The following is a 121896-nucleotide window of genomic DNA, read 5'->3' as shown; positions in this document are numbered from 1 at the left end:
ACGAAGTAGGAAAGCAACTTGGAAAAGACAAGAACATTTTCAAAGACCAGGTACTAACTGTCGCCTGGCCCAGCGAACACACCTCACCGAGTGGCTACCTCCTCACCCTGGAAACGACGGGGTTTCCTAAGCGCATCGCCCTGGTGATGTGTGGGATGAGATACGGAATGACGAGTCCGCGTGTCTCTATATCCCGAAGTGTACGGGAAACACGCAGCCAGCAGAGCCAGGAAGGACAGCGTGAGGAGATACGGGGTAGAATTCCTCAGAATAACCCACCGTGCAGATTACTCACAATGACTAAAGTTATCGACTCTTGGGCAATCTTCTTACGAAAGCATGACCGGTTTGGGGAACTCAGGCAAAACTCTCAATAACCACAGTGGACCTTTCGTGGGAAACTGTCGGTGCTTTTTAATAAGTGTGGTGAGGAGAGTTCAAATCACAGCATCACAGGACTTTTGAAGAGTTAATGCAGTCTGCAGTTAGTTATCATATAGCGGTCTTATTCAATTAGGAAAATTACAGTTGGAAAACATTACATTTTAATTCCCCATGAGTAAACCGAGAAGTAACTGTAAAATCATCACCGGAAGAACGTGGAAACAGTCAAGCATAACAAACGTACAGAAGGATAATTATCTCCAAATTTAGGAAGTACATTGATTTACCTGCCTACCCGCCTCTTCGAGCCTACGCTTAGCACACGTGCAAAAATAAAACACAGCTACTGCTATTATTACTATCATTTTCTTTTGCCCTTAGGTGAGAAACACCTGACGGCTACATGCTGAGCCACGCTAACAAAACTAAACCTTTCACTTTCTTTAATAGTAAAATTACCGTTGCTGAATCATTGTCATAAAAAATGCATTCAAGTACATTACCACTTATTTTAAATAAACACCAATTTGGAAACAATCAACTTGGAAAAAGCTGTATAAGTTTTTTTTTTTTAATCCCTGATTACATTTCTATTTATTCACTGTGGTAGACTGAAACATTGTATTTGTAGAGACTAACTACCACTTAATTTCTTTAAAACACACACACACACACACACACACACACACACACACACACACAACAAACCTGTGTAATGCAGAACAGCAGTGAAGCAAGACAATTGTGTGCTTGTCACTTCTCGTCACTGTACAGAAGAATCGTGCTAAGCCACGGTACTGGTGCCACTCGGTACGGGAGAACACACAACGAGCTCCGAGCACAGAGCACACGGTTTCCTAAGGTGATACTCTATGAAATCCAAGGCTGGGACGTTCCCTCCATTCTGCATTCAGGCCACCAGGCCAGTCCCACCGGAGTCCTTGGGAGGCTCTGGACCCAGTCAATGGTGCATATTCCCCGGCCCACAGATGATGATGCGTGCAATTAGCCCGGACTCCGGGAGTGCCGGTTGGATGCCTGCAGCGCCCGAATTTGCAGCTCCTCTCAGTATATCCTAGAGAGTAATCTGTGCGCCATTGCCTCGCAATTTCCACGCTGCTGCAGTTTCTCTCTCCAAAAACGATCAGACCTAAAACAGAAGCCGCTTTGGCAGGGAGGGGGTTTTAAATCACCTTAAGTTGGTCAGTTCTGTTTATCCACTTATCTACAGGGCTGCAAACTTTCAGCATTACATTTGATGAGTGGTATGCACGTTACCTAAAAAGACAGACATCCGAATTTTCTGTAACCTTCTAAAAGAAGTCACGCTTAATACAGTAATTCGAGAAAACATCTTATCCCTAGGAAGAAAAACAAAAGCTACACAGGATGTGTATTTCGCTGAACTTACTTATGTTTATAGGTAAATTACTCTCAAAAGTGACACCAGAAAAGAACCTGCATTCTGAGTACAGTGACAAGAACAGAACGTCTACGCGCGTGCCCAGCCACCAGAACTGGTCGCGTACTCGTCGGAAAGGGCTCGGACACCTGTCAGCCTTCCGGTGTACCGATCAGCAGTGGGAGCTGTCTGCGTCGCTCATCTTTTCATTGCCGTCGTCTTTGTGTTCTGGTTTAATTTCATCTTTGTCACCCTTGGGTTGAGTTGACTCTTGTTCAGTGACCTGGTCTTTGGTTTGGGGTTCGTGTGTGGAAACAGGGTCTAAAACTACAACGGGTCCGGCTTGTTGCTCACGGCCAAAGCTCTCGCTCCCGCATCCAGCGTTACTGAGAGGCCTGGAGGAAGAACAGTTACACAAAACAATAAAAAGCAGAGAGAGAAAATATTTGGCTTTCATATTCCTGGATTCAGACCAATAAAAAAAAAAAAAAACCCAAATGCTCTAAGTCTAATTAACATGCACAAAGTGGTCTTTGAGGTGCCAGCCATTAAAAGAAAAAGGAGCTATTAGATGACATTAGGAGCACGAGGCCAGAAGAAAGAAGGCGGAAAAAGTCAGAGCAATTAACTACGGAAGTGTTAAAAAGCCAAAGGCACCTACCTGCTTAATTACACTCTTCTCCAGCAGCGCGAAGCTCCCGGGCCGCGTGGGCCTCCCCACCGCCTGCCGCCCAGACTCCCGTCCCACCCCCACCGTCGCTTAGCCAGAAGGAGCCATCTCACCCCCACCTCCACCCCTTCGTGTCCCTGGGGACACCTGGTGGCCGACTAGCTCTGAGGAGGCCGCACCGCTGGGGGAAGTGAGCCACCCGCGTCCCGGATGGACAGCTGAGCGTCTCACCCGCTCCTGCCATTCCTGACATTCGGGACATCTGGTCAGACCCGGGGAGGAGGAGGGAGGAGCGAGGGCAGATGGAAGAATCCAGAGAATAAGCTAAAACGCTAAGTGACCATAAACTTTTTCTAAAAAGGAGAATCGTTTCTTGAGAAATTTCTTAAGGAATTTCAGGAGCAGTTTCTTTCTCCACAGACACCTCCTCTCTTCCCTTCTGTTCTGATGCGAGAAGCTACTGCCTCTCGAGGTACGTCAGTGACCCGTTTCCTTGTAAAACACAGAGGTGTCCATGTGTTCTCTTGCCACGTGTCAGGAAATTCTGTTGGCACCTACTCCTCTCAGGCGTCATGGTCACAGGCCACCTGAAGGTACTGGGCTGCTGACCTGGGGCCTGAAGGTTGAGGGGTGTGCAGGAGGCAGGCCAGGGGCTCTTCAGATGCATCTGCTCGTCTTGGCAGATGCTAAGATGTTAAGCACGAACCAGCATACCCCTGTCCCACCTCTGGACGTCAGGACGTGTCCTGGCGAGCCCACAGCTCGACCCACCCCTTGCAGGAGTTGACGCTACTGTTCCCTGAGCCCCAGAGCAGTCCAGAACCGCCAGTCAGACACTCCCTTGTCACCTGCTCCTTCTCCCTTGTTGGACTCACCACAGTCATGGAGTACCATGTAATTAGCTGTTCAACGTCTGTCTCTTCAAATAAAACGTGAGCATCCACGAAACAGGGACCGTTCAGCTTTGTTCACACTTCCACCCCGGCACCTCGCACGGGTCCACTTGTGGCGTAAATGAGTGAATACTAATGAAGTGTGAGAGGCTCAGAAACCCAGGCTTTGGTGTGAATAGGTCTGGAGGTCTCTCTTTTACGACAAAAACAGAACAAATAACGCTCAACTACTACGAAAAAGCAGCCTGCATGACCCAGCCACAGGTACCAAAACCTCAAACCCCACGACCAGGGTCTTCTCACTTTCTGACCAGCACTCTGAAATCTGTCCAAAAGCGTGGAGACCACTCGCTCTGGCTGCCCGGTTATCCTGTCACTTGTTGGTGATGAGCAGGTCACGAATGCACAGCTGTCTTCTGTGGCAGTGGTGAGAGCACCGGGATGGCCGGGAGCCTGAGAGGGAGGCAGACTGGGCAGCACCCCTGTCACTAGAAAACACCAGGACACTTTCCATCAACCTTGACCAAAGACCCACTTCTCAAGCCGTCTGTTGCCATGCTTTGGGAATCAACAGGGGAGGCGGTTTCCCCGAGGTACCTGGCTTGACCTTCCCGGACCCGGGCAACACCTGGAAGACAGGGTCCACTAGGGCAGAGAAGCAGAACCACGGTGAGAGAGACACGGCTCTACGATCAGAATTAGACATCAGGCAAGGGAGGGAGCCAGTCAGGGAGTCTAGGGAAGTCGGAGGCTGGGCCTAAAGTCCGCAGTTCTGGCAAGAACAGGAAGATGGGCGAAGAGCAGCAAGGGATTGAAGACAAACCAGAAGTGCATCTGTCCTTCCCAGTCTCCAGCCCCCATGACGCAGACAACCCGCAGGACCACTGGAGACTTCCACAGGGAACTGCACATGTGCCTGGTCAAAAATTTGGAAAAGCTGGAGGAGGAGTTGGGGGGAGCCGAGAAAACTGTGGGCCAGCTGCCAACTAGGTGACCCCTTCCACGAACCTTGGCAGCGCCTGCCCTGCATGGACCTTCTGAGCCTTTAGAACAAAACAGAAATGACTACAATGTCACTTTGACCTTCTAAATCTCATGCAAAGTTCTCTTGTGGCCAACCCTAACCTGGAAACAAAGGGCAAGGGAATTGTAGGAAATGAAGCGCCAGCCTAGTGAGGTGGTTCTAGTCAGAGCCACGACCGTCTGTGGGTCGGTCACCAGTCCGGCTCCACCATCTTGCGGCGGGCGGAGTCCATCGCGAACTAAGCCCATCAGTCTGCTCTAAGCGTGCAAAGGGAGCTTCACCTCATTCTCGGCGAGCAACTTCTATCAACCCATACCGGCTTCCATCCCTTCTGCAGAGCTGCCACGGCTGTTTTCATGCCCGTGTGTGTCTGCAAGGGGAGATGAACACTTCCTAAAAGAGCTTTCTGCCTCAGCTGGTGTGAAAACTTCCAGAAGATGCTCTCAGGGCACAGATACAAAAAAACAACTGGATGTCGACTGAACTGAAAACTCAGAAACCTTGTGTGGTCAGGATGAAATTGGCCTGGAATTGTCTCCGTCCAAAGAACTGTTCTTTACTGAAGTAAGTTTCTCAACTGCAGATTAATCTATTATTAAGTCACCCGTAGGCTAAAATTTGAAAACCCCCTTGCTGATTATTGCTGAACTTGGCACCGTGGGCAATTTCTCTGAATCTCTGTGTTGAGAGTCAGACTAACCGATTTCTCCAGGACAACGACCACTGACTCGGAATCCCAATGTGTTAAGGCTAAAAGGGGCTATGGCAATCATCGAATCCAACTGGTTCTTTAACAGATGAGAAAAACGAGGTTTGGAGGGGAGAACCCGGCCCAGAGCATGTAGCCCATCAGCGGCAGAGTCAGAACAAGAATTAGGAGCCGTCTCCGTCTTCCTGCCTTTCCCATGCGGCTTACCCAAGGTGGCTTCTTCTAGAAACAGGATTATGATGCCACAGGGTAATTTTGGCATGTTTACCGATTTATGGATTTCTGAATCCGTTTTTAGATGCACCTTTCAGAGTCTGTCCCTTCAAGCTATTCCTTGCGTTTTTCCCTCTGTGACTGGTAACTCCTCTGGATTTGACATATTAGGCCTATTCCTGGTTCCCGTGGGGAGCTGCCCAGGGCTCCTTCTGGAACGAGGGACCGTCCTCTGCAGCCTTGTTCCCGCTCCATCCCCATCTCACGGGAAGAGCCAGAGAGTACCATCAGAGACGGTGCAAAGAACCCCGGCTCTTGCTCTAGGCAGCCATAGTGGCAGATTCTAGCAGGTTAAAGCTTCTCCCCTAACGTCAAGTCCCAGGTGCTCAAATGCAACAATCCAATAGGAATTGCAGCAGACTATCATTCTGTTCAATTTTCCTGCTTTAATTTTTCATCTAAGCGCAGTGACCACAAATAAGGAATATTTAGTACTCATGAGAAGTATGGCAGATCTCCTGTATGCTACAAAATCTCCCAAGTGAAACTTCGATTTGATAGGTGTTATATAAAGTAAGACTAAACTCATGTGATATTCAGGTTGAAAGGCATTTACGGACACGAACTAGTCCCACCTTTCCATTTGTCAGATGAAGACACCCAAGAATTGGGAGTTAAATGATCTGCCCAAGGGCACACACCTTGTTAAGGGCAGACACAGGACTCAAACCTTAGAATCTGGATTTCCTGTCTGTTTTTTTTTTTTTCTTACAACATACTGGTAGTCATTTATGATCCATTCAAAATATTTTCATGGATCATTTGTCTAAAATGATATCCTGAGCAAACCATCTAGGTTTGCTCAAGAGCTGTTTCAAGACAAAAAGAAAACCCCAAAAGCAAAATAAAAGCTCAGAGACAATACAGCGAGGGGTGCCACTTTAGGAAGCTGACCCATGGGTGCCCTTCCAGAAAGCAGCGACCCTTCCCCGGCTGCTAGGGAGCCAGAGTGTGGGGCTGGGGCAGGTGGGGCCGCTTGCTAGTCGGAGGAAGGGCCTGACTCCAGAGCACAGGGGTGCCGGAAGCACCCGAACACTTGTAAACAGCACCACCAAAGCTGAACTTTCAGAAAGGGACTCCGTGATTTCTCAGACTGTGTTACAAGAGACGAACGAGCAGCATTCTAATTTTTAAAAAAGCACATCATTGTTTGCATTCAATGAAACTCCTTTCAAAATCAACTTTCCACATTCCAATTATATTCAACAACATTCTAGCTAACATTTCGGCTGCAATTCAAATTAACTAATGCCCAAAAGAGCCCTAATAGACGTGGTTCTGAGCTCAATTGAATACAATCAAAGCTCATGAAATGAAGGGGGAATTGCTTATTTCATGCAAATTCTGCATATCACTCAAGCTTAATTTTACTGATAATATAAAGGTGGGACATTTTGAACATTACAGTGAATGAAACTTTTAAGCGGTGAGCGTTATTTTATAAAATGCTACCTCTGAAAAGCTGATTGCCAAACAGTATAAAAATGGTTTGAGGCATAAATGCCAAGTTCATTTCTACTTCACTTCTGAGGTAACTATCTTTCAAATCGCAACAGCTGGACTATTTAACACAATCTGGTGAATCGAAGTATAGTTCTTCTCTGGTCTCGCAGCGGGGCGCCTGCATTAGTCTGTGGCAGCCGTCCAACCAGTGACGCGCCGCCGGACGGTCTGAACTCTGGTTCATTTACAATAAAAATGAATAAGGCTGCAATCATATTTACCACCTCCAAGGACAGAAAACGGAAAGATTTAAATGTGTCTTTATAAAGTAGTTTCCTGGGAAAACTCCAAAGAGGAAGTCAGTTTTTATATTTTCCCTGGTGTAAAAATAAGAAGTCTTACTTTGTTTTTGAAGCCCTTTATACAGTCGGGAGAGCAGGGGACGGGAGTGGTTCTATAGCGGACGTAGTGTTTACTGTTTCCCTCAGACACCATCTTTTTCAGGAGATTTTAATACACTTGTCCAAAATTTCCCAGAAGAGTTTCCAATATAAGGTGACACTGTCTGTATGATTTCCAATTCTAATACTTTCAAATATAATGAAGGTAGAACAAAGCTACATTCTTTTGGCTTTGTGTACTTTTCAAAACTCTGTTTTAGGTCAAAGAATAGTTTTTCGATTTGGGTCAGCATCTAGCTGATGAAAAAATAGATATAATTTTAAATTAGGGAAAAAAAAAAAAGCCCACCATTGTTAAACAACAGAATAGCACCGTGGTTTGAAAATCTGACATCAGCTATCAGAGGCTGCTTTGCCCTAAAGATTAACAAGAATTCCTTCTTAACAGAAGTAACAATGGCTGGGCAAAGACGTCTGTGTCCACACGGAGCCGTGTTTTCTTTAGTGGAGTTACTGGAACACAGGGATCTCGGACCGGTTCCAGCCCAGACTGTGGTGCACACCCTGAAGACTTGTCCCACTTCCTTTGATTCTAACGTGAGCTGGACCGTGGACATTCACAGATCCCAAAATACCCTGGCCCCACGGAGGCTCAGGAACCCAGGGCCGTTCTCACCAGCAAAATTAACACCGATAAAGCGGGAACTAAGATTGGTTTCAGCTCAGGAAAAGATTCTGAAATGTGTGTGATACTTTTGGGGGCTAGTTTTTAAGCTTTCTGTAATTTTCCACAACTTTTAAGTCACCATGAAAAATCCATCCAGATCCCAGCTATTAAAAAGTGAATGTTATTTAAAAGAAGTATTATAAGAGACACAGTCTTCTACAAAATTTACCATACACATCACTGGCTCCTCAAAAGAGCTGCCTGCATAAAATGTTGCATTTTTATTTTTAGGCTTTCAGAACAATATTTATAATTTTTAAAATACTTTTCTTTAAATCTACTTTGTTATATATTTTAAAGTCTCTTTTAAGATGGGAAGTCACAGAGAATTCAGTGTACCACTTTTCATACAGAGGACAAAGTATATTTCAAATGAAATGTGTTTTTGGGTTCCAGAAGTGAAGTCAATTTATTCTTAGATCTGAAATTGCATTTAAGTTTTAGTCGGTGACTTCCGTTTGAATAAATTGAAAACCTCCCCTTGGCACCACTATACACAACTAAAAGGAAGCACAAACACTGCAGAGACTACTGAGAGATGCTTCAAAAAAGATTGCAAAGCACCAAAGGCAATTTGGGTCTCTCTGCAGAAATGATATCTTTTATGCTAAGGCTCTTAAAATCATAGGTGTTTGCAACTGGAGGCAAATGTTAGGAGGCAATTAATTCTTGGAGAGAATCGAGGATGACTCGGGAGCATTTTTCACAGTCGTTTTGCGATTTACTCAACAGAATGTCATACAGCCTCAACAATTAACCTGGAAGGTGTCCGCACAGCAACTCAGAACACTTGTCAGACAAAGCGGACGGGCGGACCTCTCGGCTGGTCCACAGGATAACTCCCGGGGCGGGGTGGGGGGAGGAAAAAAAAAAAAAACGAAGTGAGGGGATCTCAACTTCCAGAACATCCAGTTGTTCTGCTAATTTTGTTGTTAAGACTTAATTATCCATGTACAGGCACACAAGGAGAACCTTTGTGGCAGGGCTTTGCCGGGCCGAGCTGCTTCCTGGGGTGTGAGTACACAATTCGACAGCACTAAGATTATGGCGGAGGGCACAGCAAATCCTTTAATTGTATAAGAGCATCAGATTAAGTAGTAACTTCCATGTGGTTCATTCTGCTGGCCAGTAGTCTCTTCTCAGAAGCAAACGTTTACCAAGGACAGGGAAGGGGCCCTCCATTCTCCCCTCCACGCCGTGTGCACACACACAGACGCACGTACACCCGCACGCACGCACACACACACACACAAAGGAAGAGAAAGGAGGAGAGGGGGAGATGAGGCCACGGTGTGGGACGAAAGAACAGGAAGAAAACCCACCCCTTCCACCACGGGGACTAAAAGAACTCTATTTTCCATGTGAACAAAATGTTGACCCCGACCTCTCTCAAGGAATAGGTATATGACCAACCAAATTCATTTCCAGCTGAGATCAATGTTTGAGAGCAGAATTTCATGCCAAGTTTCCCTAAAAGTGAGTTAAGAATTTTAATTTCTATTTGGTAACCTATTTCAAAGGCTCAGGTTCTCCAGCTCCAATCCAAAAAAGCAGCACTTTTCATTTTCATTTTTCTCCATTAATTTTATACTGGAAATAATCACACAAAACTGAAGAGACCAGTTAGAGGTCAAACGATGATAAAATCAATCTTACTTTTAATTCAAAACCCGAAAGGCAATTAGGTTTTTTTCTTTCATAGAAATGTTTGACTGATCACAGTACCCGAGAGACATCTAAAATTTATCTTTTATCAACTACCCTTTGCTATTCAGTTAATGGCTCAAACAAGATGAACTCTTACAAAAATAGATCTGTGTGGGGACAAAAGACACATGTATTTAGAGACACCACAGATCTAGAAATTAAATGCAAATTATAATAAAAATGGTTTCACTGGAAATGGACATTTTTCTACTGAAATTGAACTCCGGTCATTGATATCTGGGCTTTGGTTTTTTAAATTCTTGTAGGGCACCGTGTGGCCTGTTTTGACCTCCCGGACAAAATAAGGCAAGCTAGCTGCCTGTCTCGTGGCTAAAAAAGTACAAGAGGTTGATAAAGCTTAGAGTTTTGGGGGAGAACTGGGGTTGAAAAGCATGATGAGTGAGAGAAGCGTTCCCTGGAAGAGTCGCTGGCGACTGTGGCTTTAAAGTATCTCTGAGAATGAGGGCCAAGAGATGAAGACCCAGCTATGAAACCGCCGTGAAATACACCAATGACCACGGAACCTGAGTCCACTTTCAAATGGGTTCTCTGCCCCCTCTGAGGCAAGGTGTTGCAGAAGTAGCTAGACGAAATGAACAATCATCTTGGGGGCTGCCTGCCTTGTTTAGCTGTGACTGTCAGGACATTCACCCTCCTGGCAGTGTCACTAGGAGAAGTGAGCATGGATGAATGAAGCTCAATATGGACAAGCAGAACCACCTGACTGTACAGTACGCTCTTCAGAGACAGAAGCCAAGAGGGCAAGAGCACTGGACCTCACCTTGGGCCTCTGACTGTGATGCCTGACTCTTTGAAGATCTGCTCACCTCCTTCTCCGTACGGAAGGCCCACCTGTCCTGCCTCTCTTTACAACAGAGATGTCCTAAACACATGACGACCAATGGACACGTAAGCACAAACTCAAAGGAGCTAACGGGGAACTGACCGAAGATGGAGGGGCCTCAAAAAGGTACAGCATGAAGTTGATACAAAAAAATTTATTTTGGGCTATAAAATGTATGTTTTTGAAACAACCGGATTCACAGTGATTCACCTCTATATTACTGTATTATATTATGATTTTGTAAAAAGCGCCTTTTGAACCCAATGATTAGTAAGACATTTTCAAGATTTTTGACTCCCAGGGAATAAATTAGTCTTCAAAATGTTTGAAAATGTTGAAAAAAATTAAAAATGTGTAAATGAAACTTATGCCACAGACTCTTAGGCTGGTTTTGTGATATGGTAATTTGCAAAATTTGTGAGGCTTGCCTCTTTTACTGGACATTTGACACATAAAAACATGAAAATGATTTCTTTTCGACTACTCTTTAAGTCTTTGTGCTAATTCAGATTAGCTCCCCTTTTCAGAATTGTTTTACTGGCTAGCACTTTCTTCCCTTGGCAAGAGATACTGTAATGGGTGAGGTCAGCCTCAGGAACGGGACGGGCAAGGGAATGAACTACCTAGGAGTGCAGAGGGTCAGAGGAGCGAGATATGAGTATCACTGGGGGCATGGAGGGATTTAACTGCAGCATCCTTGCTTCTAATAGAAGACAATCTTTCAGTCATTTTCTTCCCTCCATTCCTAAGCTCTCGATATGATCAATGCAGTCTGCTGTAGTTCAGAAGCACGGGCACTGGAGGTAGAATGAAATAGGCTCAAATGAAATCGGACCCGACTCTTGATGAGGAACAGAATTTTGGGCTAACTGTTTACCTCACCGAGCCTCAGTTTACGCATCTGTAAAATGGAGCTATGTCCAATCTGTACATTTAGAAGAATTAAAATAACACATGAATGTATAGGGCTTAATAAATGTTAGTGAAATAGAGTAACAGCAGCAAAACATCGTGGAAGCGAATTTCAAAGCCTGGAATTCCCCAAGTGGTGGCATTACCCGTCGTCTCATCTACAACCAACATATATACCCTGCCTGGAGCAATGAAAGTACTTCTCCTCTTGGACAGATATTGTTATAGTAGGAATAGATATTAACATCTATGTTGTAAAGAATAAAAAAATGTTAACTAAAAAAAAAAAGAGAAAACACATATACAATGGAATGTTGTAGGCTTTTCCCCCCAAGATGTTTTCCAATTTCCTCCACATGTATCAATCGAGAACATCAGACTCCTGCATTCTACTGATAACAGAGCTAACATGTTTCAGGGACTTCACACCGGCTTAGAAAGGAAAACAACTTCACTCGTATCTACGTATACTGTGTCGCATTAAAACATCTACATCTGCAATTGTGGCAAACTGGTGGCTATTTCTAAAAACTGAATTCACTGGTAATATAGTTTAAAAATTATTTTACATTCTTGGGTTTGTATGTGTGTTACCATCAATCTATATTAAGAGACACATTGCAGACAGAAAATATGTGCTTTCCTCTATTTGAGCAACTGTGAAGATCTTTACCCAGCAAGCACATTTGTGAGGAATTACTGAGGTTGTAGAGTGCTCGGGGACTCTCCGGAGTGCCTCATCTACTTGCCCCGATTTTAGGTAAGAAAAAAACACAACAGAAAGAAAACTGGACAGGCTGCATGACCTTTCCAAGGACACCTGGCTCCGTCAATAACGCAGGTATCCGGTGTCTAAGCTCTGAAGTCATCTCTGGTCCCGGATGAGGCAGCCCTGGCCTCGCATTACCATTTTAATGTCAGATGGGAAAGGAATTTACTGAAATACTTTTCATATGTTCTCTAACTCACGATGACTCTACAAGGCAGGTGTTATCACCCTTATTTTACACATAAAGAAACAGAATCCTGGGCTCAATAACTTGCCTAAGGTCATAAAGGCCACAAATGGCAAACCCAAGATCAGGACTCTTGTTTACTCAAGTGTAGGGAGAGCTCCAGTTCCAGCAACATCCTGGTGCTGCTGGCTGCCCTGTGCACACACAGAAAGGCACAGGCTGAGAACAGCGATCCCTCCTGTTTCCCTGCTACACCCCTCCCTGGTCTACAAGCTATTATAGGTGAAAATACGAATCATCCCTGTCTTTCTGTGCAACACTCAGCCTGTTTCCAGGTACTACAGCTGCCTGAAAGTAATAAAATAACCATCTTTAAAAAAATCTATAATTTGGAATTTTCTCCATTTTACATCGACCATCCCACCCATGGATTAACTTGGACCAGTGAGTCTTATATATTTTAACAAGGTCAGATTTTTACTCTCAATCAATAGGAAAGAACATGAAAACAAAAATCAGGTTTGTTGGTTGGTTGGTTAGGTATGTATACATGTATTCTTTCTTTATTTTGCTCTTCACCCTTCATAGCATGAAGGGAGATTATTATTATCATTCCTGTCTGAATTATAACTAATCAGAATTAATGAAATTCAAGTTCACTATTAAATTTAAGATATTATTACTAGATAATATATACTTATTAGAAATAATTAACAGGACACAAATATTTCTAAAGCTATTATTAAAATGGAAATAATTAGGCTTCTCCAAGTCTTGATTATCTTTTCCTTTCTTTTTCTTCTTTTTTCTTAAAAAAAATAAAATAAAACCCTTGCTTTGCTCAGGCTGGTGACAAGAATGTTAATTTTAATTAATCCTTACAATTAGTATTAAAGATATCTCTTGCCATCTCATGAGTCCCTAGGAAAGAAATCCATGTATTTCTGGCTCTTCAATTTACCAGACTGGAGTTACTCGATTATTTGGAATACATATATATGCTGATTTTAGGAATTTATTAAAAGGAAAAAAACTTTCCAGGAATAGCTTGGTGTTACAATTTTCTCATTAAGTGAAGATCTTATGCAGAAAACACCTTTGTTTCTACTCTTTAAAAACCCTTCTTAGTAGGTTTTCCAATCTTTCCTGTCTGAGGCCATACAAGAGAGCATAGCTGAATCTTTCCTTTAAAATTGGGCATGCTATTGTCTCTGATAACTTTATCTTGTGCAGGTCCAAAGATGCAGAAGTTATACAAAATTGAGCTGACTGGAAATGACCCCTGAGCATTAAAACAAAAAATACTACAAAACCAAAGAAGCCAACCATGGAACGCACAAATATCTCCAATTTAGCCTGTGCATATGTGGGACTGTTGAATAACAGGGGAAATGTTGGCTAACTGGGTATTCTAATTAATTGACATTCTGCTGTTTTACTGATACTAAAAATGTATACATTCATTCATTTATTCAACAAGTATTTATAGACTTTTCAGGATTTTCCCAGGTGCTTGAGATACACCAGTGAGCAGACAAAAAAAAAAAAAAAAAAAAAAAAACCCTCCTACCCTCATGGAACTTACATTCTAGCTGGGGAAGAGCGAAGGAGGGTGAGGGGAATCAGAACTTAAAGGAAGAGGAATTACAATTTTAAATGGGGTGGTCAGGGTGGGGCCTTATTGAAGAGACATTTGGGCAAAGAAATGATGGAGATGAGACAAATCAGGTGGCCACCAGGGAAGGACATAGGAGGCAGAAGGGACAGCAAAAGGAAAGGGTGAGGATGGAGTGAAACCTGGCCAGAGGGGCCACAGTAGGAAGAGGGAGGGTGAGTCAGGGTGGCAGGGACTGGGGTGTGCATGTGTGTGTGTGTGTGTGTGTGTGTGTGTGTATGTGAGACAGAGAAAGAGAGAGACAGAGAACGAACATATGTACTTGAGGGTACTATGACTGTTACCCTCCCTTGACCTTGATTCCCCATCCGGGGCCGAAACACGGTGCTGGTGCGGCCACCGATCAAAACAAAGATGCGATTATTAGAGTAGAATCGGTTTTAAAAAGCAAAGGTAACATTTCGCTTTTCAACCGCTGATCTCATTTCCAAGTGCTTTGACCATCCGGGTGTCTGAGATCAGACAGTGTAGTAGCCTCCATCTTCCGGCTGGTGTAACAGGGTGAACGTCTTAGAGCCAGCCAGAAGTGCCTCCAAAATAACCCTTCTCATTCCTGGCGGCCAGACCAGCGTTCAGGGAGCCCTGATCCATCACATGAGTTTTCACTCAAAGCGTACATGCAACGACGTTAAGTTAAACTTCTTTTACTCATTAAAAATCTAGGTTTAATCATAAATGAGCGAAGTGTGTTGTGCCTGTCTGGGAAGTGAATAATTACCAGGTACACACAAAATACTGGGACGCATTGGGATAGTCTAATTATGCTTAAGAAACGGATTTTTCAGAAAGGCGCTCTTCTTTGCTAAACCACTGTCAATATGGAAACACATGGCCTTAGTTATTTCAGCTAAAGAATGCCAAGAACTGAATAATCAAGCACTGGGTTACTAAGTTTAAAAGTTAATACAGCGGGACAGAGTATTTGTATTAGTGCTTTAAGTAGCTAAATTAAACTGAAATGTGTCTCTTAAGCAGTCATTGAACACGCAAGATGAGAAATAAATTGAGCTTCACTTAGGCCTTTATGGCATCTAACAACCGTGTCTGTCAACACACGGATCCTTTTCACTGTCAATTCAACACACATTTTGCAGACCTTGGACCTCCAATTATTTCATTTCCTTTCTTGGAAATGTAATTTCCACTTACTTTTGGAGAATAAAAGACAGACAAAAGGAGGAAGGAGTTGCAGTATTTTCTGATTAAGATTATCTGTATAAAATGGTAAAGGGAAAAAAAAATCTATACACACACACTGAAGCATTTCTCAGCAACTAACCTGTCTCAGCCAAATTGCTTTTGTGTCTGGATATTGGTTCAGATGGAGCCAGACTGTTGCTGTCAAATTAGGTGTTAAACAAATTTAATAGGAAAGATGAAGAATGAATATAGATCATCTTTCTGTTAGAATTGTTCAAATGACTTCAGTCAAAAGAAAGGAAACACATGACCGCAGGAGAAAGTGTGCTTTTAATTAAACACAATGAAATGAGATAAAACTGTAAATTAGCAAAGAAGGCCATTCATTCCAAAAGACGGGGAAAAAAGTTAATAGGGCCAGGGAGAGAAATGCAAGAGCGGAAGAAAATACCAGTTGGCAAAAATAGATCCAAATTGAATTGCAACTTTGTTTGTCCAGGCTTCACCTTTTACACTACGACAGGTAGAGCTACAAAAAAAAGGGGGGTTCTTTCTCTCCTGAGAGAACAGGAAGTCAGAGGTTTCAATTAACCATGATTACAATATTCGGCTGATCTGATTTGTCTCACCTCTTCCTTTTCTTCAAGCGGCAAACCGGCTGACATCCTGGCAAGAGAACTTCAGCAAAACTAGACTAATTTCAAAAAGAGCTTGTCTCTGTTATGAAACAAATTGACCCTCCACCAGATCTGTCTGAAACACACTCAACAGCAAGATTAACTCTTGGACAAAGTGCCACTTTCCCAAAGCAAGTCTGCGGAGAGAACTCTTTACACCCTATCTCTTCACTCTCGAGAGAGCGAGCAGTATTACGGCACATCTTTCGCTGAGAACCAGAAAACAAGGTTCTAAAAATGTCCCCTTCAAAGTACGTTGGAAGATCTAGCATCTTCTGGAAGATCTAACATCTTCCTTGACTGCTCATAAATCATTAAGAGGGATGATCCAAGCATTTAATCTTGAAAGAATGAGTAAGTGTCTTGTGATGCTGAATAATTATCACCCAGGTGAATTATCTGTGCAGAAGAAGCTGATTACCAAACCCATTTAGGGGAAGGAATTCTCTTTACCCGTATCTGCTTTGGATCAGAATAAGACCTCTAACCTAGGAGCCTAGAATCACAAGTTGGCTCATGAAACAAAGGAAGAAGAGTGGTTATTGGCTGACCCGATCGCAATCTCTCTAGAGAGGAGCAAAGCAAAGCAACACACAGTTTAGTCATCACAGGTTCTTCTCCACACTTAGTAAAGAGCATCATTACTTACTGAAATGTAACCTTGGAACGTGTGCATCCTTCCAATTTACACGACCCTTCACCTGGCTCAGATGTTGGGGGGGACGGGCTGTTGAATTCTGCCTCCAGAGTTTTCTTGTTCAAGGCTGTTTTTGTTACACTGGATACAGAACCCAACACTGGCATGGATTTGGACTCTGAGGTGGCTAATATCCCGGTTGGACCTTAAAACCAAACACATACCTCAAGTTTAATAATTCTGTGCAATGCTTATTAATATGGTACTGAAAAACAGATTAGCCGAAAATCCCTCAGGAAGTGAGAAAGCCAAGTTTTGTTAAAATTTTGAGAGCATGCTGGAAAATGTTCCTGTTAGAAATATGCTCTGTTTGGATGGTACTACTGCTTTTCAGTGCACCAGGACCACGCTGAGAAATTATGTACAGACCTTTAAGAAAGCACAAAACCCCAGGCCATGGTTCCCTCACTGACCAGAGTCCTTATTAATACCAGAATTGTGCAAACTCTTTTCTTCTCAGAGTATGGCTTTCTGACAGCCCTACTTGAACCATTTGGCCTCTCAAGAGTTAATTCTTCCCAAAATTCAGCTCTGCGTTTTTAAATAGCAAATGGAACAATGTCAAAAGGCTCTTTTTAAAAAGGCTCATGAAGGCTTCTTAAGCATTAAACAGCTTTTATGAACATTTTCATTTTAATGTGATTGAGAAGTAAGTGGATTTATTTCCTGTTAAAATACAGACACAGGATTCTAAAAATTAAGTGGCAAAGAGTTTGGCTGTTTACCTTTTGGACCTTTCTGCTCTTTGGGATTGGACTAAATGACGTAATAGGGCTTGTTACGGAAATTACTGGCATACCGACCCAAAACTCCCAGGCCCTGAAGCAAAGTTCTCTCGTTACTTGTTTTCTATCTTAAGTTAGAAAGACACTACCCTAGCCAGCTTTTTTCCAAAGCAAGATTCCAATATGTCTTCCTTGAAACCTCAGAAGAAATCTTCGTAAAACAGAGATTTATGTAGTAAGTCATAAATGTACGGATAAAATTAGAACGTCTAAAAATCAAGCTGGAGGACAACCTTGAAAGGTACCACTGAAAAGGGGACAAAACTCGGGAGTCCCTTATTCCTTCAGAAATGTCAGATCATCTTCTAAAATGCAAAGTTCTAGTGGGCACAGTCCAAAATGCGAGCTGATCCCTGATCATTCATGTTAAGCTCTGGTATGTTCATCTCACATCTGCATGTGTCTGAGGTAGTTCTCATGTGCAAACCCTCCCGAAAGAGGGGCTGGGAAATTGTTCTGCCACTCTGTGGTCGCACCTCCCATGGCCTTACTTCCTGGGGGAGACAAAGACACACACCCCTCCCCCCCGGCTCCGGTGGGAAGCCTCAGCTCCCAAAACGTCAGAGTTGCCTTCCTCCTTCATTTCATCTCTACCAGCTGGGGACGGGAGCCTGTGACGTCACTGAATATCCTGATGCAAAGACCTTCCCCTCCCACCTGGGACAAGCCACCTGGTGTGGGGGACGTGGGAGTAAAGAGAGAAGAGCAGGGAGATCAAGATCCTGAAAATATAAATATGAAGTTGAGTTCGAGATTTGCTTCTGAGCCGCTCTATCCTGCCCTTGGGTAGTTGCTGACGACAATGCTCGACAGCTTTAAGCAACCCGTCCTTGTAGGAAGGCAGACCTGCTGCTTCTGTAAACGAGGCCAGCTACAAAGGACCGTGAGTGGGTGAGCTGAGCTGGAGCTTTGGTTTTTCTCACATACGAAAAGAAATAAAAATACATAATGTTTAAGATTATTATTATTATTATTGCATCCTGTTTAAGCTGTGCAATGTTTCCCAAGAGGTTCTTGTTGCTCTTTGAAATGTAGGCATGGTAGGCCACGAGCCGAAAGTGTCAGCTGGGTCTGATAAGAGAAACTCTCAGAGAAAGGTGCTTCACTGGCCCCCAAGGGAGATACCAACTACCCTGGGATCTGACGTCTGCAAAATTAAGGCTGCCCCCTGCCTCTCTTATCACGCTTCCTTTCTCCACTCCGTGACCTCACATTAGCTTCCCCTTAAGCCTTTGTATGCAGAAGGAAAAAAAATCTCAAGAGATTCAAGTGTACCTGAAGCCATAAACCTATTAATCTCTGTAATTTGCTCCCACCACGCAGCACGGAGCTGTGCTAACTTTAGCTTCTTACTCCTTTCCCCCACTCCCTACTCCCGAACCCTTCCTGAATTTTCACTTTGTCATTTCATGACCCTTATAAAAAGATTTATTTGGTAAATACCTCTTCTAGTTCGATGCCAGAAAAACACTGGTTCCATCTTAAAAAAAAAAAAAAGGTATAATTTCTTTTTCTAGATGATAGAATTTGTAAGTTTGTTTCCTCCCCTCACCACCCCCACTTTTTTTTTTTTTTTTTTTTTGCTTTGGCTACTAGGGAGCTCAGAAGAAAATTTCTACTCAGTTACAAGTCACTCTCCCCAGTATGGTTCCTCTCCACTCTGCCACAGTTCTTGTTTCTCTATCCAAATACTGATGATTCTATTGACTATATCCCTTATTGTAACATCCCTCAAATGATACATTGAAAATATATATATATACATAGGATATAATAAATAAAATGAAAGATTCTCAACCACGCCTGTACAATGTGTTCCTACCTTTCTTTCTCCATTCTTTGAAATATTCAAATTCCCATGTTAACTAAAATGTAAACGTTTCCTTGTTTCTCCCATTGAAAACTAACTCTGAAACAGTGCTGTACATCTGGCCGAGTTCAGGAGCGAAGTAAGAATGCTTCCACAGGAACAAAATACAAAATGTAAATGACAGAGAACAAAAATGGGATCCACAGAGTCCTAAACAGTAATGATGGCTACATGAATATTTCAAGGATGAAATGTCAGAAGAAGTGACTGTCACAACATGAACAATGATTCCTTGTGGAGGCTGGTAAATGCTTATTAATCAATTCTAAGAAAAAAAAATCTCTTACAGCACCGCTTAATTTTCCTGGGAGGTGGTTATTTTTGGGGGGAAGGAATTCTTCTAGGATATTAACAGCAGAATTTCCAGACCAAACTAAAACCTGAATGGCTGATTTTTTTTTTTAAGAAGAAAATTAAGTTTCAACTTTTTATAATAAAGGTTTGGCACTGCTGTTATGCTGCTTCCAGTACAAAGAACCAATTTACTAAAGTGTTGGAGTAAAATCCCTACATGGAAAGTAGAGCTTGATTAACAAAAACCCAAATCCCTCCTATTCTAGCAACTTAAACTTGGTAAACATGACTCAGTGCAAATTTAAACTGTTACAATGGACCAACTGGAGTTGACTGAACTGAATCTAAAAGATTCAGCCCATTAGCTACGGTTGCTGGTTAATTTCACTTTGGAGTAGTTTTTCAAAGCCAGCCTCCTGGCCACAAGGGGAAAAGCTCATATAGGTTTCTGCTAATTCCCATGACCAAGCTGATGGGAAAAAAACAAAAAACAAAACGGAAGACAAACGAAGTTAGTTTTGAGGTCTCCTACATGCAAGTCATGACACAAATGCAGACTCTGAGCTCCAGAATTGCTCATATGGTCGTTTCTAGCTGGGGACAGAGCTGGAATTTCTCACTCGCCTGGTTCACAGGCAGAGACAATGAATGGGGTGCATGTGAAGGATAAAGATGTTGCCTCTGCCTTTGTGACCTGTGCGCGATTCCTGCCCTGACTTCTGATCCCTGCGCGCTGACTTGGTGCCACGCACACTACCAAGCGCCCTCCATACGCTGACTCCTCGATCCTTAGAATAATCCGACGAGGCAGTGCTTTTATCACCCTCATTTCATAGATAAACTGAGGCACAGAAGGTTGAGCAATTTAAGGGCAAGAGGCTCGTGAATGGCAGAGCAAGGATTCGAACTCGCGCGGTCTGGGTCCAGAGCCTGTATTCATTGCTACACTACTGTCAGAGCCCATCCTGAGTATCTGTACACGGGGGCGTCCTGCCTTAAGCAAGCCCAATCTCTCCAAATAAATAAACAAACATACCAATCAACAAAAATACGTAAGTTCTTATGAGGTATCTACCACAAGTACTTTTGCCAATCCAGTACTTCTCACTCACATTAAAAAAAAAAATTAGTAATTATAAAAGATCATTTCGTGTTAAAAAGGGACTCAAAGGCAGATGTTTCAGAGAGGAAGAGTAGAACTGCAGAGAATTCAAACCGGCTTACTACTGCTATCTGCTTCTGCTGTCACCTTTCTGCGACGCAAAATCCTTTCTAACTCAGTTTCACTGTTTTCAGTGTCAAGGGATTTTAAGCTTCTTGAACTAGTGGATTTGTTAAGTGTCCCCTAAAGTGAAAACAAAACAAAAACAAAAACAAAAAGGTTAATGTCTTAATACAATATACAAAAGAATATAAAAACCAAACCAGCAAAACATTACCAGAATTTGAATGGAATTAGGAGACAGAATGAATTTGCGGTGTATCTGCCTATGTATTATTTTTAAATGTGTGTCTCTTCAACAACACACAGTGTTGGATCCTTTAAGAAGATGCTACTGAGGGTGTAAGATGTTAGCTTTCACATCCAAAGAACAGTACAAGAACCCCTCTCGATGAGCTAAGTGTGAAACGCAGGGGTGGGAAGGTACCTGCACGTCGACGGTGAAGACGCGGGTATGTGTTCATCAATCGTGGGGAGAAGAGAAGCATTTAGTGAACTCACCTTCGAAGGTTTTCTTGACACAGCAGCCACGAGCTACTGAACCCAAATCCTTGTGGCATGGAAAAAGTGTGGCTGAGTCTTCAGAATGACCCTAGCTCCACACCTGGAGGCAATGGTGTCGTGGCTGACAGGAGGCACAGGGGGCTCTCCTGCGGCCTGGCCAAAGAAGGGCTGCCCTGAGCACACCTTGACTTCATTGTGAAGGAGGAAGGGTTACAATGACACAGGGAAGCAAGGAAGGGCCCAGCATCGTAATTCCATATCCCTAACAGAGGAGGCAATGAATATATTATCCAGGGCCCAGAAGATACTGAAGGAAACAAGAGACAGGTACACAGCTGTGCACCTGCTGAACTTGGTACTGACTTTCAAGACGACAGAGAAAGATGCAGGCAGTGGTTCCCTGCCCTGGCTCCTCTGGGAAGCCTGCTATGGAGGGAGAACTATGGCTTTCTATCTCCCAGGACCAGTGAACTGTCTGTACAGACGCTAGGTGACACACTTCACATCCTGTATGTAAGGATTCAGCACTGCACCATTACCAGGGGTCCATTTTTGTCCCTAAAAAATGCCCACTATCGGGCACCTGGGTGGCTCAGTTGGTTAAGCAACTGCCTTGGGCTCAGGTCATGATCCTGGAGTCCCAGGATCAAGTCCCACACTGGGCTCCTTGCTCAGCAGGGAGTCTGCTTCTCCCTCTGACCCTCCACCCTCTCATGTTCTCTCTCTCTCTCAAATAAATAAATACAATCTTTAAAAAAAAAAAAAAAGGAAAGAAAGAAAGAAAAGAAATGCCCACTATTTCTTTGAAATGGCCTTCCTTAGCTGGGCCACGTGCTTGGGGGGTGGAGGGAAGCCACGAGATCCACAATCTTTGGATCGCAGCAAATCAGAAACTCAAGTCTGGTATAACTTGCCAGACTTCATGCCAGAGTCAGAGGCAGTTTCTGTCCCCCCAGGCTAACAACCAGGCCAGCCTTTGTCACCTCAGCTCACTATGGGTTTGCCTGAATCCTGCTCCTGCCCCCTGCCCACTTCCTGAAGGACTCTAAGAATTCTACTGGTTAAAAATGGTAACTCATGTTTCTTCTTTAGCCTATAAAACAAAACAAAACAAAAAAAGTAGCTTGTAATATTAGGTAGTTACAAATCTCACACGATATAGGTTATTATGTTTTGTTTAGAAAGGTTTCTTCTCTAACTGGGTAAAGGCTTTAAGAAACAGCCTGTGGGGATGGGGTGCGGAGGGGACTGACTAACAAGATTAGGAGATTTTATTCTTTTGCTATCAGCTTCCCAGCTAAGACTAATGTAATGTGTAGAATAGGTGGGTAAGGCTCAGACCTTAATCGAGCATATGACACTCCACCCTCCAAGTATTTCTTTCTGCTTTTCATTTACTGCAAAACTTTAAAAAATATATTCAAAGGAAAATCACATTACATGTAACATATATAAAATAATAGCTTATTTTATAACTTAGAAAATTGGATGATGTGGTTTATTTATTTGACAGTTAATGCAGATCTGTACCTACTCACCAAGGACTTAAACGGTAAAACAGGATCAAGACTGTTAAGGTAAAGAAAACAGAACTAAAGCCGATTAAGATAAATTTGAAAAAAATGTACTAGAGAAACTATTCCCAAATCATGCGTTTACAATTTTTAAAAACTTACCAGCTGCATCACTTGTAAACAGATATTTGGAAAATATAAGGCCATTGCTATTAAAATAACTCAAGAAACTATTACACTGTTTGGATGTCAAGAACATTCTTTGATTTTCGCAACGGCTGGAGTTAATTCAAGAAAGAGATCCGTGTCTGTGTACACACACATACACATATACCTTGCAAGGGTATCTTTTAAGGAAGAATTTCTCTCTCACAATAATCTCGAATTTTCATTTGAATAACAGCATTAAGTCCCCCAAATTTTGGTGGTGCTGAGCCACCCTCTCATCACACCTGATACTGAAGGTTCCATTTTCCAAGTTCTAATCTTTGTATCTCAACTCTTTTCTCCATCCACTAACTGATGTGACTGATTCAGGTAATATATGAGTAAACTTTAAATATGCAGACACTTATGGAGAAAAGAAAGATTTCTAAATGACTCTCAGTTGAAATGATCAAGGAGCTCAGCTGATGAAGTACTAAGACTGTCTAAATTGTCTATTTATGTATTAGTCATAAAGTCTGAGAATCAGAAATTCACTTAGAAGGCATGCGGTACGCAGAATTCCTTCACTTTGCAGAGAAGAGGAATCAAACTCAGTGAGCCTTGGGGTTTGGGCCGGGCCCCACAGTGAGTCAGTGATAGGGCCGCGCTTGAATGCAGCTGATTCCCAAACCAGGGTTCAATCTTAGTCCCCAGGTTGGTTAAATGTTCGTAACACTGACTAATCTAATCATCGGGTGGCAAAACCAACTATTCCATGATTCCCTCTGAAAAACTGAAGACGTTCAGGAAAAACCTAAAAGAGAATTTCCTAGAAGTTGTTTTTCTTTGATTTAGAGGCAACTGAACTTTAAAGAGACTTTTAGATTAATTTGTACAGATTTATTCTTCAGAAATCGCTCTCCCCACTTAGAGTGACTTTTACATGACTGGGGTGATTACAGAGGTTTCTTAAACCTCCAAAAAAACCTTGTGTGACTATAAAAAAATAAACTAGAGGTTTTTCTTTTTCTTAAATCTATCAATCATACAGCTTCTAAAAATTCAGTGTACACAGGCTTGGAAAAGTAAGTTCTGTTGATACCGAGACTACAGCAATTGGCTTGGGAAGTGTCCACATCCAAACAGAGTGAGATTTTCCAAATCCCAAACCAGAGATGTGTTTCTACTTGCATGCTAACTTTCAGCAAAAGGCCCAATCTCTAAGTGCCCACGTCCCTACGACTCAGGTCACACTTGATTTCAGCAAAAACACAAGTTTCTGCTGGTTTTCCTGGTTTCTGCTCTATGGCTGAACTGAACATGCGGTTTCTCGGTTTTCTGGCCTCTCCCAGCAGGTGCTGGCCTTCCACCACACTGCACCACCGGCAGGCTTTCCACGCTCGTGTTCTTTGCTAACGGCCTGTGTGCCCGCAAGAAGCACCACTAAGGCCCCAACGAATAGGGGCTTCCTTTCTCTCTCTCTCACAAGAAGTTGTATGGATTCTTGGCCCCAAGTGACTGGGGGTTCCAAATGATCCATCATCCCTCTAAGGGAACTTCTACGGGGGTACTGGAGAGTTGCCATTTGGCAAGGAACAGGAGGGGAGAGCACTGTGAGTTCCACTTTTTAAAAACACTTAATGCAAAGAAATAACAACATTGCCAGAATAATAGCTATTAGGGATAACTTAATGCCAGATAAGGCACAGAAATCTAGGGATAAATCCAGAGCAAGGAGGATGGGGGCAATCTGCAGAAAAGAAAGAGGTTTTGACAATTTTTTTAAATTTGTAAATTATTTCCCAAAAATCTATGCTGCCAATTTCTCTCCTTGAAGTGGCACAAAACTATACTGCATATGACTGGATAGTAAACGTGATCTTTAAGGAGGACGCTGTAATTCAGTAAACTTGGTACCATCCAGCATTATCAGGGAGTGGGCTATCTTGGCTAATCAAATATCATCTCTATCTTAGACAGATGTCCGATGGTTCAAATAAACCTAATTTTTAAATAGTCAACCTCAGCGTACTATTTCACTAACGATCAGAAACCTACTCTGGGGCATCTTCATGAACAGGAATTAGCATCCTAGTGCACAGACAACGAAAGAGCCCAGCATAGGGAGTTCTCAATGGATAACAAGGTTTTCTCTTCAAAGAATCCATTAGATAATAACCACATACTTTTTCAATGGTCGCCATCCTTTATCCGGTAGGTGGACCACCACTGTGAGCCGGGCTACACCTCTCTTTAGGACTCACTCCACTCACCTAAACCTAAAGCAAACTAATTAAGCCATTCTGAGTTCAGTCTGCTGTTTCATGCTTGATGAAAATAATTTTGTTTACCACAGTTACGTGGATGTCTACATGCAATGCATAATTAGCACCATGACAACAAACATGGGACCATTAGTTCTGTACATCCACCCCCACGTTTGTTGACTTCCTGTGCATGATAACTGGTATTGAGACTGTGACAGGATCTGAGAACACAGCTCTGAGTACCTGAAACGTTTTCTAAGTGAGGCGTTTGTCTGACGGCAACCGTCGGACAGGCCAGTACTCACTTATTCTGTTGGCAAAAGCTCACGGTTTGGAAGGAAAAAAAAAATAGCTGCAGACGGGCATTAGGCCTATTCTCCAATGGGTAGGAGTTACTTTTAAAAAATGAAATTAGGACTGGGGCGCCTGGATGGCGCAGTCGGTTGAGCATCCGACTCTTAGTTTTGGCTCGGGTCGTGATCTCAGGGTCGTGAGATGGAGCCCCACGTTGGGCTCCATGCTCAGCAGGGAGCCTGCTTGACATTCTCCCTCTCCCTCTGCTCCTCCCCCTCCCCGTGCTTGCTCTCTCTCTCTCTCTCTCTCAAATAAATACTCTTAAAAAAGAAAAGAAGAGAAAAGAAAATCAGTAACATAAAGACAGGGACTTTTGTCTTATTTTCCAATTTATCATCAAATAATTTTTTAAACCGTGAGGAAAAGCAGACTGTGACCCTGATCCCTGATACTAATATATCTGGGCAGGAGCTCAGATTGACATTTTGGCACCAACAGTTCCACTTTCGCACCCCCAAATCAAGCACTACTCCGTGTAAGAGACTCTACTGTGTTTCCATTACGACCAAGCACGCCCTGAGCCTCAGATCTGGTCACTTGGTCTTGAAGCTGTCAGGCAAGGACTGGAGGCAAGAACAGGAAATGATTTTGGTGAAAGTGTAACCAACCATTCTTCTAGAATAGAAAGAGCAGAGTACTGATGCATAACACATATTAACGTGCCCAATGGAGGAGTCCACAGCACAATCACGAGAACTACCCTAAGAACTGAGGATGATCGTGCACGAAAATAAAACATATCAAAACCAATCATTCATAAAAGTAGGTTAAAAAAATATTCTCCTTCCAGTTTCCCATAAACTAAATAATAAAACCGAGATCCACTCTTACCAGTATGCCTTTGAGCTCATTCACGGCACTCTCAGAGCCTTTTGAAGATTCTGGCTACAATTTTAAAAAGAAAACACAATTACTGATTCAGTTTAAAAATACTAAACAGATTTTTACATGGCAACGTATTGACAGTTTCTATTAACTACTTTTTTAGAAAATTAGGTCTATGTCTTACAGTTAGGAAAAAAGATGAGACAGGTTAGTGCTCCCAAGGGGTGGCGAAACAGAAAATTAGGGGAGGTAGTCGAAGCAAGAGGTCTCAAGCTCCCATCTTCTAAATGCCATTTTGTTACTCTTGTTATCATCGTACAGAGAAAAGATTTGGTAAACACCAGATTTCAAACATTCAATTTCCGATTATTCAGAACATTGTACAGTAAGCGGCTCTCCACTCGTGTTGCTGGACGGGCGCTCACGAGCGAGGGGCGGGAGGGCGGGCAGCGGAGCAGGTGGCAAGCGGCAGGGCAGAAACCTCTCTCAGCTCGGGTAGCCCCAGGCGGAGGCCGGCTGACAGGGGACGGGAGCGTTGGGTTTCAGGAATCTCACAACAGCACTGAGTCAGAAGCAGGGATCCGCAAAAACCCTGGCTCTACAGGAGAACGTTAGCATCGCTGGCCACCAGAGCAGTAAGAGAGGCCTCAGAGGACACACAGTCCAATCCCTCCGTCTCACTATTGAGGAAAGGTGCACCTTGAGAAAGGTGGTATTTGAGTCCTGATTACAAGTCCAATTGGAATCTGGCTTCTGGCTACGCCATGAACAAAATATCTTGAAGTTCTGGGGAATATTCGACTACCCCGCAATACTGAAGAGTCTCTGTGGATCCCTCAACTTAGTGGAGGGAAAAGTTAGCACGAGGTGCTCAAAGAAAGACCTCTTAACTCCCCGTGCCACCTCCTTTCACAAAGGACAGAGATGAGGAGACAATCTGCAGGGAACTCCCTGGCTTCTCATTCCTGGAAAAGAGGCAGAGCTAATTTCTCTCCCATCGAGAGGTGGGAAGTGATTAATAATGACCTATAACCCTTTCCTTTCAAAAGCTAATAGAAGAGTGAGATCCCATTCCAATTTTTTTAAATGGACAGTGAGAGAAAGAGGGAGAGACAGAGCAAGAGGGAGAGAGGCACAGAGAGAGATGGGGAGACGGGAGAGGGAGGGAAAGGGAGAGAGGTTTGCTGCTCATGTACAAACTGGATGAAGACATTCCACTTCCATAGTCTACGCCTTCTGGGAAATACATGTGCCATCAGCGCCAGTCACGGGAGCCAGCCCAAAGCTCTTAGACACTGATTATAACCACAATGGTGGAATTTAGAAAATATGCGGTTAAATGAGTGTCCTCAAGGCAGGCCGGACTTCTGCAGGTACTCTGTTCGGGGGACAAGCTGTGACATTTGAGCAAGCGCCCTGGCACAGGCCACTCAATGCCGCCATGCCACCCACCGCCTCCGACTGCAGGACCTCCTGCAGCCTGGCCCGCGCTCTCAGAGCCCGTGACCTTGGCCAGGAAGCACTGCTGTCCTGGGCGGGGAGTCTGTAGCACATGCAGTGACCACCTGTCTCAAAGGCTACTGACCAGGTCATTCAGCACTACATCTACGCAGTTGAACGATTACCCGCGAAACACCCAGTCGTCCACTGCTCCTTGTTCACTTGTGCTCCAGCTCTGAACGGACATTAAAGAATGTGTAACTGTTGGAAGAGTCATGGCAAGAAGGAAGAAGGGCAAAGTGATCCTCTGAAAAGCAAAGTACATACAGAACTGATTGCTCAGGATTTAACAAGTTTTCAACACTTTTCTCTCTCAACTAATTTTGCTTCTTCGTGACATTGCATTTTTCTCGTCTGTTTGGTTTGGTTGATTCGTTCTGAAATGGTTGTGACATGGAAGTCTTACAAATGTGTTTGTTTCAAAGATTCCATTGAGATTCCCCCATTTTCAAGTGTTCTCACACTTTCTTCCATTTGAGACTGACGACAACCCTGTGAATCGGAGAGGGCCGGTGCTCTGCCCATTCTGGGGAGAGAAGAGCCTGGGATGCAGGATGGGGGGCAGGGATGGTGTCTGTCCCCAGTTCCAGCAGCAGTGAGCTTCACACGCCAGACACCAGCACGCAACACGCGGGCCAGATCGTGGACACTGTTCCTCCCCTGGAAAACCGCTCTCAGAGCACTCGCGCAGACCAGTCCTCCACGTGGCTGCGAAAGCTTCCATTTCACTGCATGTCAATCTACTCTTGCAGTTGGGTATTCTTTCCCTCTTTCCAAACCCCTTTCACAGACAGCCCCTGACCACGACAACTCCTGCCCTGCCCGGCTACCTCGTCTACCAGTGACCAAGTGACAAAGTCCAGGAGAATTTGTACCAAATAGTCATGATACTTGAGGCCACCAAAGGAGCAGAAGGAGGAGCACCCGTGAGAGTAAGAAAGAACATTAAAGTTTGGTTTAGAAGAAGAAGAAAGAGGACCCATCTGTTGATGCTTTATTACATGGAGAAAACAAACAAAATGTTTTTCAAGACAAATATAGAAAACCTCACTGTTGGTCTATCTCAATGGGACGCACCTATGAGAGAAGGGAAAGGTACTGAACGAGGTAGGCTCTAGGCACTTGGTTAGATCTCGGCGCTCGCTGTGGTTGAGTTCGGAAGGCAGCTGATGACATATATACACAAAACGTTCTCCTTGAAGTGGCTGGGTTTGTAAATTAATGAGATCATACAAATCTCACTATTTTTCAAAAGTTGTCTTAAGTCTGTCCTGACACCATCATGCGATACCACCTGCCCACACGGCCCCTCTCCCCCACAAAGGGAAACAGAAGCCGCAGGAAGGGCAAGGATTTCTGTCTCTTCTGTTTACTGCTTTACCCCCAGGGCCTAAAACAGCACCGGGCACATAGGAGATACTCAGTCGTACTTGCTGAATTACACAAAAGGAATTAAAGAAAAGAAAGGGTACGATCATTATTTGTTCGGTGTAGCAGTTCGTATCAAGCAGAGGCCAGTGCCTGCAACAACAGGACCTTCTATAGGGATTTAGGCCAACTGCAGCTCAAACGGAGTCCTGAAATATGTGTGTGTAAGAGCAAAGGCTTTTATGACACATTAGCCTTATCCTAAGATTTCACAGTCAGCCCTGATGTCGCTTTCATCAAATTTCAAACTTTTACACTTGAAAAAGGAAGCATCACAGGAGGGGGAACATTTAGTCATTCCATACCTTTGCCTTCGGTCTAGCTGTCTGATTAACGGGTCTAAGATGAACTCCCTTTTTAATTCTATCCATCATCTCTTCAACTGCTTGCCTCTTCAGATCTGTGACTTCTTCAGCTATCAAAGAACACACACAGAAATCATCTTATGTTACAAGAAAACAGCTACTTTCTATTCTGATGCACTTTGTAATTAAGCATAGCCGCTTTTCAGACAGAATCACAAGACATCACAGAACAATTTACTGAGGTTAACAAGCTACCAGGTAGCCAGACTTTTTTTTTATTAAAAGAAACTTTTAATAAAAGACCTGTTTAAAAAAAAATTAGGTTATAGGGGTGCCTGGGTGGCTCAGTCAGTAAAGTGTCCTACTCTTGATCTCAGCTCAGGTCTTGATCTCAGGGTCCTGAGTTCAAGCTCCGTGTTGGGCTACATTTAAATGAAATGAAATGAAATGAAATGAAATGAAATGAAATGAAATGAAATGAAATGAAATGAAATAAAATAAAATAAAATAAAATAAAATAAAATAAAAATTAGAGCTATAAAATTCAAGGTCTAGTTTGTAGCCTGGAAATCAATATTGACTCATCTCTGTTAAACAATTAAAGTGGATTTGGTTCCATTTGTCAGCATAATGATAGACCTGAACTTCTCCAGCTTTCTACCTAAACTTTGGGGTTCATCTTTGCCTCAGAGATGTTTTAAAAGGTATAATAACATCCTATGTCAAAGAAATCAGCCCAAAGAAGGAATACTATCAAAAAGCCCATTTGAAAATAAAAGATAAAAGAGATCTGTTAACTTGTTGGAAGAAATCCACAGTCAGAAGATGAACAGCAGATAAGTGAAATCTATTTTTAAATTGCCATCCTTTGTTTAGGAATCACAATGGAAGGAAACATTTAAGCAAACCTTTTTCAAGTCTTTTTAAATTGTCAATGTTAAAAGAAAACATACACCTAGAAATGATTGCAATTAAGTAATTAAATTTGATAAAATTTTCAACTGTCTATTGTTTAACCTTTGCACTATTTTGCTGCAAAAACAATAAAGCTGTTGAAACATTCATCAATTAGATGAAGGTGGCTGAGGTGGGCTTAAAGCTATTGATCGGAATAATGAAATTTGTCTGTTGCACAATAGCTTGACCAAAAGCACTCAGTCGTTTCTGGAAATTTATCACCATTAATGCCATTCTAGATCCCGTGTTTACATCTGTTTCATTCACTGCAACCAATATATTTAAGTTCAAATATCTCATGAAGACCTTCCTCTTAGGCTGTTTAGCGCACCCTACAATGTGGGGCATACAGCAGGCACTCAGCAAGTATCCACCTGCTGACTGGCTTTTGGCTTTATATGGCTGTTAATATTCTTGCTATTTGAGCAGAAATAGCTAAAGCCCAAAAGGACAGCTTCTGAATGGAGGCGATCACAACAATGTCCCCAGGCCAATGGACGGGAGTGCCGGGCTTTGCACTAATGAGGCCTACATCGTGGCTTCTTTTTCTGCCACGTGGACTTCACGCTAACACTGAGTAGCTATTCCTCTTATGTTATGCCTAGGAGAGCAACTAGAAGAATCGAGAAGGGCTCCACTGTTCTCCCCTCGGCAGCGCCACAGTGACAGATGAGAACTACGCCCATCCTACAGCCCAAGTCTTCCGACAGAGCCCTAACTTCAGATACGGTCCTGTCATCTTCACGGGCCACTGAAATGCAGGCAATGAGAAGTTCTCAATACCCAAAGGCATTTTTCAGATCCAGATGGCAAGAAGGCATCTTTTGCCAGGCAACGTGGGAAACATGGCACCAAAGTCAGAACTCACCCACCGGGAACTGTGGGTTGATCAACTCTGTGCCCTTCAGTAGCATTTTCTCGGGCAGCTTCTGCAGATGGCTCCCGAACATCAACAAGGGGACAGACAAGAAAATTACTACGGAGAGAAATTCATTCATTCGTTCATTCACTCCCTCACTCATTCAATATCTGAATACCCATTATGCACTACGTGGTGCTTGTGCTGACCCTATTCAAAGTCAGAGGAGATAAACCCAGATCTGCCATTCAAGCACCTGGTAAGGGTATGGAATTTATTCCTGAGAATTTTTTTTTTTAATCCTAAAAAAAAAAAAAACGTGATTTTTCAGAAAGCCTGCCATTTTGAGTGAGACTTGAGAAGAGCTGCATGGCAACAGGAACACGGCCGACAAACAGATTAGTGCTCTGTAAGGAAGGAATGAAACCCAATTAAATGCACCATACAAAAACTAATTAAGGCAGACAGATGGAGAATTATGGTCGACACCATTCAAATCTGCTGCAGCATCTAACATAACAGGAATTTAAAGTAGTTTCTTATTTTTGCTTGCCAGAATCATAGTGATAATTCAGAGAAGTGCTACTATCTGTATTGTGTACAGATTATAAACCAGGCTTTAATTTCTTAGTCTTTTTCAAATGTAAAGGCTTAATTGGTCTTAAGGAAAAGAAATCACTCTTATCAGTTCCCTAGGCGGGCACAATACAAGGGCAACGCTAGGTTAGCTACACAAGCTTTCTCTCTCACCGACCCTGTTTTTGAACTAGCAAAAAGCAATCTATACGAACTTTTAAACTATTAAGCAGTTCTAATAAATCTGCAAGAATCACCTACAGAGAGCTCATGGCATGTTTTGTAATTCCAACTGCGATCACGCAGTTGGTAATTGTCTCACAAAAGCATGTAATCAGAAGGACAATGGAAATATGCAGGATACTGGAGATTAAAGAAAAGGGACAAATGAGGACAACAGGTCTAATGTCACTGAACTGCCACAGGAAAATCAAATCAAATGTTCTTTGAGTTAGTGCTTCAAGGTCAGTCGTGGATCAGAACGCTACATGTAATTAATTGAGGCTTAAATTTTAAGACCCACTTGAAAAATAAGTTCGTTCCTCAAAGAAAAGACCCACAGACAAAACATCACCTTGTTGCTCAATAAAACCTTTTGTTATTACCTAGGAGAAATGAAAGTGAATTTCTAAATTCCACAGGATTACTTTTCTCTTTCACTAACATTTTTAAAAAGGCCTTTAAAAAGAATCTTAGGCCACCATGATGTACAAAATTTCTCAAGAACACATCATGGTTGAGTAAGTTTGAATTTGACCTAAGGTCATAAAGTTAAGGATATTTCCTTAACTACAATGATCACATGAGCCTGCCAAATGAGGACTTCGGCCCCTCAAAGGATGGCTGGAACCCTGTCTTTTTTTTTTTTTTAAGCTAACATTTTTAGTATTTTCTACATGCTGGGGGGTACTCTGAACACGTTACATGTTAGGAGACTCATTAACTCTCACAACCACCCTATGAAATAAGGATTATGACTATCCCCACTTAGCAGGTTAGCAAACTGAGGTAAGAAAATGTCAACATATGAATGACCTAAATACTGGATAAACAGCAAGCATACACCTAAAATCTCAGAACTTGTCCAATAAATGCATGTTTATCAAAATTAGAGCCACTAATTCAAAGTTTGTTATTTCTTATATTTAGACCTTAAAACTACTTCTAAAATATTCCACAGACCTTCCCCAACAATTAAGCTTTCCAAGAGCCATACCCTAACAATAAGAGTTTCTTCATTCATCAGCTCTGAGAAGCATATACCAGCTGGCTAATGAAAGCCATCATAAGACGCTAACGAACGATAACACTGTGATAGCGAGACTGGCCCCTACTTACAATGTGGACTAAGTGTCACAGATGACCCCACTGTTTGATGCTCTGCATTCATTCATCATGCAGTAAATCATTGCTGATTTATTCATTCAACAACTATTTTTAGTGCGAACTGTTAGTAAGACACTATAAATAACGACCCTGCAAGACAGCGAGGCTGCAACCATGTGTGTCCATAGTCTGTATCATTTAAGGCGGCTTAGTTTTATGGTGGCTTCAGTTTAAAATCTCATGAGTGGCTTCTGTATCCGTATCTCTACTCAGATATCCTGGGTAACAGCCCAATAGCTCTAGAATGAGGGACAGAACACTGCCCCATTCCATGAATTGTAAATGAAACATCACTTTCATACAGAAAACTATATGGTTTCTAACACTGTGGTTCATAAGCTTAGAAATACTTTTTTTTTAAACTTCAGGGTGCTATGGAAGTTGACAAGCTAATCATGTCATTTACTTAGAAGGGGAAATCATTTCATTCTGACCGCCCTCCTGGTCCTCTAAGTCTTACCAATCGTCCCCAAACAAGATTGAAACACACAAAATTTTAATTAGAGTGTCAGGAAGGTTTATAGACAGTAACACAGGAGCAGGGCTACCCTGCGAATAACCAAAGACAAGACTTCTGAATCCCGCAATGCCTTGCGGCAAGCAGAATGTTCCTTTCAGTAGTACTATGAGAGGAATAGGTTCCAAAGGGTTGTAGGAGGCAGACACCACAAGTCCATTTATACAGAGGAAATCAACTAGCTTTCATCTGTAATGGTGCTCCGAGTTTCCGGCTAAGAAAGACGGGGCTAGGTCTAAACTTGGATTCCCTGAAGGCGCATACAAGCTGCGGGAGACTTGCAGGCAGGAGTAAGGCCCTCAAAGAGTCTGCAGTCGGCTCCGGGGGAGAGATGTGGAAATAACCCCTAACACCACAACAGAGGCTGGGGGCGGGGGAACATCATACAATCTGAAGCAAAATGCTAAGCAACACACAGCAATGAGCCAATACTAAGGAGCTAAGACTCATAAGCAAGAGGAAGTCGAGGCAAAGCCGGGAGCCTACACAGGAGACGTGGAATTAGGGCACCCTGCCCGAGAAAGCTCTGACGAGAGGAAAGACAGCAGAACAACTCTGGAATGACGACACACACAGCAATGCAGAGGGGGCTTCGAGGTCATGGTCCAGCCATAAGGTAGAGCCGACGTAGAGAAATGAGGCTCAAGTAACAGCAGAGAAGCACCGCTGAGCAGCCTACAGGGTGCGGACTCTATTCTGACGCACTGAGAACACAGCAGTGTCACAGGACGTGGGACAACGATCTGAGAACGGCACCCTGCCTATGGTAGAAAAGTGGCTGGACCGGATCAATGAACCTGAGGGCAGGAAAAGGGGGCCAAGAAGTCTGCCCCAGACGGGGCTTAAAACAGGCAAATCCGCCATGCTTTGTAACTAACAGGTGCCGGGCAAACATGCAGAGGTGAATGTGGGTTCTACTGGTCTCTGTCGCTCTCGCTGTGGTTGCGGCACCAAAGGGCCCACAGCTCTGTGAGCTGCCCCGCTCCTGGCCACCAGTGCCTCTGCTCAATGGAAAAGCCTTCTCCTTCCACTCCCATCTCTACACGTTATCCTCACCTTCTCCCTCTCCAGCCAGTCACACTCCTGTGAACTGCACCACACGGAGCTGCTCCTGGATTTACCCACTTCTTTCTGTCTCCACCCTCGTCTGAGAAACGTGCATCTGAATGACGGACAGCCTTCCCCATCCCCTCGCGTTCCTCTGCAGTCTGCTCCCTGTCCTCTCGCAGCAAACAGTATAATTTCTTTAAGAAGACAAATCTCACCTTGGCACACCCCTACTTAAAACTTCTCCTGCCCTTAGGATACATTTCAAAATCTCGACCACAGCCTCCAGAATTAGCTCAAACTTCCCCTCTTGCACCCCATGTCCCAGTAAATATCAACCTTCGTTCAGTTTCCTAATATGCCAAGCTCCTTCCCCACCTTGGACCTTTGATTCGGTTGCCCCTCTATGGAAACTACCTTTATCTTAAATACCCCCATCCTGACTTCCTAAATCCAAGCTACTCGGCTTAAGCATCGCTTCCTGATACTGGCAGGCCCCCTCCATCCTATCCATCCTCTCTAAGAAACGTGTGCTCTTCCTGCAGGTAACCGTCCTTGTTTACTTCCGGTCTCCCCCACGCAATGTCACTTCTGCGTCTTCCGTCTCCAGCACACGGCATGAGACCAGTACTAGCAGGTGCTTGCTCAAGTCTCAGTTCACTTGCTGTCAACTCTAAAAGGTCTTTGCCCAAACCCCCCACCTAGAATCACTCCCTCCCTTTCCTTTATACCTTCTCCTGGAGAGAACCTCATCCTGTAAAGAAGACACATCCCGGCAGACCGCACATTACCGGCGACCTGCCGTAGACAAGGAGGCACGTGAAGACAGGGACCGCTATCGCGTTCCTTCTTCTCAGCTGTTAGGTTCGCATTTCTCCCCGTCTGTTCACAGTCAAAGAACTCAAAAACTATGTGTGTTGTTGAAAAACGGGGCTGAAACCACTGAAAGTAAACCAAAGCCGGTGAGAATTACTTGTTTCTGGTTGAGCTGCCTTTTCTTTCTTAGCACCACTGCCGCTGGGATGGGATCGCTTCCGGATCATAGACATGAGGGATCTTTGGGAGAAAGAAAAAGAATGACAGCAGATTACTGGATGCCTGACGATTCAAGAAATAAAACGTATTGAGTCAAAATAATAAGTAAAAATCCACTTCTTCTCTAGGTGCATAAATGGATAGCTAGAACTTAGGAGTCTACTTTCCACTTTTAATAAATTACTGAACGTTTCAGCACTTTAAGGAAGAGAAAGATGTCTCATCCCTTCCTGCGTGAAACCAAACTCATTACTCTAAGAAGGGAGCCACTATGATTACCAATACTGTGCAAAGTAAAACAGAAAAAAAAGTCAATATCCATACCTACAATTCAGAAACAACTATCTATGTAATACGTTTGAGGGAGAGGGAAGAATCAAAGTATTTGGGGATATTTTCAGTAAATATTTATCTGAGAAGTATGGGCATAAAAACATCTGAATCTGATTGACACAGAGCCGATACCTAAGGGATAAAGTACACTTAGACCACAGTCTCTCTGGTTTGTGTTTATAAAATCTGTATAAAATCCAAATCATGATAAATCTGACCACATTAAAATCTTAAGACCTCCATATATTAAAAGACACCATAAAGAATAAAAAGAAGGATGCTTGGCTGTCTCAGTCAGAAGAGCATGTGACTCTTGATCTTGGAGTCGTGAGTTTGAGCCCCACGTTGGGGGTAGAGATTATTTAACTTAAAAAAAAACAAACTTAAAAAAAAACTTAGAAAAAGAATAAAAAGAAACTCAAAGATCAATAACGAAAAGCATACAACCCAACAGAAAAATGGACAAAAGCCTTGAAACTCCCTAAAAGAGATGTCCAAATCTCCAAAACACACACCAAAAAGTGGGCTTGACCTCATTAGCTACTTGGAAAACACAGATGAAACCCACACTGAGATATTACTACACAGTCATCAAATGAGCAAGAAATTTCAAGTCTGATAATATCAAGTGTCGGTAGGTCTGCGGAATACCAGGAATTCTCAAACTGAAGACGGTGTATGAATTGCTGGAGGCACTGGGGAAAACCTGTTCGGCATTCCAGTGGAGCTGAAGACACACACAGCCTAGGAGCCAGGGATTCCACTGCTGTGTATCTTGCAGAAATGCAAGCATTTGTGCACCAGGATTCATTTACCAGATTGTTCGTGTAGAATTTCCATAACTTCCCTGAACTGGTAATAACTCAAATGTATAAGGGCCATACGGATAAACACATTTTCAGACATTTATAAAATGGATTGCGTATCCATGAATGGGATGGACTTCAGCTACACAACATAACATGGATGAATCTTACAAAATCACATAAGAGTAAAAAGAACAAGACCCAAATGAACACAGTAAAATTCCAATTATATAGTTAGGGAAAAAACCACATAGCTTTATTTATAGGAGTTTAAGGATATATACGTAGGCAAAAATTTTTTCTTTAAAAAAAGGATAAGAGGACAAGATCCTAGGCTACCAGTATTTTTCTGTTTCTTGATTTGGATGGGGAACCCATGATGTGCACTTTATATTACTTTTAAACTGGATGGAAGTTGGTGTACGTTCCTACAGATATATTATCAGTCCTCCCTCGAAAGTTTACAAAAAACCACAATGAACCGAGAGTTCCTCAATTCTTTCAACTACATTATAAATGTTCTTAGTGTGGTAAACCAGATTTGGGAAAACACGGTCTTGAGGACGCCAAGCAGGGAAGGCATAATGCTGCCTCTAGAAAAGGGGGCGCCAGGATGCACACGGCAATCCCCGGCTGAGGACAGAACAACTCCATGTTTCTTAATCACCATAATTTTTAGATTTTTTTTTATTTCTTACTTCTGCCTTGAGATCTATTATTAATCTCCTCTCTAACTGCCTTTTCTTTTTTTTTTTTTTTTTTAAAGATTTTATTTATTTATCCAACAGAGATAGAGACAGCCAGCGAGAGAGGGAACACAAGCAGGGGGAGTGGGAGAGGAAGAAGCAGGCTCATAGCGGAAGAGCCTGACGTGGGGCTCGATCCCATAACGCCGGGATCACGCCCCGAGCCGAAGGCAGACACCCAACCGCTGTGCCACCCAGGCGCCCCTCTAACTGCCTTTTCTTAAAATTCCCAAACACACTGAACAATCTCTCACCAAGCAAGGGAACAACAAAGCACTATGCTCTACCCTGTGAAGTTTCTAGAACTTACCAACAAGCACATTTTATTCCAGATGTTGGGAAAAATGAAATCATGCAAACTTTACTTGTGCATGTTCCCCATTGTGTCATTGAAGGCAGGACTAGTCAACGTCTACAAGCTGACATTCCGCGGTAGCGTGGGGCCTGGAGAGGGTTCTCCCCAGGCGGGGGCCTCATCTTATCCTCTCCCAACACTCTGCAGTGAACCCACCCCTGGTTCTGAAATTTTCAAGATTACAAAGCAGGAAGATACTTGTACTGCTCGGAATATTTGTATATATTTACATAAATGAAGGCAAAATCGATGTTCGTCACCGTAAACCACCTAAATAGATGAGAGAAACTGCTAACTTTCACTGTTCGGAATTGAGGTATAAGCTGGAGACTCCTATGGTTCCGGGAGGAAAATCATCTGTAGTATTTTAAAAAGAGCCCTCTGTCAAGATGGGGCTTGGATTACGGATAAAGCGGGTCTCACAAGACAGTTTAGATCAGGATGAGACATCTGAGACCAATAATCCAACCTCTGGCTAAAACTGCCCCAGTTCACAGCCAGTTCAATCGAATGGATAAAAGTTTCAAGCAAGAGCCCCCAAAGATGGAACAGTTCGGTGGAAAAAATTCACCTTGAAATTCTTCAATAAGTGCTTCTCATGCCCACTGTGATGGTTAATGTTATGAGTCAGCCTGACTGGGTCATACTCAGGTATGTGGTCCAACATTATCCTGGGTGTTTCTGTGAGGGTCTGGGTAAGATTAACATTTAAATTGGTAGCCTGAGTAAAGCAGACTACTCCCTAATGTGGGTGGGCCTCACACAATCAGTGAAAGGCCTGAATAAAACAAAAGGATGACCCTTCCCCCAAATAAAACAGAATTCCTCCTGCCTGACTACCTTGAAATGAGGACATCTGCTTTTCCCTGCTTCCAGACTTGAATCGCTGCCTCTTCTGGGTCTGAGACTACACCACAGGCTCTTCTTGGGCTCCAGCTTTTCGTCTCACCCTGTGACTTGCCAGAGTCCATAATCATGGGAACGAATTCTTTAGAATACACCTTGTATGTGAATGGACATGATGTATACACATGTATGTATGCGTGTACACACACACCCCTACTGGTTCTGTTTCTCTGGAGAACACTGACTAACACACCAATACACCCTACCTCTCTCCGCTGAGCCACACCTGCCCAGGACCCCTCCTGTGTTCACTACTGCTGATACAACATGACCAAGGTCTGACTTCTTCCTCACTTTCCTCTCTCCCACCTGTCCCCTGAGTCAAATGAGCAGGCCCTAGTATTTTTTCTTTTTTCCACTTTCATTTCTATCCATGATCTATGTCAGGGTAAAACAAACGCAGCTCAGGAACAAAGTCAGAAAAACCTTGATTAGTGGATTCAAACTCAATACATATGCAAATATATTTCTTTGACAAGAAAGTACACCTTACCAAAAAAAGTCTTTCTGCTGAGAAATTACATCTTATACTACATAAATTCATCTTAAAATAAAAATCGTTCATGTTATTCAAAGAAAATTTTCTTTAAAGGGCCTAATAAAAGAGTTCATGCTTTAGACATACATAGTCTGAATCCTACATTCATTTCTCAGTAAAACTGTAAAGTGCTCTTTGGGAAAATATTCTACTTAGGTTATACTTAACTTTTAATTCCAAGGGCTTCGAGATTTGTGAGACTGAAAATTAAAGGCCAACAGCAAGACTATAATCGTGTTTTTAATGGTTCTCCTTCCTCATACACAGAAGTGACCTTTCTTATCAGCTCAAAATTCTACACCTTAGAGAAAGATCAAAGTGATGAATTTCCTATTTTAAATGTCAAATTCAGAATATCTCCAACAGATTTTAGGTACCCAGGACAGAAAGAATTTAAAATACCTGAAATTCTTTCAATGGACTCTTGGATTGATCACGTGTAAAAATTATTTTGCCTTGACTACTTCAATGGCTCAAAGGAGATTATGTTATCCTCTCCTCAGTAAGAAAAACTAATGAGAATCTTTTTAAAAGGCAAAGCCCCATTTTCATCGTTGTGTGGGTGGAACATGCTACACATTCTATTCACACAGATCAGCGAAGGTGCAAAGTAGGAATAAATGGCCTCTCTGTGTGAAAGGATTAAACACATCACATGAGTTAATGAAAGGTAAAATATTCTAGCAAAATTTTAAGTTCCATTTGTTCGAGAATAAATTATACAGAAGCAGCTAACATCGTGACACGAGGAGATAAGCTGTCACCATGGCAAGCCAGTCGTGTCTTATGTAACTCTGGATGGTGGAAGAATGAAGAACCACAAAGGAGGCAAAACTTGCCTCTAGGTTTCCTGGGGTGGATTGTGCCTAATTCCGGCACTCAATACCACCAAGTCACCTCAGGCTTCAGAAAAAGTGAATTCTTGTCTGCATAGGTGATTCCCCATCACAAGAATGTAAACATAATTTCTTCTTCTTATGGAAGGTTCTTCTCTCGGCATTATTAAAGGTTTAAATATGAGGTTAGGGATAAAACATAATTAGCACTCTGAGTTTAATTACTGGTGTGTGACAATTAGTACGGATAAGTTTTTGTTTCGTTTAGTACTTTTATTTTTAAAGTAAATGAACAAACCAGAGCTTTTTAAATTCAAATCAGGGCAAGAAACGATTAAAAAAAAATCATTCTGGAAAAGCTCGAAATTCCTTGGTCTTCCAGTGAAAGGAAATCCTAACGTCATGCGCTGAAATCGTAACACTAAAGTATCCAACTTCTTAACCCCATGTCCGGCTCTTGGGTTTGGAACAACCACATAGAATCCAGACATCTACAGCAGAGGAACGTGGCAGGCCGCAAGAATGTTTCTGCCAGGTGTCTCCTAGGGCCCTTTCTATATATGTTACAAGGGCCTTTAGGAAATTTTCTGAGAGGGGAGCCTGGGTGGCTCAGTCGGTTGAGCAGCTGCCTTGAGCTCAGGTCATGATCCCAGGGTCCTGGGATTGGGACCCACATGGGACTCCCTGCTCAACAGGCACCCTGTTTCTCCCTCTCCTCCCTGCTTGTGCTCTCTCTCGCTATCTTCAAATAAATAATTAACTAAATAAGTAAATAAAATCTTAAAAAAATAAAAATAGAAAAAAAAAAGAACGTTTTCTGAGAGAAATACCAGCTGGTATGTTTCAGAGTTTTTACCACCCACCCCTCCAAGGACGCAACCTAAGTCAGTAGTTTTGGGTTCTGCTTTTAAGGAAGGGATCCCACTAGCACCCACTTCAGGTTCTCTGACGAGGGACGACACAAGGCAGGGGCGACACAAGGCAGCGCTTACCGGATGGGGTTGGGGGGCGGAGGGGGAAGCGGCGGCGGAGGCGGGGGCGGCGGAGGTACGGAATTCTCAGACTGGTTCACGCGTTTCTGGAGTTCGTCAACTGCATGGAGAACAAGCGTTCAGAAAGGAGCTGAAACAAGCCACTTAGCACCTTTTACACACATAAAGGAAAAAAAAAAAAAAAAACCGTAACCTCTCTCAAAATCAAGTTCTGGGTATTAAGGCAAAGTTAGAAATCTCGGTAGGAAACCGCCGAACGTCTTAACCTTCGCCATCATCCGGGCTGCGACCACTAATGCAAGAGGGGCCCGCCGTGGGTTACAAGAAAACGTTACTGCCTTGGGGCTGTATGTGCAGCTATGGAAAAGAAAAATAATTCAGGACAACGGCTGGACGGGTGGGAAGTAAGGACTGAGTAGGCTGAAGAAATATTTGTTAACAATGGCATATATTACTACTCAGAACACTAAGAAATTGTGAATACTTGACTTTTAAAGGGTATAGACCAGGAATTAATTTTAAAGATGACATTTAGTAATGAATTTTAATAACATACTTCCCTCCTCCATCTAATTTCCTTCAAAAATTGCAAATCCTGGAGTTCTGGGTTTTAACCAGACTCAGACTCTCAAATGTCTGTAACTTCAGAAACTTTTTGCTCTTCCGAAGGAGGATTCTGGAAATAGAATTTATCCACTCGATTCATCCATGTCCTTCACGAAGCAGGTATTTTGGCACCAACAATGTGAAAGGGTCTATGCTTGGTGCTGTTCAAGACAGTTTCTGAGTTCAAGGAGCTGGATTTCAATGTATATTGCAGATGCGAATACTTTGAATACGGGCTCCAATAGGCTCTAAGCACTGAACGCTGTTTGCACTCAGGAATGGCTCCCTGTCCCCAGCCATTCCTCTCTCCATGAATGACTGCACCCCCCAATGATCTGCCTGTGTATTTCTATTCTCAACACTTAAATAAGCAGTGTGGGCTATGCTCTCTGATGGCCAAGCGTCCTCTAGTTATTCACATGCATGTGTCTGTCTCTCCAAAGAGAGTTTGAGTTCCTCAAGGACAAAAGGCATGGTTTCTTTTCTTCTAGATTTCTTATACTACCCTAGGGTATGGCTGGCTACACACACAGCAGATACCAAATAAAACATACTCAAAACAGAATCTCAGGTTCTCTTTAGTGTCTGCCCCCTCCATAAATAAAAAAGATGGCTTTGGCCACAGGCTGTCTGGATATTCACTTAAAAAGAATGGCACACTTTTTAATTTTAGATCAATTTTTTAAAAAGTAAATTGCAATTCATTTTCATTGTGGGTTAGAAAGCACTGAATGTTTTTTTAAAGGGAAAAAAAGCCTACTTGATTCTTCTATATGGATTTCAAAATTCTAGTATAAAATTAACCAAAAATATGTCAAGTGAACATTGAAGCTGTTATAAAAGGGAACAACCTGCCTCCTTAAATCACCTACCTTCCAACAGAAACTTATTACTTATCCCTGTGTAATAATCCAATTCACACATTCCTGTCAAGCCTTCTGGAACTGAATGAATAAATCCTTTAACTATCCCCTGGTGTTTTAAAAGTTTTTCCACTGGGGGCGCCTGGGTGGCACAGTGGTTGGGCGTCTGCCTTCGGCTCAGGGCGTGATCCCGGCGATCTGGGATCGAGCCCCACATCAGGCTCTTCTGCTATGAGCCTGCTTCTTCCTCTCCCACTCCCCCTGCTTGTGTTCCCTCTCTCGCTGGCTGTCTCTCTCTCTGTCAAATAAATAAATAAAATCTTTAAAAAAAAAAAAAAAAAAAAAAAAAAAAAGTTTTTCCACTGATACACATATTGTTGCCCATTTTATTGTTAGGTGTGACATTGAAAGTATTAGTTCACGGGTGTAATTAGACCACAGATGAGGGTTGTATGAACCTTAAAAGTTTAATTCTTTTTAAAAATGCACCCTAAGGGTCGCCTGGGTGGCTCAGCCGGGTAAGCGTTGGACTCTTGATTTCTTTGCACTCAGGTCATGATCTCAGTGTCATGAGATGGAGCCTGCTTCGGATTCTCTCTCTCCCTCTGCCCCTCCCCCCCAACCCTGCTCGCTCTCATGCTCTCTCTCTCTAAAAAAAGGAAAGAGAAAAAAAAATTCCCTAAAATGAACAAAATAAGTATTCAAGAATATTCCTATCTCTCCTATTTGAAGCCCTGAGAAATGCTAAAATGGTGGTCTTCTCAGATTAGAAGTATCTTTGTCTCTTCCTTCTGTATGGGAAGCTCACAAGTGCTCTGAATCCACAAAGAAGTCAAAGTGCTTATGAATCCCTGGAGCACGGTGGCCATTCTACCGAATCGATCTTGGTATTTCTGTATAGCATTCAGCAAGTGTCCTGGACTCGCTACAGGCCAGGTTAACAGACTCCTCAGACACAGTAGCCCACCGGACACTTTTACCGGAATGCTTTAAATCTCTGGCTTTCTCCTCCGAACTCTGGTATTTCAATTCCAATTCTCTTTTATCCTCTTCCAGAATCCCCAACTGCTGTTTGAGGCTGCGAATCTCTCTGTGGAGCGCTGCATTTTCTAGCTGCTCTTCTAAGTTTTTCACCTGTAAATCAGAAAGACTTTCATAGCTTTTCCTTCGTCAAGGAAAAATAAAGGGGGGAAAATCAGTTTCCCTTTACTTTGCACTTCATAGCAAAGAGATACCAATCCGTCTTAAAAACCACACAAATTCTGGAGCATAGGCGATACTTAAAATACCAGCTATTTAAGTCAATATAAATTTATTGGAGACTAACGTCTCAGATAATTAGGCGCTGAAACATGGGTCAAAAGGGTAAAATAAAATCTAAGAAATTCATTTAAAACAGATTATTAGCTTCATACTTGTTTTCAAGAAAAAATTCAGGTAGCATGAAAAAGAACCCTTGGAGGGGGGACAATTTGGTAACAAGTGAAGAAAGAAAGAAAGAAAGAAAGAAAGAAAGAAAGAAAGAAAGAAAGAAAGAAAGAAGGAAGGAAGGAAGGAAGGAAGGAAGGAAGGAAGGAAGGAAGGAAAGAAAGAAAGAAAGAAAGAAAGAAAGAAAGAAAGAAAGAAAGAAAGAGGAAAAGAAAAGAAAGAAGAGAAAAGAAAAGAAAGAAGGGAAAAGAAAGAAGGGAAAGAAAGAAAGAAAGAAAGAAAGAAAGAAAGAAAGAAGAAAGAAAAGAAAAGAAAAGAAAAGAAAAGAAAAGAAAAGAAAAGAAAAAGAAAGGAAAGAAGGAAGGAAGGGAGGGAGGGAGGAGGAAAGACTGCTTGATTCAGCAATACTACTTTTAGAACTTGCTTTAAAGAAATAGTAAGGGGTGCCTGGGTGGCTCAGTTGCTTAAGCATCCGATGACTCCTGATTTCAGCACAGGTCATATTCTCAGGGTCATGAGATCAAGCCCCGCACCCTCTCTCTTTCCCCCCCACCCTGCTCAAACACTTTCTCTCTCAAAAAACGAAAGAAGAAAGAAAGAAAGAAAGAAAGAAAGAAAGAAAGAAAGAAAGAAAGAAAGAAAGAAAGAAAGAAAGAAAGAAATAGCAAGACAAGTATTCACATGTATTCACTACAGTGCTCTTCATAACAAGAAAGAACTGAAAATAACTTAAATATCCAACGATATTATGTATTTAATAAATCATGCTGTGCTCACGAACTGAAATACTATACAACCATTTAAAATCACATAGTTGGGATGCCTGGGTGGTGTAGTCGGTTGAGCGTTTGACTCTTGGTTTCAGCTCATTTCGTGATCTCAGGTCATGAGACTGAACCCCGCACAGGGCTTTGTGCTCAGCATGGTGTTTGCTTGAGATTCTCTCTCCCTCTGCCTCTCCACCCATGCTCTCTCTCTAAAATAAATAAATAAATCTTTTAAAAGAATTAAAATCACAAAGCTCACTACACGCTGACATGGGACAATATGTTACCAACTGAAAACAAATCAGGTTGTAGAACAGTATGCATGGTAAGATCCCATTTAAACTACATTCATAGAACTATCCATTTGTGTAAAGTCTGGATAGGTACCAAGAGGCAGAATTCTTGGGTAATCTTAATTTCTTCCTTAACTTGTACCGTATTTTAAACATTTTTTTATTAGTAGCAGCATATGTTGCTTTTATCACCATGGAAACAGCACAGTGTTTAAAAGACAGCTGGAGAATCTGCAGGGGAACTTACAGACAGGTAAGAACTATTAAGGACCACACACATGGAAGATTACACAGAACAACTGCATAGTACAGCAGAACAGTCTCAGAATGACTGATCGTAGCAATTCATGACTTTCGGCGAATCTTCGGTATCAGCTTCTCTCTCCTCCTACCCAACAAAGTACATATTCAACGACTGAGTCCCACACCTCAGTGCCATTCAGTAGGTTCTAGGCCTGTGTTATTTACTAAACGGGTTAACTACAACTAATAAGACTTTTCAGAACTGAAAAATTCTAGCACGAGCTAAAAAAAAAATATTCCTTTATTCTCTCTTTATTTGAAATGGTAATTCTTGCATGTGGGGAAAGAAAGAAAGAAAGAAAGAAAAGAAAGAAAGAAAGAAAGAAAGAAAGAAAGAAAGAAGGAAGGAAGGAAGGAAGGAAGGAAGGAAGGAAGGAAGGAAGGAAGGAAGGAAGGAAGGAAGAAGGGAGGGAAGAAAAGAAAAGAAAGGAAAGGAAAGAAAGGAGGGGAGGAGGGGAGGAGAAATTAATTCTCTCCTCCCTAGTCTAGTCCCTGGTCCTCTTTCCAGGGCAACCACTGCTACCATCTACTCATCAGGAGGTTTTGCACATACACCAACATTTCTTACTGAGGGGAGAAAAAAAATCAGCCCTGCCTCAGGACCAACTTTGTAAAAACTTCAGACACTTCCAAGGACTCAATGTCAATATTATTGCTTAAAGAGACTTTGACAGGTGATAATAAATAGCAGCTAGCAGCCTTTTCTTCACAAATGCGGTACACCATAAGTAGTATAAATATTGATGTAATTTTTCTTACGTGGTTTCTTTAACCTCAAAGCCTTTGTCCCACCTCTTTGCCTCCCCCCCACTCCCGCCTCCTCTCTCTCTCACCTACCGCGATGACTCTCTTTTCTGCCTGGCGCACAAAGGTGGCTGTGTCAGTTGGAATAGCTCCACTCAAACAAAATAAAATAACCACTTAGGAAGTCTTAAACACATACATTTGTGCAAGTTTACAAAATCAGAAATTTTCTCTGGGCAAACAATGACTACTAGCATGGACTTTTCCTCCCTCTTTGAATAAAACTTGTGCCTTCCGGTAAGTTCTCTGAGACTAACGTACTCTCCCAGGGTACGCGGCCTCCAAAAACACAATCAACTCGCAGGTGTCCCAACTGCGTGCACTCTGCAAGTTCTTTCTGAGTTCTCTCTCTTTCCCTTCGCTTCCTCAGACCTCTGGACAGGGGGAAGATTGTTATGAAGTCTATCGGAGTGCGCTATAAATTCTACTTGGCCACTAAATTGAGTTCATTTGTAGTTACTTTTTGCTAAAAAGTAAAAAGACGGGAAAGACTTAACGAAGGTCACCAAGGGAGCTGTAAGTGACCGGACTGAACCCTCTCATGTCTGTGGGTGTGTATTCAGACGCCAGAAGAAAATCTGTTACCTTTTTTTGATGCTGAATTCTCTCTTCTTCAAGTTGCTGGATGAGCTTTGCGTTTTCTTCTAAAGCTTTCAGAAGCTGCTGGTCAGGAGCAGAGCTCTGCAGCAGAAGGTGGCTCTGTCTCTTTAGCTTGTTCTGTTCGATGAACATCTGCAGGAGTTAATTACAAAGATGTACGTCACGGATCCACGTCACGGATTTCCTCCACTGAAAGTGGAGCAACAGAAAAGTACATGGAGTTTTTACTGAAAAGTTAAGGGCAATTTCTGAATTGTACAGTATTACAGTTTTACAAGTAATGATTGCTAGGACTTCGTCCATAACTTTCATGCAACCTTCAAGGACCTTCACCCTTGCCCCAACGAGGTATATATGCAATGATTGAGTCCTATACCTCAGCTTTTAATGTTTTATTATTGCTTTAAAATACATGAATAGTAATAGTACTGGCTAATATTGATCAAGAACTTATACCAGGTACTCTACTAAATATTTATATGTATTATTTTAATCCTTACATCAATCCTATGAATTAAATACTTCTGCTTTGAATAGGTAGAATTGACTAACACTATGTGATAGATACGGTGATGGTTTTACATATATCATATCGTCTAATCCCTAGAATAACACTGCCAGGTAGATACTACTATTATCCCATTTTTACTAATAAGGTAAGTGAGGTTTCAAAGCAGGTAAGCAACTTTCCCAAGAACACATGGAAGGGGCAAAACCAGGATTTAAACCAAGATCTGTCTGATTTAGAAGCCCAAGCTCTTAAACACCTGGCTAATCTCCTTCTTCTGGTATTTACTAAACCTAGTGTTTTGTTTTATACCAAATAGCTTTTCCCCAGTGATGAAAGTAGTTAACAGTCAGGAGGGTAAAGAAGAGGTGGGAAAAGGTAAATCAATATTTATTGGCCACTTTATTAAGCAACTTACATATATTATTCGTTTAGCTTTACAAGTTCACGTTTTTTAATACAACATTATTTTCTGTTAACCTGTTACTTCTTTTCCTTTATACCCTACACAAGTTAGCCAGTGGGTGATGCTACACATGAAAGGTTTTATAAACTCTGACATTAGGCCCACTTTATATTAGAGCTTCACAGTTTCAGATTCTTAACAGCATTTGTAAGGAACATTAACATTCTTCTTCCACCTGACAGCTCACTTCTGCGTGAGAATGAAAGGTGCCGAGAAGGCGCGAGGGGATGCATGTGCGTGCACAGGTGCTGAGCTCGAGGCCAGTGAGGCCACAAGCACCAACATGCTGGGGAAGAGTCCCCCACATCTCACCCATATCTCACCCATAACTCACCCATATCTCACCCACATCTCACCCATATCACATCTAGTCTCTGACATCTGAAACCAATGGCATAATTGAAACGAGCTATTTCGAGTTCCTATTATTATTACGGTCATTTTTTAAATGCCTTTTTCCCCTCTTACAACTTAATTCGGCTGGGGTCCCTTGCCGGTGGTCTTAGCAAATACCTCAGGAAGCCAACAAGAAGGCCTGCAAAGAGCAGCCGGACTCCCCTGGCTTCCCAGAGTCCTGTGGCTTTCCAGCCAGCGAGGCCTTTCCCCAAGAGTGCTCGGAGGCCAGGAGCAGGCAGCGAGGCAGCCGACGGTGTGGCGACCAGGACAGACGGTGAGCTCAGCTGTCAAACAGTGCTGGGCTCAGGCCACCGTCAATCAGGGCGAGGCTGTGTCCCTCACTGCACCGCCTTTCCAGGCTTCGGTTCGCTCTTGGGGAAAAAGCGACAGTTCTCCTTCTCTACAAAGCACTCGGGAAAACCTGTTCAACTTTACGGAATTATCAATTATCTCAACTTGGTTATTTTAGAAAGGAAAGAGTGAAGATTATGTCTTGGGGATGTTAATACTGTGCATTTCTTTTGCAGAACCTGTAACAATTCCTAAATAATAATAGTATAAGATTAAAAGAACATATAGGAAAGAAACTCCTCTAGATAACCATGGTAACTTGAAAAACTTACTCACTAGACTATCTTTGCTAGACCTTAAGACACTAACATTAAATATTCCGTATAACACCTTCTGAAGATGTGCTTAAAGAAAAGTTAGTGAACAAACACTAACAAATTTGGCTTTGAACCAAGAAAAGAACCTGACAGCTAGAGTTAGGGAGTAGTCGCTTATCACACAAATGACATCACAGGCGTCAGAATTTCCAAGACTATCATAAATCTTTTCAAAGAATGAAAAAGAGAAGAAAAGCTTATGTCATTTCTATAGAATTCATTCTTTCCGAAAGAATATTAAAATGTTATCTGTGTTGTCTGGGAAGAAAATAGTACTCATTACAAAACAGTCTCACGGCGTATCCAGACTGCACCCTGAATGAGGTATCCATGCCTTCGAACAAAGAAAACTACACTGACCAGCAAAATAAAATATAATTGAAAAGTACAGTTAAATCTGTCATTGAAAATTGAAGTTACATTGAAAAACTACAAAAACTTAACATAGGAAGACAACTGGCTGCTGCCTCCTAACTGAGGGGGAGGGGTACAGTTTTTGTTTTGTTTTTCATGTTGCCTTTTTTTTCACCCATTTTTTCCCATCCCCTCACTGTCCCCTCCCCTCTGGCAACCGCCAGTTTGTTCTCTGTATTGACGGGTCTGTTTCTGCTTTTTTATTTGTTTGGTTTGCTTTGTTTTTTAGATTCCACAGAGAGGCAAAATCATACGGTATCTGTCTTTCTCTGACTTATTTCACCTAACCTGATACCCTCTAGGTCTACCCCTGCTGTCGCAAATGGCAAGATCTCATTCTTCTTTATGGCTGAGTAATAGTCCTGTTGGGGGGGTGGGTGTGCACGCACAAATCTTTGTTTTTTAAATGAACAAGTGGAAGAAGGAATGTGGGAGAAACTTCCCACATTTTCCTTTACACATTTAAGAACTGTTTGTATGTTTTACAAGGTCTATACATTCCTTTTGTAATAAAAATATAAAGTAAATTAACTTTACTGAGTTCTAAGGCTCCAGACTACAAGCTCGAAAGGGGCAGGGATCATAGTTGCATTCCTCACCATTAAATTCCCACCATCAGCACCGTGTCTGGCTTATGAAGATGTTTGCTGAACACAAGAAAAACCAAAATGCAGAAGACTGGCACTTCTCTTGTTAAACCAAGACCTATACCTTTTAGCAGTAGTTATCTGTTGAAAAGCTGAAAGTCGGGGCACCTGGGTGGCTCGGTCGTTTAAGCGTCTGACGCTTCTTGGTTTCCACTCAGGTCAGGATCTCATGGGTGCTGAGATGGAAACACAACCCCCTCCCCACTCAGCAGGAGTTTCCCTGTGCCCCTCACCCCACTTGCGCATGCTCTCTCTCTCTCAATAAATAAATAAATCTTTTTAAAAAAGAAAAGGCAGCTAAGAATCTGGAAACCATGCAAAGGGGAAGGTATATGGGTTCCAATCTAACTCTATTCTAAAGAACAGTTTCTGGGGTGTCTGGCTGGCTGAGTCGGTAGAACGTGCAACTGTCGATCTTGGGGTTGTAGGTTCAAGCCCCACACTGAGTGTAGAGATTACCTTAAAAAAACCAAAATCTTTAAATCTTTTCTTCTCAGTATTGTGTAGACGGAATCTAGATGCTGTAAAAGCACCAGGCACCCTTGCAAACCCTGACGCTTCCCGTAAGAGGAGTGCGAGCAGCTACCCTTGCTTTCCCTCCCCACGCCTCCGTCTGCTCGTGCAGGGGGTCACGTGTGGGCATCACCGTCTCCACTGGTCGCTACCAGGTGAAGGGCAGAGTACATCACTCATTTTCAGATTCTTAGCAGAATCCTGCTTCTTCCGTCTATCTTCTCTGCTACCGCACGGCCTTCAAGTTTTCCTCGAGCTGCTTTGTATTCTAACGTCTTTCCATGAACAACAGGTGCAAAACTGAAAATGTCTCTCAAAATAAGCCCCCGGCATTCGGGTCAAAACAAGCCCACCTTTGCAGTCTTACAGCGGAGGCGCCTTCACGTTATCCCCAGTCTCCCTCCCCCTGACTGTTTATACGGCTGCAGCTTTTCCAAAGGGCTCTGACACACTCCAATATTTTTTCTCCCTTCCAAGTAATAAGAGAACAATTTTTACTCACCTTTCATTAAACTCTCTGAATAAAATGATTCAGAATATTTCAAATCACAGCTTCTCGGACGAAACCTTTCACAGAGTTCACTGCCAGCACAGCTACACTCACGCGCAGAAAGACTCTGGCACAAAACCGTCATCTGATTTTCAAATGTCATTCCCATAACCCTATGCTTTGTCTTCCTTCAGCACCTTGGATACTTGAATGTTTTCCATTTCCTTAGCTACCTTCCTTCACAACCTACAATGTGCACGCAGATTCAAAATACTGAGACACGACGGAAATCTCGGGCAGACCAGCGCCCGATCACGAGCTGTTACAGTTCGGCCAACTGGGGCCTCATCTTCTCCCTGTAAACCAGCCCCAGGGCCATAGGCCACCTCCCGACAACATGTCAACAAAGGGAAGCCGGAACATGAGAAGCTCAAAGCTTATGTCTGACATGAGAGGAAAACCATGACTCTGGTGAAAGGCTACAATGATGGATGTACAACATGGCAACGGCCCACAGCAAGTCCAAGAATCGACTCACATCGTAAGACCACCATCTAGCAGGTGAAGAGAAATATTAACACCATGATACTATTACTTGAGATGGTATCTGGAGATGTCACCTAGATTTCTAAGGCTACTGAAACAGAGATCCTGTACTCAAGCTGGACTTTCCACCACCAGTGACAGGTATCCCTAAATATAATTTCTTTCCCCTATAACAGCATTTTATAGTACACAAAATCCTTTTGAGGAATTTCCATTTGATTTCAAAATCCACTTGGTTGGGTTGGTAGCATCACCCATGTTACAGATGGTGAAAGTGAAGCCCCAAGGAGACTAGGGCTGCTCTCAGGTCATACGAGTGACTGACACGGCGAAAATGTGAACCCAGATCTTCTAACACCAGGTTCAGTGAACTTGACATTATTCCAGAGCTGGCCTTCCTTAATTCTAAGTGGTAAGTTCTTATTCAACTTCAAAACATATTTTGACACGTCATCTGCAAAGTTCTTTAAGAAATACAAATTTAAAACTAGGTCTCTGTGGATACTTACCTCTTGTGCAAACGACTCCGCCTTCTTTCGAAGGTCCTTCTCCAGTTCCAAGTTTACCTGCATTTCCTCATACTCTTCTACCGCTAGCATGGACACTTAGGAAGACAAGAAAAGGAATGGACAATGTGCCACAGAGACGGTCAGGAATATGGATGAAAAACAGTGTTGAAAAGATTCTTTATACCAGCATACAAGCGCTCTCAGCCATTGCTGGTTGGAATATAAATGGATCAAACCTTTTTGGAGGGCACCTCGGCAATATGAATCAAAAATCTAAAACCATTCATACCCTCTCACTCGAAAATTCCACTTTCAGGAATGTACTGATTCCCCCAAGAGAATAAATCATGAACACATCCAGCAATAAAGCTCCGAGAATGCTCTCAGCATCGCTTCTGAAAACAGTGAAATGATCCAGATGGTCTCACATGGCAGACCCAGGAAAGTACGTTATATACAAGAAACACGATTCTGCCATCGAAATGACACCGTAGAAGCATATTTATGGAACCGAAAGATATTCATGATATATTTTTTTTAAATTACTTCCTTTCTGTTTTTTACAAGCTACATATAAAACACATCGACAAGGCATTTCACAGAAGAGGAAACATGTGAAAGGCCAGTGAACGTGCAGAAAGATACTCATTTTCATTAGTAATCAGAGAAATGGAAAGTCAAAACACAGGCACCTTTTTAGACTCACGAAAGAGGGAACTGGCAAAAATCAAGACGTAGAGTTACACGAAGCTGGAGACAATACAGAAAAACGGGAACAAACACACTGCTAACAGGAGTGGAAATCTATTTAAAGAATAATCCGGCATTATGTACTTACGTTGAAGATAAACTCTTACATTTGGCACGTTTGTTATCTTAGGGCATGTGTACCAGGAGACGTGTATAAGAATTTTCATAACTGCATGACTTGGAATAGCAAAAACTTGGACAAAACTCAAAACAGCCACTGACAGGATACTGGGTCAATGAACTCTGGGACAGATATTGAATGACATACGATCCAGCGGTGAAAGTCAACATACCAGAGCAAAGCCCTTCCACAGGGAGAGACCTCACAAACACAAAAAACTGCACGGGGACATATGCAAGGTGACAGCATTACTGTAAGTTTCAAAAACATGCAAAATTAAACAACATGCTGTTCAGAGGTTCATACACACTTGGTAGGACTATAAATAAAAGCCACGATAAAAATCCAAGGGAGGGAGTTCAAGTGGAGATTGATGTTCAGGGGCTTGGAAAGTATCAATGGGTAAAGAGGTATTTCTTTTGCTGATATTTTTTCAGCTTCCATAAATGTTATAAACACATTTAACAAACAATTTAATGTATATGCATGGTTTTCTTAAGGTTGGAAGAATATACACGATGTTAATAGTGCTTATCTTTGGACCATAACGATTACGATTTTTTTTCCTTTTCCTATTTGAATCTACGTTTTCCACCAAAAAAAGTATATTACCTGAATAAAAAGAAAAAAATATATATACATATATATGTTATTTTTAGGCATCCTCCATGTTTACAAAAAAAAACAGCCTTACATCCATTGAGGCCCAGAGTCAGAGCTCTGAGTGAAAGAATCAGCGTAGGACAAAAATCTTTAAATAAGGGAAGGTCCTGTCAAATAGGAGCAACACAAAATCTTTGCTACTTTTTGACATTCTGTGGCCTGTTTTGTTAGCTAATGATACAGACAGGACCGAGGGAGTGACGACGCCGTTAGAAACCAGGCACAGCACAGGTAGGTATCACACTGGTCTCTCCGTCTGCCTTCACAGAGGCACTTTCAATCCTGAGCTGAGTCATATCAATAAAATCTTTAAAAAGGCCTCTTAATGGCTGCTTTCACACAATGTTCCGCCAGGACACTTCAGTCCTAACTGACTAAGGACTGGTTTGCTGCGTAATGACATAGAATTTCAGACTCCGTACTCTGTAAATCTACTGCTTTCTCAGAGGAAAGACGAACAGTCTTACTCCAGTAAAGCAATAGAAGTGGTGGTTTGCGACGTGAATTATACGTCCGTGAGGGACAAATGACTTTCAAACCTATTTAAAAGAGAAATTTCACGAAGAAAACAAAGACGACTATGACTATCTGAAAGCCCTGGGCAACATAACTGGCGCTCTTTTCTAAGTCCAGAACACCGTAATAAAAAGTGAGTTTTCACATGTCCTGGCCCTTTTAACTTGAATTCTGAAAGAAATCAGGTTGGTCCTCATCATGCACTCATTTATATAGTCTCTCTCTCTTCCTAGAGAGAGGGCTCGCTGAAGGCAAGATCCACGTGACTCATCTTTGCAGAACCCTCTGTTTCTAGCACAGTACATCAAGACCGTTTCTATCTTCTTAAATGTGGAACAAGCTGAGAAGTGTCACCATCTACCGTATCTCCCACGCTGAACTACGAGGTCTTTATTCAAAAATCTCAATTCATCACCCCGAGATGGAGAACTACCACCAGTGACAACAGGGAAGGCTCAAAGATTTCCTGTACTCTGGCATCACTCCCTCGTCCTGAACCAGGGGACACAAAAACACAGCCCAGGGGACACAAAAACACAGCCCCCATGGGACCTGAGGCTGGGTTTTACAACAAGGTTTCCGTTTTCTCTAAGAGGTAGCCTTTGGAGAAATTTCCTTCTCACCGTGAGACCAGGTCTGCTTTTCATGATCAAGAGGATCATTTTCATATGATTCATATAAATGATCATGAATCGGTCTCATCATGCTGGCTGCTAGACAGCTCAGAGCCAGACATGACTGACACGGGCAGGAACGCACGAGACCGCACAGCGAGCACGTGACCTTGTATCGCAATATTTAATTTTACTTTTGCTTTGCCCAATTTTCTATATTCTCTTCATTTAAAATTCTTTCATATCATGTCACATGTATCTGTGTAGATATTCTCTCTCCTCTGGATTGAAAATAACCTACCAAATAAATACTGAGGGGAGAGCGAATACAGCCATGGTCCCAGGATACACTGAGACAAAACAGTGTTTTGGTTTGAAGTGGGTCGTAAATTCCTCAAGTGACAGCATGTTTAGAAGTCCCAATAAAATAACCGGAAAGGGAGAGACTTGTGGCTAGAAATCAGGAAAACCAAGATAGGATATTCTTGCTACAAGCCTTTTTAGGCACAGGTACAAAACAACACAAAATGGATGCAAACCAAATACATTACATCTGTATCTGAGAAAAAACACTGGAAACACCTACCTCTATTGCATTTTTCTAAGACTCTTCTCTGTTCAAGAACTTCTGAACTTAAAGCATCTTTTTCTTGTTTAACTTTATTTACCTAAAAATGTGAGATGGTGAGGGAAGAAAACACCCAACATTGTAAAACATGACATAAGGGGACGTCCAATACACAAACTGCTATTCAACATCCAACATGAAGTTATAACTTAAAGCAGTAACTGGCTTTACTGTCTTGAGCTTTTATTAAAGTTGTTCTTAAGGCCTCACAGGTAGCTATTTAAGTTAGGATACACCTTTGGTAGAGAACTTATTTACAAATTCCAAATGGCATTGGTCCTTACCCATGTAAATGACTGATATTTTCAAGGCAAAAATCCAACTAGAAAGCACCCAGAAAATATACAAATCATGTAGTCAGAGAGCCAATACTCAACTTTGATCTTCACTTCAAACTGTGATGACACTTAGCTTAAGGAAAACATACCTGAATTTTTTAAACAAAAAATACTTTAAACTTTGATGACTTCTGGCTTAAATAAAACACACATGAAAATCTTCCCAAAAATCTTACATTTCTGAGATAATTTTGACATCAATTAGAAGAGAATATCACGGGACCATTAAAAAAAAGAATGCAAAGTTACATGTATCAACGTGGGTAAGTCTTAAATGCACTACACTGAATTTTAAAAAGTAGGTATGAGGGTGCCTGGCTGGCTCAGTCAGTGAAGCATGTGACTCTTGATCTCAGGGTTGTGAGTTAAAGCCCCATGTTGGGCGTGGAGCCTATTTAAAATAAAAATTAAAAAATAAAAATAAAAAGCAGGTACATTAACATCATTTAAAAACACTCAAAATACCAAGTACTGTTACAAAAAACATAAATACATGCGTTGGAATGACAAAAGCCTAATTCAGAATGATAGTTGTGTAGGGAAATGGGGCAGGGAGTGAGGGAAATGCAGTTAGGGAGAGAGACACTGGGGTTTTCAAGACTATGTATTAAGCTAGGTAGTAGACATATGGGTGTTCCTTATTTTGTTTTTTATACTTTTCACATGTCTGAAATAGTCATAATAAAAGTAACTTCTGAAAGGGCTTCTAATAACACTTCTAAGTGGGAGGGGAACAGGATCCTCAGTAAATAATCATAATTGAGGAAGAAAGTGCATCAAAACGCGTTTGTCTCTCTCCGACGGTTACAGTCAAGAAGCAAACTAAGATAATGGTCCTGGAAAAGGACTCTGAATCCAACGGCATGCCAGAGAGCCTGTGAACTGGATACTTTTAGTATAAGCTCTGTTCTTGGTTTGGGTTTGAATTAGTAAATGGTAGACACTCTCCAACAGGAATGCCACTTCCAAAATATCATCATCCTTCTTCCCATTCATCAGCATGTCCTGCCCGGTAAATAAATGCGACCAAGGCTGAAATTGGTGGACACTGTCCCCCAACCTTTCTCGCATCCGGGCCCTTACGAAAACCCTAAGATAGGTAAGCAAACTGAGGTAGTTGGATAAGGCTGCCCGCTGGAGGGATCAACAACCTCAAAGCCTCCGCATTGCTCGTAAGCCACCCGCGGGATGGGTTTGGAAGCTTGGGCTATAGGATCTAGGAACCACGGACACAAATTAAACCACGACGGCAAAGGCAGTTCCTCTGTGCATCATGCACAGAAAGGCAATTACGTGCTCCTGTTCTTAAAGACCATTCAAAAGAGGGGCGTCTGGGTGGCTCAGTCGTTAAGCGTCTGCCTTCAGCTCAGGGCGTGATCCCAGAGTCCTGGGATCGAGCCCCATATCAGGCTCCCCCAATGGGAGCCTGCTTCTTCCTCTCCCACTCCCCCCGCCTGTGTTCCCTCTCTCGCTGGCTGTCTCTGTTAAATAAATAAATAAATAAATAAATAAATAAATAAATAAATAAATAAATAAATAAATCTTTTAAAAAAATTATAAAAAAAAGACCATTCAAAAGGAAAAAGAAAAAGATTCTCAAAACGCCCACTTGAACCCATTCTGCCATCTATCACCTACGCTTATCTTGGAGATACGTGAGAAGACAGTCCTTCCCGACAGAGCCAAACCATCCGACGGAGAAGCCAAATACTTCTTCACCAGCAGCAATAAAGTAGACGACGTAAACTGCAGATCTCATTCTTACAAATGTGCCTCCCATAGTGAAATATGGGGGACAATGGGGACACTTCATTGCTATTCTGGTGCTTTATTTACCGAACTGGGTAGTGGGTATACGACTGTTCATGATCTTATGTGAAACAGAGGGCAGAAGAGAAGATCAAATTGATACATGGTTCTCACGCCTGAGATTAACTTCCAACAGCAAGTTTTTAACTCAGCCAGTCTCCAAACACTCTGAAAACACCAAAAGTCTTGCCTTTCAGGCCTAAGATACATACTTCTTCCATTACTTCTACAAGTTTGCTCTTGAGATTTTCCAATTCAATTGCTAATATCTTCTTCTCCTCCTGAACAGATACAATTTGATCTCGAAGTTCTGCATTTTTAAAGAAAAAATAAGGGGAGGGAAACAATATAAATAAACTTTTTTTTTAATTCAAGTTTAACAGTGAACTTATAGTAACATTCAAATTCAAATTCAAATAAATAAATCTAATCAAAAGAACTGAAAATGCCAGTCCATGTGTAGCTTATGGTCAGGTTATTTAACGATTAAAAGGAAAATAAAGAAGCAGAGAACGATGGAAATCTCACTTCTGTGCCCCCGTATATAGCCACAGCAATCTCACTGTTATTAAATGTACCAGATTATGTTTTCTTTGCATTCTGCCAAACCCATATTTTAGAAAACTATCTGGCATTTTAGAAGTAAATTTTTTTAAGATTTCAGCAAAACAAATTAAGGCATTGAACTAATTTCCTTTTTATTTTAAAATGGCCATGGGCTCTTATCACAATAAAATATAACAAACAATGGGGCAGTTGATAATTTGCAGGTTTTGATTTGCAGAAAAAAATCCTGACCGGCTGCCAATGTATAGCCCTCAAACATTATTTGAACGGACTCAAAATATAACCTATTTGAAAAAGGGTTAATTCTAGTAATTTTCTCTGCAGAGTTGTTGGTGTTTTGTTTCTTAATTTATTTCATATTTCTTATTATTGGAATTTAATGAAAACTGTATTACAAAAATGAAAATATTAGCAAACGTTAAGTGCAAAAGCTTCTGGTGGTAGATGAAAGTTACTTCCACCACTCAAAAGGTAAAAAAAATATACACAGAGGGGCGACTGGGAGGCTCAGTCAATGGAGCTTCCGACTCTTGATTTTGGCTCAGGTCACGATCTCAGGGTCCTGGGATCGTACCCAAGTCAGGCTCCACACTCAGCTGGGAGTCTGCTTGAATTCTCTCTCTCCCTCTCCCTCTCCCTCCACCCTTCCCCCTGCTCACTCTCTCTCCATCTCTCTCTCAAATACATAAATCTTTTGAAAACTATATACCCACAGATTAGCACAGAGTCCTTAAATTGATACCCAAGGCCTCCAGTTTTGCTACTCAGGTTTTAACTGCTTTTAATTTCTTACCCTCTAAGGACAATAAAAACCCTTCTCTGGAGTTATTTATAAATTGAATCAAGCTTTCACAGGAACCCAGCCTGAAAGAGTTCTCAGACACTTATTTCAAAAACTCTTTCTCCCGGGCTGTCTAACCCTGAAGGAGGAACGAGAGACTATATGATCCGAGACCTAAGAGGAGGGGAGAATCATGAACAAAAGAAAATCCTGTAAACTCCTCCCTCCCCACCTATACAAACAGTATTTTGTCTTAGATTAAGGGGGTGGAGAGTCAGGTAATGATGGCTTTCTTTATACTTCCTTCTCTCTCCTTCCAACTGCCATTTTATCCAACCCAACAGGCCAGCTAGTGTTGCATTTGGCATGTGCCTAATGCTAAAGTGCCCTAAAAGTTATTGGGCCCTAGACGGCTTTCCTCCACCTTTAACATAAACAATGTGTACATATAGTCACATGTATATACAATCACAAATAAAACTGAAGTGTATTTAACAGAGGAACCGTGTGATATTCCGCTTCCAGCAGACCTATGCAGTGAGTGGTCTAACAGCGTTGATATCAGTTGAACGCCGCACATTGCTAACAGCTCAGTGCCTGGATCACACGAGAAGTCCTTTGAGGGCAGAGATTCAGCAGTCTGGGGAGGAATCTTCCCCAAAGATTCCAAAAAAGAACCAGACAAACCAGAGGCGTTGGCTAGATACATTTTCATCCATTCTTTCTTTCGCTTAACAAAAATATCTCAATGCATAGTCCATATTTTTAAGACTTTTCACACACTGGTTGTTTCCATCAAGACCATTCTTTCAAAAGGGCCTAATCCCAAAAGAGAAAGTAATACATAACACACCAATGTTACGTCCTATCGTGATTCTCAACCGGGCTACTCCCTGGAACACTTAAATCCGAAATTTTTCGAAGCAGGTCCCAAGTTCTAAAGTTCTCCGATCATGATTCCAATGGGCAACCAGGGCTGAGAAACATTACCCAAAATACACGCAGTGACGAAGCCAAGAGTCCCACCTTTGATCTGCTTCTGACACAGCACGGAGACGCAGGCCTCTGCGGTGCCTTCTGGGTCTGCGCCGGCATCTTCCTCATCGATGTTGATCTCCTCAGTGATCACATCTGGTCCCAGCTTGGCCATGTACAACATGCTGATTCTTTTCAATGTTTTATTTTCTTTATTTAGCTAAGGCAAAATATAAAAACAGTTATTTTAACAGCAGTCAAATGAGTGTCTTGGATTTTTAAACAATAGACAGATTAAGTGTATTTCTGTCTTACGCAGTCATCAACACCCACAGCATGAACTAACAATTAGAAGATTCATGAAGTAAGGTTTTATTTACACTTTTTAGTATTAAACTTATTAAAGTAAGACCTGATGCCTGGATTACAGCCAGCAGCATGGGAAAATACTTGTTACAACTGATAACAAAAAAAGGAATTAAGATAAGACACCAGTATAGATTAAATCAAATTTCAACTTATTCTATCCTTAACAGTCTTAATTAAGGCACTTTATTTCAAGAAAATGTTTTCTTTGCTGCTGTGCACACCCTTTAAATGCTTGTTAGCCCAGCTCTCCCTCTTCTTTGAACGCCTGCTACTCTTCTTCATTGTTCCACGGGATTCCTGTGGGAACAACCCTGTTTCCCCAGAGCACACCCTAGCCCTTTGGCTGCAGCAATCAGTCCAGGGATCAGGCACATGAGCACATGAGCCCAAGCTTGGTCAGTCAAATCCCTTCTCTAGAAACCTGGAGGCTGGAACAGAGAGATGAGTTGCCATCCATGTGTCTAGACGTACAGAAGCTATGGGCAACCACAATCCACTACTGAATTGAGGAATAGAGGAAGGTAGTCTGTAGCAAAGCCAAAAATAGAGCCAATGTATAGAGACAGGCAGAGAAAAATAATGGAGATGGGTTTCCCACAGGACTCTGGTATATTCTCCAAATGCTCCCAGCTCATGGATTCCATGGGATTCTCCAATATCCCTCACTAACAAATTCCTACTTCTTTTTCTTTTGACAGTAGAAGAAAGTACAAGATGTTTCTGTTCCATGAAAAGAGTTCTAGCTCACAGAAAAGAAAAGAAATCCTAATTCATTAATGTACTGGTTATTCCCTTTGCAGAAATGATTGGGCTTTAGCTTCAGTCACTCAGCTATCATTGCCTTCTTTGGTTCACGTGTAGGTGCAAATCAATATTAGTACAAAGCACACACAAAGACTAAACTTGGTCCAAAGCCCACAGAGGGAAAGTCGGGTTTCCTTATGTTTTCTCAAGACTAAAGAATAAAAGGTCTCCTCTGAACACATGCACATATAGAAATGCAACCTCTTTTCTTTCACTAAAGGCCAAGGGCCAGCAAGACAAGTTCTGAATTAAATAACTGACACTGGACATAAGTAGAAACAGAAACCTAATTCCCTGGCAAGCTAACTACCTTCTCTACTATAAACCTTACATCAGAATAAGACACACTGGTGCTTGTCCAGCTTGGGCCCTTGGTGTGTGATCATAATTAGGACCCCCTTTAGGGTTTCCCTCAGGGAAAAGCCCACACCGTTTCAAACGGGGAACTGATTCTCACCCCAGTCACACTGAATCTAACTATATCTCAAGTAGCCTGTCCGGAGCACAAGAGCTTCCCTGACCTTTCTGGGGAATCAGGAAGAATCTGTTAGAAATGGCTATGAACCCTTCCACAGACACCCCCTGGGAAGCCTCGTGAGCTCGACTCAGGGAATCCAACACAACCCCTTCCTTCCCGGTCCCCAGCCCACAGCTCCAGCTTCAAGCCCCCCACAGCACTCTAGAGGGTCAGGAGTAAGATATGAGCCCCTGACCTCCACGCCCCTCTCCCTCAAGACGAAACGTCAGGTAAAGCCTGTTGTGGGCTCTTGGCACTGTGGACGCTACGGGGGCACTAGGGGCTCAAGGATCCTGGCCGATACTCAGACGATGCCATCTTTTCTGAGCGGCAGGAGAAAATCACAATTGAAGGACAAAGTGAAAACACTCAAGCCTTCATTTGTAATTCTGCCTCCCAATACTTAAACAAATGGTTTCCAGCTCTGCACATTAGAATCTCTAGAGAGCTTTTAAAAAATCCCAGTGCACAGGCTCTCACCAGACCCAACTCTCTGGCCCTGGAACCCAGCAGAGTACGCGCTCCGAGCTCCCAGGTGATTCTAATGCACATCAAGACGCAGAAGCTTTGATACAGAGCAGGCAGTGCTTCAGTATCCGAGTCTATGAAATCCGAGCTAAGAGTCCTGCTCTGGAGTGGAATGTCTCTGCCTCTGAATAACCTCATCTTTCAGAGCGGTAGTCCCCTCATCAGTAACTAACGATAAAAACAGCCTCTGCCCCGTAACATGAGGATTGAATGAGATACTACATAGAAAGTGCTTAATACAGTGACAGATACGCAGGAAAAATTCAGCGTCCACTTCTAATAGTAACGAAAGAGGGTTCAGATTGTGCGTCTGATTTTTCTTCAGGAATACTTTATCAGCTAGTTTTCTTCAACCAAGATATACAACCATGCAACTTCTTCTTCCTCCAGGATGCTCACAGAAGCACAAAAACACTAATTTTTGCCATCTGGTGCTTAATAGGCTTGTTCCTGGGCCACTGTCACAATAATACTTATAACTTGTTCATTCACAGTTCTACCCTCGAGAGCGTTTAAGGCCTCTTTCTATCAAGCCAGGCACCAAAATCCGCCAGCACTATCTGGCTGAAGTACCACTACTCTATTTAACAAAGTTACTAACTCAAGAAAAAAGCCACACACAGGGTGCCTGGTTGACTCCGTCGGTAGAGCATGCGACTCATGATCTCAGGGTCACGAGGTCAAGCCCCACGTTGGGTGTGGAGCCTACGCTTAAAAAAAAAAAAAAAAAAAAAAACAGAAGTTTCTCTGAAACATCATCCTCACATTTTGAAGGAAGAAACATGAGATTTATATACATAAAGATCTCATGACCATACTAACTGGATATTTTTGAAAACTCTGAATTCACAAATTTTGGTTAAGCAATTTTATTGAAGTTATTATCCATCATGCTATGTATGTTAATAGCATGCTAATTGTTTTTTGGAACTGTTCTAAGTCACAAAGCAAAAGTAAATCTTTTATAACCTTGTAGTAACAGAACCTTCTACTACATTCAAATTTAAATAGTTTTTATATTGGGTGCAGCTTAATGAATATTTAAAGATACAAAATAAGCAAGTTAAACAGATTTGGACCATATGGTTTAAATAATTGGTCTACATTTATCAGTTTAACCTACACATTTTAGCAAAGTATCCACCCCTGCTTTTAAGAAAATTATGCAAATTGCATCTTAAGAATTAAACATTCCATTTGTCATTAATTTGAGAGCAAAGATTTAGAAAAAATTAGAATAAATTTACAGAAACTTTGCTGCTTTAAGAATGGACTCCACTTTCAAAAATGACAATTGGGATACCTAAAGCAGCATGTGCTATTTATGGGTCATGCATATAATGAAGCTTCCAAACTCTGCATTCAAAGCTGTAGTATCTTCCAGATCCAATGAGCACATCTATAGGCTTTCTGACCTGTTTTTATTCCAAGTCCCACGAGGTCACATTGTGTCCTCAAAAACAACCACATGGCCATTTTCATAAAGACTTCACGAATAGAGGACAAACCGTGCAAGTGAAGGATCCTATTGTCAAGACTCAATTATAAAACTGACCTTTGAGATTAGTAACACAGTGGTTCATAACCAGGTCCCCTGGAAGCTTTCTCAGCTCCCACCTGGCCTGGGCCACACTCCCAGCATCAGTGGGTCTAGGATATTCTTAGGAAATCAATGCTGGTCCACCCTGACATTTAGGACAAGGCAACTGCAGCTCAGAGAGATGCATTCTCTTGCTCAAAGTCACCTGTAAGTTAAAAAAAGGAAGGGGGGGATCAAATCTTTTTTTAAAGGGCTCTAGTATGGAGCCATGAGTGGAGTGCATCATGAAAAAAGGAAAAGTCTGCCCCATTCTCCCTGCTGTCCTAACTCTAGTCCATCCTGTCATCTGAGATGAGACCACAACAGTCCAGAGATCAGAACTAATAACTTGCCCAAAGTCACATATGCCCAAAAATGACATCACTGGGAATAAAACGTGTATATACTGTCTCCCAAACTGTTGCTTTCCACGGACTCTGCCAGTCCTGTGAGGTAGTCCGGGTTCTCATTTTGCATGTACTACTGGCAACAGGGATACTTATCGCTAGCAAGAGAAAACATAAGGGCTGTCCTTAGCCACTGCAAGATTCAGAGCAGCTAGTATGCTCCAAAGACATTTTTTCTACCTGTTGCAAAAGAAAGAATAAAGGATATGAAAAGAGAATGTACCCAGTTTTGTGGACCAGTGAACACTTAGTGAAGGGTAGCACAGAAGAAATGATGGGAAAGCACCCACACGATCACTGTTTTTAAAGCAATGGCTTGTATTGCTGTGTATTCTTCAAATGAATAACAGAAGAGGAGCTGCTTGCACACGTGTATATTCTTAGGTTCTGACTGCATTATCTTATGAATTCTAATGTAGTGTCATTACACAAACAATTAAGCAAATACCTCTAGCAAGCACACTGCTAATGCATACAAATTAAACAGAGAGATACATAGACAGATAGGCTGATTGATTTGCAGACTTTCAGTCCCATCCAAAGACACACTTTGGAGGGAGGTGATGGGGAAGAGAGAAAGACACACAACCAGCATTACTAATGATATTTGGTTAAAAATTGCTGTAATCCATTTTCTGATGAAGTGGTTCAGATGCATTTTACCCAACCCAAAATACGTAAGACAGAGATAAAAACATTCTTTAATAATAATGTACTTCTGATGAGACAGAATATAGAAAATTACACTCTTGGTAAATTCATCAGCGAGAAGCAATCAGTGGAACACTGGAGGTCACCTTTAGCATGCCCTCACTCTGCTTTCACAAATAATCACCTGAAATGTACGGCTGGAGGCTGACTTTTTCATCTAAATCAAACGTGAAACACTCATTGCCCCTTTATGTCACACCAGGTTCGTTTTAAACTCGGTGAACGGGTTCACCCAATGCACAGACATTTAGAAAGTCCAGCTGAAGGAACAACTCTGGGGCCATTTTTTCAGAGGCAAAAAGCACCAATGCTGAAATACACACATACAAATGCCCCTTTTACAATGGAAAGAACAGAGGCATTAAGATATTTACACACTCCTATCCCAGGACTCTGAGAATTTACAACACTTTAGGACACTTTCCCTCCTCATCAGAGCAGAGACAACGGATTAGAAAAGCAAGAGTGGACAGGAGGCCACTCTTCAGAAAAGCAAGTTGAAATTAAAAAGCGCAGGTAGAATCCCCTTATTTGAAGAGTCTCACCTTTGTCGCCAGAGCCTCGGCACTCTCTCGACAAGTCTTCTCTATTTCAAGATGGTTCTGCATAAAATTGACTTCCTCTATAACCATGTGAGAAACTAGGAAGGAGGGGAAAAAAGTCTCAGCATTCAGAGATTAGTCAGCGATTCCAGAAGCCCACACATTGTGTCCCATGACTCAGAATACTTCAGTTCTTTAGCTCACCAGACCTTCAGCTAGCACGGAGGGAGAAAAAAACAGTCTTGAAGATGCTGCCCTGGTTCAGTCTTAGCTAATATTTGGACGTGGAGGGGAAAAAAGAACCCAATGAAGAGCCTTCGCTGCTAGTGCACACATTTTTAAGAAAGCTAGTCAGGCTGTTCGAAGTGTCTTTTTTCCATGTAGCTGTACATGGAGCCATAGACACGTCCACTGACTCAAGATGATCTCTCCTAAATAAAAAGTGGCAAACGCGATTTCCTTTTCTTAGCGGGACAGAACGCATGGATCTAAGAAGGAAAATTAGCTAGAGAGAAATTTTTAAAATTAAATCTTAACTTGATCTCCTTAACCGGAATAACAACGTGGCAGTGTAGCTGAGGTCAGCATGCAACAGCTTTCTTCGTGAGTGACAACGTAGTTACTGTGATTTAATAAACCCCGGGGCAGAAAAGCATAGCAACGACAGTTATGTTCTCTATGACGATGAAGGCAGACGCTTCTTGCATCACAGACTGTCAGGAAGATTGGACGAAAAATACAATTTTACTGGACATTTTACCAATGCTTGAAAAACAGTAATTTTCAGGTTCTTTTAGTAGCTGGTTTATACAAATTGAGATTCAAAGGTACAAAGTAATTTAGAACCTGAATTATACTTCGAAGATCAAGTGAGAGAAAACTGCCAATTCCTTTCACCCACATTTCTAGTTAAAAGAAAATGCTCAGAATCTTAAAACTTCACTGTAGACGTGTATACTTATTGACATTTGTTTGGCTTCAAAAAGAAAAATGAAGTACACCCAAATGTGAAACCCAACAAAGTTAGGCAAAAAGCACTGGGCTCACATAACACAAAGAGAGATTACTTTTGCTTCATTTAAGCTTAATTAACCTGCAATTATGATTAAACTCAGGGGAAAAAAATTTCTCTCCAAATTAAATACAAAAATGTATTACTTCCTAAGTCTGTCCAAAGTTCTTATTATGTTAATATTCAAATTCATAAAGCAGCACTAAATGGCCAGAAACATCTCTAACCTTGACATTTTTTCAGGGGTAATAATAATCTGCAGCAAATGCAGGCCAACCAAAAACCACTTAACTAATTAGTAGTTGCAGTCACCGAGAAAAACATGAATCAACACTGTTATTACAAGTGGCACATTTGAGTGGCATCTAATTATGACTTGATGAGCACGATACTTGCATTATCAACATTACTACTGCATCCCATCAGGGCCTAAAAGCTGCTGATGGCATTGACTTCGAGAAACTCCCACTCAATGGTACAGCAGCACCCAACAATCGGCTTGGCAGGGGCCCCCCTCACTAAATGACACGTTAAGCGTAATTACTGGTAGACATTGTAAATAAACAGGATTGGAAGTGAAAATTGTACCAAGTGCATAAGACACAATCTGACACATTGGAAGTGGCAGCCTTAATTGAGAGTTTCTTTGACTGCTCAAGATCATTTCAACTGCATTTCTCAGAGGACAGTGATTATAACTGTGGAGACAGACGGCATAATGGTATCAGCACTGCTGACAGAGCAGTGAATTAAATTGTATCTGCTGTTGTGTGAAAGCCTTGATGAGAGGTACAGATGCCTTAGTGGTCTTATCATTATAACACAATGGTCATGTTGTCATCAACCTTTCTGGCTCCAATTGAAAAGAAATGATTGTGTGTTGAGGCTCTGCCCCCCCCTTTCCACACCACCCCCCTCTCCTCTTCTATCTCTTGTTCTGAATAGAACCAATTTTCAGAGAGCTATGAAATCACGCAATAGGTCCTAAAATGCAGCTGCTTGGCATACAAACGGGTCCCCATTAAACTGGAATCACACACAATATGTGTTTATGCCAAAAGAACAAATAGAAGCTGAACACAGGCCAAGTTTATTCACACACACAAAGCCCATGTAGCTCTTCATCAATATAATTGCCTTTTATATTGTAGTTTAAATAATAGGCTCTATTATTTCCTTAAAATCCTAATATTCTTGGCATTTTATCACTATGTTTACAAGGTAGGTTCTTCAAAAATGTGAAGGAAAGAGAAAAGAAACCTATACAATTTTTACAACATCAAATATTACTTTGAATTTTTAGCCTTAACTACTTGACTTCTTCTGCCACAATCTGGTATTTCCACCATCATAACAAAAACATAAACACTCTGCATGTTTCATAGGAATTTGACTTTTTATTCAATAACATTCTTGCTCATGGAAGATTAAGGAAAAATCATTCCACATAGCAAGGTTTAGGCCCAGCAAAAAGAAACACATGCACACAAACACACACACACACACTTATTTTCTGAACATTTTGTAAAAAGATGCCCTGTAATTTAACTTGATAAAACTTACATAGGCAGCACTAGCCCACATTTTTCTCCAATTCTCATGCAGCAGGCCCCATCAGATACATTTTTTTTATCTCTTCCTCCAAGACGTAACAGTAGAAATCAAAAGTTGCACGTTGATTTCTAGTTTAAAAAATTATCCCAATGCTAAACAGGGAGCAAAGAAACCTACCTATCGACTTTCTAGATTTAAAAGAACATGTTTCAGAGGGCATTTATAGCTTTAAAAGGCACGACCCCATTTCTAAAACCACAAGTCAGGTTACATGACACAAAAAATCTATTATATAATATATAATTTTATTTGCATCTTTCAAAGGATAAAAGGTTTTTTTAGAAAAAAACCTTTAATTTGTTCATTTAGTGATTGGCCCTATGGTGCTGAATTCAGGCTTATCTCGTCATATCCACAGACCATGAATGACCACTACACCTAAAATATCTGTAATTTGGATGACATGGAGGTTTAAAAAAGAAGAAAGATGAATCCTAGTCTTTCAAAAACACATACTGAAATATTCATATTTATTTATGATGAAATTATCATTAAATGACATGATGACTGGAATTCATTTCCAAATAATCTGAGGTCGGTGAGAACGGATGTGTGAACAGAGGTGAAAGTGGACTGGCCACGAGCTAGTAACTGTTGAAGCTGTATGATGGATACATGGTGGTTCACTGCGTTATTTTCTCAATTTTGTATAAGCTTGATATTTTCCATACTAACAGTTGCTTTTAATGACTCTGACAACTCAGAAGTATGACCTAAAAGCACATCAGTGATTGCTTCCACCAGTCTAGTTGAATCAGCAAAGTTTGTTTTTCCTCTTCACGACCCCAAACACTCTTTCATACTTACCATCATACAATGGAGGGCAACTGGGTTTTTCTCTTTTTTTACTTTTTTGTTGTTGTTGTTTTTTATTAACTGCTAGTATTACAGCAGAGATTTTGCTTTACTCAATCTGACTCTCATGCACCTGGCAAACTGCTAGGTATAAAGTAGGTAGTCACGTCTGTGCTTGAATGACTGGAAAAATCTATCAGGCCTACAATCATCTGTGAACAGCCCTTTACAAGAATGCTCTTTCTAGAACAGAACTGCTTAGGACACAACCACCATCCCCCACTATTGGGCCAAATGTGTGTCCAGCGTCTGCTAAACCCTTTCCATGTGTTCTGTGGTGAATCCTTACAACACTCTTAACAGGTAGGTGTCATCACAGCAATTTTCCATTTGAGAACATCGAAGTCCAAAAAGGTCAAGTAACATATATCCCAAAATACAGCTCTAATTGGTAAAGCCCAGCCAAACCAATTTCTAGGTGATATCAATTTTCTAGGTTTCTGTCTAACTTGTATTCGACTGCGACACCACCCATGGGACTGCCCTGAGCAAAAACTCCTCTCCATCCAGCCAACTCTCAGCAACGCCCAGAGGCAGGACGTCTCTGAAACACACGTGGTGGACATACCGTATGTTCTCCTGCAACGTCAGATCACGTGAAAGGTTTTCACATAGTGTGAACACAGTGATGAGCTGGCAGGTGTGCAGGAAAACAGGTGTGTCCTAGCCCACAGCAAAGGCTCTCACGTTCTGGCTGAAGGAGGTCAAAGGCCTTTAGTTACTTCTTCTATCTCACACGAATCTGTCTTCCTAGGGAACGTGGCTTTGTTCCGTAGGGGCGCTCTTTGTGCAGGAAGACAGAAGAAAGGCTCAGGAAGAGCTGGCAGAGGGCGGAGAATGGCAGGGAAATATGGACGAAACCAGATAAGAAGAGCACGGTCAGCTAGGTGAGTAGAGCCCTCTGGCCTAACGGAGCTCTTCCTGAGCCTCATTCCGCGGCTCTTCCCTCACGCTGAGATCTGGGCTTGGTAGGTCAACATGACAGGCGACAGATTTCGACTTAGCAACCCGAAGATACCTTCCCCCAGGGCTGTTCAAGTGTCAAGACCAGGGTCTGAAAACCACCTCGTGAACGGACTCGTGGACTCTCCACGCCGAAGGGCACTCAAGCTCTGGATGGGACAGTAAATGAGATGGTGGTAGCAGCAGCTAACGTTTATTGAGCACTTAAGCTATAATGCCAGGCACTGTGGTCAGCACTTTTTACATGAATTATCTCATTTATTCCTTGAACAGCCTATGAGGCAGGGTCATTTATCCCAATTTTACTAATGCAGAAATTGCTCAGGACTACGTGGACTCACATTAAATGGTGCTTTTTACCAGGGGTAACCACGGCATTCCCTTCCAAATCTGAAATTCTGCTCTCTCTGTTCAAAAGCCGCCAACCATTTACCCCAGACACAATGTTTTAACAAAATATTTCAGGTTTTCATTGTCCCCATTTTCGGTTCTTTTGAGATGGAGTCAAGAGTTGGCATTCTGTTCTCCGGCCATCCAAACTTTAAATTAAATAAGCAAACTTAGAAAGTCAAAAATTCAATGCATACAGCAATAAAGTTCGTTGTACTAACCTTTCAAATCGATTCTTTCCGGCTCTGAATTGCTCGTAAGGAAAAATGTGAATTTTTAAAACTATCAAAGATATTTAGAGGAAGAGACGAAGAGACAAAGGGAAAAAGGAAATGGGAGAGGAAAGTAGTTTACATGTTGCTCTAAAGGTAGGTTGATTTGGGGGGAAGCTCTTTCCATTTCTGCCTAACGCAAGCGGCAAAAGGCCTACGACCTGCCCAACCAAAGTGTCTTATGTCAAATCCAACCATAAGAATGTGAACTGTCCCTACTACACGCAGCATGCCAATCCACTATCAATAATTAATTTGATAACATGAATTGGTAACAATGTCAATGGTATAACTCTTTCAGTGTGACTCGGTGTCAGCAAAAGTGTAAGAACATCCCATTAATCCTGCCTTAGTGAACAAGAAAGTCCTACACAATTGCAATTCATACATTCACAAATAAGAGATATTTCTGTCATAGCATACTGGCCTCCAAAGAAAAGTAACATCAACAATATTCCCCTGAGATTTTGTTACAGCCAGACACTTGAAATAAACTGGCTATTCAAATGAACTATAACGTTAGCTCCGTTTTCATGGCTGTTTAGCCTTCAACAAGAATAAAATGTTTTGCTGTATAGTTACCAAGTCAACACTTAAGATATAATCAAACAGCCTAATACAGCATCTGCAGAAAGATGGAGAAAGACCCTGCTTCCAAGGGGGAGGGCCACCTTTTCCTGCGAAGGTCTGGTCCTTTTCCCATGACCTATTTCCTTCTGATCCTTCTGGGTGTGATCAGATACATTCTATCTTAGGGGATAAGGTAATGACAGATTTGCATGACATAAAACATACCAAAATTTAGAAGATTATTACAGCTTTTGTGGGAATACAACGTTCCTTGGTGAGAGGGCCATTTCAAACATTCAGACTCTTAAAAATGTGTAAGTTCTGTGACCTAGAATTCCTTTTCTATGAATTAATGTAAGAAACATATCAGACCACTGTAAATATGTATAAGAATACTTGACATGGCATTACTTATAATAGCTAAAACTCAGAAATAATCCATCTATCACTGAAAGAATGTTTAAATAAATTAGGGTACTATCGTGTATATCGTGAATACTAAAACGAATATACATCTCTACTGACATGCAAAGATGACCATAAGGTACCACTTACTGAAAAAAGCAGGCTGCAAAACTCAATGCAAAGCACGACTTTATTTTTTGTAGACCTATAAACTGCCCACAGATAAAAGACCAAAGAAAGACTATAAATACTAACATTGCCTTTTCTCAAAGAGTCAAGATAACAAGTAATTTTTGTTCTCCTTTAACTGTTCTGCATAGTAAAATTTTTTATAACAAGTGGAAACTGTCTTTTATAATAACATACTCATGAAACAATAATGCTCATTCCATTTGTTTGAAAATCACAGTAATGCCAGGACATTTTTTTTTGGGCAAATGGGAACACAATCCTTGCTTTCTTGGATGCCCAATGCAGCAGCAACTAAACATAGGGGACGTGTCTACCCACATAATTCCCAAACACAGTTATGTGTGTTATAATCATTCCAATGAAATGCTTACATACTTTTCTGAAATTCCTCCAGTTTTTTAACAGCTTCATCTCGTTCTTGCCTAATTTTGTCACACTGGAAGGAGAAAACACAGAAATGTTAAATTTGTATCACAAGTTTGGGAAGGCAAGAAAGAGCAAACGTATTAACAGTAACAATTTTATGAAAAGAAAACAAAAGTTAAAAACCTTTGAAAAGCATTAATGATCACATGGTACTTATACTACTCAGCCAGCATGGTCTTTTTTTTTTTTTAGATTTTATTCATTTATTCGACAGAGAGAGAGAGCACAAGCAGGCAGAGCGGCAGGCAGAGGAAGAGGGAGAAGCAGGCTCCCCACCAAGCAGAGAGCCTGACATGGGGCTCAATCCCAGAACCTCAGGATCATGACCTGAGCCGAAGGCAGACACTTAACCAACTGAGCCACCCAGGCACCCCCTCAGCATGGTCTTTGTACCATCTGTATCTGGCCACTTGTCTTGGATCTTCTAAGATAATGAGTCATCTTACTGCTCATTATCTCCTCAGGAACAGACCAATTTAACACCCTTGAGTTCAAATTACTCATTCTTTAAGTGAATATATGTGCCTCTTTTAAAGTAGGTATTTTGCTAATACAGTGAACACCCCATGCATCTGCAGGTCAGATTCCCTGAAACTGGGTAGCGACGAACTCTCCAGAACTATCCAGAACACTGGTGCACAGCCGGAAGTGACCCCTACTTGAAGACAAACTGCAGCCGTGCACCCCTTGAAATCATCAGTTAAGGAAAAAATATCCTCATATCCTTAGAATTCCAAATAGAAGGTACCAAATTAAAATGAGAAAGATAAAATATTCCACAATAAGCGTATATCATTTACAGAAACTAATTTTTAGTTTTAAAAGGTGGGAGGACTCACTGAAAACACTAGGAGGTGGTTAAGACCATAAAGGCAAAAATAACTATTAAGGCATGAGGACCTTTCAGGGTATCAGATATAGAAACAAGTATCCATTATTTTAATTGGCCCTCAACGTATGAATGAATTTTATAAACACCTCATGTTCATTATGAGGACTGACTCAACTTACTGTGAATTTCACAAAACAGGTTAAGTATAACACATTTTAGAAAGATTTTTATCAAAAATGTCTAAAACTTGAAAAGGTGATTTTTCACTATTAAGAGCAATAATTAAAATCTGAATTTTCTGGGAATACTATAATACTGCACCAAGAAGGTCATGTGAATAAAACACAACTTTATTTTAAGATTTTATTTATTTGAGAGAGAGAGTGAGAAAGCGAGAAAACACTAGCAGGGGAGAGGGGCAGAGGGGAGAAGCAGGCTCCCTGAAGGGCAAAGAGCCCGATGCGGGACTCGATCCCAGGACCCTGGGATCATGACCTGAGCCAAAGGCAGCTGCTTAACCAACTGAGCCACCCAGACACCCCAGTAAAGCACAACTTTAAATTATATTTTAATCCTACTGTGCCAGATAAATATATTGGGATTTCATGCCTTTGGATATTTTTTATTTCATATTTCAATGGCTAAAAAATTACGATGCCACTGATAATGTGGAAAACCCAAATCACGACCGTGAGACAGTCTCATCTAATAGACTGGCACAAACTGAAAAAACTTGCTTCGGGAGTGGAAACTCACGTATGGCTCCTGGGAATGTCAACAGATGTAACTAGGTTGGAAATAAACTATCAAATTGAAAATGCAAGTAACCCATTACCTATGACTCAGCAATTCCACTTTTTTTTTTTTTTTTTTTTTTTTTTTTAGTTTTATTTTTAAGCAATCTCTGTCCCCAGGGTGGGGCTCAAACTCACCATCCCCCGAGATCAAGGGTCACATGCTCTTCTGTGAACCAGCCGGGCACCCCTGCAATTCCACCTCTAGATTCTATTACTGGAATCTCTGGTAATGTGTATGAGATGATCTGTACGTACATGTTCAGCATTTATAATAACAATAAATCGTGGTATATTCATATAACACACTAGAGAACAGTGAATGAATGAACGTAAGCTCTATGTGTCAACGTATACCTCAAAAGCCGTAACGGTGAATAAAGGAGTTGGAGAATCCATGTCAATATTTACCTTAAGCAAATAAAATCACTTTATAGACTTAGATTGTAAATGTATATTTCATGATACATATGGCATATATAAAAATATAAAAAGACAAAATAGAAGGATACATACAAAAATTATCATGGTAATCTCTTAAAATATAGGGAAGGGGAAAGGGGCCCAGGGCTGGGTGACACAGAGGATCTTCAATTTTATCTGTAGCATTTTTTTAAGTTAAAAAAAATAAGTTAATTCTTTCTTTAAAAGATTTTATTTATTTATTTGAGAGAGAGGGAGGGAGGGAGGGAGCACACAAGAGCAAGGGGAGGGGCAAATGGAGGGGGGAGAGACAGAATCTCAAGCAGACTCCCTGCTGAGCACAGAGCCCAACAGGGGCTTGATCTCACAATCCTGACATCACGACCTGAGCCAAAACCAAGAGTCAGATGCTTAACTGACGAAGCTATGCAGGCTTCGCTAATTCTGTGCTTTTCTGTGCTTTTAAAATATTTTTTTAATTAAAAAAAATTAAGTCAACAGTTCGGTCTTCCCCCTTTAATGTCTCAAGAACTGAAACTTGAAAAAGCCTATCTCCATTCATTTGGGTAAACCCATTCCGCCAAGAGTACAAGTAACAAGCGCTAATGTTGAATTGTTCACCAAATCCTCCCTGAGGTCCTGCACAGGAGGGGTCAGGCTGGACCATTTCCTTAAGGAGAACACATGTTCTTTTATTAAGGTTTTCTTGAGGAATCTCTCCTCTGTAAAAAAGTGATGCTGTCTAATATAGTTTCTAGTTCCAACTTAACAGATAAACTGCATTTATTGATTTTTGGTGTTTAAAATTCTAAACACTAGAGTTCTGGATTCTCGAGTAAGCTTTCTGAGATCCTTCCCCCCACCAGATGGTATAACACTTAATTTTCTGAGAGCACTGGCCAGCTGTTTCAGGAATGTTCTTCTTGTTTTCTAGAATGTGGTTTGTTTATGTGGTACTTCCCCAACACCCTGCCAGCCTGCACACCCACCTCCAACAATGCACAGTGTAGTCTAAAGCACAAAAAACCCAATTTCTGACTAGACTCACACTCCTGAGTTATGATTGCCAAATGAGATATATCTGGTGTTTTAATTTCAAATTAACTTCACGTTTCTTCATCTGGCATTTCTGAAGGTATAAGACACCCTGTGAAAAACTGTCTCCCTACGATCTGGTGCTTGGGAGCGTTGCCCCTGACTTAATACCACTTGGATTCTTCTATATGCCTCTCAAAGCTCCACCTGAAGGAACCAGAGGTTAATTTAATTCTTACTTAAATCAAAAGCCAGAGTTTTCACTGCCACTTTGCATGACAAGAGCATTAAACAGGATGGCACTCTACCTACTCAGACTTGAAAAAGCCCACCGACTCACATCACACAGGAACCACCCATGCAGCTCCCCCTTACTGGTCGTGAACAACATACGGCAATTTTAGGGAGGCTTATACCAGGTTCCAAGAAGGAAAGCTTTATCCCCGAGCTCTCTGCTCCTAAGGCCCAGGTAGACGGGCTCTAGTTGATAACAGGTCTCAACGTCGCAGTCCTATTCCCTCATGCCAGTAGCCAGTCTCCAACATCCAGCCGTATGTTTTTACAGGAACCCTACAGACATCACCAGAGAATTCAGAAGCTGTCACCCAACCCCAGCTGTATTCTATCAGGGGTCTTCATGTTGCTTTGCTTTCTATTTTCTGCAACCACATTATGATAAAACTGGCAGCCACAGAATTTACCATCTGCTATGGATACTGAAAGGGGTGTGTGTTGGGGGGAGGGGGGGATCTATGCATACGGCAAATGCAGCTGACTTACTCCCAACCAGAGCTGAACAAAATATGAAGGACGTACCCATTCACTAAGCAGAAACCCAGACATCCGCTTATTTCATCATTTTAGGTGAACCCAGCAAAGTATCTTGCAACCTTTCTCTCATTCTACCAACAGAGGGAAGTCAGCAAGGATGCTGGGCCTCTACGGGAGAATGTTACGTCTCTGTGCCCTGCAGAAGCCCCTCACCCACCCCACCCCCTTCCTCTACCCTGCCCACGCAGCTGCGGCATTTGTAGAAACTGCTTCTTTTTGTGAGAGAATTGCTCATGAAGACTCTGCAATAGCAACAGATGTGAGGGCCCACATCACTGAATTAGGATGCCCAGCGACTCTCTGGAGAGCCTGTGGCAGGGTGAGGTCTCTTCTAGAGTCTACGGTGGCTCTTTATGGAGCGGTAGATGGACCAGACTTTGGCCTTGCCGGTTTCGAGTATTAGAGGCCCTGGTCTTAACATGAGAAGCCCTGGCCATGTACCATATTTGTTCTTTGAGCCTCACCCAGGCAGATACCTGGCTTCCGAAACCCAACTAGCATTTCAAAGCACTGGCAGGGTGAGATTTGCAGAGGAGTCTCCGGTGCGAGCTGGCAATGCTTCCCTCCCCCACCACGGGCAGCTCCCTTCCTTCTCCCTCACACATCAACTACTGTTCATATAAAAATGTCTGCTTCACGGGCTCAGCAGACAGACAGAGAGGTTGCAGATACTAAGACTTCTTTATATGCCGCTGGGTGTATAGTTTATGCAAGGAAATCCCCAATATGCTGAATTGTGTCTGGCCTCCACTAACATGAACATTCACTTGACCTCTGTGGAGCACCAATGCAGCGGAGGGCTGCCAGCCTATACGAAGGACAGTATGGCCCAAGAAGTGCACACATGCATCGCACACACACACCATCAACAAAGTAGACACTGTACACGAGGCAAGGACCTTTTTGAGTGAATCTACCATAATCACCGAACGCCTCGATTTCCTTCCTCTGAGCCCTGAACAACCTATTAATACAGCGCCCACACATGCCAGGCACTGTGTTAAGCACTGGGCGGGGGGGCAGTCCAGGGGGTACCTTACAGACAGTGTGCTCTCATTAACACTTACAATCCACCAAGAAGGATCAACGACGAAGCAAGCAATTTGTAAGAACACTTTCCCTAAGGGGGGGAAATGCGGCACTACAGGGACAGTCGCAGAGGCTCTAACACCAGAGCTGAAGAGGGCTCAGCCCGTCCCCGTTTCTACTTCTTTTTCTTGAAGTTCGCTCCCTTTGTGTCCAGTTACAACATTTAAAAATGTAAACATGCACAGCATCAGAACTGTGCATAGTTACCTATTTTAGGATCTTTGGTGATGCATTTAGAGGACCATCAACATCATCTTTCATAATACTGGACAATCCTAGTGTTCCACCTTTGGAAGTTCGGCTAGAACTTAACTGTGCCTGTCCTTAAAGAACACAATAAAAGAAATCATTCCCACTTAGATGGAATTCCTTTCACTCTCTTTCTCTTTTGGTGGTGTTCTTTCTTCCAATTCAAAGTTCTTTCCCTCCAATTTTCAGGAGCTGCCCCCTGAAGCCGTCTTGCAGCATTCTCCAAATTCTAGGTATTGTGTGTTAGATGGAAACACATGTCATCAGAACAGAGATCCTTACTCTTTGTTTCTGGATAGATTGCTGTTAATAAGAGACTCATTTTCACTTTCAAACTGCTAAGTAATTACTTTTTCTCTGGCACAACCACTTGCCACTCTGTTCTAAAGAAACTGCATGTATGTGGATGTATTATGCATGAACAGTTAGCATAATGGATGCATATCTTGCTCTTTAAAGTGGCTTCTTTACTGATTTTTTTTTTAAATAAAATACTTTGGGACCTTCACCTCTGAAATTGACACAAGAGAAAGAAATTCTAACAATAGACAACGGGAGCCAAGATGCAAACAGTATCATATATCTTGCTTCTTGAAACATAAGTCTTGGAAAGTGTCTGCCTCATTCCCTTTCATTCATTGTTCCTGGCAAGCTGACAGACCCGCCTGATGCAGTTACAGCAGCTCATCCAAACGACTTCTAATCAGCCACTTAAACATGTATTCATTTCAAAACTCAATCTCAAGACATAACATTAAATATAAATACTTACTGTTTAAAGGCAGATATTCTTCTATTATACACATTTCCTTCTCTTTACGCACACTCCACACACACCCCCGCCACCCTGAGAAATGTGAAAGCTATTCCATTAAAAGCTCAGTGAGGCCCTGCCCCCCCCCTTATAGGAAAAAGCCCCAAACAATTATGACAAAGATCCTGAATGAGTCATAAGGAGAATGCCCTTCGATTGTAGGAGCGGGACTAACATCTGAATATGGGGACTGCTTCACGAGCAAACAATCACATTTTATTTGGTTGATTCCAAAACATATAGTCTTCTATTTTTCCATACCTCAAAAAACGGATGTGGACGTCTTGTTGACTTCAATGTGATAGGCTTTCTTAACTTTTTAACATACTGCTGATAATGTCATTTAGAAACTAGGCAAAAAAATAATAGAAAGTAGAACCCTTTCCATAATCTCCACTTATCCTGAATTTAAAAAAAAAAAAAAAACCTGAACTTTTTACATTATAATTCAACTCCATATGACTTACTTGTACCCTATATACTATTTTGATAATAATTTTGGTTGATAAAAGGTGATAAGTACATAAGAAATACAAAGATGTTTTATTATAAAGAAGTAAACAATTAATTCTGCTTAAGAAAAAGTTGGAGAAGACTTTAAAGAAAAAAAATAAGGGACATGTAATCCAAGCATTAAGAGCTAATAAGAGTTTGTCACATAGTCTGGGGCAGAATCCTTATCTTTTTGTCCGTTTCCATCCCACCCTCAAACTCCAGACATTCACTTACAACAGTATAATTTATCATTTGTCCACGTTGCCTGTGTCCCTCATTAGAGTGGTTTTACTCAAGAGTGGGACTTTCATATATTTTTCTTTATACTCCAGAACTCAGAAGGCATTCAACAGTCTTCCCTTCAAAAAAGCTTTCCTTATAAACTCAAACAGATTTTGATTCCATCCTCAAAGATTATGAGAAAAGCCACAAAATGATCCACATTACATCTTTCTTAAATAGGGCTAACTGCAAAGGAAAAGATCATTGACACACTGGCCCACCTTTCCAAGTCTACTCTTCCCCTTGGCATACCTCTGTCACAATCTGCACCCACACGCACTCACACACGTGATGTTTCTGACGTCAGACTGATTTGATATTTAACTTTCGGTTTTTAAGCACAAACCTACAGATGGTCAAGACAAGCGATCCAGAAAAGAACTGAGTCTGATAATTTGCTATGGAAAATTCATGAGCTAACAACAAGGAACAAAGAATAACACTAAGATGTTGGTGGAAAAGGTCAATCAGCTCCCATGAGTTTACCTCCTTCAAAAAGAACATTTGTGGTCAGAAGACCCGCATATGAAGCTCAACTCCGTGAAGCCCTGAGGTTCTGTTCTCTGTGCACTGGAGCTGACACGGGGCTGTTCGGAGCATCAGAAACATCAGGAACGTTAAGTGAGTGTGTGTGACCCACAATAGCTTCCTAATAATAAACACAGCCCCTTAAGCATCAACTCATGTCCTACCACTTGTCTCCACAGAGGAGATTCCAGAAATCCAAAGAAATCAAGCCCATTGCCCCTCTTCATTGATCAGGTTCATCATCTAGCAACAAAGAGAGACGTCATGTGGATGCGAAGAAGGGAGAGATAACTTGTAAGGCATTCATTCCGGTCCCTTCCACTCGTGCAAAACTCCCCCCCAGATCAGATTAACTACGGCAAAAGGACTTTCCCTTTAGAGTCCTATCCTTGACTAATTTTAAACTCTGGTTTGGGGCTACAGGGGAAGGATGGCCACGTGTATTTGTGGGTATGGACAGGGCAAAGCTCACTCGGCCAGGCGCAAGAAAGTGCTTTGCCAGAGAAAATGGTGCTCTCCGTTTACCACCTCCAGAACTAAAGCTGCTTTTCCTCATTCTATGCTGTATAAAAGGCTTTTATTATATGCTTCCAACCTTTGTAATACAGTCCCCCCTTTTTTTGGGAAAAAAATCTGCAAGAATAAGCCTGTTAGTCCTTTAACAGAAGATAAACAGAATGCAGTGAACTTAAAACCACTCTATTTTGTTTTATCCAACCATAGCATTCCATTCTGCATTCATATCTTTTCTTTCCATTTCTGTTAATAGTTATTTTTAAAGAATTAGCACAGAGGAAGGTCAGTAATGCACACAGATGTTACAAAAGTATAAGGCCATACTCCATGTAGAGAAACATGCAAACAGTTAATGGGCAAAAGTAATTCATAGTCTTCCTTTTTACCAAATGCATTTTACCTATAATTCCACTTGTGTAACAGATGGCTCACTTAAAAACCTCACTGCAGAAAGTGGCTCTCGGTTAAATAACCATCAACACCACCAGCAATGGATGTTTCTAGAACGTCACTATTGTTAGGGCAATGTGAGGTCTATATGTAAGCAGGGATTAGAGGAGGAGAAGAAAGAAAACAAAAAATTTACTCTTCTGCCTCTCATGTCATTCATCTTCTTCTCTATCCTTCCTTCTCCATCACATGAAGACACCTGTTTGCTTTCTCCCCTCCTATCTTCTAGTCAAACAGTTCTCCTGAATTAACCCTTCCAACTCGTCTTGCTCTTCCCCTCCTAGGCCAGGACACCTACAGAAGAGACTCAACTGGTAACTTCTTGGCTCTTCCCCCTACAGCTGGAAGATGGTTGTGCATCTGGGCAAAGACGCTCAAGCTACCTGCCCGAGCATCCCCCACGGGTTCCACTCTGAAATCACGGGGCATCAGGGAACCAGGAGTTAAGCACAAACCCCCCACCTGCTGGCATCCTCAGCACATCTGTGCTTTTGGGTAGTTATTGTGCTAGAATTGGGAATCTTGTCAAACTATTTTTCTGGGAATTTCTTACCACATTAGAGATGCATGCAGCAACCACTTTCTATCACAGAGATCTTCATCACCCCCACCTACCTACCATTCCCTAAATCACCTGATGGAAAGAAAAGAAGAAACTTAAGATTTCACAGAACATCAAAGACTTATGTGCAAATGTGCAAAGGAGCCTTAAAACTGGGTGAAAAATAATGGTCTCAAAATCCATTTTCATACGAACTAGAGTTCATACCCTTAATATCACCAACCGTGTTACAGCTATTATATGTAGCCAATTAATATGAGTGAAAAACTTAAATATGATTAACCCGCTAAATAACCTCAAATATGCCAAAGGTTTTACAAATATTCGGCTTACTGTCCATTTTCATTATAGATCCTACTCTCAAATTTTAAAGACAAGGTCTCATAATTTACAGCCATGATAACAGTCTGCTTCCATAACTACAAAGGACCTACAATGGACAGCTCTGCTCTCACTCTCCTACTTTTCAATTCAATTCAGCACTCCTCTTTTTTTAACTTAGACCTACCTGCTGTCCCCTCACTGACCTTACAGGAGGAAAAAAAAAGATATGTAAACAAACATTCACAAATCTTAGATGGACATGTACAGAGACAAAAAGGTAAGTAGTTTATAAAGGTACGTAAAATTCAATGATTTCAGCTTAAAAATAAAACTTCCAGGGCCCCTGAAAACATTCTCTAGGCGTTACTATCTTTGTAGTGGGTGATTTTCAACTTCCAGTATATTTTTCATATACTTAGAGGACACGAGCCTAAAAAAAAGTTTATGAAAGAAGATGGGCTAAACACCAATGTCTAACGCCAAAGAGTTCTCTCCAGAATGTACTCTGTCTAAGCCCCAAAGATACATGTCTTCCCTTCAATTCCATCACTAGAATCCCAAATCTGGTTGTTAGGGGAAAAGTACAATTCTTGGGGGCTTGAGTTGCTTGGCCTGGTGCCTTGCTGCACATTTAGCTGTGCAGTTAATCTCCCAGAGCAGCGCCCACTGTGGCATGCCTGCTATTCTTTACCATCTGGAGCCTGGAGTTGATATTAGCTTGAACCACACATGCAGGAGAAAAGAAAAAAGAAAAAAACTCTCATTCGCATTTAACTGAAATTGGTTGCAGAACAATGCACCATGCCGTCCAGGCTTTCACGCATGTAAGAAAGGAAAGAAAGGGTAAAGTACAAACCTTCTCCTTTGTTTTCTGGTTCTCTGCTCTGAGGTCTTCATATTCGCCTATGGCTAAAAGGAAAAAAAAAAAAAGAAAAAAGAAAAAGAAAACCAATGTTATAACACCATCAAAAGTTTACTGCAGGAAAACCCCGGATCCAACTCACCTCTATTGTCTCTTTACCAGGTTGGAGGTGGGGTAAAGAGGCCACAGAAGAAGGGCGTCTGCTTTTAAGAGTAAGAAAGAAAAAGAGACCACAGCAGTTGTGAGTGCACCAAGCCAAATTTCAGATCTCCTTAGGTCAGAGAAAGACCTCAAAGCCATAAGCGACCTATGACAAATCACTTCTCTCTGGTGCTCAGCACTCAGTCCTTTGACAGGAGACAGGTGGGTGCTCCCTGAAGTTCCTTCTAGCCCTGTTAGTCTGTGGTGCTGTAATCAGAGGTTTATTTTTAAAATCAGCCTCCAGAAAATAAAGACAGCTTACACATTCAGTTCAGTGTCACACATCTGCTTTATCCAGGGAGCAAAGGTTTATAACATACGCATTCAGCTAAGAACAACTATTTTCAGGCACTGCAAGATCATGCATCAGAAGCCATGACCAGATCCCAGCCAGATTCACTTCACTAAGTTAGAAAAATACGTGAACCATTTAGAAATATTTCCAACTATGTGAAAAAACAGCAGCTTATTATTTAAAAACCTCATTGCCAGACAAATAAAGTAGCCTGAACACCCACATTCATCTTTTATCCAAAGCACCATTCTTAGACAAACTCACGATTGAGAATATGATGTTTACAGCATAGGATGGAAAGAAAGAGCATGACCCAGCATTAGGATGGACAGAATGTGCAAGGTGGGCCTCCCCCCAGACCAGCCCCTTGACTGGCACCACAGAGCCAGGCCATTATCAGATTGGATGTTTATACTTGTACTTTCCAAAAAAAATGTAATTGGGATTTATCTACAAAAAGCTCAGTTAAAAAAAAAAAAAAAGACAAATAGAGTCTCCTATTTCCATGAATAACCAGATGATAGGAAAAAAAGAATCTGAAACCAGTGGCTTCAAGAACATTCCAGATAATCTGGTCATTCATTCTAGAAGTGTAGGATTCTAACCACTGGAACAGAGAAAAACCCCCAAATAAACAATTCACATGGTGAAGTATATCCTTTGTGTCCTCCAACAGTGACCTGAAGGATTCAGAATAGCTATAGTGATCGTAAGACCACACCCTTAAAATCCAACCAAATGAACAAATATTTGTGGGAGTACACCACCAATGCCCTTAAGTTTTATTGGCACTCCATGACCATCTAAATTAGAGTTAATGGACAATTTTATTGAAGCCACACCCAAAAAGAATCCTTGAAAATTAGCCCATAAAATAGCTGAATGTATACATGTAAAGATAAAGCCTTTTTAAAAATAATTACATTTTCAACAGAAAATGCTTGAGTGACCACAGACTGAAGTCCTGTGCAACCAGCTCCTCATCAGCCTCCACCACACAAAGCCCAACGGGTATAAACTAAGTTGTCCTTGGTTATGAAAAATCAATAAAATGACCCCCACCCTTTTTAACAGAAAGAAACAAAACTAAGAGATTCTAAAAATATATACCTATGCACTGGGTAGTCTGTGGTCATGGTCCCAAGTCTTATTACTATATCTAATATTCTTTCAAAAAATAAATAAATATTTTATTGAGAGACTTTAGTTTACTTGACATTTAAAAGTATCTGCAGATGAAGTTGAAAAATCAAGACTGATTTACCACTCTATTCTTGATGACCTACTTTATAGACGTACAAACAATAAAGGCTTATAAAACCATGATCTCATATTGACATTAAGAAAATGTTTTCTATTTAAAACATTAGATAACAGCTTTGAAGCTTTTTAAAAATACCGATACCATTCTTCCATTATATTGCCAATAGAATCCAGATGAAACACTGCAGACTCCCAACTATAGGGTCTTCATGAAAAGCATTAATTAAGAGCCCTTCACCTATCATGCCTTAATGGAAACCACAGACAATGTGCTTTCTTGTGACTACGTGCAACTTAAAAAAATAAAGCCAGGTAAAGGGAATGGAGAGGAAAAGTGTGGGGAAAGTATGGGAGGAATTCCCAGTGGGAAGGGAACACCTGGGGAATAAGGCATAAATGAAAGAAAAACACTTATTTATATTTTTATTTACGTTAGAAAACTAAGCTCACTGTCCTAAACAAGATTTACACATACACAGACACACACACACATACACACACACACACACACACACCCATAGTGAATATACATGTAACCCCATCCTCAGCGAAACTGGCAAAACCTGAAGTGACTATAGTATCCAACTACTTCATTTTTGGCCATGCTAAAGGGTCATGGAGAAAGCCTTCTCTTTGTTTCAGAACTGGCTCAGAGTTTGGAAAATTTTTAAGTGAGTCACACAACTCAAGTGCTTGGATGATACAGATCCTCCAAATCTTGAAGTAACCAATGAAAAGTAAAGATGAACTGGACCAACACTCTGCCGTACGAAAGATATTCACGGCTTGGGAAGACTTCATCTCCTGGGTTCACAGGTACAGTTTATTTCGATGTACTGTAAGGTCACATCGCACAGCAATTTAAAAGTGCAGCCGAGGGACTTTGGTCTAGTTGGTTAACCTCTCTAAATCTCCAATTCCTTCTCTGGAAAATAAGAATGAAAATTATATGTCTTTCTCATGGTGTGGTGATTAAGAGTGAGCTAACATGTAAGGTGTAAGAGTGCCTGGGTACATTACGTGTTCAATACATGTTAGCCACGCTCGTTGTTACTGACACAGCAAAATACATCAGATCTTGTGTGTGTGATAAGAGATCAGGCTGCTCCCTAATGCCCTCAGTCTCAGGCTGACTTCGGTCGCACAGGGCCTGAAAGCTGACAGAGCAGAAAATCTCTGAAACCCTACTGCTGCTACCCTGCACCAAATAAAAGGAGCAGAAAGGGGGCTAATAATCAGGTGTAGTGTGTTGTAGTAGAAAAGAAAAGAAAAGAAAAGAAAAGAAAAGAAAAGGAAAGGAAAGGAAAGGAAAGGAAAGGAAAGGAAAGAAAAGAAAAGAAAAGAAAAGGCAAAGAAGTGGAAGCATATCCAGGAGCTGTACTTCTCAATCCTGGCTGCACACCAGAATCACCTGGGGAGCTTGTAAATCATACAGATGTCTGGCCCCCTTCCCGCCCACCCCACCCCAAGATTCTAATTTAACTAGTCTAGGGTGGACCTTGGGCACCATATTTGTTTGAGAAGTGAACACCCCAGGTGATTCTAACGTGCGGCCGGGGAAGGGGAATCGCTCCATAAGAGTACAGAATGGAAGAAAAAGGGAGACGTGGAGAAAACAAGGAGAATATCAGGCAAGGCACGTGTTTCAAGAATCATGCTGGTTTTCCATTTTCCAACTCCCTAATGCCAAGAAAGGGAGCTTCCTTTCCAAGCTGCAAATCATGACCTAGCCAGCCCAGAAATCAGATGAGTAGACTTAGTCGCTTCAGAAGCCTGACACTTAAAGTTCATCAACGCAGGCAAGAACACCTCTGGCTAGGGTGAGTCATGATCACGGTTTGCCCAGGACTTTCCCAGTTTTAGACTGAAGACGAGCCCAGTGTCCCTGGACACGTCTCAGTCCCAGGCAGGCTAATGACCCTATCTCAACTATAAGCACCGGATCGGTACTTCCCAACCAATACCTTCTAGACCTGCACTGTCGAATATGGAGCCACTAGCTACATGTGGCTACTTACATGTAAATTAGTAAAAATTAAAGAAAACTTAAAATTCTGTTCTTTGGTTGCACTGGCCGTATTTCAAATGCTCCACAGCTACCTGTGGCTGGGGGCTCCCACAGCGGACAGCGGACACAGGACATTTCCACCACAGCAGGAAATTCTGCTAGACAGTACTGTTCTGGACATCCCTATCCGGACAGCCTATAAGCACCTCAAACTCAACATGTTAGAAGGTGAACTCATCAAACTCCCTTTCACCCAAACCTCCTCCTTCCCACACGCATGATGTCCTGCTGGAGTCATCACCGACCTGGTCCTCAGCTAGTACCTCAGGGTCATCCTTGATTCCTCTCTTTCTCCCACCTTCTAATGAATTATCAAACTCCTCCCACCTCTTAAAACGTCTCCCCAGTCTGCCCTTCCTCTACAGTATGTCTGCCCTAATTCTAATCCTCAATAACGGTAAAGTCCTCTCATGGAGTAGCCTCTAGCCTCCCTCTATCCCAAGTTCATTCTTCACAAAGTAGATGGTTAGCATACTAGCAACCTGGTTACCTCATTCTTGCATTTAAAAGACCACAGAGATGTTACTTCACAACCTGAGACACCAATCCCCACTCCTTCCTGCCACTCAGCCTTAGAGACCACCACTCGGTCCATCATACCTCTAAGACCTTTCACACCCAGGTGCCTTTATAAACATTTTTCCCTTCACCTGCAAGGTCTTCCCCTCCCCATGTTCCCTACCTCCTTCTTGACAAAGCAATTCAACTGTCATTTCCTGTAAGAAACCCTCCCACATACCTAAGGCAAAAATCAACTTTTATATTTCTAATATGCTACTAGAGGACCCTGTTCCTATATCTCTACTAGAGCATCTGCACATAACATTATAAATTATCTGAGCATAGTCTGTTTTGTCTTCTCTCCCATTTGACTCATTGCTATAGACCTTATACCCAGCAGAATACGAAGCAGAGTCGGACCTACGTTGACTGAATGGCTGGTTCATATAAATCTGTGATTTGGAGAAATTAAGCCAAATACGAACATCCCCATTTTAAAAATGAAGATACAAATAAATAGAGAGAAGTCAAGTCCACAGTAAGAAATATTGGAGGCAGGACCGGTCTACTGATTTCCAAAGTCATTCGTGTAAAAAAAAAAATTACTGGGCATTACCGTGTGCAATGCACTAAAACACTGGACCGGAAATAATCCTCCAGGGTGAGGACTATGTCTTTACGCACGCAGATACCAACATCTAGCACAATGCCTGACGTATAGCAGGTACCGGATAAATATGTGTTAAATTAAAGAGGAAGAATGGATCTAGGTCTTCACGTGAACAAATCGTGAGAGAGCACATACTCTCCTCCCCATATTAAAAGGGTCTCTTACATCACGTGTCACAACAAGATACTTAATAAAAGTGAAGCTTTAAATAGCCATCAAATATAACCAGAAAAACCCTGCCTCATAAGATCTTCTCGTGCAGATTCGCATCCATTAAGTCTGCATCTTTGAGACTCATGTAGCCTTGAAACACCTCTTACTAATGGGGAACGAGGACATGAGTCATACGAGATAATGTTCAATTAGGACATTATTCCCTTCTGCACATATGCCAATGGGTCCTCTTTTAGAGCCAGAGCAGAAAGAGAAGTCATTTATACCTCCCTTGTTAATTAAAGCATTAGAAAAGCCAGAAAAAAAACACTACTGGAAAACCTGATCAAAAAACAAAGATGACAGATTTCACATCTGAAAAGAAATGATGGCAAACCTGAAATGTATGCATTACTTGGTAGAACACACAGTTCACTGCTAATGAATTAATGATGCTTAAGAAGTACTCCCAGCGAACTGGAGTAATGACTTCAAATTAATCCACAGAAAGGAAGGAAACTGAGTATGTTTAAAATGCATGTATAAGCCTGGTTTCCAGGCTGGCATGGAGCTTTTCTGTCACCACTCCTGTCCTCACAACAACAGAAAAGCGGAACAAACTGAAAATCAATGACTCTTCTTAGATCCACCAGAGAACTGAGGTCACAGGGCAAAGCGCCATTCCAAAACTTGGAGAGATAAGCGAGATACAGACAATCACGAGTTCCTGGTGCTGAAGCCAACGTGCAGAACCAGCTCCACAACCAGTAGCAAGAGACGGAAACCTAAACTGTCACTGGCGAACTGCCGAAGGCTCAGTTCTAACAAGTTTGAGGGTTAAAAACTCCAGTGGGTGGGCCCGTCTTAGGAAGGTCCCAACCTCTTGCGAGTTTTATCTCCAGAAGTGCTATCACAGCCTCAGAGGAAATATCAGAGGAAATTTCCCTACTGCTTCAGGCAGGGGAAGGGGGAAAGGAGCCATGTTGAAATATGCCCAGAGCCTCTGTTCTTCGTAGCAAGGCCTGCCCTCGGGAGAAATTATTTCACTAGAGCCTCACACACTTGGTGGAAGGTCATAGCCAACTGCAGGCCCCTGTAGCCTTCCTGTCTCACCTAAGGAGGGAAAACCAAAACTGAGAAGCACAGGTAGAAGTCGCAGCCCAGGGGCACAGGCTCACCAAGAGATGGAGACCATATCACAGGACCACTGGAGGCTTCCCCTCCTCCATACCTTACCCTCACGGATGTTTACAGCAGCGTTATTCACAACTGCCAAAACTTGGAAGTAACCATCATGTTCATCAACAGGTGAATGGATAAACGAAATGTGATACATCCATATAATTGAGTATTATTCAGTGATATGAAGAAATAAATGTGCTATCAAGCCACAAAAAGACATGGGGGACCCGTACATGCACATTGCTAAGTGAAAGAAGTCAATATAAAAAGACTACGGAGTGATTCCAACTCTATGACATCGTGAGAAAAGCAAAACCAGAGAGCCAGTAAAAAGATCAGTGATGCTGCCAGGAGTTCAGATGTAAGGAGGAAGCGATGAACAAGTAAAGCAGAGGGAATATTTGGAGCAGTGAAATTATTCTGTATGGTAATGTAATGGTGGGTACGTGTCATACAATTGTCGAAACCCATAGAATGTATATAACACAAAGAATGAACCCAAATGTAAAGTATGGCCTTTAATAATAATGTGTCAGTATGGTCCATCAATTCTAAGAAATGTACCATACTAACTCAAAATGATAATAACAGAGAAAACAGGGAGTGGGGGAAGGTGAGGGGCTATGTAGAAATTCTCTGGACTTTCTGTTCAGTTTTTCTGTAAACCTAAAACTGCTCCCCAAAAGTCTTATTTAAAACAAATAAACACACACACACACACACACACACACACACACACACACACGTAACAGAATCATAGTCTGATCTGTGCCACAGAGGATTTGAGATAGAATCATGTAACTAAAAGGATCCAAATATATTACTGCTCAGTGTACCATACAAAATATTTCAGAACTCATGTTTAATATTTAATTTTTACCAGCATGGTAGACAGACAACAACAAAAGCCATGTTCCTTCTATGTTTTAAAGCAAAGCCTGGTTGTGTAAGAGAATAAAATGTACAGCTCGACAAAGTTTAAAATATACCCACTTTTTGGATCCACTTTTGAGAATTTTTCCTACAGCTGCACTTACAGATAAACGTGTACAAGGATGTAAGCCACATCTTTATTTTAACAAACTTTAATTTTATAAACTTTAGATTTATAGCAAAATTGCAAAGATAATATGGACAGTTCCCATAAGCTGTACACCCAGTTTCTCCTACCATTAACATCTTATATTAGTATGGTTCATTTATTACAGTCGATGGACCAGTACTGACACAGTATTATGAACTAAGATCCACACTTTATTCAAATTTCCTTAGTTTTTCCCTAATGTTCCGTTTTCCTTCCAAGATTCCATTCAGGTACCACGTTACATTTAGTTGTCAGGTCTCCTTAGACACCCCCTGGCTGTGACAGTTTCTCACTAAATAGGCATACACATATCTATAAGTATTTCTATATGTAATCATCTGTATCTAGATAAAGCAAAAGATGGATTCATACTGATGTCTCCACTCGCCCAAAGCATTATTTTTAATAGCAAAGACACAGAAACACAGAGGTGTCCATCCAGAGCACATTAACTACATTGGAGGAAATCTGTAGAGTGGAACACTATCCTATCAACTTTTTTGAAGATTTTATTTATTTATTTGCAAGACAGAGAGGAGGAGAGTGAGCATGAGCAGGGGGAGGGGCAGAGGAACAAGCAGACTCCTGCTAAGCGGGATATGGGGCTCCATCTCAGGACCTGAGATCATGACCTTAACCCAAGACAGATACTTAACTGACTGAGCCACCCAGGCGCCCGTAACCAGTCAATTTTTAAAGATTTAATTCTACATGTACTGATACAAATTCTATAATATATATTCAGTGATAACTACATATGTACACACAAGTGCACAATTTCTGAAAGGAAACAACAAAAAGTCAACAGTATAACTCTGAGCAATGTAAAGGGGGTTAGAGCATGCAGTATCAGTGGGTTGACACTGCCTCAAAGAGAAATACAATCTCAGGGATTAAAATTGTTTGCAACCTCCAAAGGATCACAGTACATAAAAAGATACACAGTATATCAGTGTTATTAAAATTTCATGCGGAAGCCTGCTTCTCCCTCTCCCTCTGCCACTCCCCCGGCTTGTGCTTGCTCTCTGTCAAATAAATTTTTAAAAATCTTTTAAAAAAATTTCATGGGAAGTAGGAACAATTAGGGGGAAAAAATGTCTAAAAGGACTCCCTAAGACAGTATAATGAAATAAAGATTAAGAAACAATGAAATAGAGGAAACAGTTCATTGTACTTTTCACTTCCTATGCCTATTTGTTTTCCTATGAACATACATTTATTCTTAAATTTAATTTTTAAAAAAGTGATATTTATCTGGCCAATGGAAGTGTCAAATGAATCAGGAAATTCTGACTATAAGATGTAGTTCGTCAGCCCATGCTGAGGGTCCATCTCATGGAGGGTTGCCCAGTTGGTGTCCCTTGGGCAGGAGCTCACAAACTTCAGGAGGAAATTGCATTTTTAATCACTATGTTGGTTTACAACAAACACCAAGTGTACCACAGAGCCTAAAATACTTACTATCTGGCCATTTACAGAAAAAGTCTACTGACCTCTCGTCTACAGTATATTCGCTTAAGAACTTTTTTTGGCGTATTCATACCGTGGAATACTATTCAGCAATGCAAATAAATGAACTACAGCCACACACACCACTGCTGATAAATCTCACACACAATGAGTGAAAGAAGACAGAAGCAAACACGGCATCCCATATGATTCTATTTACATAACTTTCAGGAACTGGCAAAACTTAACCTTCGGTGACACAAAGATCATTGAGGAAAGGCAGGTGATCATGACCAGAGGGGTCGTGAAGGGGTTTCTGGAGATGCTCTGATGTAAGAGTTGTTAGAAACACTGTTTCCAACAATTCCTTGAGATGTTCATTCATAGTTCATGCACCTTTCTCAACCTACATTGCACTTTGTTGTAAAAGCAAAACATTTCAAATATCAATTTTACAAAAAAATACCCAGCCGAAGAAAAATAAATTTACCAGGCTTCTTTTCATAAATAATAGGTGAGAAAGTGCATGCGTACCCCAGTTATTCAGAGATTGATGGCCCCCAAACCACACTTGGAAAAACAATGATGTAAAGCCAAGTTTGCGCTTGACACCATGGCAACCATTTAATCCCAAACTGCTTTCTACTGACTGACTTTGTATGTACCCAAGACCGACAATGCTTCAGCTTTTCCTGACTGATACAGTCGCGGTGGCAGGCCATCGTTCGTCTTTTTTTTTTTTTTTAAGATTTATTTATTTATTTATTTGACAGAGAGAGAGAGACAGCCAGCGAGAGAGGGAACACAAGCAGGGGGAGTGAGAGAGGAAGAAGCAGGCTCCCAGTGGAGAAGCCTGATGTGGGGCTCGATCCCAGAACGCAGGGATTATGCCCTGAGACGAAGGCAGACGCTTAACCACTGAGCCACCCAGGCGCCCCTGTTCGGCCCTTTTTGTCAAAATAATGCTCTAGCTACTTTCTGGCCTAGCAGTCAAGAGGCCAGGGGGACCTCTTTAATTACTACCTCTGCTCTAAGAATAAGCCTGCCTAAATTTCCATCCGAACCTTAAGCACTGGCTCTGTAGTCTTGGGGGAAAATGATAACTAACTCTAAAGATAAGAGGAGGCTGCCTTGCTTCAGAACCCACTGCCTTACCGTAGGATAGGATTTTCAGTGCGGCTGCTGTAGCTTTGGTCTTACATAATAGTCTCCTCAGTGTTGGGTGGCAATCGCGGCCCTCAAAACTTCCTCACCACGTTTCAAATGACACGGCATTACTACGCTGACCAGTTTAGTGGACAGCTGTTGTTTGTGTCTGCCCAGCCTGCATCCCCCCTCTTCTGGTAGTGGCACGCCATGCTTTTTTTGGACAACTACTCCAATCCACGGGTCTTGCAGGGGCTGCCCACCAAGGTGCCCGGCCCTGCCTGTTCCAAAGGACTTAAACCCATGACCCAAACTAGGCCACCTAGACACTCTTCCCGGAATTTACTGCCTACCACCATCTCTAAACTAGGAATTCCTCACCAGCAGGGACAAGGTTTTATTCATCGCTCTATGTCTGATGCCTAGCACAGTGCCTGGCTATGAATATTCAATGCATGTGCAATGAATACATTACAAAGAAAATCATGTACCTTAAACAAATGCTGAGCTAAGTCGATCATTTCCCAGCAGCATTCTGGAGGGGGAGCAAATTGTATGATGTTTTGTAAGGGAAATGTCCACTTCAGTAGCTAGGAAATATGCATCGGAAATAGTACCCCAAGTTGCCATTTGTCAGTGCATTAAAGATGTCAATCAGTCCAATAAAATAAAGCTCCAAAAAGGACAAAAAGAGAATTACCTCATTACCTCAACATCTGCTTGAACATAAGCAATCACACACTGGCTAATTTTTTTAAAGGGACATAATATAACTTTCTAGAAAGACATAATATAGCTAATTATACCATTCACGAGAAGGGAACATACAATGTTTTGAAGTAATTCAGAAGTGGGTGTGATTTAGAAGACATAGAGCTTCGGGAATGGTAAGTATAAATTAGAGACTGTTCATATTATGACAGACTCCGTCATTACATTTCACAACTTTTGTCAAAAGCGACCTTATTCACCACACCACCGAAGGCTTCACATTAGGGAAGGCTGCTGTCAGCTCTGCCATTCAGAGTAGATAGGAATCTTCTTTCTGAACACCCTCCTGGGGAATGGGTTCCAACTTTTGACTTAAAATTCACTAAGGAAGAAACGAGATGAGGAAAACCTACGTGGCCAATAAACACATAGAAAGATTTCAAACCTCACTGAGAACCAGGTAATACAATTTTTCTAAAGGTAGTATTTTTGTTCATTGGATTGGCAAAAATTAAGAAATTTGTCAGACTGCCAAAATTAGTAAAGACTGCTGTTGGTCAATGTTGACAAGTGTGGGGGGAAATGGGCACTGCTGGGGGGAACGTGACCTGGTACAGCCATTGGGGGGGCACTTTGGTGATGCCTGGCAAAACTTTATGTCTACTTGCCCTCTGATCCAACAATTCCCTTTTTAAGAATCTATCCTAAAACGTGTAATTGTACACATTCGTGTGACTATTTATGACTGTCTACTAGACAATAAACTTCAGGGGAGCAAAGACTGTCTGGTTCACTATCTCCACCCCCAGTGCTTACCACATGGGGCTCATACATGGTAGATATCCGGTTAAGTATTCATTAAAGGAATAAATGAATATGTTTAGTCAGTGTTGCAAGAGGAAAAACAGTGTTCAGCAATACTGGTTCTTGTCCACATTTAACAGGAGTGGTGGAATTATTCATAATGCTAACAGGTAGTAAAGAAAAAATAGTCTATTTTCAAAAATAAATCATACACACCATCAGCTTACAAAATTAATTATCATATTGGCAAGAGCCCAAACACCTAGTTGCCTATCTTTCCACCTCAAATCGCTAGCTTCTGGGTTAGTTTCATGGGTCAAACAGCAACCAAATGCTCTTGAAATAAGTCAATTGTTATCACGGTCTATGATCCAATGACAAATAAATGCCCTGGTTTTGAGATGGGCTGAAAAAAATCCCAACACTTGTATAATGAGACTCAATACTAAAAAGGTGCACCTTTTAAGAAACACAAATTTCAAAGTCTGACTGTTTTATTGCCTTCGATATGCCCGTAATCGAGGAAATACAACCTCCAAAAATACCAATACCATGGCTTTGTTTTCCAATGTAATACAAGAAGGAACCAAAAGCTTAAGAATTCTTTTTTCTCAGTTCCCAAACTCAACAGAGACAAAGAATGTGTCCCAAAATCAAATATAAACAACTTGTGGATTATCTGCATTGTTAATCTACTCTTGACATCATTATATTCAGAATAAAGAGAAGTGAAGTTTTTAATTGTATCATGATTTGAAAACTGACTATCCATCAAAAGCTCTGGTATCCACTGACAGGTATCACCAATGATGAAAGCTCCAACTGTCTAGGATGCGAAGTAAGAATCTTCATGTTATTGGGAAAAGAGTGCTATTAGAAATAAAATACTGACAGAATCCAGCCCCTCACTAAACCACTGGAGAAATGCCAGATAAGGACAGTTTGCCCACCCACTAGATTCACTGATGTTTGTACCTTAATGACTTTATGACCTAACGCTAGTCTAGGATGGGAGTTGAAGAGTACGGGAAGGCAGAAGCCATTAACATTTATCCAACACTTTCTAAATACCGCTAATAAATGTGCTCTGTCTACGTCAGTGAGGTCATGACTTCCCCCACGATAACAGCACTGGTAAACAATCATGCTGAGATTTGTTTCCAGGAGTGTCAACTCCAGAGAAGTCCACACACTGGTGCAGATGGTATGTTTGTGGTGTCCAGGAGCAACAGGTCATAGTACCCGACAGGACCTAATAAAATCATCTGGTGTAACCCATGTCTTCCGTCAGGTAAGGCATGCTAACCACAAGACCCATGGAAGGGAAGAGACTCTTCAAAGTTCACAGAGTTGGTAAGCTGGGTCAACATAAGTGAAAGGGCGAGAGAACAGCAAGATTAGCCACAGAGCAGGACCTCTTCCACTCCGTGGCCATGTTACCACGTGACTCAGAAAGGCATGTCCCTACACATGTTTACTTCCTAAATCTGTGCAGTTCCTCTCTCTCTTGACCCATATTCTCAGGCCACCCTGGGCCAGGGTAATAACAGTAATTTTAAATGGAAAGAGTGTCGAACTCACACTTGATCGCTAACTTGGCTTTGTTGAGAAGTGCAGTAAGAGATGACAATGATTGATTAGAACAGTTCAGGAGCAGGTAAACCAGTTACTCGGCAGCGTGGAAATGCAAAGACACGGCCTGGCTCTCCTGCAGGCCAGAGCCAGATCTTCCTTCAGGAAGCCCAACACCGGCAGGGTGTGGGCTCACTAACTAACACACTTAAAAATGGTAAGTGGTAAAACACATCATGGCCTGGAAGCGTGGCTGGGGAAGGAAAGAGGAACTAGACCGAAGCCGACTGAAAAGCAGGGAAGGCTGAGAAGCTGCGCGGCAGGCCTCCCCGCGCCACGGTACAAGGGTGGGGTCCCGGCTGGGGGAGCAGGGCCAGCGGAGCTGCCGGAACCGCCCGCTCCCGACGCATCTGGCCCCACCCGCTTCTCCCATCTGTGAGGGGGTGCCCTGGGTCCTCGGCCGCCCCCAAATCCCGATCCCTTCCCCCAACCCGGATGACCAGCTCAAGCAACCTGCGGGGAGCGCTTCCCGCACTGCCCCACGCCCCCCGCACCCGCACTTTACCCGCAGCCCTGGCTCTCCGAGGCCCGCGGGGCGCGGAGGACGCTCCCGCCTGGGGGAAGGGGCTGCGGGGTGAGCGCGGCGACCGCGACAGCCACCACCACCCCCCACCCCCCGCTCGCCGCAGCCCAAACCCAGCGCCCGAGAGGCGTCCCCGCCCACGGGCCGCGGCGGCCCGCACCTGGCGGCCGCGCGCCCGCCTACCTTGCTCTTTCAGACTGGTGATGAGCTGCAGCTGCTTCTCCTCGTCCGAGCTGTTCATTTTGGCAGGTGGGGCCGGGAATAAAGGAAAGGAGGGAGAGGCGAGGGGTGCAGCGGGGGGAGGGGGAGGAAAAGCAAGATGCCGGTGGCGTGTGGCGGCACTACCCGGAAGTTGGGTCTGCTCCCGCTCCTCCTCCTCCTGGCGCCGAGCGCGCGAGTGAGATCATCCCCACGCACCTACTCGGCCGCCGCCGCGGCTGCACCTGCGGGCGGCGCGGCGGCCGGGGGCGGGCCGGGCGGGCAGCCTGGGGCAGGAGGTGGGGCGGCGGGAGGAGCCGCGGCGGCCCGGGGCCGCAGCCGGTGCCCCGCCTGCAGCGGCTCCTGCGCCTCGCCTTCCCCCGCCGAGGCCGGCGCCGCGGGGTACGCAAGGCGGCCCGGGGCGTGGGACCCGCGGGTGTACGCCCCGGCTAGCTCCTGCACCCCACCCCACCCCCTGGACACCCCGACACGCGATCGTGGGGCGGATGCCGGCCTCGGGGCTGCGGCGTCCCTGGCGACCGCACTTGGTGCGCTACCGCGGCCCGCCCCTCCCAAGCCACCAAGGGAGAGCGGGGCGTGGTGGGCAGTAAACACCGAGGCTTTAACCCAGTTCTCACTCAGTGGACCCCGGGGGGGAGCGGTGTGGGAAATCAGGTGCCCGCAGGGGCAAGCTCAGTGTACACGTTTTACACTTTGGAAAGCAGGCAGGGACTGAAACAGGCCGGCCGGGTAAGTTAACGCCTCCTGAGCAGAGGAGGGCGTGGTAGTCAGTTGACAGTGCCCGGGGCCCTGGCGGCGCGGGCTTTGGAAGGTGGGCAGAACGTGGGCCCTGCAGCACGTGGATCGCCGGGCCTCGCGGAGCGTCTGCTCTGCGGTGTCAGGACCTTGACCTTGGGAAGGCTGCCACCGCAGGCCGAATGCCCGAGGCCACACAGCTGCCTGGCAGCAGAGCTGGCAGAATGAAAGCCCACCATTTATCCCACTTCACTGCCCACTGTGCTGTTTAAACCCGGCTCTGGGTGAGACCCTGACTAGAAGAGGGGTGGCAGGCCTGTCAGATTTCAAAATGGCTCTCCCCAAGCCCCAGTTGCTGGGTAGTCTTTGGTCAAGTCTCCTGACCCCTTCGAACTTCATCTAAAGAATGGGAGTAATACCATACCTACTCTCCAGGAAGATACGGAGCACCAAATCTAGAATTTGACATACTACAGGTGTTCTTTTTCTTTTTTAAAATTAAGGTGACAGGTCAGGAAAAAGGGGTTGTGGATGCTAATTTTAGGCTAAAACAGGCACAGTTCTTTTACACTGATCATTAAGCATCCAAAATAAATCCAAAATGAATTAGACTCACTGCACATCTTGGTTTTTCTCACTAACAAGCCCCTACTGTGGTTACAACACCAGCACAGTGCTTCTGCTCAGTAGTCACTTGCAAATGTCCAACTCCATTTGACATAGTGGGTCTCTGTGAACGGTGGCGGAGGGCACTGGAATACAGGTAAATGCTGTAACTGGTATCTGTCTGATACTCCTACTAAATTCAAAATCAAAACAAACTTTGAAAAAATAATAGCTCTGCTTTCTTCTAAAACGGTGATATAACATTTTAGGATGGGTAATTTAGTGGCAGGATGATCTGAAAAGGCAACACAGTATTTTTAAATGAGTGAATTAGAATTTTGAGAATTCAAAACTAATTTTGATATGGGGTCTTATTATCCAGTCCTTTCCCTCGTTTTTCATGAACTAGTTTAAGATGGAGATCAACTGTCATGGAGATCCACAGGAGATTAACCAAAAGGCCTTTGCCCTGAGATTACCTGTGGTTATGTGTTAATCCTCAGAGTTGAAAGAAGTGCCAGGAAACGTGAGACAATTCAGATTCAACTATGAAAAAATATGAATGATATGTGCTGCTGCCAGGGATTTTGTATAAAGAAAAATCATTTCTTTCCAGAAAAAAAATCAAAGAGATTTGGGCAACAAATCACGGCCACCTGGCTTTCTTGTAAGGCAGCCAGGAAACCTGTCAAGCCTGACCAGTCACCGCCACAGCCAAGCAGTGCCCAAAGGCCTCCTCCAAAACTAACTGATCAGAAATATTTTCTCAGGGGCGCCTGGGTGGCACAGTCGTTAAGCATCTGCCTTCAGCTCAGGGCGTGATCCCGGAAATCTGGGATCGAGCCCCACATCAGGCTTCTCTGCTAGGAGCCTGCTTCTTTTCTTCCTCTCCCACTCCCCCAACTTGTGTTCCCACTCTCGCTGGCTGGCTCTCTCTCTGTGTTAAATAAATAAATAAATAAATAAATAAATAAATAAATAAATAAATAAATAAAATTTTTTTTAAAAAATTAATAAAAAAAAGAAATATTTTCTCATACTCAACCAAGTATCAGCACAGTGCCTATTAAATATCTGAGTCTGTTCACCAAGTTCCATTATTTTAACAGCTGATTTAATCGTCTACTCCAATTATACAGTAATTAGGTATCGCTTTTGGAATTTAAGAATTGAGTTAATTAATTATCAAATCTATAATCAAATTGAGTGCTTTGGTCCCACGCTGAATCTGAAACCCCTTGAAATCAATCCTGTTTACCTTCCTTGAACTTAAAATAGCCTCCTGAAATACAATATGGTATTATCTTCAGGGCATGGAATGAATTATTAGGATGGCTATTAGAGTCAATTATTGGGATTCAGATCTCCCATTACACTATGGTTTATTTATATGATATGAATATTGATGGAAAGGATAGAAGTGATATAATTAGTTTTTGTTCTGTTTAATAATGCACATAGGGATTTCTGTTGCAGGCATCCCAATGGAATTATTAACCTCCATATAACATATAATTAATAAAGGTATTTTTAAAATGTGTATCTATATATCTACAGATATATATAGATATATTATGGACAGAGAAAGGGAGAGGACAGACTTTTAAAACATGAATTGGAAGGATATGTACCAAACTCAGGATAATGGCCCAAGCAGTGAAGGGTGGAGTGGGAGAGAGCAGTGGTCAAAAGGATTTTCTCTTTAATGCTTATTTTCATTTTCAGGAAATTAAAGTAAATTCACATTATTTATATAATCTTTTGAAGTATATAGACAAATAAGATCAAAATAGAACATGAAAAAAGGTTCATTTTCTTTGATCTACTAACTCTATTTTAGGGTATTATCTTCAAAGTCTTTATATGTAAAGCTATTTGTTATATTAATTATGATATAAAACTGATAACATTGAATATTTAATGATAAAAAGAAATAAAGTATCTCTACATGCTACAACATGGATAAACATTGAAAACATTATGCTAAGTGAAAAAAGCCAGTAAGAAAACACCAGATACTATATGATTCCATTTATACACAATGTCCAGAAGAGGCAAAAACCATAGAGAGAGAAAGCTGAACAGTGATTATTGAAGACTGGGCGGCACTGGGGAAAATGGGAAGTGGCTGCTTAAAAGGTATGGAGTTTCTTGTTGGGGTGATGACATTTTACTAAAATTAATTGTGATGTTTGCACAACTCTATGAATATATTAAAAACCGTTAGAATTATATACTTCAAGCGTACACTTCACATGGGAGAATTTTATGATATGTGAATTACATCTCAAAAGCTGTTATAAAAACGGATTTTCAGAGGAAAAAATGTTTTATTTCAATACGCAACTTACATATAACTCTACTAGTTTCTTATACAAGTATTTTTCATTTTTCACATCTCACTATATATACTAGTTTGTTCCAAGTTTTACTAAACATTATTTCATGTATACTTTATCTTGTACCAACATAATGTACATATTTATTCAATGCCATTCCATTATGTCAATGAACAATTAACCATTCTCAGATTCTTAGATATTTGAGGTGTTACTAATTTTTGTCTCTTTATAAATAGTGCAGCAGGAACACAAAGGCTATGCCAAGGCATATCATAGTCAAACTATTAAAAAGTAAACATGACACTCAAATCCCAAAAGCAGCCAAAGAAAAGTAAATATTACATTCAGGAGAACAACAATAAGAGTGATGACAGTCTTCTTATTATTTAATGTTATAATCATTAAAGGATTACAATAATATGCAACACTCGACAATGTAAAATTCACAATATCCATCATCTAAAAATTACAGTAAGCAAAGAAGTGAGAAAATATGATCCATAACAAGAAGCCAGTGAACAGAAACAGTCTCGTGTCTCATAGATGAGAGAGATGATGAAATTAGCAGACAAGGACCTTATAAGCAATATTACAATCTTATAAATATGTTTAAGATATATCAAAGGTATAAAGGGAAACATAAACAGGATGAGGAGGAAACCAAGAATTATAAAAAAAATATTCTAACTACAAGAGATTAATATCAGAAAGGAAAAAAATCCCTATGCACATCAGGTAGGATTTACTGCAAATTAGATAATACAGAAGATCAATGATCTTGAGACAGAACAATAGTAACAATCCAAAATAAAACATGCAGAACAAATTAAACAAACAGCACAGGTCTGAAATATAACATTAGGCAGTTGAGCACACACAAAACTGATGACCCACAGGGAGATGAAAGAACAGTATATAAAAAATGTGGGTTTTGTTTCCTTTTAAAGATTCTATTTATTTATTTGAGAGAGAAAGGGAGAGAGACAGAGAGAGAAAGGGCACGAGTGGGGGGAGGGGCAGAGGGAGAAACACCCCCCCCAGCTGAGTAGGAAGCTGACACAGGACTCGATCTTAGGAACCTGAGATCACAACCTGAGCCAAAGGCAGACATTGAACCAACTGAGCCACCCAGGCGCCCCTGAAAAAATGTTTTTTTTTTTTTAAATATTTTATTTATTCGACAGAGATAGAGACAGCCAACGAGAGAGGGAACACAAGCAGGGGGAGTGGGAGAGGAAGAAGCAGGCTCATAGCGGAGGAGCCTGATGTGGGGCTCGATCCCATAACGCTGGGATCACGCCCTGAGCCAAAGGCAGACGCTTAACCGCTGTGCCACCCAGGCGCCCCTGAAAAAATGTTTTTAAGTGACAAAATATGGCTACAAAGATCCCAAATTTGCTGAAAGATGAATTTACAGGTTCAAGTTCAGCAATTAATTCCATACAGGAATCCTCAATATGATTAAAAACAAAGTTCTCATCAGAAATTGTGGAAACCCAGAGTGCCTCCGTGGTGCAGTCGGTTGAGCATCTGACTCTTGGTTTGGGCTCAGGTTCTGATCTCAGGGTCATGAGATGGAGCCCTACATCAGGGTCTGCACTCAGTGTGGAGTCCGCTTGAGATTTTCTCTCCCTCTCCCTCTGCCCCTCCCACTCATGTGCGTGCTGTGCTCTCTCTCTCTCTCTCAAATAAATAAAATCTAAAAGAAAAGAAAAGAAACTGTGGAAACCTAAGACAGTGGGATGGCATATTTAAAGCCCTAAAACTAATAAACCTGTCAATCAAGAATTCTATATCCAGCAAAACTGTCCTTTAAAAAAATGAGAGAGAAATTAACAGAATTAGCAAAAGTTAAAGGAAGTCATTAGCACTAGACCTGTCCTACAAGGAATGCTAAAGGGAGTCCTTCAGATTTAAATGAAAAAGCATTAAAGTAATGAATCATGGGATTAAGTAATGAATCTTGGAACTTTACATCAAAAACTAGGGATGTACTGTATGGTGACTAACATAATATAATCAAAAAATATTATTATTTAAAAAAAAGAAAAGGCATTAGATGGTAACTCATGCTATATGAAGAAATAAACATCTCTGGTAAAGGTAAATATATGAGCAAATATAAAAGCCAGTATTATTGTAATCTTGGTTGTAACTTTGCTTTTTATTTCCTACATTATTTAAAAGACATGCATTAAAAATAATTATAAATCTGTGTTATCAGACACATATTGTATAAAAATGTAATTTCTTTTTTAAAAAAAGATTTTATTTATTTATTTATTTATCTATTTATTTATTTATTTATTTGACAGAGAGAGGGGGGAGAGAGAGAGAGAACAAGCAGGGGGAATGGAAAGCAGAGGGAGAGGGAGAAGCAGGCTCCTGCTGAGCAGGAAGCCTGATGGGGGGCTGGATCCTGGGACCCTGGGATCATGACCTGAGCTGAAGGCAGACACTTAACTGACTGAGCCACCCAGCTGCCCCTAAAGATGTAATTTCTGACAATAACATAACAGGGACAGAGTTATATAGGAAAAGAGTTTTGAAAGTTATTGAAGTTAAGATTGCATTAATTCAAATTAGAATATTATAAATTTAGGATGTGAAATGTAATCCCCATAGTAACCACAAAGAAAAATATCAATAGAATATATACAATAGGAAATCAAAATGGTTAACTACACACACACAAAACCCCTAAACACAAAATAAGACAATAATGTAGGAAATGAGGGTCAAAAAGATAGAGGGCATATAAATAACAAGTAGCAAAATGACAGAAGTCATTTCTTATCAGTAATTACTTCAAATGTAAATGTATAACCTTCAAATCAAAAGACAGAGATTGACAGAATACAAATACCAAAACAAAACAAAACAAAAAGCCAACTCTATGCTGTCTACAAGAGACTCACTTTAGATCCACAGACACACATAGGTTAAAAGTAAAATGGTAGGGAAAATATTTTTTATAATAATTTTTTATTATGTTATGTTAGTCACCGTACAGTACAATGGTGGGGAAAATATATTCCGTGCAAATAGTAACAAAAAGAGATCTGGGGTGGTTATACTAATATCAGACAACACAGACTTTAAGTTAAGAACTGTTACAAGAGACAAAAGAGAACATTTTATACTCACAAAGGGTCAATTCATCAAGAATATGTAACAATTATAAACACATATGCAGCAAACAACAGGCTCCCAAAATATATGAAGCAAACAACTACAGAATTAAAGGGAGAAATAGTTCAACTATAATAGTTGGAGACTACAATACCTCATTATCAATAGTGAATGTAAAATCCAGATAGAAGACTAATAAGAAGATTAATAAAAGAAGATTAACACTACAAACCAAATAGATATAACAGACATATATAGAACACTCCAGCCAACAAAGCACAATTCACATTCTTCTCAAGTACATGTAGCACATTTTCCTGGATAGATATTATGATAAGCCAAAAATTTAGTCTCAATAAATTTTAAAAGATTGGAATCATAAAAATCATACAAAGTATCTCCTTCAACCACAATGAAATGATATTAGAAATCAATAACGGAAGGAAATCAGGAAAATTCACATAGATATTAAACAACACCCTCTTTAATAACCAAAGGTTCAAAGAAGAAATCACAAGAGAAATCAGAAAGTACCTAGAGAGGATTAAAAACAAAAATACAACATACTAAAACTTATGAGATCCATTGAAAGCAGGGCTCAGAGAGAAGTTTATAGCTGTAAATGGCTAACACTGCACCTTGAGAAAATAGAAAAAGAAGAGAAAAAAAAAAGCCCTAGGTTAGCAGAAGAAAGGAAATAATGAAGGTTAGAGATAAATAAAATAATAAACAAGAGAAAAACAAGAGGAGAATCAATAAAATCAAAAGTTATTTCTTTGAAAATATCAACAAAATTGATAAACCTTTGGCTAGAGAAACAAAAAGAGAGAGCCGATGCAAATAACTAAAATCAAAAATGAAAATGGAGACATTACTAAAAATAATACAAAAATAAAAAGGATTATGAGAAAATAATATGAACAATTGTACACCAACAAATTAGACAACATAGATGAAATGGACAAATTCCTAGAAACACACAAATTACCTAAACTGACTCAAGAAGAAACAGAAAACTCAACAGACTCATAACAAATAGATTGTATCAGTAATTAAAAATGTTACAACAAAGAGAATTCCAGGACCAGATGCTTTCAGTGATGAATTCTACCAAACATTTAAAGAACAATTAACACCAATCTTTCTCAAACTCTTTCAAAAAATAGGAAAAGAGGGAACACTTCCTAACTCATTCTATGGGACTAGCATTACTTGATATCAAAGCCAGATAAAGACATCACAAGAAAAGAAAATTATATACTAATAACCCTTATGAATACAGATACAAAAATCCACAACAAAATACTAGCAGAGCTAATCCAACAGCACACTACAACATTACCAAGTGGTTCAATATAAGAAAATATCAATGTCATACATCATATTAATAGAACAGTAACAACAACAACAAAAAACAACCACAAGAAAGCTAATAGAATTAATAAATGAATTCAGCAGAGTTGCAAAGTACAATATCAATGTGCAAGAATCAATTGTGTTTCTGTATGCCAGCAATGAACCTGAAAAGAAAATTAAGAAAACAATTCCATTTATAATAGCTTCTTAAAAATTAAATACTTAGTAATAACTAACCAAAGAAGTGAAAGATTTGTATGCTGAAAACTACAAACACTGCTAAAAGAAAATAAAGAAGACCTAAATAATGGAAAGATATCCCATGTTTATGGATGGAAGACTTAACATTGTTAAGACATCAATAATTCCCAAAGCAATCTACAGATACAGTGCAATTCCAGCATCCTTTTTTGTAGCAATGGACGAGCTGATCCTCAAATTCATACATACATGAATAGCAAGGAGCCCCGAACAGCTAAAAAAATCTTAAAAAATAAAAATAAAATTGGAACCTTCCCCCTTCAAAATTTATTACAAAACTATAGTAAATAAAATAGTATGGAACTAGAATAAGACAAACATATCAACCAATGGGATAGAAAGAGAGCCCCAAATAAATCCTCACGTATTTGGTCAACTGATTTCAACAAGCTTGTCAAGACCACTCATTGGGGAAAGGACAGTCTTTTCAACAGATGGTGCTAGGGAAACTGGATATCCACACGCAAAAGAATGATGTTAGACCCTTATTTTACAACATATAAAAATGAACTCGAAATGGATCAAATCCAAAGTATAAAAGCTAAATAAGTGTAACTGTATTGCTAATACATATTATCTCACTAACAGGAATGGAGGGAAAAAGAGCTGACCTAAGTACTTCGGGTAACAGTATTTTGACTGGCTACTATATGGCTAAAAATAAAATGAACTAGACATAAACACTACCCTAGTTGACAAATGTGCACCCCACTGGGGTATAGATTAGCAATTCTGAAATTCCTCAATACATATACTTGGGCTGAATAAATAAATAAATCGTAGATAACAGGAGGTAGGTTTGTCACTGTCAGAGAAAGAATTTATAGTCAATTCTGCTACACAACCTATGTGTTCTTAAAAATCATCATGCTGCACAAAACAGCACAATAAAAACCACATATCTTCTGGGAAAAAATGAGATTGGGCACAACATTCAAAAACTGTCAGTGACACATTGTAAAAAAGAGAGGAACTAACAAAAATGGAATCATCGTTTTTATACACGTTAAACGATTAGGATACTGAAATTGATATGACATCATAAGGGCTGCAGTTTGAGTTACTGTGAGAAAAGAAAGGTTATCTGAAATCCCCTTTTAATGGAAAAGTTTAGGGGCACCTGGATGGCTCAGTTAGTTGAACACCTGACTCCTGATTTCGGCTCAGGTTGTGGTCTCAGGGTCATGAGACCTCACCCCACATCAGGCTCCACACTCGGTGGGGTGTCTGCTTAGGATTCTCTCTCTCCCACTCCCTCTGTCTCTCCCTCCTCTCTCTCTCTCTCACTCTCAAATAGACGAATACATCTTATTTTTTAAAAATCTCTTTAAATGGACAAGTTTAAAACCATATATGGATGGGTATGGGTCACTGTCCCTGATTTGGTGGGTGGCCCTGAACATTATAGTTCTTTCACAGACTTGAATCCTGGGCATGTTTTTCTTTTTTTTTCTTTTTTTTTTTCCAAGTTTTTTTTAAATTCTAGTTTGTTAACATACAGTGTAATACTAGTTTCAGGTACAGAATTTAGTGATTCATCACTTACATAAAAACACCCAGTGCTCTTCATAACAAGTGCCTTCCTTAATGCCCATTGGGCATGTTTTTCTGATACTGAGAGGTAGATCTTTTAAGGAAAGCATTTTTAATAGATACCTGTTTTGTCACAATTAGAATTTTTGATCCTATTAATACATAGCATTCTTCTTCAATTAACTCCTATATCACTGTTAGAAATTCTTTTGCTTTCTCACCCGTACTTGTCTTTCTCAACTGGACTCTTTGTAGATACCTGTTGGCTTTGAAAATTGTAATGATGTTTAAAAGCATGAAAGCTGCTACTACCAGCACTAAAAGGAACTACTTTTACAGGATTTGGTAATTTCCACTTAAGATCTTTGTAAATAGTGCTTTCTAACTCTGATTATGGAAATAGATGATCCTGAATTTTTCTGTTTGGTCTTCAATTCATATACCCAACCATCTTTCCATTTCTTTTAACTCTTTAGTCTTAGTTCTTATTGACTTCACAGTACTTAAAATTGTTCCATCAGAGAAGTTTCTTTTAACAACATTGTCTGAGATAATCCTCAACGTGGATTCCTTTATGCCTGTTGCTTGAGAGACATCACATGTTCTCTTGTTTCTTTCAAAATACTTCATTATTTCTGGCTTCTCCTCAATACTTAAAGCTTTTCTTTTCTATTCATTGCTTGGTACTTTTGAACCAGAACACTTAGTTGTGTTTGTGAAATGAATGAATGAATGAATGAATGAATGAATCACAAATGCGAAAGAACAGCAAAACAAAACTTTGTGGATGATACATGCAGTGAGTTAAAGTAGCTGTAGATATCTGAGGTGTATGTATGTTTGTGTTTTATGTACTCCAACATGGCTTGATTCAGCTGGCTGCAGTTTTCTCTGTTCATCTAGTATTCCTCGGGGATAAAATCATTCAAAAGAAAATGTGAAATGTACATCATGCTCAAATTATTCCTGAATATATCAATTGCACTTGAATAAATCATGTTCAAAAAACAAGCATTATATCAGAATTGACTATACCAGTAAGCAAGAAAGGAAGGCTAGAGTGAACCTGTTGAGGCTGGAATACAGAGATAAGGTATATAGGTATATAGATATGTTCATACCTATAAGTTATACCTATAAAGGAGTTAATCTACATAATTTATTTCCTACCTTTGTCCACTGAGAATGCCTAGAAACCATGACATCCCAGTTATCAATGAGAGCCAACATCCAGATCTTAGTTTCTAAATACCATTCTCTAAGGAAAGGAATTGGGGTTCCTTAGGGAAATGGCTGATTCTAAGACTGAAGCAGAGAGAATGCAAGATGAACCTCAGGCATCTTGCAGAGTGCCAGGAGAGGGAAAGAAGAGAAGGAGTGTGTCAAAAGGACTCAGGAGTCAGCCCGGAAGAGCATTCAATGGATACAGCTGAAACAATTTGAGTAATAAGACAGATAATAATAACATGGGATTCTAACACAAAGATTAAATAAATATCCATGAGTCCATACTGACATAAATAAATGATTAACCAAATACATTAATGGGGAATAAGGAAAAAAGACTTCCTTTTAGAATTTGAATTAATACATGTAAATATCCCCCCTCCAGGAGGTGGAATTTAATTCCCCTTCAGTGTGCACTGGACTTAAGTGAGTTTCATCAAAGGACAGAGGATGGAAAAGAAAAAAAACAGTAACTACAGAGGAAAGACCTAGTAGATAGCACTTTAACCAAGTGATCAAGGCTGATCAAGGTTAACATCAATAGTGGTAATCATGCTGATATCTTATGTCCAATGATAGGATACTGTGAGAAAGCCACGTCATATCTGTGGTATTCTTCATGAAACCCATAATTCCAGTCTAATCATGAGAGAACATGAGACAAACACAAATCTAGGGTCATTTTATTCATTCATTCATTCATTCATTCATTCATTCATACAACATACCTGCCCAGCACTCCACAGCTATTGAAGTCACGAAAACCATGGAAAGACAGTCACAGATCAGAGAGGATTAGGCCATAAAGTAATGCAGTATCCTGGATTGGATCCTGGTGCAGGAAAAAAAGCACCAGTGGAAAAGCTGGTAAAATTCAAATAAAGTCTATAGTTCGGTTAAGGATATTGTGTCAGTGTTAATCTGTTAGTTTTGACAAATATACCGTGGTTATGTACTCAGCAGCCTATGAATATATAGGAAGGATATATAAGAACTCTCAGGATAATCTGTACTATCTTTACAACTTTTCTCTAAATCTACAATTATTCCAGAATAAGAAGTTAAAAATCAGTTGGCATTTAAAAAATAAAATCCTGCACGGTCATCTCAAATAGATTTAGAAAAATAGCATTCAAAACTATTCAGTGCTAATTCATGATGAAATCTCAGCAACCAGAAATAGAAGAGAACTTCCTCAATCTGAGAAAGGGTCTAGAGATCCTGTATCTAACAATGACGAAAGCAAAATATTTTCACCCCTTAAAATCACATGTCTGCTCTCACCACTTTTATCAAACATCATACTGGGCATCCTAGCTAGTGCAGTAAGGAAAAACTAAGTAAGTAAAATGCATACAGTCTAGAAAAAAAAAAATAGAAGCTGAACTGTCTTTATTCACAAATGACATGATTATATACACAGAAAAACTGAAGGAATTTTCATAAAAGCTACTAAAACTAATAAATGAGCTTACTGAAGTTATAAGATATGGAGCAATATATAAATCAATCACATGTCTATGTAATAGCAATTAACAACCAGGACCTGAAAGTTTAAAATGATTTCATTTACAATAAATTTCAAAATAATAAATAATTGAGTAATAGCTTTAACCACCCCTCTAAAAAAATGTTTAAGACCTATACACTGAAAAATTTTTTAAATGCTGAAAAATCAAAGACATAAATAAATAGACATACCAGGCTTAGGAATTTTAAGATTTAATATGACTAAAATGTCAAATTTATCTATAGACTTAATGTAATTTAAATAAAAATTCCAGCAGGTTTTTTTGTTAGAAAATGAAAATTGATTCTAAAATATATGGCAAAGCAAAGGACCTAGAATGACCAAAGAAATCTGAAACACAACAGAAAATCAATAAGGAAACATTGGACTTGAACTATGCTTTAGACCAAATGGACCTAAGAGACAATGTACAGAACATTCCATTCAGGAGCAGCAGAATACACATTGTTCTCAGAATATGCACATGGAATATTCTCCAGGATAGATCATAGGTTAGCCACAAAACAAGTCTTAACAAATTTAAGATTGTAGTCATACCAAGTATCTTTTCCAACCACAATGGTAGCCATTTTGGAATATGCCCAGAGAATTCTATTGTCCTTAATTAGGCCTGTCTTCAAGAGAAACTATTTTACTAAAGCCTAACCTAATGAGAATTTACCAGAGCCTAACTAACCAGGAGAATGGAAATACTCAACTGTAGTCTTCTCCAATCTCCCACATAGAAGGGGAAAAAATACCCAACACCAGCCACTTTCTAGCCTTCATTGTGGAGTAAAGGAAATACCCAACCCCAGTTCCCTACAGCTTCCCCATCTCTCCAGAAAAGCTAAATGAAACGTAATTTTTAAGATCACAGCCCAGGAGTACAGGCTCACTATAAGACTGAGATCTAATTATAGGACTAAGGAATATTTCCTCTCCCCTTTAGCATTTACCACCACATTCATAGGATTTCTATAAAAACAGGGAATTATAATGGAAAGAACTTATCATCTCAGATTTTAAGAAGTCTTTAGGGAAAGCCAAAGACACGGAAGAGATAAAAACAAAAACACCAGGGGCGCCTGGGTGGCTCAGTCGTTAAGCTTCTACCTTCAGCTCAGGGCATGATCCCAGAGTCCTGGGATCGAGCCCCACATCAGGCTCCTCCGCTAAGAGTCTGCTTCTTCCTCTCCCACTCCCCCTGCCTGTGTTCCCTCTCTCGCTGGTTGTCTCTCTGTCAAATAAATAAAATCTTAAAAAAAAAAAAAAAAAAACGAAAAAAAAAACAGAGGAAAATTTAGCCTCTGACACCGACACCTACACCTACAGCAAAGAGTAAACACAGCCTAACTCCTAGCCAGATAAACATAAAACCTCACAGTAAAGGCCTATTGACCTCAGTTCTTTTTACCCTGCGTTCTTGTCTAGGTTTAAACAAAAAATTACAAAGCAAATTAAAGGACAAAAAGCATAGCTTAAAGAGACAGAGTAAGCATCAGAAGCAGATTCAAATATGGCAGAATGTTGGATATTTCAAACTGGAAATTTAAAATAACTATGGTTAGTATGCTAAGGGATCTACTGAAGAGTGGACAACAAGTAAGAACAGATGGGCAATGCAGCAGAGATAGAAACTGCAGAAGGAATCAAAAAGAAATTCTAGAAATAAAAAATATTGTAACATAAATAAAAAATGCCTTTTATGGGCTCATGAACAAACTAGGTATGACAGGATAAAGAATCAATGACCTTGAAGAGATTATCAATAGAAATTTCCCAAACTGAAAAGCAAAGGGGAAAGTATGAGAGAAAAAAAAAGGAACACTATATCCAAAAAATATGGGACAATTACAAAAGATGTAATATACATGTAATTAAAATACCAAAAGAGGGGCGCCTGGGTTGCGCAGTCATTAAAAGCGTCTGGCTCAGGGCGTGATCCCGGCGTTCCGGGATCGAGTCCCACATCGGGCTCCTCCGCTGGGAGCCTGCTTCTTCCTCTCCCACTCCCCTGCTGTGTTCCCTCTCTCGCTGGCTGTCTCTCTGTCACATAAATAAATTAAAAAATCTTAAAAAAAATAAATAAAATAAAATACCAAAAGAGAAAAAAACAATATAAAAATGTCTGAAGTAACCATGACTGAGAATTTTCCAAAATTAATGACAGACATCCAATTGTAGATAAGGATCCTGACAAACTACCAAGCAGAATAAAAACCAAAAAGTCTATAATTAGGAATATCATATCAAAAATGTCAAGAAAAGAATGGCCAATAAGCACATGAAAAGGTGCACAAAATCATTAGTCGCTAGGTAAATGCAAATCAAAACCACAATGAGACACCACTTCACACCCTCTGAGATGGCCATATTCATAAGACAAACAATAACAAGTGTTGGGGAAAATGTGGAGAAATGGGAACCCTCATACATTGCCAGTGGGAATGTAAGATAGTGTAGTCATTTCGGAAAACAACTTGGCAGCTCCTCAAAAAGCAAAACAGAGAGTTACCACATAACCAAGAATTTCACCCCTACATATATGCCCAAGATAATTGATAACATTTTTCTAGATATGTTTCCTCAGACAAGGGAAGCAAAAGCAAAAGCAAACTGTTGGTACCACACCAAAATAAAAATATTCTGTACAGTGAAGAAAACCATCAATGAAACAAAAAGGCAACCTACTGGATGGGAGAAGATATTTGCAAATGATATATCCAATAGGCGGTTAACACCCAAACTATATAAAGAACTTATACAACTCAACACCCCAAAAATATTCCCATTAAAAATGGGCCGAGAACCTGAATAGACATTTTTCCAAAGAAGACATATGGATGCTCAACATCATTAATCATCAGGAAAATGCAAATTGAAGCCATAATGAGATATACGTTACACATGTCAGAATGGCTAAAATAAAAAACAAAACAGGTAAGTGTTAGAGAGGATGTGCACTCTTGGTGGAAAATAGGTAAGTGTTGGAGAGGATGTGCACTCTTGGTGGAAATGCAAATTGGTGCAGCCACTGTAGAAGACAGTATGGAGGTTCCCCAAAAATTTAAAAGTAAAATTACTATATAATCCAGTAATTTCACTGCTATTTACCCAAAGAAAAAGAAAACACCAATTCTTCAAAAAGATTCATGCACCCCTATGTCTACTGCAGCTTTTACAATAGCTAAGATATGGAAGCATCCCAAGTGTCCATCCATAGATGAATGGATAAAGAAGATGTGATGTATATATTTACACACACACACACACACACACACACACTGGAATATTACTTAGCCAATAAAAAGGAATAAAATCTTGCCATTTGCAACAGCATGTGTGAAAATGACAGGTATAATGCTAAGTAAAATAAGTCAATCAGAGAAAGACAAATACCATATGCTTTCACTCATATGTAGAATTTAATAAACAAAATAAACAAAAAGAGAACAAAAAACAGACTCAAATACAGAGAACAAACTGATGGTTGCCAGAGGGGAGGTGGGTGGGAGGATGGATGAAACAGATAAAAGGGATGAAGAGTACACGTATCTTAACGGGCACAGAAATGTATAAAATTGTTGAATCATTATATTGTACACCTGAAACTAGTATAACACTGTGTGTTAATTATACTTTCATAAAAATAATTAAATAGTTACATAAAAATTAAAAATAATAAAATAAAGTTTTATAAACTATGTATAGATGTTGTCTAGACTTATGGTGATCATTTTGTAACATACACAAATATCAAATCATTATGTTGTATACCTGAAACTAATTAATGTTATATGTGTGTGTATGTGTGTGTGTATATACATATACATATATATAGTGCGTGTGTGTATAAATATATAATGTGTGTGTATATATAAATACATATATATGTCAAGTATATCTGAATAAAAATAATCTAGGGCAGGGGCACCTGGGTGGCTCAGTCAGTTGAGCGTCGGACTCTTGATTTCCGCTCGAGTCATGATCTCAGGGTTGTGGGATTGAGCCCCACATCTGCTTGTCCCTCTCCCTCTGCTCCTCCCCCTGCTCACTCTCACTCTCTCTCTCTCAAATAAATTAATTAATTAATTAAATATTTTTTTAAAAAATCTAGGGCAGTGAGTAATACTGTATGATACTATAATGATGGACACATGTCATTATAACAGTTGTCCAACCAAACCCATATAACGCACAACACCAGGAGTGAACCGTTACATAAACTATGGACTTGGGATGATCATGATGTGTCAATGTACATTTATCAGTTGTAAGAAATATACCGCTCTGGTAAAAGATGTTGACAATGGGGGTGCCTGAGTGGCGCAGTCGTTAAGCGTCTGCCTTCAGCTCAGGGTGTGATCCCAGCGTTCTGGGATCAAGCCCTACATCAGGCTTCTCCGCTGGGAGCCTGCTTCTTCCTCTCCCACTCCCCCTGCTTGTGTTCCCTCTCTCACTGGCTGTCTCTATCTCTGTAGAATAAATAAATAAAATCTTTTAAAAAAAATAGTCTTTAAATATGAAAAAGATTTTTTCAAGTATAACGTACATCATTCAACACTGAGAAGTTGTTAGGCACCTACTATGTACCAGACACTATTAGACTTCGGTGGTAAGAGAGATGAATACAATTTGACCTTTGCTCTCAAACAAACCAATCCGTTAAGGAATGAACGCAAACACATCAAACAACAGTTGCAGCACAGCGTGGTGGAGATGTGATGGTATTAATGCTCGGATACAGTAGGGAATGAGATAAAGGAGGCAACATTGATCCTCTTTGGTAGAATTAGGGTGTGATTCCTTGTGGATTAGAATTTCAAGGCAGATCATGAATGCATAGTACTTTGAATAGTATGAATGTACTTTGCAGGTGATGTGCAGAGAAAGAAAAACTCCAGACACTGAAAAAATAAAAATAAGCAAACATGTGAAGGTCTATTTGCCTATGAAAAAAACTAGGAAATGTCAGCTCAATGATATAGCCTAGACCAACTCTCTGAAACAGAACTGAGTTGCGTCCACGAATTAGATGTCATGAGCGTGAACTAGCTAGTGGAGATCAGGTTTCTATGATGGAACTGTGAAGGGGGCATGGTCCAGTGAGAGAGAGGGGAGCCATGCAATCACCACACGTACAAACAAACTCTAATAGTAAACACCGTAAATAAGGGCATGGCAGTAACTCTTGCAGTATATAATTAACATTATGAATAAGACTAAGTGGATCTATGTGCCGAGGTAATGTAAATATCCCCATCAACTCAATCAGACCCAAATAATGACTCTAGAATAACTTATCTGGGTAAATAAAAGCTCTTATTGTTTTCATATTCTGACAACTAACTAATCAACACTCATTCATAAAGAGCACGTAACTATGATTAAATACAAATTCCAGACAGGAAAGATTCATTTTACAACTTTCCCGGTTGATTAGCCACATCAGCACAATCTTGTTACCTACCCCCTTCTCTGAGGCAGACTTCATCAATCTGGAAAATGAAGGCAGACCACTGATTGGAGGGCAAACCTGAAAAGGATTAAACACTTAGCATGGCATTCTAAAACACTGTAATTACAGTGCAATTAACCATACTGCATATTAAACGTGCAACTCTGAAATGTGTTCAGACTCCCCAATTATAACTAGTTATTCTTCAAAGAATTTTGCCGCCCACATTGAATTTTCTCTAGTGCTTCTTTGTTATAATTCAGGTGTGACAGTCGCTAATATATCTAAAAGGACAGTTAATAAAAAGTAGGTATTCTTTACTGTAAACCCAACGCATGCATGCCAGGTAATACCCAACCATTACCACTAATAATCATGTTTCAGACAGGCAGATCGATTATACAATTGGACTCTGCCCTCTTTAAAACATATTTAGTGGTCAGCTGAAGAGGCAGTGAAATTGAGGCAAGAGTAAAAGCCTAAGTAGGAGTCTAGAAACCCGCATGTTTTTTTATTTTCCCAACTGAGTGAGTCACTTAACCTCTCTAAATTTCAATTTCCTCATCTGTCAGTTGGGGTTTAAATCTGCCCAGGATTTTGGTGAAGATTAAAAGGCTCAACTGACAGGTGAACACTTAAAAAGTTGATCATTTCACCCAAATTTTAAGTTGCTACTCTATTATGAACTCAGATTGTGTTCCAAAAGAATGGTCAATAGAAAGGGGGGACAGATAGAGATGTCTGCAGTTATAATGCAGCGAGGCATGATATTAAAAATATTTAACCACAGCCCTAATTAATTGGAATAAAGTCAGCTTTAAGCAATTGGTATAACCTGTAGAGTTACAGACCAGCTTTAGATTATCCTAGATTAGAGACAAGCCGAGAATCTTGAAAATAGGGTAGAAAAGGATACAAAGATACCCATTCAAAGGGATACATGCACCCTGATGTTACAGCAGCATTATCAACAATAGTCAATTTATGGAAAGAGCCCAAATGTCCATCAACTGATGAATGGATAAAGAAGATGTGGGAGAGGTGTGTGTGTGTGTGTGTGTATTACCTGTAGATCCTCATACACACACACACACACACACACACACACACACACAGGAATATTATTCAGCCATGAAAAAGAATGAAATCTTGCCATTTGCAATGATGTAGATGGAGCCAGACTACTATGATAAGCAAAATAAATCAGTCAGAAAAAGACAAATACCATATCATTTCACTCATGTGTAAAACCTAAGAAACAAAACAAATGAACATGGGGGTAATAAAAAGAGATGAAAATAGGGTAAAAAATGACAGAATTTGTTGGCAGGGGTAGGGGGAACTAATGGCATTTTAACCTGCCTTTGTGTTAGTGGCAGTAGAATTTCTACAATATAGGAGATAGTCGCCACCCTTGAAATTATTTGTTTTATTATTTGTCTTCTCTGACAGAGAGTAATGAGAAGAGGGAATATGTCTGTCTTAATCATCTCTATATTCCTAATGAGCACAAAATCTGCTATAAAAATTCAGTAAATGGGGTGCCTGGGTGGCTCAGTCATTAAGCATCTGCCTTCAGCTCAGGGTGTGATCCCAGGGTCCTGGGATTGAGCCCCATGTTGGGTTTCCTGCTCAGCAGGGGGTCTGCTTCTTCCTCTCCCACTCCCCCTGCTTGTGTTTCCTCTCTTGCTGGCTGTCTCTCTCTCTGTCAAATAAATAAATAACATCTTTTTAAAAATTTCAGTAGATGTTGGATGAAGAAATGAGCAAATGAATGAACAACAACAAAAAAGGAATGAACAGATATTTCTGCTCTATTCTTCAATGGCCAGACAGGTCCAGAATACTGTGTTCTAGGTGCCATGATTTAAGAGAGCTAGGGATAAATGAGAGGGTCTACAGTTAAGGAAACGAGGGGCCATTAGTGTAGATACTAAAGATTTTGTGATATAATATATCTGAAAATGTTTTCAGTATAAAAATATAACATATCAAAATATATGGGACACAGCAAAAGTAGTACTGAAACTGCTACATGCTTACATTAGGAAAAAGGTCTCAAATCAATAATCTAAGTAACTACCTCAAGAAACTATAAAAAGAAGAGCAAGATAAATCCAAAGCAAGCTGAAGGAAGGAAATAATTACATTAGGAGCAGAAATAAATGAAATCGAAAACAGGAAAACAATAGAGAATATCAACAAAACAAAAAGCTGCTTCATTAAAAAAACAAACCAGTAAGATTGATAAACTTCTAATATGACTGAGAAAGATAGAAGACATAAATTACCATTATTAGGAATGAAACAGAGGATGTCACTACAGCCATTAAAAATATAATACGGGATTAAACAGCCAATAAGTTAAAGAAGAAATCACAAAATTGGAAATACTTTGAGATGAATAGAAATGAAAATACAATATAATACAATGTATGAGATGTAGCAAAAGCAGTGCTCAGAGTGAAATTTAGAACTATCAATGCCTACATCAGAAAAAGATCTCAAAACAGAATCTTAATATACATCTTAATAAACTGAAAAGAAGAGTAAATGGAACCCTGGAACCAGCAACCAAAGGAAATAGTAAAGATTATAGCAGACATAAAACAGATAATTAGAAAAACAATAGAAACAATAAAACCAAAAGTTAATTTTTTTTAAAAAATCAAAAAATTGACCAACTTTAGCTAGAACAACAAGAAAAGAAGAAGATTCCATGACTAAAATCAGAAATTAAAGTGGAGACAGTATTACTGAACTTACTGAAATAAAAAGGATTATACAATGAACTACTGTATGCCAAAAAATTAGGCAACCAGGATAAAATGGACAAATTCTTACAAACACAAGCTACCAAAACTAACTTAAAATGGAATAGAAAATCTTAATAAACCTCTAACAAGTAAAGAGATCAAATCAGTAATAAAAAATCATCCAACAAATAAATGCCAAGGAGTAGATAACTTCACTGGTATATTCTACCAAACTTTTAAAGATGAATTAACACTAATTTTTCTCACACTCTTAAAAGAAATAGAAGAATAATGACCACCTCCTGACTCATTCCATGAGGCCGGTGTTAACTTGATACCAAGCCCTACAAAGACATCACAGGAAAACTATAGACCAATATCCTTTATGAATATAGAAGCAAAAATTCTCAACAAAATGCTAGGATACAAAATTCAGCAGCATATTAAAGGGATGATGCCTCATGATGTAACAAGATTTATCCCCACAACGCAAGAGTGGTTCAATATGAAAATCTATTAATGTAAGACATCATATTAATAGACTGAAGGGGGAAAAAACAACTTAATCATCTTAATAAAAACAGAAAAACACCTGACAAAATCCAACATCCTTTCATCATAAAAACATTCAATACACCAGAGACAGAAGAAAACCCTCCTCAATGGGTTAGAGAGCATTTATGGGGGGAAAAAAACGACAACAAACATCATACTCAATAGCAAAACACTGAAAGCTTTCCCTTAAGAACACAACAAAGATGCTAATTCTCACTACTTACATTCAGTGTTGCACTGGAAGTCCTAGCCAAAGTAATTAGGCAAGAAAAATAAATAAAAGACATCAGATTAGAAGGGAAGAAATAAAATTATTTACTCCCGGATCACATTATCATAAATATAGAAAACCCTTAGGGATCCACAAAAACCTATCAGAGCTAATAAACAAATTCAGCAAAACTGTATGATACAAAATCAGTTCTGTTGTATTTCTATACACTAGCAATAAACAATTGAAAAAGAAATACAGAAAACAATTCCTTTTATAATAGCATCAGAAATAATGAAATATTTAGGTATAAATTTAACCCAAGGAGACATAAAACTTGTACACTAAAAATGACAAAACATTGCTGAAAGAATTTAAAGACCTAAATAAATAAAAAATTCCCATGATCATGGATTAGAAGATTTAATATTATTAGAATGGTAATGTTTCCCAAATATATCTACATATTCTATGCAACCCCTATCAAAATCTCAATGACTTTTTTTTTTTTTTTGCAGAAACAGATAAACCTATCCTAAAATTCATATGAAATTGCAAGGGATCCTGAATATCCAAAACAATCTTGAAAAAAAAATTAGAAAACTAACACTTCCCAATTTCCTAACTTTCATAAAACTAAAGTAATACAGTAATTAGTAATCAGTATGGTACTGGCATAAGGATAAACATACAGATCAATAAAATAGAAATAAGAGCTGAGAAATTAAACCATTCATCTATAGTCAACTAATTTTCAAAAGGGGCCAAGACCATTCAAAGAGGAAAGAAAAGTCTCTTCAACAAATGGTGCTGGGAAAACTGGATATCCACATGCAAAAGAATGAAGTTGGACCCTTACCTCATACTATATGCAAAAAATTAACTCAAAATGGATCAAATACCTAAGTGTAAGAGCTAAAACTCTTAGAAGAAAGCATTGGAAATGATTTCTTAGATATCATGTCAGAAGTATACACAACAAGAGAAAAAATAGATAAATTGAACTTCATCAACATTAAAATCTTTTGTGCTTTAAAGGATACTGTCAAGAGAGTGAAAAGACAACTCACAAAAGAGAGAAATTTTTTTATAAATCATATATCTGATAAGGGCTTAGTACCCAGACTATATAAAACTTTTACAACTAAACAACAAAAAGACAACCCAATTTAAAAATGGGCAAAAATTGAACAGATCTTTCTCCAAAGAAGATATAAACAAATGGTCAATAAGCATATTAAAGGATGCTCAACATCATTAGTCATCAGGAAAATTCAAATTCAAAGTACAATGAGATACCACTTCATACCCACTAGGATTTTTTTTTAATGGAAAATAACACTTGTTGGCAACGATGTGGAAAAACTGGAATCCCCTTATATTGCTGGTTAGAATACAAAATGATGCAGATGCTAAGGAATATGGTTTGGCAGTCCCTCCAAAACTTAAAAGTAGTATTACCAAAAGAACCAGCAATTCCACTTCCAAGTATATACATAAGAAAAATGAAAACAGCTGTTCAAGCAAAAACTTGAATAGAAGTCTTTGAATACAAGTATAAGAATATTCATAGCAGTAATATTCACAATAGTCAAAAGGCGCAAATAACCCAAATTTCCACCAACAGATGAATGGATAATTACAATGTGGTGTATCCATGCAATGGAATATTATTCAGCCATAAAAAGGAATGGAGTATAATACTTGCTACAACATGGGTGAAACTTGGAAACATTATACTGAGTGAATGAAGCCTGACATGGTCCATTTATATAAGACACACAGAATAGAGAAAATCATAGAGACAGAAAGCAGATTAGTGGTTTCCAGGGTCTAAGGGGAAGAGGGAGATAGAGACCTGCATAATGGGTATGGGTTTCATTTTGATGCGATGAAAATGTTCTGGAACTAGATACTAGTGATGAATGTACAACATTGTGAATGTACTAAGTGCCACTAAATTGTATTCTTCAAAATAGTTAAAATGGGGGCTCCTGGGTGGCTCAGTCGGTTAAAGCAGTTGCCTTCAGCTTGGGTCATGATCTTGGGGTCCTGGGATCGAGCCTTGCATCAGGCTCTCTGCTCAGGAGGGACTCTGCTTCTCCCTCTGCCCCTCCCCTGCCATGTTCGTGCTCTCTCTCTCTCTCTCTCTCTCTGTTTTTCTCTCCCTCTCTCTCTCTCTCAAATAAATAAATAAAAATCTTTAAAATAAATAAATAAAATGGTTAAAATGGTAAATTTTATGTTGTGTATATTTTACCATAATAATAACAATACTAATAGTACAATAAAAGAATACTGTGAACAACTTTATGTTCATAAATTTGACAACTTAGAGGAAATAGATCAAATCCTCAAATACCACAAGCTACCAAAATTCAATTGTGATGAAACAGACAATGTAAGTAAGTCCCATAACCGTCAAAGAAATTGAACTTGTAGTTGAAAAGTTTCTGAAAAAGTAATCATCATGCTCAGATAGTTTCACTGGATAATCCTACCAAACATAAAGGAAAATTAGCACAAAGAAACACTTCCCAACTCATTTTATGAGGCTAGTATTACCCTGATACCAAAACCAAAGACAATGCACACAGGCTGGGTAATAAGTACCCTGTCTCCAAACACTGGGGAACAGTGTTCTGATCACACTGATTGCTGCTTCTGATTATGGAGGTACAGACGCAGAGATGAATAGCCATTGTTGCAAGTCCCTTCCTCCTCTGGCTAATGTGACTTCCAGGGGATTTAAAGGTTTGGCACCTTTCCTCCTCCCCCTCCCCATTTTTCTCTTTTTCCATTTTGGAAGCCAGATATTTAAGGACCAAGACATTCAAAAGCAACTACATATACAGAGGAATTTAGAAAGTAACCACATATGCCCAGAAAACAGCACAGGCACAGGCTTAGAAAAGACCTAAAAGACTTTAATTTTACACCTCAGGCTGATCTCCAGCAAAGCCCACAACAATCAGAAAACAAACACACACAAAAAACCACAGCAGCAAACCCAGGGGAAGAAGGAGAATATGATTTCCAGATTATTCACTTAATAATCATTAGCCTCAAATATCTAGTAATCATCAAAAAACCACAAGGCATAAAAAGAAACAGGGTAGTATGACCCATTCAAATGAAAAAAATCAACAGAAATCATCCCTAAGAAATACCAGATGGTGGACTTACTAGACAAAGATCTCAGGGTGCCTGAGTGGCTCAGTCAGTTAAGCATCTGACTCTTGATTTCAGCCCAGGTCATGATCTCAGAGTCATGAGATCAAGCCCCTCATCAGGCTCTGCACTGAGCTCAGAATCTGCTTGAGGTTTTCTCTCTCCCCTGTCCCTCTGCCCCTCCCCCCACTCACACCAAATAAATAAATAAAAACTTTTTTAAAAAATAAAAAATAAATAAAACTATCTTAAAGATGCTCAAAGAACTAAAGGAAAACATGGGTAAAGTCAAGAAAATGATGTAGAAACAAAACAGAAATATCAATAAAGAGATAGAAAACATACAAAGAAACCAAAAAGAAGTTGTGGAGCCATTCTGTTTTCTACATGACTTAAAAGACTAATACATTTAAAAAATGTATATTAATCTAAAAGGTAGTATTATTGTAACTTTGGTTTGTAACTCCACATTCTGTTTTCTTCATGATTTAAGAGCCTAATACATTAAAAAAACATTATTTTATGTTTTGGGGCATACGATGTATAAAGATGTAATTTTGTGATATCAAAAACTGAAAGAAGATGGGGATGAGCTACATAGGAGCAGAATTTTTGTATGTTAGTGAAGTTAAGCTGGTATCAATTCAAATGGATAATTTTAGGATGTTAAATGTAATTCTCATGGTAACTACACAAAGACTGTAGCTATAGAGTGTATATAAAAGAAAATGAAAAGAGAATTTAAAACACTTCACTATTAAAAAATCAACTAAACACAAAAGAAGACACTAACACAGGAAATGAGAGACAAAAAAGCTATAAAGATTATGGAGACTAATCAACAAAGTAAGAGAAGTAAGTCCTTCCTTAATAGTA

The 121896-nt window shown here is 40.7% G+C and overlaps 1 protein-coding gene across 2 annotated transcripts; it reads right to left on the bottom strand.

The window, feature by feature from the left end:
* Nucleotides 1–389: 389 nt before the first annotated feature.
* On the bottom strand, nt 390–96388 carry SHTN1 (shootin 1). 2 transcript variants are annotated; one of them, XM_045803233.2, is made up of 17 exons: nt 96129–96388; nt 82258–82310; nt 72127–72187; nt 65482–65576; nt 60073–60241; nt 57911–58008; nt 55510–55591; nt 52260–52354; nt 47088–47234; nt 43888–44041; nt 41439–41538; nt 35865–35947; nt 29550–29659; nt 26323–26376; nt 20708–20828; nt 16487–16679; nt 390–2181 (listed from the first exon to the last, which is right to left on the bottom strand). In XM_045803233.2, the coding sequence occupies exons 1-17, from the start codon at nt 96184–96186 to the stop codon at nt 1959–1961; spliced, it is 1896 nt and encodes a 631-aa protein (XP_045659189.1). In that variant the 5' UTR covers nt 96187–96388; the 3' UTR covers nt 390–1958. The 2 variants fall into 2 exon arrangements, with proteins under 2 accessions (XP_045659189.1, XP_087718790.1); XM_087862664.1 differs by lacking the exon at nt 82258–82310.
* Nucleotides 96389–121896: the final 25508 nt, after the last annotated feature.

Source organism: Ursus americanus, chromosome 6, assembly GCF_024610735.1.
Source record: "Ursus americanus isolate L20-20 chromosome 6, mUrsAme1.1.p, whole genome shotgun sequence".
In the NCBI taxonomy this organism is placed as follows: domain Eukaryota; kingdom Metazoa; phylum Chordata; class Mammalia; order Carnivora; family Ursidae; genus Ursus; species Ursus americanus.
Note: the sequence above shows the minus strand (reverse complement) of the source record. Positions and strands in the feature narration are given on the sequence as shown.

Bases quoted from the DNA above. Each gene is read 5' to 3' on its own strand.
- SHTN1 (XM_045803233.2), bottom strand. From the start codon at position 96,186: ATGAACAGCTCGGACGAGGAGAAGCAGCTGCAGCTCATCACCAGTCTG. The intron at 47,235-52,259 runs GTAAGTATCCAC...TAACTCCTGCAG, and splicing joins CGGAGTCGTTTGCACAAGAG to ATGTTCATCGAACAGAACAA. The intron at 41,539-43,887 runs GTAAAAGTGTCC...TTCTCCATGCAG, and splicing joins CAGAGATTTAAAGCATTCCG to TTGACGAACTCCAGAAACGC.